Source organism: Schistocerca gregaria, chromosome 6 (genome assembly GCF_023897955.1).
Source record: "Schistocerca gregaria isolate iqSchGreg1 chromosome 6, iqSchGreg1.2, whole genome shotgun sequence".
In the NCBI taxonomy this organism is placed as follows: Eukaryota; Metazoa; Arthropoda; class Insecta; order Orthoptera; family Acrididae; genus Schistocerca; species Schistocerca gregaria.
In genome coordinates, this window is record NC_064925.1 from 16,661,498 (window position 1) to 16,805,676 (window position 144,179).

Sequence of the window (144,179 nt, forward strand, 5' to 3'; positions counted from 1 at the left end):
AGTTGTCCGTTGACACTGATTCTTGACGTGCTATTCGTCAGTATGTTTTTCACGGAGGCTATAATTTTCTGGAGGAAGTGCATGGATGTCATACACCGGAGCAGGTACGAATGATTAACTTTATCAAAAGCTTTTTCAAAGTCAAGCGACATCAGAGCACAGCGAATGTTGCAGGCTTGCGATACCGCTATACTGTCTCTGTAGTCGCATAAGGTCTGAAATATCGTTCTGTCCTTTCCCACACTTGTCTGGTAGGCTCCTGTCACTGTACGAATAACAGAATTCAACCTTTGCATCATGATACGGGCGAAGATTTTATAATCACTACTGAGAAGTGTTATGGGTCGAAGATTCTCCACGGTTTTGCCTCCTGGTGTTTTGGGGACTAAGACCACTGTACCTTCACAGAATTCCTTCGGAAGGTCAGTGTCCGCATTTAGTATTTCATTGCATACGAGTGTCAATTTAGCAATTATTTGTTCGCGAAAAGTTTGATAAAATTCAGCGGGTAGCCCATTTGGTCCAGGTGATTTGATCTTTGGGCTCTTCGAGATGGCATCTTCGACGTTTTCGTCAGTTATTCTCGCTGCGAGCACATCAGCTTCTTCAGGAGTGAGTCGCTCTGTCGTCCTAGCAGTGAGAGCTTGCTGCGCTGTTTCATCTGTCTGTGTATTGGCCAGCAATTCACTAAAGTGTCGATGGATCTCGTCTCGTATTGCAGCTTGATCTTTCAAGAGTCTCCCGTCTGAAGTTTTGAGTTCCGTCGGAATTTTCCGTTATTGTCTTTTGTTCTCTTGGAGAATGTGGTACATCGATGTTGTTTCTTCTCGTGTACCGTTCTGCAAACGCGTTCGTATTGTACAGCCTTCGAGATTGTGTCCCTGCAGGTTGAGCAATTTTGCTTTTATTCTGTTGATTTGCCCATAATTTGTTATGACTGTAGCATCACGAACGCACAAGTCTCTCAGACAGCTGAAGTAAAAGTCTACTGTCCGCTTCTGCCAGGCGACTTTTTCACGGGAGTAAGTTTTCATTGTCTTTAATATTGTGGGCTTCGCGCAGTTTAGCCACCAATTCAGCGCCGTGCCGTACAAGTGGAACTTCCTTTCACATTCTGCCCAAGTGGTGTGGAAGGCGGCGTGACATCTAGGATCCGAAAGGTGAGTAACGTTTAGCTTCCACTGGCCTCTCGCCCTGTAAGTGCCTTGTTTCTCTAAATTTACCGTACATATGCACGCGATATGATCAGAGAAAATCGTGGGCCATAGCTCGGACTGTAAAACGTGTCTCCTTAAATTGGATGTTGCGTAAATCCTGTCGATACGACTGGCAGAATGGCTGGTGATATAGGTGAAACCTAGCCTATCACCGTGTTTTAGTTCCCACGTATCAAACAGTTGGAAGTCTCTGACGATGTCCTCCAGCTCCAGAGATTTGTTAAAATTTGGCGTCTGATCTTTCGGACTCAGCACGCAATTAAAGTCACCCGCAAATATTATTTGTTCAAATCGCACCGCGAAAAGGGGGGCGATGTCCGCCTTGAAAAATTCGGCCCTGCGGCGCTTGTTTCCTGTTCCTGACGGGGCATATATCTTGATAAACCTGGTGTTGTTTATCGTGACACCAAGACCTCTACTGTTAGGCAGTTGCGCCACGTCTGTAAGTAGGATCCCCTCTTTAGTCATAATCGCTGTGCCGAGGCTATTGTCATTGCCAGGATTGATGACGGCGTTGTAGCCAGTGATGTCGTCCAAACGGGTAGCCGTTACTTCTTGCAGCATTAAGATGTCAATATCACCGGCGTACAGAAAATCTTGGAGATTTCTCAGATTGATGGTGCTGCTAATTTTATTTATATTCAAGGTTGCAATTCTGTACGCCTGTAAAGATATCATGTCGACGATACCATGTCAGGTGGGGTACTGTTTGCCAAGGGAAGTGGATGATTGCTCCACTTTGAAGAAGTCGGCATCATCATCTGCCGCACGAGCATCTTTGATGGTGGTTTGTTGTCGGGTGGACACATCCTGTCGACGGTCGGGTGCCGTCCGTCTTGAACGTTGTGCTATGTCAGCCATCTCTGCATCATGGCTTTGCTCCTCCATGTCATCCGCCCAGACTCGCGTGTACGTAACTTCCCGCGTGTACGTGTTGGGTACAGGTGGAAGGTCCTTCAGACTAGCTGTACCGTCTTCAATGTGGATTCCACGGTCGGGGTCAGTGTCCTCATTTCGAGTCTTCTTTTTTGTTGTTCGATCTTCCAGAGGAGTTGCCTGTGCCGTCTCCGCCAGTACTTGGCCTATTTGTTTCGCCTTTTCACGCAGAATTGGCGCGACTTCTGCTGCTCCCTGACGGGCTATTCGACGTTTCTTCCGTTTCTTTGGTGTAACAGTTGTAGGCTGCTGGTCATTATCCTCCGACGTGGCAACCGTATCTTCTTTGTGTTGCCCGACGTCTTCGAGTGATTTGCACATGCCTTCTTCTGCCGTCTTAGCCTGGTCTTGTTCTCCACGTCTGTTAGTTTCCACGTCTTGTGAGTGTGCTGGACCTGTAGCTTCTGTGCTGCTAGTATCAATGGCTACGCTACCATCGGGAACGTCAGCATAAGCAACTACCGCCGTGTCGAAACACATGTCACTGCGTAGTGCGGCGGCGTACGTCACGGGTAGAGTGGCCATTTGACTAGGCGGGTCTCGCTCCCCAGTCGGCAGTTGCGTCACACGCCGTTGAACACACTGCGCGCGGACGTGTTGGGTAGAACCACAGCCCGAGCAGGTTCTCGGCTGGCCATCGTAAATGATGATCGCTCTATATCCACCAATCCAGAGATACGACGGGATATATTTCAGCATGTCAATCTTAACTTGACTGACTCCATTTAATACTGGATACTTGTGCAAGCTAGACCATTAATCGGCGACATTGCTGATAATGGCGCCATAGTCTTTCAGTTTGTTGTTAATCTCCTCGGGCGTTATTTAAAAGGGGAGCTCAAAGATTCGAACCGTTCGTATTCCCATTCCGGCACGCGATACCGTGACCTGTCCTATGTGTCCGTCTGAATCTTTGAATTTTGCCACCCTACCACATGCTTCTACTATTTGGTCAGAAATGGATAACTTAAGGAACACAGTCGGACTGACAATCGACAGGTGTATTCCAATCATTTCATCCACTTTGCTCTGAAAAGTTTCTTCGATAAATGCCTCAACTTCGTAAGATTTCGGTCGGACGTAGTTCGGATCGAAATCAACTTCAAAGTATCGTGTCGCGTTGTCTGATCCATTATGTCAATCTAAAAATGTGATCGTGAACTATGACTAACGCATAAAGTTCGCACTCATCACACAGCGCCGGCCGCTCGCAGCGACGATGTAATCACCGCAACAGCCGCACCGCACGTCCGCACAGCACGGCCGCTGGCGGCGGAATCATTTTTAGATGTGCAAGTGCCAGTCAAAACTCGCGGTGACGGCACTCTGAAGACCATTTCGCTAGTTAACACCGGTCTTGTTGTGTGTGTATCAACCTCAAGAGCATCTCCAAGCAGAAAATGGTCAACAGCAACATTCAGACGGTTTCGTACTGCTCAATTGCTACATTAAAACGGTATGTTTCTTTTCAGAACTGAAAAAACACGAGCGTGACAGGATTCGAACCTGCAATCTTCGGATATGAAGTCGGACGCCTTATCCATTACGCCACTTTCACTGACTACCAACTTTATCTTGTATACGACTCATCTCGAAACGCTCACACCCCTGAGGAATTGTGTTTTCGTTCTACACAGCCGCTTGTACCTTGCTCTTTCCCACCCATTCGTTACATTCAACCTCTTACGAGACCGACCAAATATAGACTAGGAAACAAGACCACACACTTTGTGCATTCGGAATCGAAGGCAGAGCGTCCCTCGCCGCATTTGCTACGATGGCCATTTGCTACTTCTGCAGAAGCGGCGGCGGCGACGACGACGACGACGACGAGGGCGACGACGACGACGACCGGGAGAGGCTCTGAGATATGTGAGAAATACATCTATAAAATGTAATTGTGTCTGCCTCGTCTCACCTTATGCTGTACCGCTTTGGCAAATGCTACATCTGCGCCATTCGCCTTTATCACATCTGGGAGTAATTCTTAATAAAACTCCTGTCGCTAATTGTTCGTCATCACAGAAACTGTTTGCTATACGGCCACGACGCGCAAATGATTTCCAAAATTCGTCATTCTCCTCTGAGGATGGAACTCACGACCCCTGCTTTACTTGACCAGTGCTCTACCACTGAGCTAAAGATGCGCGGCCTACCGGTACTTTTGCGTACTTCGTCCTTACGGTCGTCTGGATCATCAGACTTCAGCTGACAACATTTCATATTACCGACTAATATTTGCAGCAATGGCGACCCATTACTGCTTGGCTACACATCTGACTCGTAACCGATGTTCTCTCCAAACAACACCATTTGCATTTCAGCACATGCCTTTCACACATGTCTTCAAAATCACCTTGTCCTTCAAATACAGTTTCCTTGCGACTGACGGAGACGTAGGCAAAGTTTAATGTTTCTATTTCCATTACATCACGTTAATCAGAAAAACGGTAATTTAAATCTGCTGCAGAACAAAATTCCGTTCCGCCCAGTGTGGTGCTCGAACCCACGTCCCTTAGAAGAAGAAACTCATGCTCCACCGACTGAGCTAGGCGGGCTGCCTCGGTGACTAGCTGCCGGATAGCACGTCACACAGTACTCGTTTGGGTTGGGTCGTCCCATACAGAATCTCTCCAAGCTGCCTATTGTTTTCCTAACGTCACACTCGTCACGTACTTCACTTTTATTTCATAATCATTTCTGAGACGTAAAGGAATTGCATGACAACCTGCAGAGCTAGTGGCGTCAAAATTAACACACATACTTCATGTGACTCAAAAGCCGAAAGAGTTACTTTCCGACGTTATTTTAGATGTGCAAGTGCCAGTCAAAACTCGCAATGACGGCACTCTGCCGACCATTTCGCCAGTTAACACCGGTCTTGTTATGTGTGTTTCAAGCTCAAGAGCATCTCAAGCAGAAAATGGTCAACAGCAACATTCAGACGGTTTCGTACTGCTCAATTGCTACAATAAAACGGTATGTTTCTTTTTCAGAACTGGAAGAACACCCTCTGTGACAGGATTCGAACCTGCAATCTTTGGAACCGAAATTCGACGCCTTATCCATTAGGCCAAACGCTCACTGACGACCAAGTATAACATATATGCGACTTATCTCGAAACGCTCACACCCCTGAGGAATTGTGTTTTCGTTCTACATAGCCACTGCCCCTTGCTCTTTCGCACCCATTCGTTACATTCAACCTCTTACGAGCCCGACCAAATACAGACTTGGAAACAAGACCACACACTTTGTGCATTGGGAATCGAAGACAGTTTTAGACATTACTCTCATGGAGGAAATCCCGCATGGTGACTGTTGTATTAAAACCAGATGCAATTTCTGTGTTTCATCAACACTCTGAATGTCCAAAGATTACAGGACGCCTCCAGATGTGCTTGAGAAACTACTATTGGTTTTCCAGGGAACGATCAGATCGTAGACAGTTTGAGACATTACTCCCATGGAGAAAAGTCCGCATGGTGCCTGTTGTAGTCAATCCCGATGCAATTTCTGTGTTTCATCAACACTCTGAAGGTCCACAGATTACAGAATGATTCCAGATGTGCTTAGGAAACTACTTCTGGTCTTCCAGGGAACGATCAAAACGTAGACAGTTTGAGACATTACTCCCATGGGGAAAAGTCCGCATGGTGCTTGTTGTATTCAATCCCGATGCAATTTCTGTGTTTCGTCAATACTCTGAAGGTCCACAAATTACAGAATGCCTCCAGATGTGCTTCGGCAACTACTACTGGTCTTCCAGGGAGCGATCAAAGCGTAGACAGTTTGAGACATTACTCCCATGGAGAAAAGTCCGCATGGTGCCTGTTGTATTCAGTCCCAAAGCAATTTCTGTGTTTCATCAACACTCAGAAGCTCCACAGTTTACCGAATGCCTCCAGATGTGCTTGGGAAACTACTACTGGTCTTCCAGGGTACGATCAAAGCGTAGACAATTTGAGACATTACTACCATGGAGAAAAGTAGGCATGGTGCCTGTTGTATTCAATCCCGAAGCAATTTCTTTGTTTCTGCAACACTCTGAATGTCCACATACACTCCTCGATATTGAAATAAGAATACCGTGAATTCATTGTCCCAGGAAGGGGAAATTTTATTGACACATTCCTGGGGTCAGATACATCACATGATCACACTGGCAGAACCACAGGCACATAGACACAGGCAACAGAGCATGCACAATGTCGGCACTAGTACAGAGTGTATCCACCTTTCGCAGCAATGCAGGTTGCTATTCTCCCATGGAGACGATCGTAGAGATGCTGGATGTAGTCCTGTGGAACGGCTTGCCATGCCATTTCCACCTGGCGCCTCAGTTGGACCAGCGTTCGTGCTGGACGTGCAGACCGCGTGAGACGACGCTTCATCCAGTCCCAAACATGCTCAATGGGGGACAGATCCGGAGATCTTGCTGGCCAGGGTAGTTAACTTACACCTTCTAGAGCACGTTGGGTGGCACGGGATACATGCGGACGTGCATTGTCCTGTTGGAACAGCAAGTTCCCTTACCGGTCTAGGAATTGTAGAACGATGGGTTCGATGACGGTTTGGATGTACCGTGCACTATTCAGTGTCCCCTCGACGATCACCAGAGGTGTACGGCCAGTGTAGGAGATCGCTCCCACTCCATGATGCCGGGTGTGGGCTCTGTGTGCCTCGGTCGTATGCAGTCCTGATTGTGGCGCTCACCTGCACAGCGCCAAACACGCATACGACCATCATTGGCACCAAGGCAGAAGCGACTCTCATCGCTGAATACGACACGTCTCCATTCGTCCCTCCATTCACGCCTGTCGCGACACCACTGGAGGCGGGCTGCACGATGTTGGGGCGTGAGCGGAAGACGGCCTAACTGTGTGCGGGACCGTAGCCCAGCTTCATGGAGACGGTTGCGAATGGTCCTCGCCGATACCCCAGGAGCAGCAGTGTCCCTAATTTGCTGGGAAGTGGCGGTGAGGTCCCCTACGGCACTGCGTAGGATCCAACAGTCTTGGCGTGCATCCGTGCGTCGCTGCGGTCCGGTCCCAGGTCGACGGACACGTGCACATTCCGCAAACCACTGGCGACAACATCGATGTACTGTGGAGACCTCACGCCCCACGTGTAGAGCAATTCGGCGGTATGTCCACCCGGCCTCGCGCATGCCCACTATACGCCCTCGCTCAAAGTCCGTCAACTGCACATACGGTTCACGTCCACGCTGTCGCGGCATGCTACCAGTGTTAAAGACTGCGATGGAGCTCCGTATGTCACGGCAAACTGGCTGACACTGACGGAGGCGGTGGACAAATGCTGCGCAGCTAGCGCCATTCGACGGCCAACAAAGCGATTCCTGGTGTGTCTGCTGTCCCGTTCGTGTGATCATTGCTTGTACAGCCCTCTCGCAGTGTCCGTAGCAAGTATAGTGGGTCTGACACACCGGTGTTAATGTGTTCTTTTTTCCATTTCCAGGAGTTATTACAGAATGCATCCAGATGTGCTTCGAAAACTACTACTGGTCTTCCAGGTATCGATCAAAGCGTAGACAGTTTGAGACATTACTCCCATGGACAAATGTCTGCATGGTGCCTGTTGTATTCAATACCGATGCAATTTCTGTGTTTCGTCAACAGTCTGAATGTCGACAGATTACAGAATGCCTCCAGATGGGTTTCGAAAACTACACTGGTCGTCCAGGAATCGATCAAAGCGGAGACAGTTTGAAAAAATTACTCCCATGGAGAAAATTCCGAATGGTTCCTGTTGTATTCAATCCCGATGGAATTTCTGTGTTTCATCAACACTCTGAATCTCCACAGATTACAGAATGCCTCCAGATGTGCTTGAGAAACTACTTCTGGTCTTCCAGGGAGCGATCAAAGCGTAGACAGTTTGAGACATTACTCCCATGGAGAAAATTCCGCATGGTGCCTGTTGTATTCAAACCCGATGCATTTTCTGTGTTTCATCAACACTCTGAATGTCCACAGATTACAGAATGCCTCCAGATGTGCTTGGGAACCTACTATTGATCTTCCAGGGAACGAACAATGCGTAGACAGTTTGAGACACTACTCCCATGGGGAAAATGTAAGTAGGCTGTTTAGGTTTTTTTATTGGTAACGCCGCCGCCACGTAGCGTTCTGTATAAAAATCACTGGCTGTGCAATGTGCAGTCTGTGGCTGGTTTGCATTGTTGTCTGCCATTGTAGTGTTTGGATGCGGCAGCTGGATGCTAACAGCGTGTAGCGTTGCGCAGTTGGAGGTGAGCCACCAGCAGTGGTGGACGTGGGGAGAGAGATGGGGGAGTTTTGAAATTTGTAAGAATTGGTGTCATGAACTGATATATATATATATTATGTCTATTAAAGTAAATACATTGTTTGTTCTCTATTAAAATCTTTCATTTGCTAACTGTGCCTATCAGTAGTTAGTGACTTCCGTAATTTGAATCTTTTTGTTAGCAGGCAGTAGTGGCGCTCGCTGTATTGCAGTAGTTCGAGTAACGAAGATTTTTGTGAGGTAAGTGATTTGTGAAACATATAGGTTAATGTTAGTCAGGGCCATTCTCTTGTAGGTGTTATTGAATGTCAGATTGCGTTGCGCTAAAAACTATTGTGTGTCAGTTTAAGCACATTCGTGTATAAATTTTTCAAAGGGGACATTTCATACGGCGACCCTGCCAGGAAAACCTCACTGGAATCTTCTGATTTTTTTCTTGTAGTTTGTGTAATTAGTGTAGCTTTTGTTTATTTGCTAGCGCGTAATCATAGAGAGAATATCCTTTGTAGTTGTAGTCTTTCATTTTTGTACAGTAAAACAGTTGTGGCATTCATGTAGATTTGCACAAAGTATTTCGCAGCTGCGCTTTCAATTAACTAGATATTATTTGCTATGTCAATGTGTTCTCTTATTTTTGCTCATCAAATTGTGTTTTTCTGTGTTGTAGTGTGAAATATTGTGACAATAATGGCGTGTGAAAAAAGTAATACTAGGCTACAAAGTAAACTGAGAAATGACAGTGAAGACGAAAGCAGTGTGTTAGCGCCACTGTGTAATGAATTAACTAATGTTCAAAGTATTAATTTGGTAATTGTGCATAGGGAAATGGAGCGGGCTGTAAATAATGGTGTAGGCAGTGAAACTGTTAGTGAACAGGGAAGCATTATCGATCGATCGGTCGGCAACAGCTCGCGTCAGGAATCCGAAATGACAGGACAGAATCTTGCAAATACTGTACATTCAGGTTTTGCATCCTCATCGTTTTCTTAAATAAGTCAAGACACATTTTCTGCTTGTCAAAATGTGAATGTTGCCGGTGCAAATGCACTACCGAAAAGCATAGAGGGACAGATTCCAGACATTAATACATTATTATTGGAATTAATGCAACAAATGAAACAAAACCAGAGACAAACATAGCAACAGTTAGACACAATGGAACAAAATCTTCAAAAGTTAGACACAATGGAACAAAAGCTTCAAAAGTTAGACTCAGTGGAACATACGCTTGACCAACACGTGAAGATTTAACTACTGAGTAGCATAAAATCGAATAGAAATGTCAAAAAGTCTGTAATGACGTAAAAACAGAAATTTGTGAGCATTTCCAACCTATTTTTTCGCGGCATAAAAATATATCACAGAATCAAGAATCCGCCATAAAAGAACTGCAAACTATTGTTCATGAAAATAATGAGACGTTGCAAGCTAAAATTTACTCAGTTGCATCTACCAATTCGGTTACGCAACTTGCAATAACTCAGAAAAACTTAAAGGACACAGTAGATACGATTTCAAAACAAATGGACGCTATGAAATGTGGTTCAGAAAAACACAATGAGGAAATAAGTACACTATCGGAGAAAGTAACCGAACTTTCGGATCAGTTCATTAACATATCTGCAAAGGTAGATGATGATCTGAATAATACAGAAGAGTGCGAACAAATTAGGAAATTAAAACAAAATCAGAATGAAATTAATACGCAACACCAAAGAGAAATCCGGGAAGTACACGATCAGCTGACACAGGTAATACAAGAATTACGTATTTCAAAGGACACTCGCGCTCCAACACGGGAAGAGGGACTTAGAAATACGCAAAAACCACAAAATAATAACACAGGCCATTTCGGAATTTATGAAAGAAATTGGCAAGGTGCACCGAATTTTGAGATGGAACCGTCGACACCGTAACAATGACCGATTTGCTACCCGCCGACACGATGATTTTGACTATAAGCTGTTCATTACTGCACGTGAATTCAAAACCTTTAAGAATTCTGTCAACGACATTCATCCACAAGCGTGGCTCCATCAATTCTCCCATTGTTTTTCTCCTAACTGGTCATTAGAGCACAGATTAGAATTTATGTGTGGCTACTTAGAGAATGAACGAGCTGTAAGAATGCGATCGGTCATTCACGTTTGTCACAATGAAGGAGAATTTTATCATGCCTTCCTTTCAGCATATTGGTCTCAAGCTACACAAGACCGAGTAAAACATAGCATCATTATGATGAAACATTTCGAACAATCTGAATTTTCCAGTCTTGTGAAATATTTTGAAGACATGTTACATAAGAACCAGTATCTTTCAAACCCATACAGCCCCTCAGAACTCATCCGCATTTGCTTAATCAAATTGATAATTGCCTGAACATTTACTACATATTATTTTGGCAGGACGTAGCAAAGAGGACATTGAAGATTTTCAGGGACTGTTACAAGAATTGGGAATTGACACTGACAATCGCGGAACGCGAAAATAGGAACACAACAATTACAAGTCACATCCGTCACAAATCCGAGATAAAAGAAATAATAACTGGACACGACAAGGCTATTCTCACAATACAAATCGTGACCAAAATAGACACCACCCGTATGGCAACCGTTGGCAAAGTAGTAATAATTACACGGAAAGATCACCTCACCGCGGTAGTGACAACACAGAGACAATCAGAGAAACAGACAATATGGGAACCAAAATAATTATTATCAAGGGAGACAGAATAACTTAAGACGCAACGGTCCAGCGCGATTCAGGGAGAAATTCTCCACCACGTGACCGACAAGAAAGAAACTATGGACATGACAACAGACGATATAATCATAATGACAGACCGGAATTTCATCAGAACTGGCGGGATTCAAACAGAGCTGGGCCCTCTCGGCAAGGTGAATTTGTAGAAGTTAGGTCTCCTAATCCCAATAACGACGCAAGCCAACAAAGAGATAGCAGACAATGACTCGCACCGCAGGCAGCGTCGTGCGCCGGCTCGCGCAGAGAAAAATAACATAGACGCTAACCTTGAGAAAAATTCCAGTATTCTTTACCGACGTATACTGCATGATAATTGCGTTCAAGCTGAAACTCTGAGTACTATGAAGAGTAAAAGATTGTACCACATTTCAAATGTAAAACCGTTTATTGAAAGATAATCTGCTTTTTAACTTTGTCTTTGCCATAAAAATTTTCAATTCACGCTACTAGAACAATTTGTCACACTGAGAAACTTAACATGTAACAATGTTTTGCAGTTAAGTATCCAGTCTAGAACCTACGGAACATATTTAGACAGTATTTACAAGTGCATTGTTATAGTGAACAGACGGCACAGTGTTATTGTGTGTGTGTACATTCTTGCTTGTTAGTTGCACGATTACGTAACGACTATAAGGCTTACATACTTAGAACATTTACCAGTACTCCTAATCAGATTATAACGCTACATTTTGGTTTACTTAAAAATACATTCTTTATTTGAAGAACATTTGGTGAGACTAAAGATGACTTAGCATTTGGTTTCTATGATAGCTACACGATTATATCATGACGCTACTAACATGTGACACGATTTACATTGTTGTTTTTGCGGTGTATCTGTTTTATATCTGCACAGTTTTTCTGTATTATTCTAGAAAGTAAAACATATTTTAGTTGTAACTTTTGTGGTATAGCTACAATGAGACAGCCTTTTCTGTAGCACTACAATACGTTACAGTACAGTACTTACTTCATCACGGCAGTAAGTGTATTATCTACGATATCTATATGCAAAGCATTTCACTCTTGCTTAGCATGAGATAAGTACATTGACTTCTGCAGAACTTCGCTTTCGGAGGACGATAACTACGACACTTCCACAGAGATTATCTCACAGCAAAACGCACATTTAGCACTACAGGGCATGCATTTGAGTGATTAATTTTTTACGTAAACCATTTATTTTTCAACGTAGTTGAATTACAAATTAAGTTTTTCGTGATACATTTCATTCCATTGCTGCAACCTCTAACACCTGAGGGTAGAATTATATTAATCCTCAGGGGGTACACGCTCACTTTATGTACCATGTGTTTGGCAAGCACAAGGAGCCCTAGCTAATATGGTACTTGTAGGTCGCACCAGTGTTCAAGAAGGGTAGTAGGAGTAATCCATTTAACTACAGACCTATATCATTGGCGTCGGTTTGCAGTAGGGTCTTGGAGCATATACTGTATTCAGACATTATGAATCACCTCGAAGGGAACGATCTATTGACACGTAATCAGCATGGTTTCAGAAAACATCGCTCTTGTGCAACGCAGCTAGCTCTTTATTCGCACGAATTAATGGCCGCTATCGACAGGGGATCTCAAGTTGATTCCGTATTTCTAGATTTCCGGAAAGCTTTTGACACCGTTCCTCATAAGCGACTTCTAATCAAGCTGCGGAGCTATGGGGTATCGTCTCAGTTGTGCAACTGGATTCGTGATTTCCTGTCAGGAAGGTCGCAGTTCGTAGTAATAGACGGCAAATCATCGAGTAAAACTGAAGTGATATCAGGTGTTCCCCAGGGAAGCGTCCTGGGACCTCTACTGTTCCTGATCTATTTAATTGACCTGGGTGACAATCTGAGCAGTTCTCTTAGACTGTTCGCAGATGATGCTGTAATTTACCGTCTAGTAAGGTCATCCGAAGACCAGTGTCAGTTGCAAAGCGATTTAGAAAAGTTTGCTGTATGGTGTGTCAGGTGGCAGTTGACGCTAAATAACGAAAAGTGTGAGATGATCCACATGAGTTCCAAAAGAAATCCGTTGGAATTCAATTACTCGATAAATAGTACAATTCTCAAGGCTGTCAATTCAACTAAGTACCTGGGTGTTAAAATTACGAACAACTTCAGTTGGAAGGACCACATAGATAATATTGTCGGGAAGGCGAGCCAAAGGTTGCGTTTCATTGGCAGGACACTTAGAAGATGCAACAAGTCCACTAAAGAGACAGCTTACACTACACTCGTTCGTCCTCTGTTAGAATATTGCTGCACGGTGTGGGATGCTTACCAGGTGGGATTGACGGAGGACATCGAAAGGGTGCAAAAAAAGGCAGCTCGTTTTGTATTATCACGTTATAGGGCAGAGAGTGTGGCAGATATGGTACACGAGTTGGGATGGAAGTGATTGAAGCATAGACGTTTTCCTTCGCGGCGAGACCTTTTTACGAAATTTCAGTCACCAACTTTCTCTTCCAAATGCGAAAATATTTTGTTGAGCCCAACCTACATAGGTAGGAATGATCATCAAAATAAAATAAGAGAAATCAGAGCTCGAACAGAAAGGTTTAGGTGTTCGTTTTTCCCGCTCGCTGTTCGGGAGTGGAATAGTAGAGAGATAGTATGATTGTGGTTCGATGAACCCTCTGCCAAGCACTTAAAATGTGAATTGCAGAGTAGTCATGTAGATGTAGAACATCGGTACCATATTTCTGTAACACAGAATTACACAGCTATCTGATTATTTGACAGAGAAACAAACATGTTTTTACTACATCAGTGACACATGTTTACGCAATTACGCAGGTGGATAACTTCACACTTATGAAATTGTAATTTGCCTGTACTTTGTAAACTGTTCATATTTTTTAGGAACCATTGTGATACTATGAGAGATTTGAGTGATGTATTTGGTATGGGATTATGATTTTTAAAGTACGTTTGCGGTAGATGACACTTTTGACATGAGCAGAGAATTTTTTTTTTTAGGTTTTGAAATTATTGGAGGAAGCTACGAGGATTTTGAGAATTTGACTGAGGTTTATGATATTATTACGATGACTGTGTATTATGATGTTGCGGTATGATTATGATCAATAAGATGATGCTACCTTATATGAGGAATTTGATTATGCTATGTATTCCTTATGATGAAATATTGAAGAAGTGTCGACGAATATGTATATGTGTAATAAGGTAAGAATAATGAGTAGTGGTTAGGGACTCTGATTTGTTTACGTTAGATTAGGTTAGGTTACGTTAGGTAAGGTTAAAGAGGATGTTGGAAACCGAGAATCGTACTTTTAGATTATGAAATGTATGTAAATGTGTGAATGTATTACAATGCCGACGAAAATTTTTTGGACACTGTTATATCAATAGGATTTTGTTTCTACAGATGTGTAACGCAAATTCTTGACCTGTGAAATTTTTTTATATGAGACTGTCATTGTAGCGGAAACTGCTGTCGTAAATATTTCAGTAAGAAAGGTAAGTGACCTTGACGTAATGCATTCTGGGCGCCCAGCTGAGAGGTAGTCGTCTGACAAAAGAAAGCTATTAGGTGAAAAAGAAAGAGGCCATTATCCTCGCTATTGACATTCATTCCTTTGTAGAAAGCATCGCAAATACGACAGGCTCAAACTTGAAAACATATAATTTTACCATGGAGCTCTGAACTGATGATAATTATTAAAATGCTTAATGAAACGACGAGAAACGTTTCACGAGTATTGTCTTGCTAGTTGAAAGATTGTTTACTGCATTATGAAATGCCATATGGCTAGTGAAAGACGTTTCACGCCTTGCTTTGCCTATTTTGTTTAATACCTAGTTTCTAGCTGCACTGCAGCTTTGGTTACTACAAAATTTAATGGATGTACTAATATAAATATTTTAAGCCTACAGATCCAGTAAATAATAACTTCATGATGTACTTAAAAAAACGAAGGAGCTCAAAAAGACATTTCCCTTCACAGGAATTGCATACAGAATTTTCTTTTCAAGTACATGGTAATATTCTTTTTTACAATAAGTTTTTGTGGTGCACCCCTTTAATTATATAGACATTAAGATGTGAATATAAATTTCCCTTATTTGTGTTGTTGTCTTTAGTGTACTATTTTTTCTGCTTGTGGGTTTGTCATGTTTAGGTATAAGTTATTACATTTATTGCTGCTTGCTTTGCTTACTTGCATTTTTTTGTCATTGCTGTTTGTATTAACTGTTTTGTGCTGCTGCATTGCCTCGTCCCTTAGTTACGCATTTGAGCTCAGTAGATTTAAGTTAGCTTAAGAGGGGGTAGAATATATAAGAAACTAACTATGGTGAATTGGAAGAAAAGCATTGAGAAGGTATAAGAAAATGGTTTGGCCAAAAAAAAGTAGTGTACTGTGGAGAAAAACTATTTTTGAAAGAGGATGTGAACAAAATACAGAAACCATTCTTGGATAGGATATTTTTGGAGGAAGCAGATGTTGAGACACGACGAAAGATCTACAGAATGAAGTTTTGGGTTTGAGTGCAGTACCAAATTTTACCTGTCCTTTCCTTTTGTGTTATCCCACTATGTGTTTGTGTATCCTTGTGTATTTGTTTTCTTCCTGCCTCTGTGTACTGTTTCATAGAATTTTTTCTGTTCTAATACTAAGCTACAATCACTATGATGAGGAATACACTTATCCTCAAATATAATTTGCATTAATAACATGTTATTTACTTTGTAAAGATGTTTACACATTATTTATTCTGTTTTGTTCCAATACTCATGTGTGAAGTTGATGTTTCAAAAGTTAATCTGATCTTTTATGTATGTACTTATGTCGTAATTTTTGTAACACTGATGTATTTGCTATTTAGATTCTTTTGTAAAGCCTGTACTATTGCAAATGTTATCTGTATTGTTATGTTCCTTAAAGATGTATTTTGTACCTTTGTTATTGTATTTTCATGTTATAAAATTGTAATTGACACCAGTTCATCAAATTAAGTAACTTGTAAATTACATTTCACTGCACACTTTTCTGTTGGTCATAGTATATGGACAATATGTGAGAAGTGGGGACTGATAGTGTTTGCACGTGCGTTAATAATTCAACAAGGGACTAGATAACAGCATTGCTGGTTCTAAGGACATTTCAAACAAATTCTTTGTCAGTGGGCAAGGGGTGGTTTATGGACCTGCTTGTACACAACACTCTTCGATGGTGATTGTATGACTCACTGATACCATTATTTCTACAAGGACTGCAGTGGGCCTGCACCTCTGGTGGCCCACCAATACCATAATCTCTACCAGGACTACAAGGGGTCTACTCTGTGATGACCTACCTACCAATATTCTTCAAAACTTCGACTGACTCTGCTGTGGGTTTGCTCTGTTGTGGCCCATTACCTGTCTGCATGTCAAGAGTCAGCACTGTCTTTCTGTTGGAAGGACAACACTACTTTTCAAGACTGCAAGGAAATCCACTACTTCCGTGTGCATTTTCATTTACTACTCAGACTTTGAGAAAAACACTGCAATTTTACTTTGATGAATGATCAGGACTGTCTTTATGGACTGTGAGAAAATTGTAGCTTTTGACCAACATCGTATCGATAAGTGTGTGCTTTTCATTTCTTTGTCATTGTGATTAAGAAAAAATTTTTCAAATCTGTATTGGCCACTGCCCAAAACAATTTGTAAATTTCTTTTGTGGGGAGCATGGGGGCTATGTAAGTAGGCTGTTTAGGTTTTTTTTATTGGTAACGCCGCCACGTAGCGCTCTGTATAAAAATCACTGGCTGTGCCATGTGCAGTCAGTGGCTGGTTTGCATTGTTGTCTGCCATTGTAGTGTTGGGCAGCGGCAGCTGGATGCTAACAGCGCGTAGCGTTGCGCAGTTGGAGGTGAGCCACCAGCAGTGGTGGACGTGGGGAGAGAGAAAGCAGAGTTTTGAAATTTGAAAGAGATGGTGTCATAAACTGATACATATATATATATATATATATATATATTATGACTATAAAGGTAAATACATTGTATGTTCTCTAGTAAAATCTTTCATTTGCTAACTGTGCCTATCAGTAGTTAGTGACTTCCGTAGTTTGAATCTTTTAGTTAGCAGGCAGTAGTGGCGCTCGCTGTATTGCAGTAGTTCGAGTAACGAAGATTTTTGTGAGGTAAGTGATTTGTGAAACATATAGGTTAATGTTAGTCAGGGCTATTCTCTTGTAGGGATTATTGAAAGTCAGATTGCGTTGCACTAAAAACTATTGTGTGTCAGTTTAAGCACAGTCGTGTATAAATTTTTCAAAGGGGATGTTTCAAAAAGTCCGCATAGTGCCTGTTGTATTCAGTCACGATGCAATTTCTGTGTTTCATCAACACTCTGAAGGTCCACAGAATACATAATGCCTGCAGATGAGCTTCGGAAACTACTACTGGTCGTCCAGGGATCGATCGAAGCGTAGACAATTTTAGACATTACTCCCAAGGAGAAAAGTCCGCATGGTGCCTTTTGTATGCAATCCCGATGCATTTTCTGTGTTTCATCAACACTCTGAAGGTTCACAGATTACAGAATGCCTACAGATGTGCTTCGGAAACTACTACTGGTCGTCCAGGAATCGATCAAAGCGTAGACAGTTTTAGACATTAATCCCATGGAGAAAAGTCCGCATGGTGCCTCTTATATTCAAACCCGATGCATTTTCTGTGTTTCATCAACACTCTGAAGGTCCACAGATTACAGAATGCCTACAGATGTGCTTCGGAAACTACTACTGGTCGTCCAGAAATTGATCAAAGCGTAGACAGTTTTAGACATTACTCCCATGGAGAAAAGTCCGCTTGGTGCGTTTAGTATTCAATCCCGGTGCATTTTCTGTGTTTCATCAACACTCTGAAGGTCCACAGATTACAGAATGCCTACAGATGTGCTTCGGAAACTACTACTGGTCGTCCAGGAATCGATCAAAGCGTAGACAATTTGAGACATTACTCACATGGAGAAAAGTCTGCATAGTGCCTGTGTATTCAGTCCCGATACAATTTCTGTATCTGATCAACACTCTAAAGGTCCCCAGATTACAGAATGCCTACATATGTGCTTCGGAAACTACAACTGGTCTTCCAGGAATGGATCAAAACGTAGACAGTTGTAGACATTAGTCCCATGGAGAAGAGTCAGCATGGTGCCTGTTGTTTTCAATCCCGATGCAATTTCTATTATTCAAAATCACTCTGAAGGTCCACAGATTACGGAATGAATCCAGATGTGCTTTTGAAACTACTAATGGTCTTCCAGGGACCTATCAAATCCTAGACAGTTTGAGACATTACTCCAATGGGTAAAGGTCTGCATGGTGCCTGTCATATTCAATCCCAATGCTATTTCTTTGTTTCATCAACACTCTGAAGGTCCACAGATTACAGAATGCCTCCAGACTTGCTTCGGAAACTACTACTGTTCTTCCAGCTTACGATCAAAGCATAGACTGTTTGAGACAATACTCTCATAGAGAAAAGCCCGCGTGGTTCCTGTTGTATTCAATCAAGATGCAATTTCTGTGTTTCATCAACACTCTGAAGGTCCAGAGATTACAGAATGCCTGCAGGTGTGCTTCGGAAACTTCTACTGTTCTTCCATGGTACGATCAAAGCGTAGACAGGTTTAAGACATTACTAGAATGGAAAAAAGTTCGCATGGTGCCTGTCGTATTCAATCCCGATGCTATTTCTTTGTTTCATCAACAATCTGAAGGTCAACAGATTACAGAATGCCTCCAGATGTGCTTCGGCAACTACTACTGGTCTTCCAAGGAACGAAAATAGCGTAGACAGTTTGAGACATTACTCCCATGGAGAAAAGTCCTCATGGTGCCCGTTGTATTCAATCACGATGCAATTTCTGTGTATCATCAACACTCAGAAAGTCCAGAGATTACAGAATGCCTCCAGATGTGCTTTGGAAATTAATACTGTTCTCCCAGGAATCGATCAAAGCGTGGGCAGTTTGAGACACTTCTCCCATGGAGAAAAGTCCGCTTGGTGCATTTTGTATTCAATCCCAGTGCAATTTCTGTGTTTCATCAACACTCTGAAGGTCCACAGATTACAGAATGCCTACAGATGTGCTTCGGAAACTACTACTGGTCGTCCAGGATTTGATCAAAGCGTAGACAGCTTGAGACATTACTCCCATGGAGAAAAGTCTGCATAGTGCCTGTGTATTCAGTCCCGATACAATTTCTGTATCTCATGAACACTCTGAAGGTCCCCAGATTACAGACGGCCTACATATGTGCTTCGCAAACTACAACTGGTCTTCCAGGAATCGATCAAAACATAGACGGTTGTAGACATTAGTCCCATGGAGAAGAGTCCGCATGGTGCCTGTTGTTTTCAATCCCGATGCAATTTCTATTATTCAATAACACTCTGAAGGTCCACAGATTACGGAATGAATTCAGATGTGCTTTTGAAACTACTATTGGTCTTAAAGGGATCGATCAAATCGTAGACAGTTTGAGACATTACTCCAATGGAAAAAAGTCCGCATGGTACCTGTCGTATTCAATCCCGATGCTATTTCTTTGTTTCATCAACACTCTGAAGGTCCACAGATTACAGAATGCCTCCAGATGTGCTTTGTAAACTACTACTGTTCTTCCAGGGTACGATCAAAGCATAGACTGTTTGAGACAATACTCTCATAGAGAAAAGCCCGCATGGTGCCTGTTGTATTCAATCAAGATGCAATTTCTGTGTTTCATCAACACTCTGAAGGTCCAGAGATAACAGAATGCCTGCAGGTGTGCTCCGGAAACTTCTACTGGTCTTCCATGGTACGATCAAAGCGTAGACAGTTTGACACATTACCCCAATGGAAAAAAGTCCGCATGGTGCCTGTCGTATTCAATCCCGATGAAATTTCTGTGTATCATCAACACTCAGAAGGTCTACAGATTACAGAATGCCTCCAGATGTTCTTTGGAAATTAATACTGTTCTCCCAGGAATCGATCAAGTCGTAGTCACTTTGAGACACTTCTCCCATGGAGAAAAGTCCGCATAGTGCCTATTGTATTCAGTTCCGTGCAATTTCTGTGTTTCATCATTACTCTGAAGTTACAGAGATTACAGAATGGCTATTGGTGTGCTCCGGAAATTACTACTGGTCTTGCACGGAACGATCAAGTTGTAGACAGTTTGAGACATTACTCCCATGAATAAATGACACCATGGTGCCTTTTTTATTCAATCCCGATGCAATTTCTGTGTTTCATCAATACTCTAAGGGTCAACAGATTACAGAATGCTTCCAGATGTGCTTCGGCCACTACTACTTGTCTCCGAGGCAACGAACAAAGCGTAGACAGTTTGAGACACTGCTCCCATGGTGAAAAGTACTTATGGTGCCGGATGTAATGAATCCCGATGCAATTTATATCTTTCATCAACACTCTGAAGGTCTACAGATTACAGAATGAGTCCAGATGTGCTTTTGAAATTACTACTTGTCTTCTAGGGAACGATCAAATCGTAGACAGTTTGAGACATTACTCCAATGGAGAAAATTCCGCATGGTGCCTTTTGTATTCAATCCCGATGCATTTTCTGTGTTTCATCAACACTCTGAAGGTCCACAGATTACAGAATGCCTACAGATGTGCTTCGGAAACTACTACTGGTCGTTCAGGAATCGATCAAAGCGTAGACAATTTTAGACATTACTCCCAAGGAGAAAAGTCCGCATGGTGCCTTTTGTATGCAATCCCGATGCATTTTCTGTGTTTCATCAACACTCTGAAGGTTCACAGATTACAGAATGCCTACAGATGTGCTTCGGAAACTACTACTGGTCGTCCAGGAATCGATCAAAGCGTAGACAGTTTTAGACATTAATCCCATGGAGAAAAGTCCGCATGGTGCCTCTTATATTCAAACCCGATGCATTTTCTGTGTTTCATCAACACTCTGAAGGTCCACAGATTACAGAATGCCTACAGATGTGCTTCGGAAACTACTACTGGTCGTCCAGAAATTGATCAAAGCGTAGACAGTTTTAGACATTACTCCCATGGAGAAAAGTCCGCTTGGTGCGTTTAGTATTCAATCCCGGTGCATTTTCTGTGTTTCATCAACACTCTGAAGGTCCACAGATTACAGAATGCCTACAGATGTGCTTCGGAAACTACTACTGGTCGTCCAGGAATCGATCAAAGCGTAGACAATTTGAGACATTACTCACATGGAGAAAAGTCTGCATAGTGCCTGTGTATTCAGTCCCGATACAATTTCTGTATCTGATCAACACTCTAAAGGTCCCCAGATTACAGAATGCCTACATATGTGCTTCGGAAACTACAACTGGTCTTCCAGGAATGGATCAAAACGTAGACAGTTGTAGACATTAGTCCCATGGAGAAGAGTCAGCATGGTGCCTGTTGTTTTCAATCCCGATGCAATTTCTATTATTCAAAATCACTCTGAAGGTCCACAGATTACGGAATGAATCCAGATGTGCTTTTGAAACTACTAATGGTCTTCCAGGGACCTATCAAATCGTAGACAGTTTGAGACATTACTCCAATGGGTAAAGGTCTGCATGGTGCCTGTCATATTCAATCCCAATGCTATTTCTTTGTTTCATCAACACTCTGAAGGTCCACAGATTACAGAATGCCTCCAGACTTGCTTCGGAAACTACTACTGTTCTTCCAGCTTACGATCAAAGCATAGACTGTTTGAGACAATACTCTCATAGAGAAAAGCCCGCGTGGTTCCTGTTGTATTCAATCAAGATGCAATTTCTGTGTTTCATCAACACTCTGAAGGTCCAGAGATTACAGAATGCCTGCAGGTGTGCTTCGGAAACTTCTACTGTTCTTCCATGGTACGATCAAAGCGTAGACAGTTTGAGACATTACTAGAATGGAAAAAAGTTCGCATGGTGCCTGTCGTATTCAATCCCGATGCTATTTCTTTGTTTCATCAACAATCTGAAGGTCAACAGATTACAGAATGCCTCCAGATGTGCTTCGGCAACTACTACTGGTCTTCCAAGGAACGAAAATAGCGTAGACAGTTTGAGACATTACTCCCATGGAGAAAAGTCCTCATGGTGCCCGTTGTATTCAATCACGATGCAATTTCTGTGTATCATCAACACTCAGAAAGTCCAGAGATTACAGAATGCCTCCAGATGTGCTTTGGAAATTAATACTGTTCTCCCAGGAATCGATCAAAGCGTGGGCAGTTTGAGACACTTCTCCCATGGAGAAAAGTCCGCTTGGTGCATTTTGTATTCAATCCCAGTGCAATTTCTGTGTTTCATCAACACTCTGAAGGTCCACAGATTACAGAATGCCTACAGATGTGCTTCGGAAACTACTACTGGTCGTCCAGGATTTGATCAAAGCGTAGACAGCTTGAGACATTACTCCCATGGAGAAAAGTCTGCATAGTGCCTGTGTATTCAGTCCCGATACAATTTCTGTATCTCATGAACACTCTGAAGGTCCCCAGATTACAGACGGCCTACATATGTGCTTCGCAAACTACAACTGGTCTTCCAGGAATCGATCAAAACATAGACGGTTGTAGACATTAGTCCCATGGAGAAGAGTCCGCATGGTGCCTGTTGTTTTCAATCCCGATGCAATTTCTATTATTCAATAACACTCTGAAGGTCCACAGATTACGGAATGAATTCAGATGTGCTTTTGAAACTACTATTGGTCTTAAAGGGATCGATCAAATCGTAGACAGTTTGAGACATTACTCCAATGGAAAAAAGTCCGCATGGTACCTGTCGTATTCAATCCCGATGCTATTTCTTTGTTTCATCAACACTCTGAAGGTCCACAGATTACAGAATGCCTCCAGATGTGCTTTGTAAACTACTACTGTTCTTCCAGGGTACGATCAAAGCATAGACTGTTTGAGACAATACTCTCATAGAGAAAAGCCCGCATGGTGCCTGTTGTATTCAATCAAGATGCAATTTCTGTGTTTCATCAACACTCTGAAGGTCCAGAGATAACAGAATGCCTGCAGGTGTGCTCCGGAAACTTCTACTGGTCTTCCATGGTACGATCAAAGCGTAGACAGTTTGACACATTACCCCAATGGAAAAAAGTCCGCATGGTGCCTGTCGTATTCAATCCCGATGAAATTTCTGTGTATCATCAACACTCAGAAGGTCTACAGATTACAGAATGCCTCCAGATGTTCTTTGGAAATTAATACTGTTCTCCCAGGAATCGATCAAGTCGTAGTCACTTTGAGACACTTCTCCCATGGAGAAAAGTCCGCATAGTGCCTATTGTATTCAGTTCCGTGCAATTTCTGTGTTTCATCATTACTCTGAAGTTACAGAGATTACAGAATGGCTATTGGTGTGCTCCGGAAATTACTACTGGTCTTGCACGGAACGATCAAGTTGTAGACAGTTTGAGACATTACTCCCATGAATAAATGACACCATGGTGCCTTTTTTATCCAATCCCGATGCAATTTCTGTGTTTCATCAATACTCTAAGGGTCAACAGATTACAGAATGCTTCCAGATGTGCTTCGGCCACTACTACTTGTCTCCGAGGCAACGAACAAAGCGTAGACAGTTTGAGACACTGCTCCCATGGTGAAAAGTACTTATGGTGCCGGATGTAATGAATCCCGATGCAATTTATATCTTTCATCAACACTCTGAAGGTCTACAGATTACAGAATGAGTCCAGATGTGCTTTTGAAATTACTACTTGTCTTCTAGGGAACGATCAAATCGTAGACAGTTTGAGACATTACTCCAATGGAGAAAATTCCGCATGGTGCCTTTTGTATTCAATCCCGATGCATTTTCTGTGTTTCATCAACACTCTGAAGGTCCACAGATTACAGAATGCCTACAGATGTGCTTCGGAAACTACTACTGGTCGTTCAGGAATCGATCAAAGCGTAGACAATTTTAGACATTACTCCCATGGAGAAAAGTCTGCATGGTGCCTTTTGTATTCAATCCCGATGCATTTTCTGTGCTTCATCAACACTATGAAGGTCCAGAGATTACAGAATGCCAACAGATGTGCTTCGGAAACTACCACTGGTCTTCCAGGAACCGATCAAAGCGTAGACAGTTGTAGACATTAGTCACATGGAGAAGAGTCCGCATGGAGCCTGCTGTATTCAATCCCGATGCAATTTCTGTGTTTCATCAATACTCTGAAGCTCCAGAGATTACAGAATGCCTCCAAGTGTGCTCCGGAAACTCCTACTCGTCTTCCAGGGAACGATCAAAATGTAGACAGTTTCAGACGTTACTCCCATGGAGAAAATTTCGCATGGTGCCTGTTGTACCCAATTCCGATTCAATTTCTGTGTTTCATGAACCTTCTGAAGGTCCACAGATTACAGAATGGCCCCAGATGTGCTTCGAAAACTACTACTGGTCTTCCAGGGTACGATCAATGCGTAGGCAGTTTGAGACATTACTCCCATGGAGAAAAGTCCGCATGGTGCCTGTTGTATTCAATCCCGATGCAATTTCTGTGTATTTTCAACACTCAGAAATTCCAGAGATTACAGTGTGCCTCCAGATGTGCTCCGGAAATTAATACTGTTCTCCCAGGAATCGATCAAAGCGTAGGCATTTTGAGACACTTCTCACATGGAGAAAAGTCCGCATAGTGAATATTGTATTCAGTCCCGATGCAATTTCTGTGCTTCATCAACACTCTAAAGGTACAGAGATTAGAGAATGCCTATTGGTGTGCTCCGGAAATTACTACTGGTCTGCCAGGGAACGATCAAAGTGTAGACAGTTTAAGACATTACTCCCATGGAGAAAAGTCCGCATAGTGCCTGTACTATTATGTCCCGATGCATTTTCTGTGTTTCATCAACACTCTTAAGGTCCAGAGATTACAGAATGCTTCCAGATGTGCTTCGGAAACTATCACTGGTCTTTCAGGGAGCGATCAAAGTGTAGACAGTTTAAGACACTACTCCCATGGAGAAAAGTCCGCATGGTGCCTGTTGTATTCAATCACGATGCAATCACTGTGTCTCATCATCACTCTGAATGACCACGGATGAATTATGCCTCCAGATGTGCTTCGGAAACTACTACTGGTCTTCCAGGGAACGATCAAAGCGTAGACAGTTTGAGGCATTACCCCCATGGAGAAAAGTCCGCATGCTGCCTGTTGTATTCAATCCCGATGCCATTTCTGTGTGTCAACAACACCATGAAGATCCACATACTACCGAACGCCTCCAGATGTGCTTCAGAAACTACTATTGTCGGCCAAGTAAGGATCAAAGCGTAGATAGTTTGAGACAATACTCCCATAGAGGAAAGCCCGCATGGGGCCTGTAGAATTCAATCCTGATGCAATTTCTTTCTTTTATCAACACTCTGAAGGTCCACAGATTACAGAATGCCTCGAGGTGTGCTTCGGAAACTACAACTGGTCTCCCAGGGTACGATCAAAGCGTAGACATTTTGATACATTACTCACATGGAGAAAAGTCCGCATGGTGCCTGTTGTATTCAATCACGATGCAATCACTGTGTCTCATCATCACTCTGAATGACCACGGATTACAGAATGCCTGCAGATGTGCTTCGCAAACAACTACTGGTCTTCCAGGGAACGATCAAAGCGTAGACAGTTTGAGGCATTACTCCCATGGAGAAAAGTACGCATGGTGCCTGTTGTATTCAATCCCGATGCAATTTCTGTGTTTCATCAACACTCTGAAAGTCCACAGATTACAGAATGCCTCCAGATGTTCTTCGGCAACTACTACTGGTCTTCCAGGGAACGATCAATTCGTAGACAGTATGAGACGTTACACCAATGGAGAAAAGTCCGCATGGAGCCTGTTGTATTCAGTTCCGATGCAATTTCTGTTTTTCATCAACACTCTGAAGGTTCACAGATTACAGAATGCCTCTAGATGTGCTTCAACAACTACTACTTATCTTCCAGGGAACGAACAAAGCGTAGACAGTGTGAGACATTACTCCCATGGGGAAAAGTCCGAGTAGAGCCTGTTGTATTCAGTCCCGATGCAATATCTGTGTTTCATCAACAGTCTGAAAGTCCACAGATTACAAAATGCCTGCAGATGTGCTCCGGAAACTACCATTGGTCTTCCAGGAAACGATCAAAGCGTAGACAGTTGTAGACATTAGTCCCAATGAGAAGAATCCGCATGGTGCCTGTTGTATTCAATCCCGATGCAGTTTCTGTTTTTCATCAATACTCTGAAGGTCCAGAGATTACAGAACGCCTCCAGGAGTGCTCCGGAAACTACTACTCGTCTTCCAGGGAACGATCAAAGTGTAGACAGTTTGAGACATTACTCCCAATTAGCAAACTTCGCATGGTGCCTGTTGTATCCAACTCCGATGCAATTTCTGTGTTTCATGAACCTCCTGAAGGTACACAGATTACAGAATGTCTACAGACGTGCTTCGTAAACTACCACTGATCTTCAAGTAATCGATCAAAGCGTAGACAGTTCTAGACATTAGTCCAATGTAGAAGAGTCCGCATGGTGCCTGTTGTATTCAGTTCCGATGCAATTTCTGTGTTTCATCAACACTCTGAAGGTTCACAGATTACAGAATGCCTCTAGATGTGCTTCGGAAACTACCACTGGTCTTCCAGGAATCGATCAAGACGTAGAAACTTTGAGACATTACTCCCATGAAGATAAGTCCGCCTGGTGCCTGTTGTATTCAATCCCGATGCAATTTCTTTGTTTCATCAACACCCAGAAGCTCCACAGATTACAGAATGCCTCGAGGTGTGGTTCGGAAACTACAACTGGTTTTCCAGTAAACGATCATAATGTAGACAGTTTAAGACATTACTCCCATGGAGAAAAGTTCGCATGGTGCCTTTTGTATTCAATCCCGATGCAATTTCTGTGTTTCACCAACACTCAGAAGGTCCACAGATTTCAGAATGCCTCCTGATGTGCTTCTGAAACTGCTTCTAGTCTCCCAGGTATCGATCAAATCGTAGACAGTTTGAGACATTACTCCTATGGAGAAAAGTCGCATGGTGCCTTTTGTATTTAATCCCGATGCAATATCTGTGTTTCATCAACACTCTGAAGGTCCAGAGATTACAGAATGCCTCCAGATATGCTTCGGAAACTACCACTGGTCTTTCAGGAGTCGATCAAAGCGTAGAAACTTTGACACATTACTCCCATGAAGAAAAGTGCGCCTGGTGCCTGTTGTATTCAAACCCGATGCAATTTCTTTGTTTCATCAACATTCTGAAGGTCCACAGACTACAGAATGCTTCCAGATGTTCTTCGGCAACTACTACTAGTCTTCCAGGGAGCGATCAAAGTGTAGACAGTTTAAGACACTAATCCCATGGAGAAAAGTCCGCATGGAGCCTGTTGTATCAAATCCCGATGCAAGTTCCGTGTTTCATCAACACTCTGAATGTCGACAGATCACAGAATGCCTGCAGATGTGCTTCGGAACCTACTACTGGTCTACCAGGGAACGATGAAATCGTAGACAGTTTGAGACATTGCTAGTATGGACAAAAGTCCGCATGGTGCCTGTTGTATTCAATCCCGATGCAATTTCTGTGAGTCATCAACACTCAGATGGTCCACAGATTTCACAATGCCTCCAGATGTGCTTCTGAAACTGCTACTAGACTCCAAGGTATCGATCAAATCGTAGACAGTTTGAGACATTACTCCCATGGAGAAAAGCCCGCATGGTGCCTGTTGTATTCAATCCCGATGCCATCTCTGTGTTCCATCATCACTCAGAATGACCACGGATAACAGAATGCCTTTAGATGTGCTTCAGAAACTACTATTGTCGACCACGTAAGGATCAAAGCGTAGACAGTTGGAGACAATACTCCCATAGAGAAAAGCTCGCATGGGGCCTGTTGTATTCAATCCCGATGCAATTTCTGTGTTTCATCAACGCTCGGACGGTCCACAGATTAGAGAATGCCTCCAGATGTGTTCGGCAACTACTACTCGTCTTCCAGGGATCGATCAAAGTGTAGACAGTTTGAGACATTACTCATATGGAGAAAAGTCCGCATGGTGCATGTTGTATACAATCCTGATGCTATTTCTGTGTTTCATCATTACTCAGAAGGTCTACAGATTACAGAATGCCTCCAGATGTGCTTCGAAAACTTCTACTGGTCTTCCATTAATCGATCAAAGCGTAGACAGTTTGAGACATTACCCCCATGGAGAAAAGACCGCATGGTGCCTTTTGTATTCAATCCCGATGCAATCTCTGTGTTTCATCATCACTCTGAATGACCACGGATTACAGAATGCCTAGAGATGTGCTTCGGAAACTACCACTGGTCTTCCAGGAAACGATCAAAGCGTAGACAGTTGTAGACATTAGTCCCATGGAGAAGAGACCGCATGGTGCCTGTTGTATTCAATCCAGATGCAATATCTGTGTTTCATCAATAATCTGAAGGTCCAGAGATTACAGAATGCTTCTAGGTGTGTTCTCCGGAAACTACTACTCGTCTTCCAGAGAACTATCAAAGTGTAGACAGTTTGAGACATTACTCCCATGTAGAAAGGTAAGCATGGTGCCTTCTTTATTCAAACCCGATGCAATTTCTGTGTTTCATCAACACTCTAAAAGTCAACAGATTACAGAATGCTTCCAGATGTGCTTTGGCAACTACAACTGGCCTTCCAGTGAACGATCAAAGCGTAGACAGTTTAAGACAATACTCCCATGTAGTAAAGTCAGCATGGTGCCTGTTGTATTCAATGCCGAGGCAATTTCTCTGTTTCATCAACACTCAGAACGTCCACAGATTTCAGAATGCCTCATGACGTGTTTCTGAAACTGCTACTAGTCTCCCAGGTATCGATCAAATCGTAGACAGTTTAAGACATTACTCCCATGGAGAAAAGTCCGCATGGTGCCTGCTGTATTCAATCCCGATTCAATTTCTTTGTTTCAACAGCACTTTGAAGGTCCACAGATTACATTATGTCTCGAGGTGTGCCTCGGAAACTACAACTGGTCTTCCAGGGAACGATCAAAGCGTAGACAGTTTGGGACGTTACTCTCATGGAGAAAAGATCGCATGGTGCCAGTTGTATTCAATCCCGATGCAATCCCTGTGTTTCATCATCACTCTGAATGACCACGTATTACAGAATGCCTCCAGATGTGCTTCGGAATCTACTACTGGTATTCTTGGGAACGATCAAAGCGTAGACAGTTTGAGACATTACTAGTACGGAGAGAAGTCCGCATGGTGCCTGTTGTATTCAATCCCGATGCCATCTCTCTGTGTCAAGCACACTCTGAACTTCCACATACTACAGATCGCCTCCAGATGTGCTTTGGAATCTACTATTGTCATCCAGGTAAGGATCAAAGCGTAGACAGTTTGAGACAATACTCCCATAGAGAAAAGCAAGCATGGTGCCTGTTTTATTCAATCCCGATGCAATTGCTGTGTTTCATCAACACTCTGAAGGTCCACAGATTACAGAATGCCTACAGATGTGCTTCGGAAACTACCACTGGTCTTCCATTAATCGATCAAAGCGTAGACAGTTCTAGACATTAGTCCCATGGAGAAGAGTCCGCATTGTGCCTGTTGTATTGAATCCCGATGCAATTTCTGTGTTTCATCAATACTCTGAATGTCCACGGAATACAGAATGCTTCCAGATGTGCTTCGGCAACTACTACTGGTCTTCCAGGGAACGAACAGAGCGTAGACACTTTGAGACATTATTCCCATGGTGAAAAGTCCTTATGGAGCCTGTTGTAATCAATGCCGATGGAATTTATATGTTTCATCAACACTCTGAATGTCTACAGGTTACAGAATGCCTCCAGATGTGCTTTTGAAACGACTACTGGTCTTCAAGGCAACGATCAAATCGTAGACAGTTTGAGTCATTACTAGTATGGAGAGAAGTCCGCATGGTGCCAGTTGTATTCAATCCCGATGCAATCATTGTGTTTCATCATGACTCTGAATGACCACGGATTACAGAATGCCTCTAGATGTGCTTCCGAATCTACTACTGGTATTCTTGGGAACGATCAAATCTTAGACAGTTTGAGACATTACTAGTATGGAGAGAAGTCCGCATGGTGATTGTTGTATTCAATCCCGATGCCATTTCTGTGTGTCAAGCACACTCTGAACTTCCACATACTACAGATCGCCTCCAGATGTGCTTTGGAATCTACTATTGTCTGCGAGGTAAGGATCAAAGCGTAGAAAGTTTGAGACAATACTCCCATGGTGAATAGTCCTTATGGTGACTGTTGTAATCAATCCCGATGCAATTTATTTGTTTCATCAACACACTGAAGGTACATAGATTGCAGAATGAATCCAGTTGTGCTTTGGCAACTACTACTGGTCTGTCAGGGAACGAACAAAGCGTAGACAGTTTGAGACATTACTCCCATGGAGAAAAGTCCGCATGGTGTCTGTTGTATTCAATCCCGATGCTATTTCCTTATTTCATCAACACTCTGAAGGTCCACAGATTACAGAATGTCTCGAGGTGTTCTTCGGAAACTACAACTGGTTTTCCAGTGAACGATCAAATCGTAGACAGTTTAAGACATTACTCCCATGGAGAAAAGTCCGCATGGTGCCTGTTGTATTCAATCCCGATGCAATTTCTGTGTTTCATTAAAATTCTGAACGTCCACAGATTTCAGAATGCCTCCTGATGTGCTTCTGAAACTGCTACTAGTCTCCCAGGTATCGATCAAATCGTAGACAGTTTGAGACATTATTCCCATGGAGAAAAGTCCGCATGGTGATTGCTGTATTCTATCCCGATGCAATTTCTTTCTTTCGCCAGCACTCTGAAGGTCCACAGATTACAGAATGCATCGAGGTTTGCTTCGGAAACTACAACTGGTCTTCCAGGGAACGATCAAAGCGTAGACTGTTTGAGACATTACTCCCATGGATAAAAGACCGCATGGTGCCTGTTGTATTCAATCCCGATGCAATCTCTGTGTTTCATCATTACTCTGAATGACCACGGATTACAGAATGCCTCCAGATGTGATTCGGAAACTAGTACTGGTCTTCCAGGGAACGATCAGATCGTAGACAGTTTGAGGCATTACTCCCATGGAGAGAAGTCCGCATGTTGAGTGTTGTATTCAGTCGCGATGCAATTTCTGTGTTTCATAAACTCTCTGAAGGTCCATAGTTTGCAGAATACCTACAGATGTGCTTCGGAAATTATTACGGGTCTTCCAGGAGTCCATCAAGTCGTAGACAGGTTTAGACATCTCTCCCATGGAGAAAAGTCCGCATGGTGCCTGTTGTATTCAATCCCGATGCATTTTCTGAGTTTCGTCAACACTCTGAAGGTCCAGAAACTACAGAATGTCTGCAGGTGTGCTCCGGAAACTACTACTGGTCTTCCACTGTACAGTCAAGGTGTAGACAGTTTGAGACATTACTCTCATGGAGCAAAGTTCCCATGGTGCCTGTTGTATTCAATCCTGATGCAATTTCTTTTTTTCATCAGCACTCTGAACGTCCAAAGATTACAGATTGCCTCGAGGTGTGCTTCGGAAACTACAACTGGTCTTCCAGGGAACGATCAAAGCGGTGACAGTTTGAGACATTACTCCCATGGAGAAAAGTGCACATGGTGCCTTTTGTATTCAATCGCTATGTATTTTCTGTGGTTCATGAAATCTCTGAAGGTCCAGAGATTACAGAATGCCTACAGATGTGCTTAGGATACAACTACTGGTCTTCCAGGAATCGATCAATGCGTAGACAGTTTTAAACATTACTCCCATGGAGAAACGTCCGCATGGTGCCTGTTGTATTCAATCCCGATGCAATTTCTGTGTTTCATCAACTCTCTGAAGGTCCACAGATTACAGAGTGCCTCCAGACGTGCTTCGGCAACTACTACTGGTCTCCCAGGGAACGATCAAAGAGGAGACAGTTTGAGACATTACTCCCATGGAGAAGAGTCTGCATGGTGCCAGTTGTATTCAATCCCAAAGCAATTTCTGTGTTTTATCAACACTCTGATCGTCCAGAGATTACAGATTGCCTCCAGATGTGCTACGGAAACAGCTACTGGTCTTCCAGGGTACGATCAAATCGGAGACAGTTTGAGACATTACACCCACGGAGAAAAGTGAGCATGGTGCCTTTTGTATTCAATCCCGATGCATTTTCTGTGTTTCTTGAAAACTCTGATGGTCCATAGATTACAGAATGCCTACAGCTGTGTTTGAGAAACATCTACTGGTCTTCCAGTAATCGATCAAAGCGTAGACACTTTTAGACATTACTCCCATGGAGAAAAGTCCGCATGGTGCCTCTTGTATTCATACCCGATGCAATTTATTTCTTTCATCAACATTCTGAAAGTCCACAGATTACAGAATGCCTCCAGATGTGCTTCGGAAACTACTACTGGTCTTCCAGGGTACGATCAAATCGTAGACAGTTAGAGACATTCCTCTCATAGAGATAAGCCCGCATGGTGCCTGTTGTATTGAATCCCGATGCAATTGCTGTGTTTCATCAACACTCTGAAGGTCCACAGATTACAGAGTGCGTCCAGATGTGCTTAGGCAACTACTACTGGTCTCCCAGGGAACGATCAAAGCGGAGACAGTTTGAGACATTACTCCCATCTAGAAAAGTTCGCAGGGTGCCTTTTGTATTCAATCCCGATGCATTTTCTGTGTTTCATGAGAACTCTGAAGGTCCAGAGATTACAGAATGCCTACAGATGTGCTTCAGAAAGTACTACTGGTCGTCCAGGGAACAATCAAACCGTAGACAATATGAGACATTACTCCCATGGAGAAACGTCCGCTGGGTGCCTGTTGTATTCAATACCGATGCAATTTCGGTGTTTCGTCATCACTCTGAAGGTCCACTGATTACAGAATGATTCCAGATGTGCTTCAGAAAGTACTACTGGTCTTCCAGGGAACGATCAAAGCGTAGACAGTTTGAGACATTAATCCCATGGAGAAAAGTCCGCATGGTGGTTGTTGTATTCAATCCCGATGCATTTTCTGTGTTTCATCAACACTCTGAAGGTCCACAGATTGCAGAATGCCTCCAGATGTGCTTTGGAAGCTACTACTGGTCTTCCAGGAATGGATCAAATCGCAGACAGTTCGAGACATTTCTCCCATAGAGGAGTGTCCGCTTGGTGCCTGTTGTATACAATCCCGATGGTATTTCTGTGTTTCTTCAATACTCTGAAGGTCTACAGATTACCGAATGCTTCCACATGTGCTTCGGTAGCTTCTACTGGTCTTCCAGGAATCGATCAAAGCGTAGGCAGTTCGAGACATTACTCCCATGGAGAAAATTCCGAATGGTGCGTGTGGTGTTCAATCACAATGCAATTTCTGTGTTTCATCAACACTCTGAAGGTCCATAGATTACACAATGCCTCCAGATGTGCATCTTAAACTACTACTACTCTTCCAGGAATCGATCAAAGCGTTGACAGTTTGAGACATTACTCCCATGGAGAAAAGTCCACATCGTGCCTGTTGTATTCAATCCCGATGCAATTTCTGTGTTTCAGCTACACGCTGAAGGTCCACAGGGTACAGAATGCTTCCAGATGTGCATCCGAGATTACTACTGGTCTTCCAGGGAAAGATCAAAGCATAGTTAGTTTAAATATACCTATCATGGAGATAACTCCGCATGGTGCCTGTGGCATTCAATCCCGATGCAATTTCTGTGTTTCATCAACACTCTGAATGTCCACAGATTACAGAATGCCTCCAGATGTGCTTTGGAAGCTTCTACTGGTCTTCCAGGAATCTATCAAAGCGTAGACAGTTTGACACATTACGCCCATGGAGAAAAGTCCGCATGGTGCCAGTTGTATTGAATCCAGATCCAATTTCTGTGTTTCATCAACACTCAGAAGCTCCATAGATTACAGAATGGCTCCATATGTGATCCGTAAACTACTACTGGTCTTATAGGGAACGATCAAAGTGTAGACAGTTTGGGACACTACTCCCATGGAGAAAAGTCCACATGGTGCCGGTTGTATGCATTCCCGATGCAATCTCTGTGTTTCATCAACACTTTGAAGGTCCACTGATTACAGAATGCCTCCAGATGTGCTTCGAAAGCTTCTACTGGTCTTCCAGGAATCGATCAAAGCGTAGACAGTTTGAGACATTACTCCCATGGAGAAAAGTCCGCATGGTGCCTGTGGTATTCAATCTTGAGGCAATTTCTGTGTTTCATAAACTTTCTGAATGTCCACAGATTACAGAATGCCTCCAGATGTGCTGCGGAAACTACTACTGGTCTTCCAGGGTACGATCAAAGTGTAGACAGTTTGAGACATTATTTTCATGGAGAAAAGTCCACATGGTGATGGTTGTATTCAATGGCGATGCAATTTCTGTGTTTCATTAACACTCTGAAGGTCCACAGAATACAGAATGCCTCCAGATGTGCTTCGGAAGCTACTGCTGGTCTTCCAGGAATCGATAAAAGCGTAGACAGTTTGAGATATTACTCCCATGGAGAAAAGTCCGCATGGTGCCAGTGGTATTCAATCCAGATGCAATTTCTGTGTTTGATCAACACCCTGAAGATCCACAGATTACAGAATGCCTCCAGATGTGCTTCAGAGAGTACTAATGGTCTTCCAGGGAACAATCAAAGCGTAGACAGTTTTAGACATTACTCGCATGGAGAAAAGTCTACATGGTACTTGTTGTATTCAATCCCGATGCAATTTCGGTGTTTCATCAACACTCAGAAATTCCACAGATTACAGAATGCTTCCAGATGTGCTTGGTAAGATACTACTGGTCTTCCAGGAAACGATCAAATCGAAAACAGTTTGAGACATGACTCCCATGGAGAAATGTCCGCACGGTGCTTGTTGTATGCAATCCCGATGCCATATTTGTGCTTCATCAACAATCTGAAGGTCCACAGATTACAGATTGCCTCCAGATGTGTTTCGGAAACTACTACTGGTCTTCCAGGCAACGATCAAAGCGCACACAGTTAGAGACATTATTACCATGGAGAAAAGTAGGCATGGTGCCTGTTGTATTCAATCCCGATGCAATTTCTTTGTTTCATCAACACTCTGAAGGTCCACAGATTACAGAATGCCTGCAGATGTGCTTCAGAAAGTACACTTCTTCTTCCAGGGAACGTTCAAGGCGTAGACAGTTTGAGACATTACTCCCATGGAGAAGAGTCCGCTTGTTGCCTGTTGTATTCACTCCCGATGCAATTTCTCTGTGTCATCAACACTCAGAAGCTCCATATATTACAGAATGCCTCCAGATGTGCTTCGGAAACTAATACTGGTCTTCAAGGGAACGATGAAAGTGTATACAGTTTGAGACATTTCTCCCATGGACAAAAGTCCACATGGTGCCTGTTGTATTCAATCCCGATGCAATGTCGGTGTTTCATCAACACTCAGAAACTCCACAGATTACAGAATGCTTCCAGATGTGCTTCGGAAGATACTACTGGTCTTCCAGGAAACGATCAAATCGAAAACAAATTGAGACATGACTCCCATGGAGAAATGTCCGCACTGTGCCTGTTGTATGCAATCCCGATGCCATATTTGTCCTTCATCAACAATCTGAGGGTCCACAGATTACAGATTGCCTCCAGATGAGCTTCGGAAACTACTACTGGTCTTCCAAGCAACGATCAAAGCGCACACAGTTAGAGACATTATTCCCATGGAGAAAAGTCGTCATGGTGCCTGTTGTATACAATCCAGATACAATTACTTTGTTTCATCAACACTCTGAAGGTCCACAGATTACAGAATGCCTCCAGATGTGCTTCAGAAAGTCCTACTGGTCTTCCAGGGAACGATCAAAGCGTAGACAGTTTTAGACATTACACACATGGAGAAAAGTCCGCATGGTGCCTGTTGTATACAATCCTGATGCAATTTCGGTGTTTCATCATCACTCAGAAACTCCATAGATTACAGAATGCTCCCTGATGTGATTCGGAAACTACTACTGGTCTTCCAGGGAACGATCAAAGTGTAGACCGTGTGAGACACTACTCCCTTGGAGAAAAGTCCACATGGTGCCTGTTGTATTCAATCCCAATGCAATTTCTGTGTTTCATAAACACTCTGAAGGGCCACAGATTACAGAATGCCTCCAGATGGGCTTCAGAATGTTCTACTGGTCTTCCAGGGAACAATCAAAGCGTAGACAGTTTTAGACATTACTCGCATGGAGAAAAGTCCGCATGGTGCATGTTGTATTCAATCCCGATGCAATGTCGGTGTTACATCATCACTCAGAAACTCCATAGATTACAGAATGCTCCCAGATGTGATTCGGAAACTACTACTGGTCTTCCAGGGAACGATCAAAGTGTAGACTGTGTGACAAACTACGCCCTTGGAGAAAAGTCCACATGGTGCCTGTTCTACTCAATTTCAATGCAATTTCTGTGTTTCATCAACACTTTGAAGGTAAACAGCTTACAGCATGCTTCCAGATGTGCTTCGGAAGATACTACTGGTCTTCGGGGAAACGATCAAATCGAAGACAGTTTGAGACATGACTCCCATGGGGAAATGTCCGCATGGTGCATGTTGTATGCAATCCCGATGCCATATTTGTGCTTCATCAACAATCCGAATGTCCACAGATTACAGAGTGCCTCCAGATGTGCTTCGGAAACTACTACTGATCTTCCAGGCAACGATCAAAGCGCAGACAGTTAAAGACATTATTCCCGTGGAGAAAAGTCGGCATGGTGCCTGTTGTATTCAATCCCGATGCAATTTCTGAGTTTCATCAACACTCTGAAGATCCACAGATTACAGAATGCATCCAGATGTGCTTCGGAAACTAATACTGGTCTTCCAGGGAACGATCAAAGTGTAGACAGTTTGAGACACTTCTCCCATGGAGAAAAGTCCACATGGTGCCTGTTGTATTCAATCCAGATGCAATTTCTGTGTTTCATCAACACTCTGATGGTCCACAGATTACAGAATGCATCCAGATGTGCTTCGAAAACCACTACTGGTCTACCAGGGAACGATCAAATTGAAGACAGTTTGGGGCATTATTCCTATGGAGAAAAGTTCGCATGGTGCATGTTGAATTCAATCCCGATGCCATTTATGTGCTTCATCAACACTCAGAAGGTCCACAGATTACAGAGTGCCTCCAGATGTGCTTCGGAAACTACTACTAGTTTTCCAGGGAACGATCAAAGCCTATACAATTTGAGACATTTCTCCCACGAAGAAAAGTCCGCATGGTGCATGTTGTATTCAATCCCGATGCATTATCTTTGTTTCATCAACACTCAGAACTTCCACAGATTACAGAAGGCCTCCAGTTGTGTACCTGAGAGTACTACTGGTCTCACAGGAACGATCAAAGCGTAGACAGTTTGAGACATTACTCCCTTCGAGAAAAATCTGCATGGTGGATGTTGTATTCAATCCCGATTCTATTTCTGTGCTTCATCAACACTCTAAAGGTCCACACATTTCAGAATTGCCTCCAGATGTGCTTCTAAAACTGCTACTGGTCTCACAGGAATCGATCAAGGCGGAGACAGTTTGAGACTTCACTCCCATGGAGAGAAGTGTGCACAGTGCCTGTTGTATTCAATCCCCATGCCATTTCTGTGTTTTATCAACACTGCGAAGGTCCTCAGACTACAGAAAGCCCCCAGATGTGCTTCGAAACTACTACTGGCCTTCCAGGAAACGACCAAAGCGTAACACAGTTTTAGACATTACTCGCATTGAGATCAGTCCGCATGGTGCCTGTTGTATTCATTTCCGATGCAATTTCTTTGTTTAATCAACACTTCAAAGTTCCACAGATTACAGAATGCCTCCAGATGTGATTCGAAAACTCCTACTGGTCTTCCAGGGAACGATCAAAGTGTAAACAGTTTGAGACACTATTCCCATTGAGAAAAGTCCGCATGGTGCCTGTTGTATTCAATCCCGACAACATTTCTGCATTTCATCAACACTCTAAAGGACCACACATTTTAGAATTGCCTCCAGATGTGCTTCTAAAACTGCTACTGGCCTCCCAGGAATCGATCAAGGCATAGACAGTTTGAGGCATTACTCCCATGGAGAAAAGTCTGCACGGTGCCTGTTGTATTCAATCAACATGCAATTTCTGTGTTTCATCAACACTCTCAATGTACTCTGATTATAGAATGCCTCCTGATGTGCTTCGGAAACTAGTAGTGGTCTTCCAGGGAACGATCAAATCGTAGACAGTTTGAGACATTACTCTCATGGAGAAAAGTCCGCATGGTGCCTGTGGTATTTAATCACGATACAATTTCTGTGTTTAATCAAAACTCTGAAGGTCCACAGTTTACAGAATGCCTCCAGATGTGCTTCTTAAACTACTACTGCATTTCCAGGAATCGATCATAGCGCAGACAATTTGAGACATTACTCCCATGGAGGAAAGTCCGCATAATGCCTGTGGTATTCAATCACGATACAATTTCTATGTTTAATCAACACTCTGAAGGTCCACAGATTACAGAATGGCTCCAGATGTGCTTTGGAAACTACTACTGGTATTCCAGGGAACGATCAAATCGTAGACTGTTTGAGACATTACTCCCATTGAGAAAAGTCCGCATGGTGAATGTTGTATTCAATCCCAATGCAATTTCTGTGTTTCATCAACACTCTGAAGGACCACAGATTACAGAATGCCTCCTGATGTGCTACTGAAACTGCTACTGGTCTTCCAGGAATCGATCAAAGCGTCGACAAATTTAGATATTACTCCCATAGAGAAAAGTCTGCATGGTGCCTGTGGTATTTAATCAAGATGCAATTTCTTTGTTCCATCAACATCCTGAACGTCCACAGATAACAGAATCCCTCCAGATGTGCTTCGGAAACTATTACTGGTCTTCCAGGGAACGATAAAAACTTAGACTGTTTGAGACATTACTCTCATGGAGAAAAGTCCGCATAGTGATTGTTGTATTCAATCACGATGCAATATCTGTATTTCATCAACACTCTGAAGGTCCACAGATTACAGAGTGCTTCCAGATGAGCTTCGGAAACTCCTACTGGACTTCCAGGGAACGATCAAATCGTAAACAGTTTGAGACATTACTCCTATGGAGAAAAGTCCGCATGGTGCCTGTGCTATTCAATCCCGATGCAATCTCTTTGTTTCATCAACACTCTGAAGGTCCACAGATTACAGAATGGTTCCAGATGTGCTTCGTAAACTACTACTGGTCATCCAGGGAACGATCAAATCTTATACAGTTTGAGACATTACTCCTATGGAGAAAAGTCCGCATGGTGCCTGTTGTATCCAATCCCGATGCCATTTCCGTGCTTCATCAACACTCTGAAGGTCCACAGATTACAGAGTGCCTCCAGATGTGCTTCGGAAACTACTACAGTTCTTCCAGGCAACGATCAAAGCGAAAACTGTTTGAGACATTACTCCCATGGAGGAAAGTCCGCTTGGTGCATGTTGTGTTCAATTACGATGCAATTTCTTTGATTCATCAACACTCTGAAGGTCCACAGATTACAGAGTGCCTCCAGATGTGCTTCGGAAACTACTACTGTTCTTCCAGGCAACGATCAAATCGTAGACAGTTTGAGACATTATTCCCATGGAGAAAAGTCGGCATCGTGCCTGTTGTATTCTGTCCCGATGCCTTTTCAGTGCTTCATCAACACTCTGAAGGTCCACATATTACAGAGGGCCTCCAGATGTGCTTCGGAAACTACTACTGGTCTCCAGGAATCGATCAAAGCGCAGACAATTTGAGACATTACTCCCATGTAGAAAAGTCCGCATGGTGCCTGTTGTATACAATCCCGATGAAATTTCAGTGTTTCATCAATACTCTGAAGATCTACAGATTACAGAATGGCTCCAGATGTGCTTCAGAAGCTTGTCCTGGTCTTCCAGGAATCGATCGAAGCGTAGACAGTTTGAGTCATTAATCCCATGGAGAAAAGACAACATGGAGCCTGTGGTATGCAATCACGATGCAATATCTGTGTTTCATCAACACTCTGAAGGTCCACAGATTACAGACTGCTTCCAGATAAGCTTCGGAAACTACTACTGGACTTCCAGGGAACGATCAATTCGTAGACAGTTTGAGATATTACTCCCATGGAGAAATGTCCGCATGGTGCCTGTTGTAACCAAACCCGATGGCATTTCTGTGCTTCATCAACACTCTGAAGGTCCTCAGATTACACAATGCCTCCAGAAGTGCTTCGGAAACTACTACTGTTCTTCCAGGAATCGATCATAGCGCAGACATTTTGAGATATTACTCCCATGGAGAAAAGTCCGCTTGGTTCCTGTTGTTTACAATCCCGATGCTATTTCTGTGTTTCATCATTACTCTGAAGGTCTACAGATTACAGAATGCCTCCAGATGTGCTTCGGAAGCTTCTACTAATCTTCCAGGAATCGATCAAAGAGTAGACAGGTTGAGACATTACTCCCATGGAGAAAAGTGCGCAATGTGACAGTGGTATTTAATCACGATGCAATTTCTGTGTTTCATCAACAGTCTGAAGGTCCACAGATTGCAGAATGCATCCAGATGTCTTCTTTAACTACCACTGCTCTTCCAGGGATCGATCAAAGCTTTGACAGTTTGAGACATTACTGCCAAGGAAAAAAGTCTGCATAGTGAGTGTTGTATTCAATCCCGAAGCAATTTCTTTGTTTCATCAACATACTGAATGTCCACAGATTACAGAATCCCTCCAGATATGCTTCTTAAAGTACTACTGCTCTTCCAGGAATCGATCAAGGCGTAGACAGTTTTAAACATTACTCCCATGGAGAAACGTCCGCATGGTGCCTGTTGTATTCAATATCGATGCAATTTCGGTGTTTCGTCATCACTCTGAAGGTCCACTGATTACAGAATGATTCCAGATGTGCTTCAGAAAGTACTACTGGTCTTCCAGGGAACGATCAAAGCGTAGACAGTTTGAGACATTAATCCCATGGAGAAAAGTCCGCATGGTGGTTGTTGTATTCAATCCCGATGCATTTTCTGTGTTTCATCAACACTCTGAAGGACCACAGATTGCAGAATGCCTCCAGATGTGCTTTGGAAGCTACTACTGGTCTTCCAGGAATTGATCAAATCGCAGACAGTTCGAGACATTTCTCCCATAGAGGAGCGTCCGCTTGGTGCCTGTTGTATACAATCCCGATGGTATTTCTGTGTTTCTTCAATACTCTGAAGGTCTACAGATTACCGAATTCTTCCACATGTGCTTCGGTAGCTTCTACTGGTCTTCCAGGAATCGATCAAAGCGTAGGCAGTTCGAGACATTACTCCCATGGAGAAAATTCCGAATGGTGCTTGTGGTGTTCAATCACAATGCAATTTCTGTGTTTCATCAACACTCTGAAGGTCCATAGATTACACAATGCCTCCAGATGTGCATCTTAAACTACTACTACTCTTCCAGGAATCGATCAAAGCGTTGACGGTTTGAGACATTACTCCCATGGAGAAAAGTCCACATCGTGCCTGTTGTATTCAATCCCGATGCAATTTCTGTGTTTCAGCTACACGCTGAAGGTCCACAGGGTACAGAATGCTTCTAGATGTGCATCCGAGATTACTACTGGTCTTCCAGGGAAAGATCAAAGCATAGTTAGTTTAAATATCCCTATCATGGAGAAAACTCCGCATGGTGCCTGTGGTATTCAATCCCGATGCAATTTCTGTGTTTCATCAACACTCTGAATGTCCAGAGATTACAGAATTCCTCCAGGTGTGCTTCGAAAACTACTACTGGTGTCCCAGGAACGATCAAAGCGTACACAGTTAGAGACATTACCCCTTGGAGAAAAATCTGCATGGTGGATATTGTATTCAATCTCGATGCAATTTCTGTATTTCATCGACACTCTAAAGGTCAACTCATTTCAGAACTGCCTCTAGATGTGCTTCTAAAACTGCTACTATTCTCCCAGGAAACGATCAAAGCGTCTACAGTTTGAGACATTAATTTCATGGAGAAATGTCCGCATGGTGGTTGTTGTATTCACTTATGATGCAATGACTGTGTTTCATCAACACTCTGTAGGTCCACAGATTACAAAATGCCTCCAGATGTGCTTCGGAAGCTACTACTGGTGTTCCAGGCATCGATCAAATCGAAGACAGTTTGAGACATTAATCCCACAGAGGAAAGTCGGCATGGTGCCTGTTGTATTCACTCCCGATGCAATTTCTTTGTTTCATCAACACCCTGAATGTTTACAGATTACAGAATGCCTCCAGATGTGCTTTGGAAGCTTCTACTGGTCTTCCAGGAATCGATCAAAGCGTAGACAGTTTGAGACATTACTCCCATGGAAAAAAGTACGCATGGTACCTCTGGTATTCAATCCCGATGCAATTTCTGTGTTTCATCAACACCCTGAATGTCCACAGATTACAGAATGCCTCCAGGTGTTCTTCGAAAACTACTACTGGTCTCCCAGGAACGATCAAAGCGTAGACAGTTTGAGATATTACTCCCATGGAGAAAAGTCCGCATGGTGCCAGTGGTATTCAATCCAGATGCAATTTCTGTGTTTGATCAACACCCTGAAGATCCACAGATTACAGAATGCCTCCAGATGTGCTTCAGAGAGTACTACTGGTCTTCCAGGGAACGATCAAAGCGTAGACAGTTTTAGACATTACTCGCATGGAGAAAAGTCTACATGGTACTTGTTGTATTCAATCCCGATGCAATTTCGGTGTTTCATCAACACTCAGAAATTCCACAGATTACAGAAAGTTTCCAGATGTGCTTCGTAAGATACTACTGGTCTTCCAGGAAACGATCAAATCGAAAACAGTTTGAGACATGACTGCCATGGAGAAATGTCCGCACTGTGCCTGTTGTATGCAATCCCGATGCCATATTTATGCTTCATCAACAATCTGAAGGTCCACAGATTACAGATTGCCTCCAGATGTGTTTCGGAAACTACTACTGGTCTTCCAGGCAACGATCAAAGCGCACACAGTTAGAGACATTATTACCATGGAGAAAAGTAGGCATGGTGCCTGTTGTATTCAATCCCGATGCAATTTCTTTGTTTCATCAACACTCTGAAGGTCCACAGATTACAGAATGCCTGCAGATGTGCTTCAGAAAGTACACTTCTTCTTCCAGGGAACGTTCAAGGCGTAGACAGTTTGAGACATTACTCACAAGGAGAAGAGTCCGCTTGTTGCCTGTTGTATTCACTCCCGATGCAATTTCTATGTGTCATCAACACTCAGAAGCTCCATATATTACAGAATGCCTCCAGATGTGCTTCGGAAACTAATACTGGTCTTCAAGGGAACGATGAAAGTGTATACAGTTTGAGACATTTCTCCCATGGACAAAAGTCCACATGGTGCCTGTTGTATTCAATCCCGATGCAATTTCGGTGTTTCATCAACACTCAGAAACTCCACAGATTACAGAATGCTTCCAGATGTGCTTCGGAAGATACTACTGGTCTTCCAGGAAACGATCAAATCGAAAACAAATTGAGACATGACTCCCATGGAGAAATGTCCGCACTGTGCCTGTTGTATGCAATCCCGATGCCATATTTGTCCTTCATCAACAATCTGAGGGTCCACAGATTACAGATTGCCTCCAGATGAGCTTCGGAAACTACTACTGGTCTTCCAAGCAACGATCAAAGCGCACACAGTTAGAGACATTATTCCCGTCTAGAAAAGTCGTCATGGTGCCTGTTGTATACAATCCAGATGCAATTTCTTTGTTTCATCAACACTCTGAAGGTCCACAGATTACAGAATGCCTCCAGATGTGCTTCAGAAAGTACTACTGGTCTTCCAGGGAACGATCAAAGCGTAGACAGTTTTAGACATTACACACATGGAGAAAAGTCCGCATGGTGCCTGTTGTATACAATCCTGATGCAATTTCGGTGTTTCATCATCACTCAGAAACTCCATAGATTACAGAATGCTCCCAGATGTGATTCGGAAACTACTACTGGTCTTTCAGGGAACGATCAAAGTGTAGACCGTGTGACAAACTACACCCTTGGAGAAAAGTCCACATGGTGCCTGTTCTACTCAATTCCAATGCAATTTCTGTGTTTCATCAACACTTTGAAGGTAAACAGCTTACAGCATGCTTCCAGATGTGCTTCGGAAGATACTACTGGTCTTCGGGGAAACGATCAAATCGAAGACAGTTTGAGACATGACTCCCATGGGGAAATGTCCGCATGGTGCATGTTGTATGCAATCCCGATGCCATATTTGTGCTTCATCAACAATCCGAATGTCCACAGATTACAGAGTGCCTCCAGATGTGCTTCGGAAACTACTACTGGTCTTCCAGGCAATGATCAAAGCGCAGACAGTTTTAAACATTACTCCCATGGAGAATCGTCCGCATGGTGCCTGTTGTATTCAATACCGATGCAATTTCGGTGTTTCGTCATCACTCTGAAGGTCCACTGATTACAGAATGATTCCAGATGTGCTTCAGAAAGTACTACTGGTCTTCCAGGGAACGATCAAAGCGTAGACATTTTGAGACATTAATCCCATGGAGAAAAGTCCGCATGGTGGTTGTTGTATTCAATCCCGATGCATTTTCTGTGTTTCATCAACACTCTGAAGGACCACAGATTGCAGAATGCCTCCAGATGTGCTTTGGAAGCTACTACTGGTCTTCCAGGAATTGATCAAATCGCAGACAGTTCGAGACATTTCTCCCATAGAGGAGTGTCCGCTTGGTGCCTGTTGTATACAATCCCGATGGTATTTCTGTGTTTCTTCAATACTCTGAAGGTCTACAGATTACCGAATGCCTCCACATGTGCTTCGGTAGCTTCTACTGGTCTTCCAGGAATCGATCAAAGCGTAGGCAGTTCGAGACATTACTCCCATGGAGAAAATTCCGAATGGTGCGTGTGGTGTTCAATCACAATGCAATTTCTGTGTTTCATCAACACTCTGAAGGTCCATAGATTACACAAAGCCTCCAGATGTGCATCTTAAACTACTACTACTCTTCCAGGAATCGATCAAAGCGTTGACAGTTTGAGACATTACTCCCATGGAGAAAAGTCCACATCGTGCCTGTTGTATTCAATCCCGATGCAATTTCTGTGTTTCAGCTACACGCTGAAGGTCCACAGGGTACAGAATGCTTCCAGATGTGCATCCGAGATTACTACTGGTCTTCCAGGGAAAGATCAAAGCATAGTTAGTTTAAATATCCCTATCATGGAGAAAACTCCACATGGTGCCTGTGGTATTCAATCCCGATGCAATTTCTGTGTTTCATCAACACTCTGAATGTCCACAGATTACAGAATTCCTCCAGGTGTGCTTCGAAAACTACTACTGGTCTCCCAGGAACGATCAAAGCGTACACAGTTAGAGACATTACCCCTTGGAGAAAAATCTGCATGGTGGATATTGTATTCAATCTCGATGCAATTTCTGTATTTCATCGACACTCTAAAGGTCAACTCATTTCAGAACTGCCTCTAGATGTGCTTCTAAAACTGCTACTATTCTCCCAGGAAACGATCAAAGCGTCTACAGTTTGAGACATTAATTTCATGGAGAAATGTCCGCATGGTGGTTGTTGTATTCACTTATGATGCAATGACTGTGTTTCATCAACACTCTGTAGGTCCACAGATTACAAAATGCCTCCAGATGTGCTTCGGAAGCTACTACTGGTGTTCCAGGCATCGATCAAATCGAAGACAGTTTGAGACATTAATCCCATAGAGGAAAGTCGGCATGGTGCCTGTTGTATTCACTCCCGATGCAATTTCTTTGTTTCATCAACACCCTGAATGTTTACAGATTACAGAATGCCTCCAGATGTGCTTTGGAAGCTTCTACTGGTCTTCCAGGAATCGATCAATGCGTAGACAGTTTGAGACATTACTCCCATGGAAAAAAGTACGCATGGTACCTCTGGTATTCAATCCCGATGCAATTTCTGTGTTTCATCAACACCCTGAATGTCCACAGATTACAGAATGCCTCCAGGTGTTCTTCGAAAACTACTACTGGTCTCCCAGGAACGATCAAAGCGTAGACAGTTTGAGATATTACTCCCATGGAGAAAAGTCCGCATGGTGCCAGTGGTATTCAATCCAGATGCAATTTCTGTGTTTGATCAACACCCTGAAGATCCACAGATTACAGAATGCCTCCAGATGTGCTTCAGAGAGTACTACTGGTCTTCCAGGGAACGATCAAAGCGTAGACAGTTTTAGACATTACTCGCATGGAGAAAAGTCTACATGGTACTTGTTGTATTCAATCCCGATGCAATTTCGGTGTTTCATCAACACTCAGAAATTCCACAGATTACAGAAAGCTTCCAGATGTGCTTCGTAAGATACTACTGGTCTTCCAGGAAACGATCAAATCGAAAACAGTTTGAGACATGACTCCCATGGAGAAATGTCCGCACTGTGCCTGTTGTATGCAATCCCGATGCCATATTTGTCCTTCATCAACAATCTGAGGGTCCACAGATTACAGATTGCCTCCAGATGAGCTTCGGAATCTACTACTGGTCTTCCAAGCAACGATCAAAGCGCACACAGTTAGAGACATTATTCCCATCTAGAAAAGTCGTCATGGTGCCTGTTGTATACAATCCAGATGCAATTTCTTTGTTTCATCAACACTCTGAAGGTCCACAGATTACAGAATGCCTCCAGATGTGCTTCAGAAAGTACTATTGGTCTTCCAGGGAACGATCAAAGCGTAGACAGTTTTAGACATTACACACATGGAGAAAAGTCCGCATGGTGCCTGTTGTATACAATCCTGATGCAATTTCGGTGTTTCATCATCACTCAGAAACTCCATAGATTAAAGAATGCTCCCAGATGTGATTCGGAAACTACTACTGGTCTTCCAGGGAACGATCAAAGTGTAGACCGTGTGACAAACTACACCCTTGGAGAAAAGTCCACATGGTGCCTGTTCTACTCAATTCCAATGCAATTTCTGTGTTTCATCAACACTTTGAAGGTAAACAGCTTACAGCATGCTTCCAGATGTGCTTCGGAAGATACTACTGGTCTTCGGGGAAACGATCAAGTCGAAGACAGTTTGAGACATGACTCCCATGGGGAAATGTCCGCATGGTGCATGTTGTATGCAATCCCGATGCCATATTTGTGCTTCATCAACAATCCGAATGTCCACAGATTACAGAGTGCCTCCAGATGTGCTTCGGAAACTACTACTGGTCTTCCAGGCAACGATCAAAGCGCAGACAGTTAGAGACATTATTCCCATGGAGAAAAGTCGGCATGGCGCCTGTTGTATTCAATCCCGATGCAATTTCTGTGTTTCATCAACACTCTGAAGATCCACAGGTTACAGAATGCATCCAGATGTGCTTCGGAAACTAATACTGGTCTTCCAGGGAACGATGAAAGTGTAGACAGTTAGAGACACTTCTCCCATGGAGAAAAGTCCACATGGTGCCTGTTGTATTCAATCCAGATGCAATTTCTGTGTTTCGTCAACACTCTGATGGACCACAGATTACAGAATGCCTCCTGATGTGCTTCTGAAACTGCTACTGGTCTTCCAGGAATCAATCAAAGCGTCGACAAATTCAGATATTACTCCCATAGAGAAAAGTCTGCATGGTGTCTGTTCTACTCAATTCCAATGCAATTTCTGTGTTTCATCAACACTTTGAAGGTAAACAGCTTACAACATGCTTCCAGATGTGCTTCGGAAGATACTACTGGTCTACCAGGGAACGATCAAATTGAAGACAGTTTGGGGCATTACTCCTATGGAGAAAAGTTCGCGTGGTGCATGTTGTATTCAATCCCGATGCCATTTATGTGCTTCATCAACACTCTGAAGGTCCACAGATTACAGAGTGCCTCCAGATGTGCTTCGGAAACTTCTACTAGTTTTCCAGGGAACGATCAAAGCGTATACAATTTGAGACATTTCTCCCACGAAGAAAAGTCCGCATGGTGCACGTTGTATTCAATCCCGATGCATTATCTTTGTTTCATCAACACTCAGAACTTCCACAGATTACAGAAGGCCTCCAGTTGTGTATCCGAGAGTACTACTGGTCTCACAGGAACGATCAAAGCGTAGACAGTTTGAGACATTACTCCCTTCGAGAAAAATCTGCATGGTGGATGTTGTATTCAATCCCGATTCTATTTCTGTGCTTCATCAACACTCTAAAGGTCCACACATTTCAGAATTGCTTCCAGATGTGCTTCTAAAACTGCTACTGGTCACACAGGAATCGATCAAGGCGGAGACAGTTTGAGACATTACTCCCATGGAGAGAAGTGTGCACAGTGCCTGTTGTATTCAATCCCCATGCCATTTCTGTGTTTCATCAACACTCCGAAGGTCCTCAGACTACAGAAAGCCCCCAGATGTGCTTCGAAATTACTACTGGCCTTCCAGGAAACGACCAAAGCGTAACACAGTTTTAGACATTACTCGCATTGAGATAAGTCCGCATGGTGCCTGTTGTATTCATTTCCGATGCAATTTCTGTGTTTAATCAACACTTCAAAGTTCCACAGATTACAGAATGCCTCCAGATGTGATTCGAAAACTCCTACTGGTCTTCCAGGGTACGATCAAAGTGTAAACAGTTTGAGACACTATTCACATTGAGAAAAGTCCGCATGGTGCCTGTTGTATTCAGTCCCGATGCAATTTCTGTGTTTCATCAGCACTCTGAATGTCCACAGATTACAGAATGCCGCCAGACGTGCATCGGAAATTACCACTGGTCTTCCAGGAATCGATCAAAGCGTAGACAGTTTGAGACATTACTCCCATGGAGGAAAGTTCGCATGGTGATTGTTGTATACAATCCTGATGCAATTTCTGTGTTTCATGAATACTCTGAAGGTCTACAGATTACAGAATGCCCCCAGATGTGCTTCGGAAGCTACTACTGGTCTTCCAGAAATCGATCAAAGCGTAGACAGTTTTAGACATCACTCCCATGGAGAGAAGTCCGCATGGCGCCTGTTGTATTCAATCCCGATAACATTACTGCATTTCATCAACACTCTAAAGGACCACACATTTCAGAATTGCCTCCAGATGTGCTTCTAAAACTGCTACTGGTCTCCCAGGAATCGATCAAAGCATAGACAGTTTGAGGCATTACTCCCATGGAGAAAAGTCTGCACGGTGCCTGTTGTATTCAATCAACATGCAATTTCTGTGTTTCATCAACACTCTCAATGTACTCTGATTATAGAATTCCTCCTGATGTGCTTCGGAAACTAGTAGTGGTCTTCCAGGGAACGATCAAATCGTAGACAGTTTGAGACATTACTCTCATGGAGAAAAGTCCGCATGGTGCCTGTGGTATTTAATCAAGTTACAATTTCTGTGTTTAATCAAAACTCTGAAGGTCCACAGTTTACAGAATGCCTCCAGATGTGCTTCTTAAACTACTACTGCATTTCCAGGAATCGATCATAGCGCAGACAATTTGAGACATTACTCCCATGGAGGGAAGTCCGCATAATGCCTGTGGTATTCAATCACGATACAATTTCTATGTTTAATCAACACTCTGAAGGTCCACAGATTACAGAATGCCTCCAGATGTGCTTTGGAAACTACTGCTGGTATTCCAGGGAACGATCAAATCGTAGACTGTTTGAGACATTACTCCCATTGAGAAAAGTCCGCATGGTGAATGTTGTATTCAATCCCAATGCAATTTCTGTGTTTCATCAACACTCTGAAGGACCACAGATTACAGAATGCCTCCTGATGTGCTTCTGAAACTGCTACTGGTCTCCCAGGAATCGATCAAAACGTCGACAAATTCAGATATTACTGCCATAGAGAAAAGTCTGCATGGTGTCTGTGGTATTTAATCAAGATGCAATTTCTTTGTTCCATCAACATCCTGAACGTCCACAGATAACAGAATCCCTCCAGATGTGCTTCGGAAACTATTACTGGTCTTCCAGGGAACGATAAAAACGTAGACTGTTTGAGACATTACTCTCATGGAGAAAAGTCCGCATAGTGAATGTTGTATTCAATCACGATGCAATATCTGTATTTCATCAACACTCTGAAGGTCCACAGATTACAGAGTGCTTCCAGATGAGCTTCGGAAACTCCTACTGGACTTCCAGGGAACGATCAAATCGTAAACAGTTTGAGAAATTACTCCAATGGAGAAAAGTCCGCATGGTGCCTGTGCTATTCAATCCCGATGCAATTTCTTTGTTTCAACAACAATCTGAAGGTCCACAGATTACAGAATGGTTCCAGATGTGCTTCGTAAACTACTACTGGTCATCCAGGGAACGATCAAATCTTATACAGTTTGAGACATTACTCCTATGGAGAAAAGTCCGCATGGTGCCTGTTGTATCCAATCCCGATGCCATTTCCGTGCTTCAGCAACACTCTGAAGGTCCACAGATTACAGAGTGGCTCTAGATGTGCTTCGGAAACTACTACAGTTCTTCCAGGCAACGATCAAAGCGAAAACTGTTTGAGACATTACTCCCATGGAGGAAAGTCCGCTTAGTGCATGTTGTGTTCAATTACGATGCAATTTCTTTGTTTCATCAACACTCTGAACGTCCACAGATTACAGAGTGCCTCCAGATGTGCTTCGGAAACTACTACTGTTCTTCCAGGCAACGATCAAATCGTAGACAGTTTGAGACATTATTCCCATGGAGAAAAGTCGGCATCGTGCCTGTTGTATTCTGTCCCGATGCCTTTTCTGTGCTTCATCAACACTCTGAAGGTCCACATATTACAGAGGGCCTCCAGATGTGCTTCGGAAACTACGACTGGTCTTCCAGGAATCGATCAAAGCGCAGACAATTTGAGACATTACTCCCATGGAGAAAAGTCCGCATGGTGCCTGTTGTATACAATCCCGATGAAATTTCAGTGTTTCATCAATACTCTGAAGATCTACAGATTACAGAATGGCTCCAGATGTGCTTCAGAAGCTTGTCCTGGTCTTCCAGGAATCGATCAAAGCGTAGACAGTTTGAGACATTAATCCCATGGAGAAAAGACAATATGGTGCCTGTGGTATGCAATCACGATGCAATATCTGTGTTTCATCAACACTCTGAAGGTCCACAGATTACAGACTGCTTCCAGATGAGCTTCGGAAGCTACTACTGGACTTCCAGGGAACGATCAATTCGTAGACAGTTTGAGATATTACTCCCATGGAGAAAAGTCCGCATGGTGCCTGTTGTATCCAAACCCGATGCCATTTCTGTGCTTCATCAACACTCTGAAGGTCCTCAGATTACACAATGCCTCCAGAAGTGCTTCGGAAACTACTACTGGTCTTCCAGGAATCGATCATAGCGCAGATATTTTGAGATATTTCTCCCATGGAGAAAAGTCCGCATGGTTCCTGTTGTATACAATCCCGATGCTATTTCTGTGTTTCATCATTACTCTGAAGGTCTACAGATTACAGAATGCCTCCAGATGTGCTTCGGAAGCTTCTACTAATCTTCCAGGAATCGATCAAAGAGTAGACAGTTTGAGACATTACTCCCATGGAGAAAAGTGCGCATGGTGACAGTGGTATTTAATGACGATGCAATTTCTGTGTTTCATCAACAGTCTGAAGGTCCACAGATTGCAGAATGCATCCAGATGTGCTTCTTAAACTACCACTGCTCTTCCAGGGATCGATCAAAGCTTTGACAGTTTGAGACATTACTGCCAAGGAAAAAAGTCTGCATAGTGAGTGTTGTATTCAATCCCGAAGCAATTTCTTTGTTTCATCAACAACTTGAATGTCCACAGATTACAGAATCCCTCCAGATGTGCTGCTTAAAGTACTACTGCTCTTCCAGGAATCGATCAAGGCGTAGACAGTTTGAGACATTACTCCCATGGAGAAAAGTGCACATGGTGCCTGTGGTATTTAGCCTCGATGCAATTTCTTTGTTTCATCAACACCCTGAACGTCCACAGATTACAGAATTACTCCAGATGTGCTTCGGAAACTACTACAGGTCTTCCGAGGAACGATCAAAGCGTAGACTGTTTGAGACATTACTCCCATGGAGAAAAGTTCGCTTGGTGCATGTCGTGTTCAATTACGATGCAATTTCTTTGTTTCATCAACACTCAGAAGGTCCACAGATTACAGAATGCCTCCAGATATGTTTCGGAAACTACTACTGGTCTTTCAGGGAACGATCAGATCGTAGACAGTTTGAGACATTGCTGCCGTGGAGAAAAGTTCGCATGGTGGTTGTTGTATTCAATCCCGATGCAATTTCTGTGTTTCATCAACACTCTTGAGGTCCACAGATTACAGAATGACTCCAGATGTGCTTCGGAAACTACTACTGGTTTTCCAGGAATCGATCAAAGCGCAGACCATTTGAGACATTACTCCCATGGAGAAAAGTCTGCATGGTGCCTGTTGTATTCAATCCCGTAGTAATTTCTTTCTTTCATCAACACCCTGAACGTCCACAGATTACAGATTGCCTCCAGATGTGCTTCGGAAACTACTACTGGGCTTCCAGGGAACGATCAAAGCGTAGACAATATGAGACATTACTCCCATGGAGAAAAGTCCGCATGGTGCATGTTGTATTCAATCCCGATGCTATTTCTGTGTTTCATCATTACTCTGAAGGTCTACAGATTACAGAATACCTCCAGGTGTGGTTCGGAAGCTTCTACTAGTCTTCCAGGAATCGATCAAAGCCTAGACAATTTGAGACATTACTCCCATCGAGAAAAGTCCCCATGGTGCCTGTGGTATTTAATCACGATGCAATTTCTGTGTTTCATCAACACTCTGAATGTCCACAGATTACATAATGAATACAGATGTGCTTCAGAAACTACTACTGCTCTTCCAGGAATAGATCAAAGCGTTTAAAGTTAAAGACATTACTCTCATGGAGAAAAGTCGGCATGATGCCTGTTGTTTTCAATCCCGATGCAATTACGGTGTTTCATCAGCACTCAGAAACTCCATAGATTTCAGAATGCCTCCAGATGTGATTCGGAAACTACTACTGGTCTTCAAGGGAACAATCAAACCGAAGAACGTTTGAGACATTTCTTCCATGGAGAAAAGTCCAATTGGTGCATGTTGTCTTCAATTACGATGCAATTTCTTTGTTTCATCAACACTCAGAAGGTCCACAGATTAAAGAAGGCTTCCAGATGTGTTTCGGTAACTACTACTGGTCTTTCAGGGAACGATCAAATCGTAGACAGTTTGAAACATTAATACCATGGAGAAAAGTTCACATGGTCTTTGTTGTTTTCAATCCCGATGCAATTTCTGTGTTTCATCAACACTCTTAAGGTCCACAGATTACAGAAGGGGTCCAGATTTGATTTGGAACCTTCTACTGGTCTTCCAGGGAATGAATAAAACGTAGACAGTTTGAGACATTTCACCCATGGAGAAAAATACGCATGGTGCCTGTTGTATTCAATCCCGATGCAATTTTGGCGTTTCATCAACACTCAGAAACTCCATAGATTACAGAATGCCAACAGATGTGCTTCGGAAACTACTACTAGTCTTCCAGGGAACGATCAAATCGTAGACAGTGTGTGACATTTCTTCTATGGGGAAAAGTCCTCATGGTGCCTGTTGTATCCAATCCCGATGCCATTTCTGTGCTGCATCAACACTCAGAAGGTCCACAGATTGCAGAGGGCCTCCAGATGTGCTTCGGAAACTACTACTGGTCTTCCAGGGAACGATCAAACCGTAGACAGTTTGAGACATTACTCCCATGGAGAAAACTCCGATTGGTGCGTGTTGTGTTCTATTACGATGCAATTTATTTGTTTCATCAACACTCAGAAGGTCCACAGATTAAAGAATGCTTCCTGATGTGTTTCGGTAACTACTACTGGTCTTTCGGGAACGATCAAATCGTAGACAGTTTGAGCCATTAATTTCATGGAGAAACGTTCGCATGGTGGTTGTTGTTTTCAATCCCGATGCATTTCGGTGTTCCATCAACACTCAGAAACTCCATAGATTACAGAATGCCAACAGATGTGATTCTTAAACTACTACTGCTCTTCCAGGGATCGATCAACTCGATGACAATTTGAGACATTACTCCCATGGAGAAAAGTCTGCATGGTGCGTGTTGTATTCAATCCCGAAGCAATTTCTTTCTTTCATCAACACTCTGAAGGACCACAGATTACAGAATGCCTCCTGATGTGCTTCTGAAACTGCTACTTGTCTTCCAGGAATTGATCAAAGCGTCGACAAATTCAGATATTACTCCCATAGAGAAAAGTCTGCATGGTGCCTGTGGTATTTAATCAAGATGCAATTTCTTTGTTCCATCAACATCCTGAACGTCCACAGATAACAGAATCCCTCCAGATGTGCTTCGGAAACTATTACTGGTCTTCCAGGGAACGATAAAAACGTAGACTGTTTGAGACATTACTCTCATGGAGAAAAGTCCGCATAGTGAATGTTGTATTCAATCACGATGCAATATCTGTATTTCATCAACACTCTGAAGGTCCACAGATTACAGCGTGCTTCCAGATGAGCTTCGGAAACTCCTACTGGACTTCCAGGGAACGATCAAATCGCAAACAGTTTGAGACATTACTCCTATGGAGAAAAGTCCGCATGGTGCCTGTGCTATTCAATCCCGATGCAATTTCTTTGTTTCATCAACACTCTGAAGGTCCACAGATTACAGAATGGTGCCAGGTGTGCTTCGTAAACTACCACTGGTCATCCAGGGAACGATCAAATCTTATACAGTTTGAGACATTACTCCTATGGAGAAAAGTCCGCATGGTGCCTGTTGTATCCAATCCCGATGCCAATTCCGTGCTTCAACAACACTCTGAAGTTCCACAGATTACAGTGTGCCTCCAGATGTGCTTCGGAAACTACTACAGTTCTTCCAGGCAACGATCAAAGCGAAAACTGTTTGAGACATTACTCCCATGGAGGAAAGTCCGCTTGGTGCATGTTGTGTTCAATTACGATGCAATTTCTTTGTTTCATCAACACTCTGAAGGTCCACAGATTACAGAGTGCCTCCAGATATGCTTCGGAAACTACTACTGTTCTTCCAGGCAACGATCAAATCGTAGACAGTTTGAGACATTTCTTCTATGGGGAAAAGTCCTCATGGTGGATGTTGTATCCAATCCCGATGCCATTTCTGTGCTTCATCAACACTGTGAAGGTCCACAGATTGCAGAGTGCCTCCAGATGTGCTTCGGAAACTACTACTGGTCTTCCAGGGAACGATCAAAGCGTAGACAGTATGAGACATTACTCCCATGGAGAAAAGTCCGCATGGTGCATGTTGTCTTCAATCCCGAAGCAAATTTCTTAGTTTCGTCAACAGCCTGAATGTCCACAGATTACAGAAGGCCTCCAGATGTGATTCGGAAGCTACTACTGGTCTTCCAGGGAACGAACAAAGCGTAGACAGTTTGAGACATTACTCCCATGGAGAAAAGACCGCATGGTGCCTGTGGTAATTAATCCCGATGCAAATTTGGTGTTTCATCAACATTTAGAAACTCCATAGATTACAGAATGCCTCCAGATGTGATTCGGAAACTACTACTGGTCTTCCAAGCAACGATCAAAGTGTAGACAGTTTGAGACACTACTCCCATGGAGAAAAGTCCACATGGTGCCTGTGGTATTCAATCCCGATGCAATTTCTGTGTTTCATCAACAGTCTGAAGGTCCACAGATTACAGAATGCTTCCAGATGTGCTTCGTAAACTACTACTGGTCTTCCATGGAACGAACAAGTCGTAGAAAGTTTGAGACATTACTCCTATGGAGAAAAGTCCGCATGGTTCCTGTTGTATCCAATCCCGATGCCATTTCTGTGCTGCATCAACACTCAGAAGGTCCACAGATTGCAGAGGGCCTCCAGATGTGCTTCGGAAACTACTACTGGTCTTCCAGGGAACGATCAAACCGTAGACAGTTTGAGACATTACTCAGATGGAGAAAAGTCCGATTGGTGCATGTTGTGTTCTATTACGATGCAATTTATTTGTTTCATCAACACTCAGAAGGTCCACAGATTAAAGAATGCTTCCTGATGTGTTTCGGTAACTACTACTGGTCTTTCGGGAACGATCAAATCGTAGACAGTATGAGCCATTAATCCCATGGAGAAAAGTTCGCATGGTGGTTGTTGTTTTCAATCCCGATGCATTTCGGTGTTCCATCAACACTCAGAAACTCCATAGATTACAGAATGCCAACAGATGTGATTCTTAAACTACTACTGCTCTTCCAGGGATCGATCAACTCGATGACAATTTGAGACATTACTCCCATGGAGAAAAGTCTGCATGGTGCGTGTTGTATTCAATCCCGAAGCAATTTCTTTCTTTCATCAACACCCTGAATGTCCACAGATTACAGAAGGCCTCCAGATGTGATTCGCAAACTACTACTGGTCTTCCAGGGAACGAACAAAGCGTAGACAGTTTGAGACATTTCTCCCATGGAGAAAAGTACGCATGGTGCCTGTTGTATTCAATCCCGATGCCATTTCGGTGGTTTCATCAACACTCAGAATCTCCATACATTACAGAATGCCTCCGGATGTGATTCGGAAACTACTACTGGTCGTCCAAGGAACGATCAAATTGCAGACAGTTTGAGACACTACTCCCATGGAGAAAAGTATACATGGTGCCTGTTGTATACAATCCCGATGAAATTTCAGTGTTTCATCAATACTCTGAAGATCTACAGATTACAGAATGGCTCCAGATGTGCTTCAGAAGCTTGTCCTGGTCTTCCAGGAATCGATCAAAGCGTAGACAGTTTGAGACATTAATCCCATGGAGAAAAGACAATATGGTGCCTGTGGTATGCAATCACGATGCAATATCTGTGTTTCATCAACACTCTGAAGGTCCACAGATTACAGACTGCTTACAGATGAGCTTCGGAAGCTACTACTGGACTTCCAGGGAACGATCAATTCGTAGACAGTTTGAGATATTACTCCCATGGAGAAAAGTCCGCATGGTGCCTGTTGTATTCAAACCCGATGCCATTTCTGTGCTTCATCAACACTCTGAAGGTCCTCAGATTACACAATGCCTCCAGAAGTGCTTCGGAAACTACTACTGGTCTTCCAGGAATCGATCATAGCGCAGACATTTTGAGATATTTCTCCCATGGAGAAAAGTCCGCATGGTTCCTGTTGTATACAATCCCGATGCTATTTCTGTGTTTCATCATTATTCTGAAGGTCTACAGATTACAGAATGCCTCCAGATGTGCTTCGGAAGCTTCTACTAATCTTCCAGGAATCGATCAAAGAGTAGACAGTTTGAGACATTACTCCCATGGAGAAAAGTGCGCATGGTGACAGTGGTATTTAATCACGATGCAATTTCTGTGTTTCATCAACAGTCTGAAGGTCCACAGATTGCAGAATGCATCCAGATGTGCTTCTTAAACTACCACTGCTCTTCCAGGGATCGATCAAAGCTTTGACAGTTTGAGACATTACTGCCAAGGAAAAAAGTCTGCATAGTGAGTGTTGTATTCAATCCCGAAGCAATTTCTTTGTTTCATCAACAACTTGAATGTCCACAGATTACAGAATCCCTCCAGATGTGCTGCTTAAAGTACTACTGCTCTTCCAGGAATCGATCAAGGCGTAGACAGTTTGAGACATTACTCCCATGGAGAAAAGTGCACATGGTGCCTGTGGTATTTAGCCTCGATGCAATTTCTTTGTTTCATCAACACCCTGAACGTCCACAGATTACAGAATTACTCCAGATGTGCTTCGGAAACTACTACAGGTCTTCCGAGGAACGATCAAAGCGTAGACTGTTTGAGACATTACTCCCATGGAGAAAAGTTCGCTTGGTGCATGTCGTGTTCAATTACGATGCAATTTCTTTGTTTCATCAACACTCAGAAGGTCCACAGATTACAGAATGCCTCCAGATATGTTTCGGAAACTACTACTGGTCTTTCAGGGAACGATCAGATCGTAGACAGTTTGAGACATTGCTGCCGTGGAGAAAAGTTCGCATGGTGGTTGTTGTATTCAATCCCGATGCAATTTCTGTGTTTCATCAACACTCTTGAGGTCCACAGATTACAGAATGACTCCAGATGTGCTTCGGAAACTACTACTGGTTTTCCAGGAATCGATCAAAGCGCAGACCATTAGAGACATTACTACCATGGAGAAAAGTCTGCATGGTGCCTGTTGTATTCAATCCCGTAGTAATTTCTTTCTTTCATCAACACCCTGAACGTCCACAGATTACAGATTGCCTCCAGATGTGCTTCGGAAACTACTACTGGGCTTCCAGGGAACGATCAAAGCGTAGACAATATGAGACATTACTCCCATGGAGAAAAGTCCGCATGGTGCATGTTGTATTCAATCCCGATGCTATTTCTGTGTTTCATCATTACTCTGAAAGTCTACAGATTACAGAATACCTCCAGGTGTGGTTCGGAAGCTTCTACTAGTCTTCCAGGAATCGATCAAAGCCTAGACAATTTGAGACATTACTCCCATCGAGAAAAGTCCCCATGGTGCCTGTGGTATTTAATCACGATGCAATTTCTGTGTTTCATCAACACTCTGAATGTCCACAGATTACATAATGAATACAGATGTGCTTCAGAAACTACTACTGCTCTTCCAGGAATAGATCAAAGCGTTTAAAGTTAAAGACATTACTCTCATGGAGAAAAGTCGGCATGATGCCTGTTGTATTCAATCCCGATGCAATTACGGTGTTTCATCAGCACTCAGAAACTCCATAGATTTCAGAATGCCTCCAGATGTGATTCGGAAACTACTACTGGTCTTCAAGGGAACAATCAAACCGAAGAACGTTTGAGACATTTCTTCCACGGAGAAAAGTCCAATTGGTGCATGTTGTCTTCAATTACGATGCAATTTCTTTGTTTCATCAACACTCAGAAGGTCCACAGATTAAAGAAGGCTTCCAGATGTGTTTCGGTAACTACTACTGGTCTTTCAGGGAACGATCAAATCGTAGACAGTTTGAAACATTAATACCATGGAGAAAAGTTCACATGGTCTTTGTTGTTTTCAATCCCGATGCAATTTCTGTGTTTCATCAACACTCTTAAAGTCCACAGATTACAGAAGGGGTCCAGATTTTATTTGGAACCTTCTACTGGTCTTCCAGGGAATGAATAAAACGTAGACAGTTTGAGACATTTCACCCATGGAGAAAAATACGCATGGTGCCTGTTGTATTCAATCCCGATGCAATTTTGGTGTTTCATCAACACTCAGAAACTCCATAGATTACAGAATGCCAACAGATGTGCTTCGGAAACTACTACTAGTCTTCCAGGGAACGATCAAATCGTAGACAGTGTGTGACATTTATTCTATGGGGAAAAGTCCTCATGGTGCCTGTTGTATCCAATCCCGATGCCATTTCTGTGCTGCATCAACACTCAGAAGGTCCACAGATTGCAGAGGGCCTCCAGATGTGCTTCGGAAACTACTACTGGTCTTCCAGGGAACGATCAAACCGTAGACAGTTTGAGACATTACTCCCATGGAGAAAACTCCGATTGGTGCGTGTTGTGTTCTATTACGATGCAATTTATTTGTTTCATCAACACTCAGAAGGTCCACAGATTAAAGAATGCTTCCTGATGTGTTTCGGTAACTACTACTGGTCTTTCGGGAACGATCAAATCGTAGACAGTTTGAGCCATTAATTTCACGGAGAAACGTTCGCATGGTGGTTGTTGTTTTCAATCCCGATGCATTTCGGTGTTCCATCAACACTCAGAAACTCCATAGATTACAGAATGCCAACAGATGTGATTCTTAAACTACTACTGCTCTTCCAGGGATCGATCAACTCGATGACAATTTGAGACATTACTCCCATGGAGAAAAGTCTGCATGGTGCGTGTTGTATTCAATCCCGAAGCAATTTCTTTCTTTCATCAACACTCTGAAGGACCACAGATTACAGAATGCCTCCTGATGTGCTTCTGAAACTGCTACTTGTCTTCCAGGAATCGATCAAAGCGTCGACAAATTCAGATATTACTCCCATAGAGAAAAGTCTGCATGGTGCCTGTGGTATTTAATCAAGATGCAATTTCTTTCTTCCATCAACATCCTGAACGTCCACAGATAACAGAATCCCTCCAGATGTGCTTCGGAAACTATTACTGGTCTTCCAGGGAACGATAAAAACGTAGACTGTTTGAGACATTACTCTCATGGAGAAAAGTCCGCATAGTGAATGTTGTATTCAATCACGATGCAATATCTGTATTTCATCAACACTCTGAAGGTCCACAGATTACAGCGTGCTTCCAGATGAGCTTCGGAAACTCCTACTGGACTTCCAGGGAACGATCAAATCGCAAACAGTTTGAGACATTACTCCTATGGAGAAAAGTCCGCATGGTGCCTGTGCTATTCAATCCCGATGCAATTTCTTTGTTTCATCAACACTCTGAAGGTCCACAGATTACAGAATGGTGCCAGATGTGCTTCGTAAACTACCACTGGTCATCCAGGGAACGATCAAATCTTATACAGTTTGAGACATTACTCCTATGGAGAAAAGTCCGCATGGTGCCTGTTGTATCCAATCCCGATGCCATTTCCGTGCTTCAACAACACTCTGAAGTTCCACAGATTACAGAGTGCCTCCAGATGTGCTTCGGAAACTACTACAGTTCTTCCAGGCAACGATCAAAGCGAAAACTGTTTGAGACATTACTCCCATGGAGGAACGTCCGCTTGGTGCATGTTGTGTTCAATTACGATGCAATTTCTTTGTTTCATCAACACTCTGAAGGTCCACAGATTACAGAGTGCCTCCAGATATGCTTCGGAAACTACTACTGTTCTTCCAGGCAACGATCAAATCGTAGACAGTTTGAGACATTATTCCCATGGAGAAAAGTCGGCATCGTGCCTGTTGTATTCTGTCCCGATGCCTTTTCTGTGTTTCATCAACACTCTGAAGGTCCACATATTACAGAGGGCCTCCAGATGTGCTTCGGAAACTACTACTGGTCTTCCAGGAATCGATCAAAGTGCAGACAATTTGAGACATTACTCCCATGGAGAAAAGTCCGCATGGTGCCTGTTGTATCCAAACCCGATGCCATTTCTGTGCTTCATCAACACTCTGAAGGTCCTCAGATTACACAGTGCCTCCAGAAGTGCTTCGGAAACTACTACTGGTCTTCCAGGAATCGATCATAGCGCAGACATTTTGAGATATTACTCCCATGGAGAAAAGTCCGCATGGTTCCTGTTGTATACAATCCCGATGCTATTTCTGTGTTTCATCATTACTCTGAAGGTCTACAGATTACAGAATGCCTCCAGATGTGCTTCGGAAGCTTCTACTAATCTTCCAGGAATCGATCAAAGAGTAGACAGTTTGAGACATTACTCCCATGGAGAAAAGTGCGCATGGTGACAGTGGTATTTAATCACGATGCAATTTCTGTGTTTCATCAACAGTCTGAAGGTCCACAGATTGCAGATCGCATCCAAATGTGCTTCTTAAACTACCACTGCTCTTCCAGGGATCGATCAAAGCTTTGACAGTTTGAGACATTACTGCCAAGGAAAGAAGTCTGCATAGTGAGTGTTGTATTCAATCCCGAAGCAATTTCTTTGTTTCATCAACACCCTGAATGTCCACAGATTACAGAATCCCTCCAGATGTGCTTCTTAAAGTACTACTGCTCTTCCAGGAATCGATCAAGGCGTAGACAGTTTGAGACATTACTCCCATGGAGAAAAGTGCACATGGTGCCTGTGGTATTTAGCCTCGATGCAATTTCTTTGTTTCATCAACACCCTGAACGTCCACAGATTACAGAATTACTCCAGATGTGCTTCGGAAACTACTACAGGTCTTCCGGGGAACGATCAAAGCGTAGACTGTTTGAGATATTACTCCCATGGAGAAAAGTTCGCTTGGTGCATGTCGTGTTCAATTACGATGCAATTTCTTTGTTTCATCAACACTCAGAAGGTCCACAGATTAAAGAAGGCTTCCAGATGTGTTTCGGTAACTACTACTTGTCTTTCAGGGAACGATCAAATCGTAGACAGTTTGAGACATTAATACCATGGAGAAAAGTTCACATGGTCTTTGTTGTTTTCAATCCCGATGCAATTTCTGTGTTTCATTAACACTCTTAAGGTCCACAGATTACAGAAGGGGTCCAGATTTGATTTGGAACTTACTACTGGTCTTCCAGGGAATGAATAAAACGTAGACAGTTTGAGACATTTCACCCATGGAGAAAAGTACGCACTGTGCCTGTTGTATTCAATCCCGATGCAATTTCGGTGTTTCATCAACACTCAGAAACTCCATAGATTACAGAATGCCAACAGATGTGCTTCGGAAACTACTACTAGTCTTCCAGGGAACGATCAAATCGTAGACAGTTTGAGACATTTCTTCTATGGGGAAAAGTCCTCATGGTGGATGTTGTATCCAATCCCGATGCCATTTCTGTGCTTCATCAACACTGTGAAGGTCCACAGATTGCAGAGTGCCTCCAGATGTGCTTCGGAAACTACTACTGGTCTTCCAGGGAACGATCAAAGCGTAGACAGTATGAGACATTACTCCCATGGAGAAAAGTCCGCATGGTGCATGTTGTCTTCAATCCCGAAGCAAATTTCTTAGTTTCGTCAACAGCCTGAATGTCCACAGATTACAGAAGGCCTCCAGATGTGATTCGGAAGCTACTACTGGTCTTCCAGGGAACGAACAAAGCGTAGACAGTTTGAGACATTACTCCCATGGAGAAAAGACCGCATGGTGCCTGTGGTAATTAATCCCGATGCAAATTTGGTGTTTCATCAACATTTAGAAACTCCATAGATTACAGAATGCCTCCAGATGTGATTCGGAAACTACTACTGGTCTTCCAAGCAACGATCAAAGTGTAGACAGTTTGAGACACTACTCCCATGGAGAAAAGTCCACATGGTGCCTGTGGTATTCAATCCCGATGCAATTTCTGTGTTTCATCAACAGTCTGAAGGTCCACAGATTACAGAATGCTTCCAGATGTGCTTCGTAAACTACTACTGGTCTTCCATGGAACGAACAAGTCGTAGAAAGTTTGAGACATTACTCCTATGGAGAAAAGTCCGCATGGTTCCTGTTGTATCCAATCCCGATGCCATTTCTGTGCTGCATCAACACTCAGAAGGTCCACAGATTGCAGAGGGCCTCCAGATGTGCTTCGGAAACTACTACTGGTCTTCCAGGGAACGATCAAACCGTAGACAGTTTGAGACATTACTCAGATGGAGAAAAGTCCGATTGGTGCATGTTGTGTTCTATTACGATGCAATTTATTTGTTTCATCAACACTCAGAAGGTCCACAGATTAAAGAATGCTTCCTGATGTGTTTCGGTAACTACTACTGGTCTTTCGGGAACGATCAAATCGTAGACAGTATGAGCCATTAATCCCATGGAGAAAAGTTCGCATGGTGGTTGTTGTTTTCAATCCCGATGCATTTCGGTGTTCCATCAACACTCAGAAACTCCATAGATTACAGAATGCCAACAGATGTGATTCTTAAACTACTACTGCTCTTCCAGGGATCGATCAACTCGATGACAATTTGAGACATTACTCCCATGGAGAAAAAACTGCATGGTGCGTGTTGTATTCAATCCCGAAGCAATTTCTTTCTTTCATCAACACCCTGAATGTCCACAGATTACAGAAGGCCTCCAGATGTGATTCGCAAACTACTACTGGTCTTCCAGGGAACGAACAAAGCGTAGACAGTTTGAGACATTTCTCCCATGGAGAAAAGTACGCATGGTGCCTGTTGTATTCAATCCCGATGCCATTTCGGTGGTTTCATCAACACTCAGAATCTCCATACATTACAGAATGCCTCCGGATGTGATTCGGAAACTACTACTGGTCGTCCAAGGAACGATCAAATTGCAGAAAGTTTGAGACACTACTCCCATAGAGAAAAGTCCACATGGTGCCTTTTGTATTCAATCCAGACGCATTTTCTGTGTTTCATCAACAGTCTGAAGGTCCACAGATTACAGAATGCTTCCAGATGTGCTTCGTAAACCACTACTCGTCTTCCAGGGAACGATCAAATCGTAAACAGTTTGAGACATTACTCCTATGGAGAAAAGTCCGCATGGTGCCTGTTGTATCCAATCCCGATGCCATTTCTGTGCTTCATCAACACTCTGAAGGTCCACAGATTACAGAGGGCCTCCAGATGTGCTTCGGAAACTACTACTGGTCTTCCAGGGAACGATCAAAGCGTAGACAGTTTGAGACACTACTCCCATGGAGAAAAGTATACATGGTGCCTGTTGTATTCAATCCCGATGCAATTTCTGTGTTTCATCAACACACTAAACGTCCACAGATTACAGATTGCCTCCAGATGTGCTTCGGAAACTACTATAATGCATCCAGGGAACGATCAAAGCGTAGACAATTTGAGACATTGCTCCCATGGAGAAAGGTCGGCATGATGCCTGTTGTATTCAATCCCGATGCAATTTCTTTGTTTCATCAACACTCTGAAGGTCCACAGATTGCATAATGCCTACAGACGTGCTTCAGAAACTACTACTGCTCTTCCAGGAATAGATCAAAGCGTTTACAGTTAAAGACATTACTCCCATGGAGAAAAGTCGGCATCGTGCCTGTTGTATTCAATCCCGATGCAATTTCTTTGTTTCATCAACACCCTGAAGAGTCACCGATTACAGAATAAATCCGGTCGTGCTTCAGAAAGTACGACTGGTCTTCCAGGGAACGATCAAAGCGTAGAGAGGTTGAGACATTACACGCATTGAGAAAAGTCGGCATGATGCCTGTTGTATTCAATCCCGATGCAATTTCTGTGTTTCATCAACAGTCTGAAGGTCCACAGATTACAGAATGCTTCCAGATGTGCTTCGTAAACTACTACTGGTCTTCCAGGGAACGATCAAACCGTAGACAGTTTGAGATATTACTCCCATGGAGAAAAGTCCGATTGGAGCATGTTGTGTTCAATTACGATGCAATTTCTTTGTTTCATCAACACACTGAAGGTCCACAGATTACAGAATGCCAACAGATGTGCTTCGGAAACTTCTACTGGACTTCGAGGGAACGATAAAGCGTAGAGAGTTAGAGACATTATTCGCATGGAGAAAAGTCTGCATCGTGCCTGTTGTAATTAATCCCGATGCATTTTCGGTGTTTCATCAACACTCAGAAACTCCATAGATTACAGAATGCCAACAGATGTGCTTCGGAAACTACTACTAGTCTTCCAGGGAACGATTAAAATCGTAGACAGTTTGAGACATTTATTCTATGGAGAAAAGTCGGCATGATGCCTGTTGTATTCAATCCCGATGCAATTTCTTTGTTTCATCAACACTCTGAAGGTCCACAGATTGCATAATGCCTACAGACGTGCTTCAGAAACTACTACTGCTCTTCCAGGAATAGATCAAAGCGTTTACAGTTAAAGACATTACTCCCATGGAGAAAAGTCGGCATCGTGCCTGTTGTATTCAATCCCGATGCAATTTCTTTGTTTCATCAACACCCTGAAGAGTCACCGATTACAGAATAAATCCGGTCGTGCTTCAGAAAGTACGACTGGTCTTCCAGGGAACGATCAAAGCGTAGAGAGGTTGAGACATTACACGCATTGAGAAAAGTCGGCATGATGCCTGTTGTATTCAATCCCGATGCAATTTCTGTGTTTCATCAACAGTCTGAAGGTCCACAGATTACAGAATGCTTCCAGATGTGCTTCGTAAACTACTACTGGTCTTCCAGGGAACGATCAAACCGTAGACAGTTTGAGATATTACTCCCATGGAGAAAAGTCCGATTGGAGCATGTTGTGTTCAATTACGATGCAATTTCTTTGTTTCATCAACACACTGAAGGTCCACAGATTACAGAATGCCAACAGATGTGCTTCGGAAACTTCTACTGGACTTCGAGGGAACGATAAAGCGTAGAGAGTTAGAGACATTATTCGCATGGAGAAAAGTCTGCATCGTGCCTGTTGTAATTAATCCCGATGCATTTTCGGTGTTTCATCAACACTCAGAAACTCCATAGATTACAGAATGCCAACAGATGTGCTTCGGAACCTACTACTAGTCTTCCAGGGAACGATTAAAATCGTAGACAGTTTGAGACATTTATTCTATGGAGAAAAGTGCGCATGGTGAATGTTGTATCCAATCTCGATGCTATTTCTGTGCTTCATCAACACTCTGAAGGTCCATAGATTATAGAGTGCCTCCAGATGTGCTTCGGAAACTACTACTGGTCTTCCAGGGAACGATCAAAGCGTAGACAGTTCGAGACATTACTCCCATGGAGAAAAGTCCGCATGGTGCATGTTGTGTTGAATTGCGATGCAATTTCTGTGTTTCATCAACACTCTTGAAGTCCACAGATAACAGAATGACTCCAGATGTGCTTCTTAAACTACTACTGCTCTTCCATAAATCGATCAAAGCGTTGACAGTTTGAGACATTACGCCCATGGAAAAAAGTCTGCATGGTGAGTGTTGTTTTCAATCCCGAAGCAATTTCTTTGTTTCATCAACACCCTGAATGGCCACAGATTACGGAATCCCTCCAGATGTGCTTCTTAAACTACTACTGCTCTTCCGCGAATCAACCAAAGCGTAGACAGTTTGAGACATCAGTAACATGGAGAAAAGTCTGCATGGTGCTTGTTGTATTCAATCCGGAAGCAATTTCATTGTTTCATCAATACTCTGAAGGTCTACAGATTACAGAATAGCTCCAGATGTGATTCGGAAGCTTTTACTGGTCTTCCAGGAATAGATCAAAGCCTAGACAGTTTGAGACATTACTCCCATGGAGAAAAGTCCGCATGGTGCCTGTGGTATTCAATCACGATGCAATTTCTGTGTTTCATCAACAGTTTGAAGGTCCACAGATTACAGAATGCTTCCAGATGTGCTTCGTAAAATATTACTGGTCTTCCAGGGAACGATCAGATCGTAAACAGTTTGAGACATTGCTCCTGTGGAGAAAAGTCCGCATGGTTCCTTTTGTATCCAATCCCGATGACATTTCTGAGCTTCATCAACACCCTGAACGACCACAGATTACAGAATCACTCAAGATGTGCTTCGGAAACTACTACAGGTCCTCCAGGGAACGATCAAAGCGTAGACAGTTTGAGACATTACTCCCATGGAGAAAAGTCCGCTTGGGGCATGTTGTGTTTAATTACGATGCTATTTCTTTGTTTCATCAACACACTGAAGGTCCACAGATTACAGAATGCCTCCAGATGTGCTTCGGAAACTACTACTGGTCTTCCAGAAATTGATCAAAGCGCAGATAATTTGAGACATTTGTCCCATGGATAAAAGTCCGCATGGTGCCTGTTGTTAACAATGCCCGATACTATTTCTGTGTTTCATCAATACTCTGAAGGTCTACAGATTACAGAATGCCTCGAGATGTGCTTCAGAAGCTTCTACTGGTCTTCCAGGAGTCGATCAAAGCGTAGACAGTTTGAGACATTACTCCCATGGTGAAAAGTCCGCATGGTGCCTGTGGTATTTAATCACGATGCTATTTCTGTGTTTCATCAACACACTGAAGGTCCACAGATTATAATGCCAGCAGATGTGCTTCTTAAACTACGACTGCTCTCCCAGGGGTCGATCAAAGCGTTGACAATTTGAGACATTACTCCCATGGAGAAAAGTCTTTATGATGCCTGTTGTATTCAATCCCGAAGCAATTTCTTTGTTTCATCAGTACTCTGAAGGTCTATAGATTACAGAATGCCTCCAGATGTGCTTAGGAAGCTTCTACTGGTCTTAATGGAATCGATCAAAGCGCAGACAATTTGAGACAAAGCTCCGATGGTGAAATGTCCGCTTGGTGCCTGTGGTATACAATTACGAATCAATTTATGTGTTTCATCAACACTCTGATGGTCCACAGATTACAGAACGCCTCGAGATGTGGTTCAGAAACTACTACTGGTCTTCCAGGAATCGATAAAAGCGCAGACAGTTTGAGACATTACTAACATGTAGAAAATTCCGCATGGTGCCTGTTGTAAACAATCCCGATGCTATTTCTGTGTTTCATCAATACTCTGAACGTCTACAAATTACAGAATGCCTCCAGATGTGCTTTTTAAACTACAACTGCTCTTCCAGAATCGATCAAAGCGTAGACAGTTTGAGACATTACTCCCATGGAGAAAAGTCCGCATGGTGAATGTGGTATACAATCCCGATGCAATTTCTGTGTCATCGACACTCTGAAGTTCCACATATTACAGAATGAATCCAGATGTGCTTCGGAAACAAGTAGTGGTCTTCCACGAAAAATTCAAAGCGTAGACAGTTTGAGACATTACTCCTATGGAAAAATGTCCGCATGGTGACTGTGGTATCCAATCCCAATGCTGTTTCTGTGTTTCATCAACACTCTGAAGGTATACAGATTACAGAATGCCTCCAGATGTGCTTCGGAAACTACTACTGGTCTTCCAGGAATCGATCAAAACGTAGACAGTTTGAGACATTACTCACATGGAGAAAAGTCCGCAGTGTGCCTGTTGTATACAATCCCGATGCAATTTCTGTGTTTCATCAACACTCTGAATGTCAACAGATTACAGATACCCCCAAATGTGCTTCGGAAACTACTACTGGTCTTCCAGGGAACGATCTAAGCGTAGACAGTTAGAGACATTAGACCCATGGAGAGAAGTCCGCATGCTGACTGTTGTATTCAATCCCGATGCAATTTATGTGTTTCGTCAACACTCTGACGGTCAACAGTTTACGGAATGCTTCTAGATGTGCTTCGAAAACTACTACTGGCCTTCCAGGAAACGACCAAAGCGTAGACAGTTTGAGACATTACTCAAATGGAGATAAGTCAGCATGATGCTTATTGTATTCATTCCCGATGCAATTTCTGTGTTTTATCAACACTTAGAAGTTCCACAATATACAGAATTCCTCAAGATGTGATTCGGAAACTACAACTGGACTTCCAGGGAAAGATCAAAGTTGTAGACAGATTGAGACATTAATCCCATGGTCAAAAGTCTGCATTGTGCCAGTTTTATTCAATCCCGAAGCAATTTCTGTGTTTCATCAACACTCTGAAAGTCCACAGATTACAGAATGCCACCAGATGTGCTTCGGAAACTAAATCTAGTCTTCCAGGTAACGATCAAAATGTAGACAGTTTGAGACCTTACTCCCATGGAGAAAAGTCTGCATGGTGCCTGTTGTATTCAATCGCGATGCAATTTCTGTGTTTCATCAACACTCTAAAGGTCCACAGATTACAGAATGAGACTAGATGTGCTTCGTAAACTAGTACTTGTCTTCCAGGAAACGATCAAAGCGTAGACAGTTAGAGACATCATTCCCATGGAGAAAAGTTCGCATGGTGCCAGTTGTATTCAATCCCGATGCAATTTCTTTGTTTCATCAACACTCAGTGGATCCACAGATTACAGATTGTCTCCAGATGTAAATTGGAAACTCCTACTGGTCTTCAATCAACAATCAATCAACAATATGAAGGTCCACAGATTACAGAATGCCACCAGATGTCCATCGGAAGATACTACTGGTCATCCAGGGTATGATCAAAGCGTATATTGTTTGAAAAATTACTCCCATGGAGTAAAGACCGCATGGTGCCAGTTGTATTCAATCCCGATGCAATTTCTGTGTTTCATCCACACTCTGAAGGTCCACAGATTACTAAATGCATCCAGATGTGCATCGGAAACTACTACTGGTCTTCCAGTGAACGGTCAAAGCTTATACAGTTTGAGACATTACTCCCTTGGAGAAAAGTCTGCATTGTGCCTGTTGTATTCAATCGCGATGCAATTTCTGTGTTTCATCAACACTCTAAAGGTCCACAGATTACAGAATGAGAACAGATGTGCTTCGTAAACTACTACTTGTCTTCCAGGGAAAGATCAAAGCGTAGATAGTTTGAGAAATTACTGCCATGGAGAAAAGTATGCATGGTGCCTTTTGTATTCAATCCCAATGCAATTTCTGTGTTTCATCAACACTTCGAAGTTCCACAGATTACAGAAGGCCTCCAGAAGTGATTCGGAAAGTGCTACTGGTCTTCCAGCGAGCGATCAAAGTTTAGACAGTTTGACACACTACTCCCATCGAGAAAAGTCCTTATGGTGCCTGTTCTATTCAATCCCGATGCAAGTTCTGTGTTTCATCTACACTCTGAAGGTCCACAGATTTCAGAATGCCTACAGATGTGCTTCGGAAACTACTACTGGTCTTCCGGGGTACGATCATAGCGTAGACAGATTGAGACATTACTCCCATGGAGAAAACTCTGCATGGTGCCAGTTTTATTCAATCCCGAAGCAATCTCTGTGTTTCATTAATACTCTGAATGTCCACAGATTACAGAAGGGGACCAGATGTGCTTCGGAAACTACTGCTTGTCTTCCAGGGAACGATCAAAGCGTAGATAGTTTGAGATATTACTGCCATGGAGAAAAGTCAGCATGCTGTCTGTTTATATTCAATCCCAATGCAATTTTTGTGTTTCATCAACACTCTAAAGGTCCACAGATTACGGACTGCCTCCACATGTGCTTCGGAAACTACTGCTGGTCTTCCAGTGTACGATCAACGCATAGACAGTTTGAGACATTACTCCCACGGAGTAAAGTCCGCATGGTGCCTGTAGTATTAAATCCCGATGCAATTTCAGTGTTTCATCAACACGCTGAAGGTCCACAGATTACAGAATGCATCCAGGTGTGCTTCGGAAACTAATACTGGTCTTCCATCGTACGATCTAAGCGTAGACAGATTGAGACATTACTCCCATGGAGAAAAGTCTGCATGGTGCCTGTTGTATTCAATCCCGATGCAATTTCTTTGTTTCATCAACACTCAGAGGATCCACAGATTACAGATTGTCTCCAGATGTAAATTGGAATCTCCTACTGGTCTTCCAGGGAACGATCAAAATGAAGACATTTTGAGACACTACTCCCATTGAGAAAAGTCCGAATGGTGCCTTTTTTTATTAAATCCCAATGCAATTTATGTGTTTCATCCACACTCTGAAGGTCCACAGGTTACAGAATGCATCCAGATGTGCTTCGGAAACTACTACTGGTCTTCCAGGGAACGATCAAAGCATAAATTGTTTGAGACATTACTCCCATGGAGGAAAGTGCGCATGGTGACTGTTGTATTCAATCTCGATGCATTTTCTGTGTTTCATCAACACTCTGATAGTCCACAGATTACAGATTGCCTCCAGATGTGCATCGGAAACTACTACTGGTCTTCCAGGGAACGATCAAAGCGTAGACTGTTCGAGACATTACTCCTATGGAGGAAAGTGCGCATGATGACTGTTGTATTCAATCCCGATTCAATTTCTGTGTTTCATGAACACTCTGAATTTCCACACATTTCAGAATTGCATCCAGATGTGCTTCTAAAACTGCTACTGGCCTTCCATGAAACGACCAAACCGTAGACAATTTGAGACAGTAATCCCATGGAGAAAAGTCGGCATTGTGCCTGTTGTATTCAATGGCGATGCAATTTCTGTGTTTCATCAACACTCTAAAGTTCCACAGATTACAGAATGAGACCAGATGTGCTTCGGAAACTACTACTTGTCTTCCAGGGAACGATCAAAGCGTAGATAGATTGAGATATTACTGCCATGGAGAAAAGTCAGCATGGTGCCTGTTATATTCAATCCCAATGCATTTTCGTGTTTCATCAACACTCTAAAGGTCCACAGATTACGGACTGCCTCCACATGTGCCTCGGAAACTACTGCTGGTCTTCCAGTGTACGACCAACGCATTGACAGTTTGAGACATTACTCCCATGGAGTAAAGTCCGCATGGTGCCTGTAGTATTAAATCCCGATGCAATTTCAGTGTTTCATCAACACTCTAAAGGTCCACAGATTACAGAATGAGACCAGATGTGCTTCTGAAACTAGTACTTGTCTTCCAGGGAACGATCAAAGCGTAGATAGTTTGAGATATTACTGCCATGGAGAAAAGTCTGCATGGTGCCTGTAGTATTAATTCCCGATGCAATTTCAGTGTTTCATCATTACGCTGAAGCCCCACAGATTACAGAATGCATCCAGATGTGCTTCGGAAACTACTACTGGTCTTCCAGGGAACGATCAAAGCGTAGACAGTTTAATAAATTACTCCAATGGAGAAAAGTCCGCATGGTGCCTGTTGTAAACGATCCCGATGCCATTTCTGTGTTTCATCAACACGCTGAAGGTCCACAGATTACAGTATGCCACCAGATGTGCTTTGGAATCTACTACTGGTCTTCCAGGGAACGATCAAAACGTAGACAGTTAGAGACATTACTCCCATGGAGAAAACTCAACATGGTGCCTGTGGTATTCGATCCCGATGCCATTTCTGTGTTTCATCAACACTCTGAAAGTCCACAGATTACAGAACGCCTCCAGATGTGCTTCGGAAACTACTATTGGTCTTCCAGGTAACGATCAAATCGTAAGCTCTTTGAGTCATTACTCCGAAGGAGAAAAGTCTGCATGGTGCCTGTTTTAATCATTCCCGATGCAATTTCTGTGTTTCATCAACACTCTGATGGTCCACAGATGACAGAATGCATCCAAACGTGGTTGGGAAACTACTACTGGTCTTCCAAGGTACGATCAAAGCGTAGACAGTTAGGGACATTATTCCCATGGAGAAAAGTCCGATTGGTGCCTGTTGTATTCAATCCCGATGCAATTTCTTTGCTTCATCAACAATCTAAAAATGTCCACAGATTACAGAATGTCTCCAGGTATGCATCGGAAACTAGTACTGGTCCTTCAGGGAGCGATCAAAGCGTAGACAGTTTGAGACACTACTTCCATGGAGAAACGTCCACATGGTGCCCATTGTATTCAATCCCGATGCAATTTCTGTGTTTCATCAACATTTTGAAGGTCCACAGATTACAGAATTCATCCAGATGTGCTTGGGAAACTACTACTGGTCTTCCAGGGTACGATCAAACCGTAGACAGTTAGAGACATTATTCCCATGGAGAAAAGTCCGATTGGTGCCTGTTGTATTCAATCCCCATGCAATTTCTTTGTTTCATCAACACTCTAAAAATGTTCACAGATTACAGAATGTCTCCAGGTATGCTTCGGAAACTAGTACTGGTCTTTCAGGGAACGATCAAAGCGTAGACAGTTTGAGACAATACTCCCATTGAGAAAAGTCTGCCTGGTGCCAGTTGTATTCATTCCCGATGCAATTTCTGTGTTTCATCAACACTCTGAAAGTCCACAGATTACAGAATGCATCCAGATGTGCTTCAGAAGCTACTACTGGTGTTCCATGGAGCGAACAAAACGACGACAGTTTGAGACATTACTCGCATGGAGAAAAGTCCCCATGGTGCCTGTTGTATTCATTCCCGATGCCATTTCTTTGCTTTATCAGCACTCTGAAAGTCCACAGATTACATAATGCCTCCAAGTGTGCTTCGGAAACTACTACTGGTCTTCCAGGGAACGATCAAATCGTGGACAGTTTGAGACATTACTAACATGGTGAAAAATCTACATGGTGCCTGTTTTATTAAATCCCAATGTTAATATCTGTGTTTCATCAGCACTCAGAAGGTTCACAGATTACAGAATGTCTCCAGATGTGCTTCAGAAAGTACTACTGGTCTTCCACGGAACGTTCAAAGCGTAGACAGAGTGAGACATTACTCCCATGGAAGAAAGTCCGCATGGTGCCTGTTGTATTCGATCCCGATGCCATTTCTGTGTTTCATCAACTCTCTGAACATCCACACATTTCAGAATGCCTCCAGATGTGGTTCTAAATCTTCTACTGGTCTCCCAGGAATCGATCAAATCATAGACAGTTTGAGACATTACTCCCATGGAGAAATGTCGGCAAGGTACCTGTTGTATTCAATCCCCATGCAATTTCTGTGTTTTATCAACACTCAGAAGCCCCACAGATTACGGAATGCCTCCAGATGTGCTCCAGAAACTACTACTGGTTTTCCAGGGAACGATCAAAGTGAAGAAAGTTTGAGACACTACTCCCATTGAGAAAATTCCGAAAGGTCCCTTTTTTATTCAATCCCGATGCAATTACTGTGTTTCATCCACACTCTGAAGGTCCACAGATTACAGAATGCAACCTGATGTGGTTGGGAAACTACTACTGGTCTTCCAGGGTACGATCAAAGCGTAGACAGTTAGAGACATTATTCCCATGGAGACAAGTCCGCATTGTGGCTGTTGTATTCAATCCCGATGCATTTTCTTGTTTCATCAACACTCTGAAGGTCCACATATTACAGAATGCCTCCAGATGTGTTTCAGAAACTACTACTGGTCTTCCAGGGAACGATCAAAGTGTAGACAGTTTGAGACACTACTTCCATGGAGAAACGTCCACATGATGCCTGTTGTATTCAATCCCGATGCAATTTCTTTGTTTCATCAACATTCTGAAGGTCAACAGATCACAGAATTCATCCAGATGTGCTTGGGAAACTACTACTGGTCATCCAGTGTACGATCAAAGCGTAAACAGTTAGAGACATTATTCCCATGGAGAAAAGTCCGCATGGTGCCTGTTGTATTCAATCCCGATGCAATTCCTTTGTCTCATCAACACTCTGAAGGTCCACAGTTTACAGAATGCCTCCAGATGTGCTTCGGAAAATACTACTGGTCTTCCAGGGAAAAATCAAAGCGGAGACAGCTTGGGACATTACTGCCATGGAGAAAAGAGCTAATGGTGCCTGTTGTATTCAATCACGATGTAATTTCTGTGTTTCATCAACACTCTGAAGGTCCACAGATTACAGAATGCCACCAGATGTGCTTCAGAAACTACTACTGGTCTTAAAGGGTATGATCAAAGCGTAGACAGTTTGAGACATTACTCCCATGGAGAAAAGTCGGCATGGTGCCTGTTGTATTCATTCCAATTGCAATTCCTGTGTTTCATCTACACTCTGATGGTCCATAGATTACAGAATGCCTCCTGATGTGCTTCGGAATCTACTACTGGTCTTCCTGCGTACGATCAAAGCTTGAACAGTTTGAGACATTACTCCCATGTCAAAAAGTCCACATGGTGCCTGTGTATTAAATCCCGATGCAATTTCTGTGTTCCATCAACACTCAGAAGGTCCACAGATTACAGAATGCCACCAGACGTGCTTCGGAAACTACCACTGGTCTTCCAGGGAACGATCAAAGCGTAGACAGATTGAGACATTACTCCCATGGAGGAAAGTCCGCATGGTGCCTCTTGTATTCACCCCGGTGCAATTTCTGTGTTTCATCAACACTCTGAAGGTCCACAGATTACAGAATGCCTCCAGGTGTGCTTCGGAAACTACTACTGGACTTCCAGGGAACGATCAAAGCGTAGACAGTTTGAGACATTACTCCCATGGAGGAAAAGTCTGCATGGTGCCTGTTGTATTCACCCCGGTGCAATTTCTGTGTTTCATCACCACTCTGAAGGTCCACAGGTTACAGAATGCCACCAGATGTGCTTCGGAAACTACTACAGGTCTTAAAGGGAATGTTCAAAGCGTAGACAGTTTGAGACATTACTCCCATGGATAAAAGTCGGCATGGTGCCTGTTGTATTCAATCCCTATGCAATTTTCGTGTTTCATCAACACTCAGAAGCCCTACAGATTACAGAATGCCACCAGATGTACTTCGGAAACTACTACTGGTATCCCAGGGAACGATCAAATCGTGGAAAGTTTGAGACGTTACTCCCATGGTGAAAAATCTGCATGGTGCCTGTTTTATTCAATCCCAAATCAATTTCTGTGTTTCATCAACACTCAGAAGGTCCACAGATTACAGAATGCCACCAGACGTGCTTCGGAAACTACCACTGGTCTTCCAGGGAACGATCAAAGCGTAGACAGATTGAGACATTACTCCCATGGAGGAAAGTCCGCATGGTGCCTCTTGTATTCACCCCGGTGCAATTTCTGTGTTTCGTCAACACTCTGAAGGTCCACAGATTACAGAATGCCTCCAGGTGTGCTTCGGAAACTACTACTGGACTTCCAGGGAACGATCAAAGCGTAGACAGTTTGAGACATTACTCCCATGGAGAATTGTTCGGATGTTGCCTGTTGTACTCAATCACGATGCAATTTCTGTGTTTCATGAACATTCTTAAAGTCCACAGATTACAGAATGCATCGAGGGTTGATGCGGAAACTGCTACTGGTCTTCGAGGGAACGATCTAAGCGTCGACAGTTTGAAACATTACTCCCATGGAGGAAAGTTGGCATGTTGCCGCTTGTATTCAATCCCGATGCAATTTCTGTGTTTCCATCGACACTCTGAAGGTCCACAGATTACAGAATGCCTCAAGGTGTGCTTCGGAAACTAGTACTGATCTTCAGAGAACGATGAAAGGGTAGACAGTTTAAGACATTACTTCCATGTAGAAATGTCCGCTTGTTGCCTGTTGTATTCAATTCCGATGCAATATCTGTGTTTCTTCCACATTCTGAAAGTCCACAGAATATAGAATGCATCCCGGTGTGATTCGAAAACTAGTACTGGTCTCAAAGGAATCGATCAAAGCGTATACAGTTTGAGACATTACTCCCATGGAGAAAAGTCTGCTATTTTACTGTTGCATTGAATCCCGATGAGATTAGTGTGTGTCATTAACACTCTGATGGTCCATAGATTACAGAACGCCTTTAGATGTTCTTCGGAAACTACTATTGGTCTTCTAGGTACGATCAAATCGTAGACTGTTTGAGACATTACTCCCATTGAGAAAAGGCTGCATGCTGATTGTTGTATTCATTTACGATGCAATATCTGTGTATCATCAACACTCTGAAGGTCCACAGATTACATAATGCCTCCAGATGGGCTTCGGGAACCACAACTGGTCTTCCATGGAACGATCAAGGCGTAGACAGTTTGAGACATTACTCCCATGGAGTGAAGTCCGCATGGTGCCTGTTGTATTCAATCCCGATGCAATTTCTGTGTTTCATCAACACTCTGAAGGTCCACAGATAACAGAATGCCTCCAGATGTGCTTCTAAGGCTACTACTGGTCTTCCAGGGAACGATCGAAACGTAGACAGTTTGAGACATCACTCTCATCGAGAAAAGTCAGCATGGTGCCTGTATTCAATCACGATGCAATTTCTGTGTTTCATCAACATTCTGAAGGTAAACAGATTACAGAATGCCTCCAGATGTGGTTCGGAAACTAATACTAATATCCAAGGAGTCGATCAAATCGTACACACTTTGAGACATTACTCCCATGCAGAAAAGTCAATATGGTGCCTGTTGTAATCAATTCCGATGCAATTTATGTGTTTCATGAACACTCTGAAGGTCCACAGATTTCAGAATGCCTCCAGATGTGCTTCGGAAACTAATACTGGTCTTCCAGGCAACGATCAAAGCGTAGACAGGTTGAGACATTACTCCCATGGAGAGATGTCCGCATGGTGATTGTTGCATTCAATCCCGATGCAATTGCTCTGTTTCATCAACATTCTAAAAATGTCCACAAATTACAGAATGCCTCCAGGTATGCTTCGGAATCTAGTACTGGTCTTTCAGGGAACGATCTAAGCGTAGACAGTTTGAGACATTACTCCCATGGTGAAAAGTCCACATGGTGAATGTTGTATTCAAGCCCGATGGAATTTTCTTGTTTCATCAACACTCTGAAGGTCCACAGATTACAGAATCCCCCCAGACTGGCTTAGGAAACTTAAACTGATCTTCCAGGAGTCGATCAGAGCGTAGACACTTTGAGACATTACTCCCATGGAGAAAAACCTGCATGGTGCCTGTTGTATTCATTCCCGATGCAATTTCTGGGTTCCATCAACACTCTGAATGTCCACAGATTACAGAATGCCCCTAGATTTGCTTCGGAAACTACTACCGGTCTTCCATAGAACGATCAAACAGTAGACAGTTTGAGACATTCCTCCCAACGAGAAAAGTCTGAATGGTGCCTGTTGTATTCAATACCGATGCAATTCCTGAAATACATCAACACTCTGACGGTCCACAGATTTCAGAATGCCTCCAGATGTGCTTCGGAAACTACTACTGGTCTTCCAGAAAACAATCAAAGCGAAGACAGTTTAAGACATTACTCCCATGGAGAAATGTCCGCATGGTGCCTGTTGTAATCAATCCCAATGCAAATGCTGTGTTTCATCAAGATTCTGAAAGTCCAAAGATTACAGAATGCCTCCAGGGGTGCTTCGGAAACTACTACTGTCTTCCAGGGGACGATCAAAGCATAGACCGTTTGAGACAATACTCCCATGGATAAAAGTCCGCATGGTGTCTGTTCTATTCAATCCCAGTGCAATTTCTGTATTTCATCAACACTCTTTTGGTCCACAGATTACAGAATGACTCCAGATGTGCTTCGGAAACTACTACTGGTCTCCAAGTATTGATCAAAGCGTAAACAGTTTGTGACATTACTCCCATGGAGAAAAGTCGGCATGGTGCCTGTTGTACTTAATCCCGATGCAATTTCTGTGTTTCATCAGTACTCAGAAGCTCCACAGTTTACAGAATGCCTCCAGATGTGATTCGGAAACTACCACTGGTCTTCGAGGGATCGATCAAAGTGTAGACAGTTTAAGGCACTACTCCCATAGATGAAAGTCCGCATGGTGCCTGTTGTATTAATCCCCATGCAATTTCTGTGTTTCATCAACACTCAGAAGCTTCACAGATTACAGAATGCCTCCAGATGTGCTTCTGAAACTGCTAGTGGTCTCCCAGGACTCTATCAAAGCGTAGACAGTATTAGACATTACTCCCATGGAGAAATGTCTGCACGGTGCCTGTTGTATTCATTAGTGATGCTATTTCTATGTTTCATCAACACTCTGAAAGTCCACAAATTACAGAATGCAACTAGATTTGCTTCGGTAACTACAACTGGTCTTCCAGGAATCGATCAAATTATTTACTGTTTGAGAAATTAGTCCCATGGAGAAAATACCGCATGGTGCCGGTTGTATTCAATCCCGATGCTATTTCTGTGTTTCTATCGACACTCTGAAGGTCCACAGATTACAGAATGCCTCAAGGTGTGCTTCGGAAACTAGTACTGATCTTCTGAGAACGATCAAAGCGTAGACAGTTTAAGACATTACTTCCATGTAGAAATGTCCGCATGTTGCCTGTTGTATTCAATTCCGATGTAATATCTGTGTTTCTTCAACATTCTGAAAGTCCACAGAATACAGAATGCATCCAGGTGTGCTTCGGAAACTAGTACTGGTCTCCCAGGAATCGATCAAAGCGTATGCAGGTTGAGACATTACTCCCATGGAGAAAAGTCTGCTATTTTACTGTTGTATTGAATCCCGATGAAATTAGTGTGTGTCATTAACACTCTGATAGTCCATAGATTACAGTACGCCTTTAGATGTTCTTCGGAAACTACTATTGGTCTTCTAGGTTCGATCAAATCGTAGACTGTTTGAGACATTACTCCCATTGAGAAAAGGCTGCATGCTGATTGTTGTATTCATTTCCGATGCAATTTCTGTGTTTCATCAACACTCTGAAGGTCCACAGATTACATAATGCCTCCAGATGTTCTTCGGGAACCACAACTGGTCTTCCAGGGAACGATCGAAGCGTAGACAGTTTGAGACATCACTCTCATCGAGAAAAGTCAGCATGGTGCCTGTATTCAATCCCGATGCAATTGCTCTGTTTCATCAACATTTTAAAAATGTCCACAGATTACAGAATGCCTCCAGGTATGCTTCGGAATCTAGTACTGGTCTTTCAATGAACGATCAAAGCGTAGACAGTTTGAGACAATACTCCCCATTGAGAAAAGTCTGCCTGGTGCCAGTTGTATTCATTCCCGATGCAATTTCTGTGTTTTATCAACACTCTGCAGTTCCCCAGATTACAGAATGCTTCCAGATGAGCTTCGGAAACTACTACTGGTCTTGCAGAGTACGATCAAAGCGTAGACAGTTTGAGACATTACTCCCATGGTGAAAAGTGCACATGGTGAATGTTGTATTCAAGCCCGATGGAATTTTCGTGTTTCATCAACACTCTGAAGGTCCACAGATCACAGAATCCCCCCAGATGGGCTTCGGAAACTTATACTGTTCTTCCAGTTGTCGATCAGAGCGTAGACAGTTTAAGACATTACTCCCATGGAGAAAAACCTGCATGGTGCCTGTTGTATTCATTCGAGATGCAATTTCTGGGTTTGATCAACACTCTGAATGTCCACAGATTACAGAATGCCCCTAAATTTGCTTCGGAAACTACTACCGGTCTTCCATGGAACGATCAAACAGTAGACAGTTTGAGACATTACTCCCAACGAGAAAAGTCTGAATGGTGCCTGTTGTATTCAATCCCGATGCAATTTCTGAAATTCATCAACACTCTGAAGGTCCACAGATGTCAGAATGCCTCCAGATGTGCTTCGGAAACTACTACTGGTCTTCCAGGGAACGATCAAAGCAAAGACACTTTGAGACATTACTCCCATGGTGAAAAGTCCGCATGAGCCTGTTGTATTAATCCCCATGCAATTTCAGTGTTTTACCAACACTCTGAAGGCCCACAGATTACAGAATGCCACCAGATGTGCTTCGGAACATACTACTGGTCTCCCAGGAAAGATCCAAGCAGAGACAGTTTGAGACATTACACCCTTGGAGAAAAATCCGCATGGTGGATGTTGAATTCAATCTCGATGCAATTTCTGTGTTTCATCAACACTCAGAAGGCCCACAGAATACAGAATGCCTCCAGATGTGATTCAGAAACTACTACTAATCTTCCAGGGAACGATCAAACATAGACAGTTTGAGGCAATACTCAAATTTAGAAAAGTCCGCATTGTGTCTGTTGTATTCAATCCCAATCTAATTTCTGTGTTTCATCAACATTCTGAAAGTCCACAGATTACAGAATGCATCCAGATGTGCTTCGGAAACTACAACTGGTCTTCCAGGAATCGATCAAAGTATTGACTTTTTGAGAAATTAGTCCCATGGAGAAAATACCGCATGGTGCCGGTTGTATTCAATCCCGATGCTATTTCTGTGTTTCTATCGACACTCTGAAGGTCCACAGATTACAGAATGCCTCAAGGTGTGCTTCGGAAACTAGTACTGATCTTCAGAGAACGATCAAAGCGTAGACAGTTTAAGACATTACTTCCATGTAGAAATGTCCGCATGTTGCCAGTTGTATTCAATTCCAATGAAATATCTGTGTTTCTTCAACATTCTGAAAGTCCACAGAATACAGAATGCATCCAGGTGTGCTTCGGAAACTAGTACTGGTCTCCCAGGAATCGATCAAAGCGTATACAGTTTGAGACATTACTCCCATGGAGAAAAGTCTGCTATTTTACTGTTGTATTGAATCCCGATGAAATTAGTGTGTGTCATTAACACTCTGATGGTCCATTGATTACAGAACGCCTTTAGATGTTCTTCGGAAACTACTATTGGTCTTCTAGGTACAATCAAACCGTAGACTGTTTGAGACATTACTCCCATTGAGAAATGGCTGCATGCTGATTGTTGTATTCATTTCCGATGCAATTTCTGTGTTTCATCAACACTCTGAAGGTCCACAGATTACATAATGCCTCCAGATGGGCTTCGGGAACCACAACTGGCCTCCAAGGAACGATCAAGGCGTAGATAGTTTGAGACATTACTCCCATGGAGTGTAGTCCGCATGGTGCCTGTTGTATTCAATCCCGATGCAATTTCTGTGTTTCATCAACACTCTGAATGTCCACAGATAACAGAATGCCTCCAGATGTGTTTCTAAGGCTACTACTGGTCTTCCAGAGAACGATCGAAGCGTAGACAGTTTGAGACATCACTCTCATCGAGAAAAGTCAGCTTGGTGCCTGTATTCAACCAAGATGCAATTTCTGTGTTTCATCATCTCTCTGAAGGTAAACAGATTACAGAATTCCTCCAGATGTGGTTCGGAAACTAATACTAATATCCCAGGAATCGTTTAAATCGTACTAACTTTGAGACATTACTCCCATGCAGAAAAGTCAATGTGGTGCCTGTTGTAATCAATTCCGATGCAATTTATGTGTTTCATGAACACTCTGAAGTTCCACAGATTTCAGAATGCCTCCAGATGTGCTTCGGAAACTAATACTGGTCTTCCAGGCAACGATCAAAGCGTAAACAGGTTGAGACATTACTCCCATGGAGAAATGTCCGCATGGTGCCTGTTGCATTCAATCCCGATGCAATTGCTCTGTTTCATCAACATTCTAAAAATGTCCACAGATAACAGAATGCCTCCAGGTATGCTTCGGAATCTAGTACTGGTCTTTCAGGGAACGATAAAAGCGTAGACAGTTTGAGACAATACTCCCATTGAGAAAAGTCTGCCTGGTGCCAGTTGTATTCATTCCCGATGCAATTTCTGTGTTTCATCAACACTCTGAAATTCCGCAAATTACAGAATGCCCCTTGATGTGCTTCGGAAACTACAACTGGTCTTCCAGGAATCGATCAAAGCGTAGACAGTTTGAGACATTACTCCCAATCAGAAAAGTCTGCATGGTGCCTGTTGTATTCAATCCCGATGCAATTTCTGTGTTTCATCAACACTCTGAAGGTCCACAGATTACAGAATGCCTCCAGATGTGCTTCGGAAACTAATACTGTTCTTCCAGGGAACGATCAAAACGTAGACAGTTAGAGACATTACTCCCAAGGAGAAATGTCCGTATGGTGACTGATGTATTCAATCCCGATGCAATTTCTGTGTTTCATCAACATTCTAAAAACGTCCAAATTTTACTGAATGCCTAAGGGCGTGCTTCGGAAACTACTACTGGTCTTCAAGGGAACGATCAAAGCGTAGACAGTTTGAGACAATACTCCCATTGAGAAAAGTCTGCATGGGGCCAGTTGTATTCATTCCCGATGCCATTTCTGTGTTTTATCAACACTCTGCAGTACCACAGATTACAGAATGCCTCCAGATGAGCTTCGGAAACTCTTACTGGTCTTGCAGAGTACGATCAAACCGGAGACAGTTTGAGACATTACTCCCATGGTGAAAAGTCCACATGGTGAATGTTGTATTCAAGCCCGATGGAATTTTCGTGTTTCATCAACACTCTGAAGGTCCACAGAGTACAGAATCCCCCCAGATGGGCTTCGGAAACTTTTACTGTTCTTCCAGGAGTCGATCAGAGCGTAGACAGTTTGAGACATTACTCCCATGGAGAAAAACCTGCATGGTGCCTGTTGTATTCACCCCGGCGCAATTTCTGTGTTTCATCAACACTCTGATGGTCCACAGATTACAGAATGCCTCCAGATGTGCTTCGGAAACTAATACCGGTCTCCCAGGAATCGATCAAAACGTAGACTGTTTGAGACATTACTGCCATGGAGAAAAGTCTGCTTGGTGCCCGTTGTATTCATTCCCGATGCAATTTCTGTGTTTCATCAATACTCTGAAGGTCCACAGATTACAGTAAGCCTCCAGATGTGTTTCTGAAACTACTACAGGTCTTCCAGGGAACGATCAAATTGTAGACAGTTTCAGACACTACTCGCATGGAAAAAGTCCGCATGGTGCCTGTTGTATTCAATCAAGATGCAATTTCTGTGTTTCATCAACACTCTTAAGGTCCACAGATTATAGAATGCCACCAGATGTGCTTCAGAAACTACTACTGGTCTTCCAGTCAACGACCAAATCGTAGACACTTTAAGACATTACTACCATGTAGAAAAGTACGCATGGTGCCTGCTGTATTCAAACCCGATGCAAATTCGGTGTTCATCAACACTCCGATGGACCACAGATTGCAGAGTGCCTCCAGATGTGCTTCTGAAACTACTACTGGCCTTCCAGAAAACGATCAAAGCGTAGACAGTTTAAGACATTACTCCCATGGAGAAATGTGCGCATGGTGCCTGTTGTATTCAATCCCAATGCAAATTCTGTGTTTCATCAAGATTCTGGAAGTCCAAAGATTACAGAAAGCCTCCAGGTGTGCTTCGGAAACTACTACTGGTCTTCCAGGGGACGATCAAAGCATAGACCGTTTGAGACAATACTCCCATGGAGAAAAGTCCGTATGGTGACTGTTGTATTCAATCCCGATGCAATTTCTGTATTTCATCAACACTCTTAAGGTCCACAGATTACAGAATGACTTAAGACGTGCTTCGGAAACTACTACTGATCTCCCAGTATCGATCAAAGCGTAGGCAGTTTGAGACATTACTCCCATGGAGAAAAGTACTTACGGTGCCTGTTGTATTCAATCCCGATGCAATTTCTGTGTTTCATCAAAACTCGGAAAGTATACAGATTACAGAATGCCTCCAGATGTGCTTCGGAAACTACTACTGGTCTTCCACTAATTGATCAAAGCGTATACAGTCTGAGACAATACTCCCATGGAGAAATGTCGGCATGGTGCCTGTTGTATTCAATCCCAATGCAATTTCTGTGTTTCATCAATACAATGAAGGTCCACAGATTACAGAGTGCCACAAGATGTCCTTCGAAAAATACTACTGGTCTTCCAGGAATCGATCAATGCGTAGACAGTTTGAGACATTACTCCCATGGAGAAAAGTCCGCATGGTGAATGTTGTATTCAACCCCGATGCAATTTTCGTGTTTCATCAACACTCTGAAGGTCAACAGATTACAGAATCCTTCCAGATGTGCTTCGGAAACTTATACTGCTCTTCCAGGAGTCGAGCATATAGTAGACAGTTGAGACATTAATCCCACGGAGAATAACCTGCACGGTGCCTGTTTTATTCAATCCCCTTGCAATTCCTTTGTTTCATCAACATTCTGAAGGTCCACAGAATACAGAATGCCTCCAGATGTGCTTCGCAAACTACTACTGGTCTTCCAGGGAACGATCAAAGCGTAGACAGTTTGAGACATTACTCCCATGGAGAAATTTTCGCATGGCTCCTGTTGTATTCAATCCCAATGCAATTTCTGTGTATCATCAACACTCTGAAGATATATAGACTACAGAATGCCTCCAGATGTGCTTCGGATACTACTACTGGTCTTCATGGAAACTTCCAAAGCGTAGACAGTTTTATACATTACTTTCATGGAGAAAATTATGCATTGTGCCTGTTGTATTCATTCCCGATGCAATTTCTGTGTTTCATCAACACTCTGAATGTCCACAGATTACAGAATGCCCCTAGATGTGCTTCGGAAACTACAACTGGTCTTCCAGGAATCGATCAAAGCGTAGACAGTATGAGACATTACTCCCATGCAGAAAAGTCTGCATAGTGCCTGTTGTATTTAGTCCCGATGCATTTTCTGTAATTCATCAACTCTCTTTAGTTCCAGAGATTACAGAATGCCTCCAGATGTGCTTCGGAAACTACCACTAGTCTTCCAGGGGATGATCAAAGCATAGACCTTTTGAGACAATACCCGCATGGAGAAAAGTCCGCATGGGCCCTGTTGTATTCAATCCCAATGCCATTACTGTGTGTCATCAACATTCTAAAAATGTCCACAGATTACTGAATGCCTCCAGGCGTGCTTCGATAACTACTACTGGTCTTCCAGGTAACGATCAAAGCGTAGACAGTTTGAGACAATACTGACATGGAGAAAAGTCTGCATGGTGCCTGTTGTATTCATTCCCGATGCAATTTCTGTGTTTCATCAACACTCTGAAGGTCCACAGATTACAGAATGCCGCTAGATGTGTTTCGGAAACTACCACAGGTCTTCCATGGAACGATCAAATCCTTGACAGTTTGAGACATGACTCCCATGGAGAAAAGTCTGCATGGTGCCTGTTGTATTCAATCCCGATGCAATTTCTGTGTTTCATCAACACTCTGATGGTCCACAGATTACAGAATGCCTCCAGATGTGCTTCGGAAACTAATACCGGTCTCCCAGGAATCGATCAAATCGTAGACTGTTTGAGACATTACTGCCATGGAGAAAAGTCTGCTTGGTGCCCGTTGTATTCAATCCCAATGCAAATTCTGTGTTTCATCAAGATTCTGGAAGTCCAAAGATTACAGAAAGCCTCCAGGTGTGCATCGAAAACTACTACTGGTCTTCCAGGGGACGATCAAAGCATACACCGCTTGAGACAATACTCCCATGGAGGAAAGTCCGTATGATGACTGTTGTATTCAATCCCGATGCAATTTCTGTATTTCATCAACACTCTGAAGGTCCACAGATTACAGAACGCCTCCAGATATGCTTCGGAAACTACTATTGGTTTTCCAGGTAACGATCGAATCGTAGGCTCTTTGAGACATTACTCCCATTGAGAAAAGTCTGCATGGTGTCAGTTGTATTCATTCCCGATGCAATTTCTGTGTTTCATCAACACTCTGATGGTCCACAGATTACAGAATGCCTCCAGATGTGCTTGGGAAGCTACTACTGGTCCTCTAGGCATAGATCAAAGCGTACTCAGTTTGAGACATAAGTCCCATGGATAAAAAACCGCATTGTGCTTCTTGTATTCAATATCGATGCAATTTCTGTCATTCATCAACATTCTGAAAGTCCACAGATTACAGAATGCCTCCAGATGTGATTCGGAAATTACTACTGGCCTTCGAGTAAAGGACCAAAGCGTAGACAGTTTGAGACATTACTCTCATGGAAAAAGTCCGCATTGTGATCGTTGTATTCAATAACGATGCTATTTCTGTGTTTCACCAACACTCTGGATTTCCACAAATTACAGAATGAATCCAGATGTGCTTAAGAAACAACCACTGGTCTTCCAGGGAAAGATCAGAGCGTAGACAGGTTGAGACATTACTCCCATGGAGAAATGTCCGCATGGTGCCTGTTGCATTCAATCCCGATGCAATTGCTCTGTTTCATCAACATTCTAAAAATGTCCACAGATAACAGAATGCCTCCAGGTATGCTTCGGAATCTAGTACTGGTCTTTCAGGGAACGATAAAAGCGTAGACAGTTTGAGACAATACTCCCATTGAGAAAAGTCTGCCTGGTGCCAGTTGTATTCATTCCCGATGCAATTTCTGTGTTTCATCAACACTCTGAAATTCCGCAAGTTACAGAATGCCCCTTGATGTGCTTCGGAAACTACAACTGGTCTTCCAGGAATCGATCAAAGCGTAGACAGTTTGAGACATTACTCCCAATCAGAAAAGTCTGCATGGTGCCTGTTGTATTCAATCCCGATGCAATTTCTGTGTTTCATCAACACTCTGAAGGTCCACAGATTACAGAATGCTTCCAGATGTGCTTCGGAAACTAATACTGTTCTTCCAGGGAACGATCAAAACGTAGACAGTTAGAGACATTACTCCCAAGGAGAAATGTCCGTATGGTGACTGATGTATTCAATCCCGATGCAATTTCTGTGTTTCATCAACATTCTAAAAACGTCCAAATTTTACTGAATGCCTCCGGGCGTGCTTCGGAAACTACTACTGGTCTTCAAGGGAACGATCAAAGCGTAGACAGTTTGAGACAATACTCCCATTGAGAAAAGTCTGCATGGGGCCAGTTGTATTCATTCCCGATGCCATTTCTGTGTTTTATCAACACTCTGCAGTACCACAGATTACAGAATGCCTCCAGATGAGCTTCGGAAACTCTTACTGGTCTTGCAGAGTACGATCAAACCGGAGACAGTTTGAGACATTACTCCCATGGTGAAAAGTGCACATGGTGAATGTTGTATTCAAGCCCGATGGAATTTTCGTGTTTCATCAACACTCTGAAGGTCCACAGATCACAGAATCCCCCCAGATGGGCTTCGGAAACTTATACTGTTCTTCCAGTTGTCGATCAGAGCGTAGACAGTTTAAGACATTACTCCCATGGAGAAAAACCTGCATGGTGCCTGTTGTATTCATTCGAGATGCAATTTCTGGGTTTGATCAACACTCTGAATGTCCACAGATTACAGAATGCCCCTAAATTTGCTTCGGAAACTACTACCGGTCTTCCATGGAACGATCAAACAGTAGACAGTTTGAGACATTACTCCCAACGAGAAAAGTCTGAATGGTGCCTGTTGTATTCAATCCCGATGCAATTTCTGAAATTCATCAACACTCTGAAGGTCCACAGATGTCAGAATGCCTCCAGATGTGCTTCGGAAACTACTACTGGTCTTCCAGGGAACGATCAAAGCAAAGACACTTTGAGACATTACTCCCATGGTGAAAAGTCCGCATGAGCCTGTTGTATTAATCCCCATGCAATTTCAGTGTTTTACCAACACTCTGAAGGCCCACAGATTACAGAATGCCACCAGATGTGCTTCGGAACATACTACTGGTCTCCCAGGAAAGATCCAAGCAGAGACAGTTTGAGACATTACACCCTTGGAGAAAAATCCGCATGGTGGATGTTGAATTCAATCTCGATGCAATTTCTGTGTTTCATCAACACTCAGAAGGCCCACAGAATACAGAATGCCTCCAGATGTGATTCAGAAACTACTACTAATCTTCCAGGGAACGATCAAACATAGTCAGTTTGAGGCAATACTCAAATGGAGAAAAGTCCGCATTGTGTCTGTTGTATTCAATCCCAATCTAATTTCTGTGTTTCATCAACATTCTGAAAGTCCACAGATTACAGAATGCATCCAGATGTGCTTCGGAAACTACAACTGGTCTTCCAGGAATCGATCAAAGTATTGACTTTTTGAGAAATTAGTCCCATGGAGAAAATACCGCATGGTGCCGGTTGTATTCAATCCCGATGCTATTTCTGTGTTTCTATCGACACTCTGAAGGTCCACAGATTACAGAATGCCTCAAGGTGTGCTTCGGAAACTAGTACTGATCTTCAGAGAACGATCAAAGCGTAGACAGTTTAAGACATTACTTCCATGTAGAAATGTCCGCATGTTGCCAGTTGTATTCAATTCCAATGAAATATCTGTGTTTCTTCAACATTCTGAAAGTCCACAGAATACAGAATGCATCCAGGTGTGCTTCGGAAACTAGTACTGGTCTCCCAGGAATCGATCAAAGCGTATACAGTTTGAGACATTACTCCCATGGAGAAAAGTCTGCTATTTTACTGTTGTATTGAATCCCGATGAAATTAGTGTGTGTCATTAACACTCTGATGGTCCATTGATTACAGAACGCCTTTAGATGTTCTTCGGAAACTACTATTGGTCTTCTAGGTACAATCAAACCGTAGACTGTTTGAGACATTACTCCCATTGAGAAATGGCTGCATGCTGATTGTTGTATTCATTTCCGATGCAATTTCTGTGTTTCATCAACACTCTGAAGGTCCACAGATTACATAATGCCTCCAGATGGGCTTCGGGAACCACAACTGGCCTCCAAGGAACGATCAAGGCGTAGATAGTTTGAGACATTACTCCCATGGAGTGTAGTCCGCATGGTGCCTGTTGTATTCAATCCCGATGCAATTTCTGTGTTTCATCAACACTCTGAATGTCCACAGATAACAGAATGCCTCCAGATGTGTTTCTAAGGCTACTACTGGTCTTCCAGAGAACGATCGAAGCGTAGACAGTTTGAGACATCACTCTCATCGAGAAAAGTCAGCTTGGTGCCTGTATTCAACCAAGATGCAATTTCTGTGTTTCATCATCTCTCTGAAGGTAAACAGATTACAGAATTCCTCCAGATGTGGTTCGGAAACTAATACTAATATCCCAGGAATCGTTTAAATCGTACTAACTTTGAGACATTACTCCCATGCAGAAAAGTCAATGTGGTGCCTGTTGTAATCAATTCCGATGCAATTTATGTGTTTCATGAACACTCTGAAGTTCCACAGATTTCAGAATGCCTCCAGATGTGCTTCGGAAACTAATACTGGTCTTCCAGGCAACGATCAAAGCGTAAACAGGTTGAGACATTACTCCCATGGAGAAATGTCCGCATGGTGCCTGTTGCATTCAATCCCGATGCAATTGCTCTGTTTCATCAACATTCTAAAAATGTCCACAGATAACAGAATGCCTCCAGGTATGCTTCGGAATCTAGTACTGGTCTTTCAGGGAACGATAAAAGCGTAGACAGTTTGAGACAATACTCCCATTGAGAAAAGTCTGCCTGGTGCCAGTTGTATTCATTCCCGATGCAATTTCTGTGTTTCATCAACACTCTGAAATTCCGCAAATTACAGAATGCCCCTTGATGTGCTTCGGAAACTACAACTGGTCTTCCAGGAATCGATCAAAGCGTAGACAGTTTGAGACATTACTCCCAATCAGAAAAGTCTGCATGGTGCCTGTTGTATTCAATCCCGATGCAATTTCTGTGTTTCATCAACACTCTGAAGGTCCACAGATTACAGAATGCCTCCAGATGTGCTTCGGAAACTAATACTGTTCTTCCAGGGAACGATCAAAACGTAGACAGTTAGAGACATTACTCCCAAGGAGAAATGTCCGTATGGTGACTGATGTATTCAATCCCGATGCAATTTCTGTGTTTCATCAACATTCTAAAAACGTCCAAATTTTACTGAATGCCTAAGGGCGTGCTTCGGAAACTACTACTGGTCTTCAAGGGAACGATCAAAGCGTAGACAGTTTGAGACAATACTCCCATTGAGAAAAGTCTGCATGGGGCCAGTTGTATTCATTCCCGATGCCATTTCTGTGTTTTATCAACACTCTGCAGTACCACAGATTACAGAATGCCTCCAGATGAGCTTCGGAAACTCTTACTGGTCTTGCAGAGTACGATCAAACCGGAGACAGTTTGAGACATTACTCCCATGGTGAAAAGTCCACATGGTGAATGTTGTATTCAAGCCCGATGGAATTTTCGTGTTTCATCAACACTCTGAAGGTCCACAGAGTACAGAATCCCCCCAGATGGGCTTCGGAAACTTTTACTGTTCTTCCAGGAGTCGATCAGAGCGTAGACAGTTTGAGACATTACTCCCATGGAGAAAAACCTGCATGGTGCCTGTTGTATTCACCCCGGCGCAATTTCTGTGTTTCATCAACACTCTGATGGTCCACAGATTACAGAATGCCTCCAGATGTGCTTCGGAAACTAATACCGGTCTCCCAGGAATCGATCAAAACGTAGACTGTTTGAGACATTACTGCCATGGAGAAAAGTCTGCTTGGTGCCCGTTGTATTCATTCCCGATGCAATTTCTGTGTTTCATCAATACTCTGAAGGTCCACAGATTACAGTAAGCCTCCAGATGTGTTTCTGAAACTACTACAGGTCTTCCAGGGAACGATCAAATTGTAGACAGTTTCAGACACTACTCGCATGGAAAAAGTCCGCATGGTGCCTGTTGTATTCAATCAAGATGCAATTTCTGTGTTTCATCAACACTCTTAAGGTCCACAGATTATAGAATGCCACCAGATGTGCTTCAGAAACTACTACTGGTCTTCCAGTCAACGACCAAATCGTAGACACTTTAAGACATTACTACCATGTAGAAAAGTACGCATGGTGCCTGCTGTATTCAAACCCGATGCAAATTCGGTGTTCATCAACACTCCGATGGACCACAGATTGCAGAGTGCCTCCAGATGTGCTTCTGAAACTACTACTGGCCTTCCAGAAAACGATCAAAGCGTAGACAGTTTAAGACATTACTCCCATGGAGAAATGTGCGCATGGTGCCTGTTGTATTCAATCCCAATGCAAATTCTGTGTTTCATCAAGATTCTGGAAGTCCAAAGATTACAGAAAGCCTCCAGGTGTGCTTCGGAAACTACTACTGGTCTTCCAGGGGACGATCAAAGCATAGACCGTTTGAGACAATACTCCCATGGAGAAAAGTCCGTATGGTGACTGTTGTATTCAATCCCGATGCAATTTCTGTATTTCATCAACACTCTTAAGGTCCACAGATTACAGAATGACTTAAGACGTGCTTCGGAAACTACTACTGATCTCCCAGTATCGATCAAAGCGTAGGCAGTTTGAGACATTACTCCCATGGAGAAAAGTACTTACGGTGCCTGTTGTATTCAATCCCGATGCAATTTCTGTGTTTCATCAAAACTCGGAAAGTATACAGATTACAGAATGCCTCCAGATGTGCTTCGGAAACTACTACTGGTCTTCCACTAATTGATCAAAGCGTATACAGTCTGAGACAATACTCCCATGGAGAAATGTCGGCATGGTGCCTGTTGTATTCAATCCCAATGCAATTTCTGTGTTTCATCAATACAATGAAGGTCCACAGATTACAGAGTGCCACAAGATGTCCTTCGAAAAATACTACTGGTCTTCCAGGAATCGATCAATGCGTAGACAGTTTGAGACATTACTCCCATGGAGAAAAGTCCGCATGGTGAATGTTGTATTCAACCCCGATGCAATTTTCGTGTTTCATCAACACTCTGAAGGTCAACAGATTACAGAATCCTTCCAGATGTGCTTCGGAAACTTATACTGCTCTTCCAGGAGTCGAGCATATAGTAGACAGTTGAGACATTAATCCCACGGAGAATAACCTGCACGGTGCCTGTTTTATTCAATCCCCTTGCAATTCCTTTGTTTCATCAACATTCTGAAGGTCCACAGAATACAGAATGCCTCCAAATGTGCTTCGCAAACTACTACTGGTCTTCCAGGGAACGATCAAAGCGTAGACAGTTTGAGACATTACTCCCATGGAGAAATTTTCGCATGGCTCCTGTTGTATTCAATCCCAATGCAATTTCTGTGTATCATCAACACTCTGAAGATATATAGACTACAGAATGCCTCCAGATGTGCTTCGGATACTACTACTGGTCTTCATGGAAACTTCCAAAGCGTAGACAGTTTTATACATTACTTTCATGGAGAAAATTATGCATTGTGCCTGTTGTATTCATTCCCGATGCAATTTCTGTGTTTCATCAACACTCTGAATGTCCACAGATTACAGAATGCCCCTAGATGTGCTTCGGAAACTACAACTGGTCTTCCAGGAATCGATCAAAGCGTAGACAGTATGAGACATTACTCCCATGCAGAAAAGTCTGCATAGTGCCTGTTGTATTTAGTCCCGATGCATTTTCTGTAATTCATCAACTCTCTTTAGTTCCAGAGATTACAGAATGCCTCCAGATGTGCTTCGGAAACTACCACTAGTCTTCCAGGGGATGATCAAAGCATAGACCTTTTGAGACAATACCCGCATGGAGAAAAGTCCGCATGGGCCCTGTTGTATTCAATCCCAATGCCATTACTGTGTGTCATCAACATTCTAAAAATGTCCACAGATTACTGAATGCCTCCAGGCGTGCTTCGATAACTACTACTGGTCTTCCAGGTAACGATCAAAGCGTAGACAGTTTGAGACAATACTGACATGGAGAAAAGTCTGCATGGTGCCTGTTGTATTCATTCCCGATGCAATTTCTGTGTTTCATCAACACTCTGAAGGTCCACAGATTACAGAATGCCGCTAGATGTGTTTCGGAAACTACCACAGGTCTTCCATGGAACGATCAAATCCTTGACAGTTTGAGACATGACTCCCATGGAGAAAAGTCTGCATGGTGCCTGTTGTATTCAATCCCGATGCAATTTCTGTGTTTCATCAACACTCTGATGGTCCACAGATTACAGAATGCCTCCAGATGTGCTTCGGAAACTAATACCGGTCTCCCAGGAATCGATCAAATCGTAGACTGTTTGAGACATTACTGCCATGGAGAAAAGTCTGCTTGGTGCCCGTTGTATTCAATCCCAATGCAAATTCTGTGTTTCATCAAGATTCTGGAAGTCCAAAGATTACAGAAAGCCTCCAGGTGTGCATCGAAAACTACTACTGGTCTTCCAGGGGACGATCAAAGCATACTCCGCTTGAGACAATACTCCCATGGAGGAAAGTCCGTATGATGACTGTTGTATTCAATCCCGATGCAATTTCTGTATTTCATCAACACTCTGAAGGTCCACAGATTACAGAACGCCTCCAGATATGCTTCGGAAACTACTATTGGTTTTCCAGGTAACGATCGAATCGTAGGCTCTTTGAGACATTACTCCCATTGAGAAAAGTCTGCATGGTGTCAGTTGTATTCATTCCCGATGCAATTTCTGTGTTTCATCAACACTCTGATGGTCCACAGATTACAGAATGCCTCCAGATGTGCTTGGGAAGCTACTACTGGTCCTCTAGGCATAGATCAAAGCGTACTCAGTTTGAGACATAAGTCCCATGGATAAAAGTCCGCATTGTGCTTCTTGTATTCAATATCGATGCAATTTCTGTCATTCATCAACATTCTGAAAGTCCACAGATTACAGAATGCCTCCAGATGTGATTCGGAAATTACTACTGGCCTTCGAGTAAAGGACCAAAGCGTAGACAGTTTGAGACATTACTCTCATGGAAAAAGTCCGCATTGTGATCGTTGTATTCAATAACGATGCTATTTCTGTGTTTCACCAACACTCTGGATTTCCACAAATTACAGAATGAATCCAGATGTGCTTAAGAAACAACCACTGGTCTTCCAGGGAAAGATCAGAGCGTAGACAGGTTGAGACATTACTCCCATGGAGAAATGTCCGCATGGTGCCTGTTGCATTCAATCCCGATGCAATTGCTCTGTTTCATCAACATTCTAAAAATGTCCACAGATAACAGAATGCCTCCAGGTATGCTTCGGAATCTAGTACTGGTCTTTCAGGGAACGATAAAAGCGTAGACAGTTTGAGACAATACTCCCATTGAGAAAAGTCTGCCTGGTGCCAGTTGTATTCATTCCCGATGCAATTTCTGTGTTTCATCAACACTCTGAAATTCCGCAAGTTACAGAATGCCCCTTGATGTGCTTCGGAAACTACAACTGGTCTTCCAGGAATCGATCAAAGCGTAGACAGTTTGAGACATTACTCCCAATCAGAAAAGTCTGCATGGTGCCTGTTGTATTCAATCCCGATGCAATTTCTGTGTTTCATCAACACTCTGAAGGTCCACAGATTACAGAATGCTTCCAGATGTGCTTCGGAAACTAATACTGTTCTTCCAGGGAACGATCAAAACGTAGACAGTTAGAGACATTACTCCCAAGGAGAAATGTCCGTATGGTGACTGATGTATTCAATCCCGATGCAATTTCTGTGTTTCATCAACATTCTAAAAACGTCCAAATTTTACTGAATGCCTCCGGGCGTGCTTCGGAAACTACTACTGGTCTTCAAGGGAACGATCAAAGCGTAGACAGTTTGAGACAATACTCCCATTGAGAAAAGTCTGCATGGGGCCAGTTGTATTCATTCCCGATGCCATTTCTGTGTTTTATCAACACTCTGCAGTACCACAGATTACAGAATGCCTCCAGATGAGCTTCGGAAACTCTTACTGGTCTTGCAGAGTACGATCAAACCGGAGACAGTTTGAGACATTACTCCCATGGTGAAAAGTCCACATGGTGAATGTTGTATTCAAGCCCGATGGAATTTTCGTGTTTCATCAACACCCTGAAGGTCCACAGAGTACAGAATCCCCCCAGATGGGCTTCGGAAACTTTTACTGTTCTTCCAGGAGTCGATCAGAGCGTAGACAGTTTGAGACATTACTCCCATGGAGAAAAACCTGCATGGTGCCTGTTGTATTCACCCCGGCGCAATTTCTGTGTTTCATCAACACTCTGATGGTCCACAGATTACAGAATGCCTCCAGATGTGCTTCGGAAACTAATACCGGTCTCCCAGGAATCGATCAAAACGTAGACTGTTTGAGACATTACTGCCATGGAGAAAAGTCTGCTTGGTGCCCGTTGTATTCATTCCCGATGCAATTTCTGTGTTTCATCAATACTCTGAAGGTCCACAGATTACAGTAAGCCTCCAGATGTGTTTCTGAAACTACTACAGGTCTTCCAGGGAACGATCAAATTGTAGACAGTTTCAGACACTACTCGCATGGAAAAAGTCCGCATGGTGCCTGTTGTATTCAATCAAGATGCAATTTCTGTGTTTCATCAACACTCTTAAGGTCCACAGATTATAGAATGCCACCAGATGTGCTTCAGAAACTACTACTGGTCTTCCAGTCAACGACCAAATCGTAGACACTTTAAGACATTACTACCATGTAGAAAAGTACGCATGGTGCCTGCTGTATTCAAACCCGATGCAAATTCGGTGTTCATCAACACTCCGATGGACCACAGATTGCAGAGTGCCTCCAGATGTGCTTCTGAAACTACTACTGGCCTTCCAGAAAACGATCAAAGCGTAGACAGTTTAAGACATTACTCCCATGGAGAAATGTGCGCATGGTGCCTGTTGTATTCAATCCCAATGCAAATTCTGTGTTTCATCAAGATTCTGGAAGTCCAAAGATTACAGAAAGCCTCCAGGTGTGCTTCGGAAACTACTACTGGTCTTCCAGGGGACGATCAAAGCATAGACCGTTTGAGACAATACTCCCATGGAGAAAAGTCCGTATGGTGACTGTTGTATTCAATCCCGATGCAATTTCTGTATTTCATCAACACTCTTAAGGTCCACAGATTACAGAATGACTTAAGACGTGCTTCGGAAACTACTACTGATCTCCCAGTATCGATCAAAGCGTAGGCAGTTTGAGACATTACTCCCATGGAGAAAAGTACTTACGGTGCCTGTTGTATTCAATCCCGATGCAATTTCTGTGTTTCATCAAAACTCGGAAAGTATACAGATTACAGAATGCCTCCAGATGTGCTTCGGAAACTACTACTGGTCTTCCACTAATTGATCAAAGCGTATACAGTCTGAGACAATACTCCCATGGAGAAATGTCGGCATGGTGCCTGTTGTATTCAATCCCAATGCAATTTCTGTGTTTCATCAATACAATGAAGGTCCACAGATTACAGAGTGCCACAAGATGTCCTTCGAAAAATACTACTGGTCTTCCAGGAATCGATCAATGCGTAGACAGTTTGAGACATTACTCCCATGGAGAAAAGTCCGCATGGTGAATGTTGTATTCAACCCCGATGCAATTTTCGTGTTTCATCAACACTCTGAAGGTCAACAGATTACAGAATCCTTCCAGATGTGCTTCGGAAACTTATACTGCTCTTCCAGGAGTCGAGCATATAGTAGACAGTTGAGACATTAATCCCACGGAGAATAACCTGCACGGTGCCTGTTTTATTCAATCCCCTTGCAATTCCTTTGTTTCATCAACATTCTGAAGGTCCACAGAATACAGAATGCCTCCAGATGTGCTTCGCAAACTACTACTGGTCTTCCAGGGAACGATCAAAGCGTAGACAGTTTGAGACATTACTCCCATGGAGAAATTTTCGCATGGCTCCTGTTGTATTCAATCCCAATGCAATTTCTGTGTATCATCAACACTCTGAAGATATATAGAATACAGAATGCCTCCAGATGTGCTTCGGATACTACTACTGGTCTTCATGGAAACTTCCAAAGCGTAGACAGTTTTATACATTACTTTCATGGAGAAAATTATGCATTGTGCCTGTTGTATTCATTCCCGATGCAATTTCTGTGTTTCATCAACACTCTGAATGTCCACAGATTACAGAATGCCCCTAGATGTGCTTCGGAAACTACAACTGGTCTTCCAGGAATCGATCAAAGCGTAGACAGTATGAGACATTACTCCCATGCAGAAAAGTCTGCATAGTGCCTGTTGTATTTAGTCCCGATGCATTTTCTGTAATTCATCAACTCTCTTTAGTTCCAGAGATTACAGAATGCCTCCAGATGTGCTTCGGAAACTACCACTAGTCTTCCAGGGGATGATCAAAGCATAGACCTTTTGAGACAATACCCGCATGGAGAAAAGTCCGCATGGGCCCTGTTGTATTCAATCCCAATGCCATTACTGTGTGTCATCAACATTCTAAAAATGTCCACAGATTACTGAATGCCTCCAGGCGTGCTTCGATAACTACTACTGGTCTTCCAGGTAACGATCAAAGCGTAGACAGTTTGAGACAATACTGACATGGAGAAAAGTCTGCATGGTGCCTGTTGTATTCATTCCCGATGCAATTTCTGTGTTTCATCAACACTCTGAAGGTCCACAGATTACAGAATGCCGCTAGATGTGTTTCGGAAACTACCACAGGTCTTCCATGGAACGATCAAATCCTTGACAGTTTGAGACATGACTCCCATGGAGAAAAGTCTGCATGGTGCCTGTTGTATTCAATCCCGATGCAATTTCTGTGTTTCATCAACACTCTGATGGTCCACAGATTACAGAATGCCTCCAGATGTGCTTCGGAAACTAATACCGGTCTCCCAGGAATCGATCAAATCGTAGACTGTTTGAGACATTACTGCTATGGAGAAAAGTCTGCTTGGTGCCCGTTGTATTCAATCCCAATGCAAATTCTGTGTTTCATCAAGATTCTGGAAGTCCAAAGATTACAGAAAGCCTCCAGGTGTGCATCGGAAACTACTACTGGTCTTCCAGGGGACGATCAAAGCATACACCGCTTGAGACAATACTCCCATGGAGGAAAGTCCGTATGATGACTGTTGTATTCAATCCCGATGCAATTTCTGTATTTCATCAACACTCTGAAGGTCCACAGATTACAGAACGCCTCCAGATATGCTTCGGAAACTACTATTGGTTTTCCAGGTAACGATCGAATCGTAGGCTCTTTGAGACATTACTCCCATTGAGAAAAGTCTGCATGGTGTCAGTTGTATTCATTCCCGATGCAATTTCTGTGTTTCATCAACACTCTGATGGTCCACAGATTACAGAATGCCTACAGATGTGCTTCGGAAACTAATACTGGTATCCCAGGTATCGATCAGATCGCAGACAGTTTGAGACATTACTCCCACGTAGAAAAGTCCGCATGGGGCCTGTTGTATTCATCCCGATGCAGTTTCTGTGTTTCATCAAAACTCTGAAGGTCCACAGATTACAGAATGCCTCCAGATGTGCTTGGGAAGCTACTACTGGTCCTCTAGGCATAGATCAAAGCGTACTCAGTTTGAGACATAAGTCCCATGGATAAAAGTCCGCATTGTGCTTCTTGTATTCAATATCGATGCAATTTCTGTCATTCATCAACATTCTGAAAGTCCACAGATTACAGAATGCCTCCAGATGTGATTCGGAAATTACTACTGGCCTTCGAGTAAAGGACCAAAGCGTAGACAGTTTGAGACATTACTCTCATGGAAAAAGTCCGCATTGTGATCGTTGTATTCAATAACGATGCTATTTCTGTGTTTCACCAACACTCTGGATTTCCACAAATTACAGAATGAATCCAGATGTGCATAAGAAACAACCACTGGTCTTCCAGGGAAAGATCAGAGCGTAGACAGGTTGAGACATTACTCCCATGGAGAAATGTCCGCATGGTGCCTGTTGCATTCAATCCCGATGCAATTGCTCTGTTTCATCAACATTCTAAAAATGTCCACAGATAACAGAATGCCTCCAGGTATGCTTCGGAATCTAGTACTGGTCTTTCAGGGAACGATAAAAGCGTAGACAGTTTGAGACAATACTCCCATTGAGAAAAGTCTGCCTGGTGCCAGTTGTATTCATTCCCGATGCAATTTCTGTGTTTCATCAACACTCTGAAATTCCGCAAATTACAGAATGCCCCTTGATGTGCTTCGGAAACTACAACTGGTCTTCCAGGAATCGATCAAAGAGTAGACAGTTTGAGACATTACTCCCAATCAGAAAAGTCTGCATGGTGCCTGTTGTATTCAATCCCGATGCAATTTCTGTGTTTCATCAACACTCTGAAGGTCCACAGATTACAGAATGCCTCCAGATGTGCTTCGGAAACTAATACTGTTCTTCCAGGGAACGATCAAAACGTAGACAGTTAGAGACATTAGTCCCAAGGAGAAATGTCCGTATGGTGATTGATGTATTCAATCCCGATGCAATTTCTGTGTTTCATCAACATTCTAAAAACGTCCAAATTTTACTGAATGCCTCCGGGCGTGCTTCGGAAACTACTACTGGTCTTCAAGGGAACGATCAAAGCGTAGACAGTTTGAGACAATACTCCCATTGAGAAAAGTCTGCATGGGGCCAGTTGTATTCATTCCCGATGCCATTTCTGTGTTTTATCAACACTCTGCAGTTCCACAGATTACAGAATGCCTCCAGATGAGCTTCGGAAACTCTTACTGGTCTTGCAGAGTACGATCAAACCGGAGACAGTTTGAGACATTACTCCCATGGTGAAAAGTCCACATGGTGAATGTTGTATTCAACCCCGATGGAATTTTCGTGTTTCATCAACACTCTGAAGGTCCACAGAGTACAGAATCCCCCCAGATGGGCTTCGGAAACTTTTACTGTTCTTCCAGGAGTCGATCAGAGCGTAGACAGTTTGAGACATTACTCCCATGGAGAAAAACCTGCATGGTGCCTGTTGTATTCACCCCGGCGCAATTTCTGTGTTTCATCAACACTCTGATGGTCCACAGATTACAGAATGCCTCCAGATGTGCTTCGGAAACTAATACCGGTCTCCCAGGAATCGATCAAATCGTAGACTGTTTGAGACATTACTGCCATGGAGAAAAGTCTGCTTGGTGCCCGTTGTATTCATTCCCGATGCAATTTCTGTGTTTCATCAATACTCTGAAGGTCCACAGATTACAGTAAGCCTCCAGATGTGTTTTTGAAACTACTACAGGTCTTCCAGGGAACGATCAAATTGTAGACAGTTTCAGACACTACTCGCATGGAAAAAGTCCGCATGGTGCCTGTTGTATTCAATCAAGATGCAATTTCTGTGTTTCATCAACACTCTTAAGGTCCACAGATTATAGAATGCCACCAGATGTGCTTTAGAAACTACTACTGGTCTTCCAGTCAACGACCAAATCGTAGACACTTTAAGACATTACTACCATGTAGAAAAGTACGCATGGTGCCTGCTGTATTCAAACCCGATGCAAATTCGGTGTTCATCAACACTCCGATGGACCACAGATTGCAGAGTGCCTCCAGATGTGCTTCTGAAACTACTACTGGCCTTCCAGAAAACGATCAAAGCGTAGACAGTTTAAGACATTACTCCCATGGAGAAATGTGCGCATGGTGCCTGTTGTATTCAATCCCAATGCAAATTCTGTGTTTCATCAAGATTCTGGAAGTCCAAAGATTACAGAAAGCCTCCAGGTGTGCTTCGGAAACTACTACTGGTCTTCCAGGGGACGATCAAAGCATAGACCGTTTGAGACAATACTCCCATGGAGAAAAGTCCGTATGGTGACTGTTGTATTCAATCCCGATGCAATGTCTGTATTTCATCAACACTCTGAAGGTCCACAGATTACAGAACGCCTCCAGATATGCTTCGGAAACTACTATTGGTTTTCCAGGTAACGATCGAATCGTAGGCAGTTTGAGACATTACTCCCATTGAGAAAAGTCTGCATGGTGCCAGTTGTATTCATTCCCGATGCAATTTCTGTGTTTCATCGACACACTGAAGGTACACAGTTTACAGAATGCCTACAGATGTGCTTCGGAAACTAATACTGGTATCCCAGGTATCGATCAGATCGTAGACAGTTTGAGACATTACTCCCACGTAGAAAAGTCCGCATGGGGCCTGTTGTATTCATCCCGATGCAGTTTCTGTGTTTCATCAAAACTCTGAAGGTCCACAGATTACAGAATGCCTCCAGATGTGCTTGGGAAGCTACTACTGGTCCTCTAGGGATAGATCAAAGCGTACTCAGTTTGAGACATAACTCCCATGGATAAAAGTCCGCATTGTGCTTCTTGTATTCAATATCGATGCAATTTCTGTCATTCATCAACATTCTCAAAGTCCACAGATTACAGAATGCCTCTAGATGTGTTTCGGAAATTACTACTGGCCTTCCAGTGAAGGACCAAAGCGTAGACAGTTCGAGACATTACTCCCATGGAAAAAGTCCGCATTGTGATCGTTGTATTCAATAACGATGCAATTTCTGTGTTTCACCAACACTCTGGATTTCCACAAATTACAGAATGAATCCAGATGTGCTTAAGAAACAACTACTGGTCTTCCAGGGAAAGATCAGAGCGTAGACAGTTTGAGATATTACACCCATGGATAAAAGTCCGCATGGTGCCTGTTGCATTCAATCCCGATGCAATTTCTGTGTTTCATCAAACCTCTGAAGGTCCAGAGATTATATAATGCCACCAGATGTGCTTCAGAAGCTACTACTGGTCTTCCAGGGAACGATCAAATCGTAGACAGTTTGAGACATTACTACCATGTAGAAAAGTCAATGTGGTGCCTGTTGTAATCAATTCCGATGCAATTTATGTGTTTCATGAACACTCTGAAGTTCCACAGATTTCAGAATGCCTCCAGATGTGCTTCGGAAACTAATACTGGTCTTCCAGGCAACGATCAAAGCGTAAACAGGTTGAGACATTACTCCCATGGAGAAATGTCCGCATGGTGCCTGTTGCATTCAATCCCGATGCAATTGCTCTGTTTCATGAACATTCTAAAAATGTCCACAGATAACAGAATGCCTCCAGGTATGCTTCGGAATCTAGTACTGGTCTTTCAGGGAACGATAAAAGCGTAGACAGTTTGAGACAATACTCCCATTGAGAAAAGTCTGCCTGGTGCCAGTTGTATTCATTCCCGATGCAATTTCTGTGTTTCATCAACACTCTGAAATTCGGCAAATTACAGAATGCCCCTTGATGTGCTTCGGAAACTACAACTGGTCTTCCAGGAATCGATCAAAGCGTAGACAGTTTGAGACATTACTCCCAATCAGAAAAGTCTGCATGGTGCCTGTTGTATTCAATCCCGATGCAATTTCTGTGTTTCATCAACACTCTGAAGGTCCACAGATTACAGAATGCCTCCAGATGTGCTTCGGAAACTAACACTGTTCTTCCAGGGAACGATCAAAACGTAGACAGTTAGAGACATTACTCCCAAGGAGAAATGTCCGTATGGTGACTGATGTATCCAATCCCGATGCAATTTCTGTGTTTCATCAACATTCTAAAAACGTCCAAATTTTACAGAATGCCTCCGGGCGTGCTTCGGAAACTACTACTGGTCTTCCAGGGAACGATCAAAGCGTAGACAGTTTGAGACAATACTCCCATTGAGAAAAGTCTGCATGGGGCGAGTTGTATTCATTCCCGATGCCATTTCTGTGTTTTATCAACACTCTGCAGTTCCACAGATTACAGAATGCCTCCAGATGAGCTTCGGAAACTCTTACTGGTCTTGCAGAGTACGATCAAACCGGAGACAGTTTGAGACATTACTCCCATGGTGAAAAGTCCACATGGTGAATGTTGTATTCAAGCCCGATGGAATTTTCGTGTTTCATCAACACTCTGAAGGTCCACAGAGTACAGAATCCCCCCAGACGGGCTTCGGAAACTTTTACTGTTCTTCCAGGAGTCGATCAGAGCGTAGACAGTTTGAGACATTACTCCCATGGAGAAAAACCTGCATGGTGCCTGTTGTATTCATTCCCGATGCAATTTCTGGGTTTCATCAACACTCTGACGGTCCACAGATTACATAATGCCCCTAGATTTGCTTCGGAAACTACTACCGGTCTTCGATGGAACGATCAAACAGTAGACAGTTTGAGACATTACTCCCAACGAGAAAAGTCTGAATGGTGCCTGTTGTATTCAATCCCGATGCAATTTCTGAAATTCATCAACACTCTGAAGGTCCACAGATGTCAGAATGCCTCCAGATGTGCTTCGGAAACTACTACTGGTCTTCCAGAAAACAATGAAAGCGAAGACAGTTTAAGACATTACTCCCATGGAGAAATGTCCGCATGGTGCCTGTTGTAATCAATCCCAATGCAAATTCTGTGTTTCATCAAGATTCTGAAAGTCCAAAGATTACAGAATGCCTCCAGGGGTGCTTCGGAAACTACTACTGGTCTTCCAGTGGACGATCAAAGCATAGACCGTTTGAGACAATACTCCCATGGATAAAAGTCCGCATGGTGTCTGTTGTATTCAATCCTGATGCAATTTCTGTATTTCATCAACACTCTTAAGGTCCACAGATTACAGAATGACTTAAGACGTGCTTCGGAAACTACTACTGATCTCCCAGTATCGATCAAAGCGTAGGCAGTTTGAGACATTACTCCCATGGAGAAAAGTACTTACGGTGCCTGTTGTATTCAATCCCGATGCAATTTCTGTGTTTCATCAAAACTCGGAAAGTATACAGATTACAGAATGCCTCCAGATGTGCTTCGGAAACTACTACTGGTCTTCCACTAATTGATCAAAGCGTATACAGTCTGAGACATTACTCCCATGGAGAAATGTCGGCATGGTGCCTGTTGTATTCAATCCCAATGCAATTTCTGTGTTTCATCAATACAATGAAGGTCCACAGATTACAGAGTGCCACAAGATGTCCTTCGGAAAATACTACTGGTCTTCCAGGAATCGATCAATGCGTAGACAGTTTGAGACATTACTCCCATGGAGAAAAGTCCGCATGGTGAATGTTGTATTCAACCCCGATGCAATTTTCGTGTTTCATCAACACTCTGAAGGTCAACAGATTACAGAATCCTTCCAGATGTGCTTCGGAAACTTATACTGCTCTTCCAGGAGTCGAGCATATAGTAGACAGTTGAGACATTAATCCCACGGAGAATAACCTGCATGGTGCCTGTTTTATTCAATCCCCTTGCAATTCCTTTGTTTCATCAACATTCTGAAGGTCCACAGAATACAGAATGCCTCCAGATGTGCTTCGCAAACTACTACTGGTCTTCCAGGGAACGATCAAAGCGTAGACAGTTTGAGACATTACTCCCATGGAGAAATTTTCGCATGGCTCCTGTTGTATTCAATCCCAATGCAATTTCTGTGTATCATCAACACTCTGAAGATATATAGACTACAGAATGCCTCCAGATGTGCTTCGGATACTACTACTGGTCTTCATGGAAACTTCCAAAGCGTAGACAGTTTTATACATTACTTTCATGGAGAAAATTATGCATTGTGCCTGTTGTATTCATTCCCGATGCAATTTCTGTGTTTCATCAACACTCTGAATGTCCACAGATTACAGAATGCCCCTAGATGTGCTTCGGAAACTATAACTGGTCTTCCAGGAATCGATCAAAGCGTAGACAGTATGAGACATTACTCCCATGCAGAAAAGTCTGCATAGTGCCTGTTGTATTTAGTCCCGATGCATTTTCTGTAATTCATCAACTCTCTTTAGTTCCAGAGATTACAGAATGCCTCCAGATGTGCTTCGGAAACTACCACTAGTCTTCCAGGGGATGATCAAAGCATAGACCTTTTGAGACAATACCCGCATGGAGAAAAGTCCGCATGGGCCCTGTTGTATTCAATCCCAATGCCATTACTGTGTGTCATCAACATTCTAAAAATGTCCACAGATTACTGAATGCCTCCAGGCGTGCTTCGATAACTACTACTGGTCTTCCAGCTAACGATCAAAGCGTAGACAGTTTGAGACATTACTGACATGGAGAAAAGTCTGCATGGTGCCTGTTGTATTCATTCCCGATGCAATTTCTGTGTTTCATCAACACTCTGAAGGTCCACAGATTACAGAATGCCGCTAGATGTGTTTCGGAAACTACCACAGGTCTTCCATGGAACGATCAAACCCTTGACAGTTTGAGACATGACTCCCATGGAGAAAAGTCTGCATGGTGCCTGTTGTATTCAATCCCGATGCAATTTCTGTGTTTCATCAACACTCTGATGGTCCACAGATTACAGAATGCCTCCAGATGTGCTTCGGAAACTAATACCGGTCTCCCAGGAATCGATCAAATCGTAGACTGTTTGAGACATTACTGCCATGGAGAAAAGTCTGCTTGGTGCCCGTTGTATTCATTCCCGATGCAATTTCTGTGTTTCATCAATACTCTGAAGGTCCACAGATTACAGTAAGCCTCCAGATGTGTTTCTGAAACTACTACAGGTCTTCCAGGGAACGATCAAAGTGTAGACAGTTTCAGACACTACTCGTATGGAAAAAGTCCGTATGGTGCCTGTTGTATTCAATCAAGATGCAATTTCTGTGTTTCATCAACACTCTTAAGGTCCACAGATTATAGAATGCCACCAGATGTGCTTCAGAAACTACTACTGGTCTTCCAGTCAACGACCAAATCGTAGACAGTTTGAGACATTACTACCATGTAGAAAAGTACGCATGGTGCCTGTTGTATTCAAACCCGATGCAATTTCGGTGTTCATCAACACTCCGATGGACCACAGATTGCAGAGGGCCTCCAGATGTGCTTCTGAAACTACTACTGGCCTTCCAGAAAACGATCAAAGCGTAGACAGTTTAAGACATTACTCCCATGGAGAAATGTCCGCATGGTGCCTGTTGTATTCAATCCCAATGCAAATTCTGTGTTTCATCAAGATTCTGGAAGTCCAAAGATTACAGAAAGCCTCCAGGTGTGCATCGGAAACTACTACTGGTCTTCCAGGGGACGATCAAAGCATACACCGTTTGAGACAATACTCCCATGGAGGAAAGTCCGTATGATGACTGTTGTATTCAATCCCGATGCAATTTCTGTATTTCATCAACACTCTGAAGGTCCACAGATTACAGAACGCCTCCAGATATGCTTCGGAAACTACTATTGGTTTTCCAGGTAACGATCGAATCGTAGGCTCTTTGAGACATTACCCCCATGGAGAAAAGTCCGCATGGTGCCTGTGGTATTCAATACAGACGCTATTTCTGTGTTTCATCATTACTCTGAAGGTCCACAGATTACAGAATGCCTCCAGATGTGCTTAGGAAACTAAACTGGTCTTTACGGAATCGATCACAGCGTAGACAGTTTGAGACATTACTCCCATGGAGAAAAGTCCGCTTGGTCTCTTTTGTATTCAATCCCGATGCAATCTCTGTGTTTCATCAACACTCTGAAGGTCGTCATATTTCAGAATGCCTCCAGATGTGCTTCGGAAACTACTACAGGTCTTCCAGGGAACGATCAAAGTGTAGACAGTTTCAGACACTACTCGTATGGAAAAAGTCCGTATGGTGCCTGTTGTATTCAATCAAGATGCAATTTCTGTGTTTCATCAACACTCTTAAGGTCCACAGATTATAGAATGCCACCAGATGTGCTTCAGAAACTACTACTGGTCTTCCAGTCAACGACCAAATCGTAGACAGTTTGAGACATTACTACCATGTAGAAAAGTACGCATGGTGCCTGTTGTATTCAAACCCGATGCAATTTCGGTGTTCATCAACACTCCGATGGACCACAGATTGCAGAGGGCCTCCAGATGTGCTTCTGAAACTACTACTGGCCTTCCAGAAAACGATCAAAGCGTAGACAGTTTAAGACATTACTCCCATGGAGAAATGTCCGCATGGTGCCTGTTGTATTCAATCCCAATGCAAATTCTGTGTTTCATCAAGATTCTGGAAGTCCAAAGATTACAGAAAGCCTCCAGGTGTGCATCGGAAACTACTACTGGTCTTCCAGGGGACGATCAAAGCATACACCGTTTGAGACAATACTCCCATGGAGGAAAGTCCGTATGATGACTGTTGTATTCAATCCCGATGCAATTTCTGTATTTCATCAACACTCTGAAGGTCCACAGATTACAGAACGCCTCCAGATATGCTTCGGAAACTACTATTGGTTTTCCAGGTAACGATCGAATCGTAGGCTCTTTGAGACATTACCCCCATGGAGAAAAGTCCGCATGGTGCCTGTGGTATTCAATACAGACGCTATTTCTGTGTTTCATCATTACTCTGAAGGTCCACAGATTACAGAATGCCTCCAGATGTGCTTAGGAAACTAAACTGGTCTTTACGGAATCGATCACAGCGTAGACAGTTTGAGACATTACTCCCATGGAGAAAAGTCCGCTTGGTCTCTTTTGTATTCAATCCCGATGCAATCTCTGTGTTTCATCAACACTCTGAAGGTCGTCATATTTCAGAATGCCTCCAGATGTGCTTCGGAAACTACTACAGGTCTTCCAGGGAACGATCAAAGTGTAGACAGTTTCAGACACTACTCGTATGGAAAAAGTCCGTATGGTGCCTGTTGTATTCAATCAAGATGCAATTTCTGTGTTTCATCAACACTCTTAAGGTCCACAGATTATAGAATGCCACCAGATGTGCTTCAGAAACTACTACTGGTCTTCCAGTCAACGACCAAATCGTAGACAGTTTGAGACATTACTACCATGTAGAAAAGTACGCATGGTGCCTGTTGTATTCAAACCCGATGCAATTTCGGTGTTCATCAACACTCCGATGGACCACAGATTGCAGAGGGCCTCCAGATGTGCTTCTGAAACTACTACTGGCCTTCCAGAAAACGATCAAAGCGTAGACAGTTTAAGACATTACTCCCATGGAGAAATGTCCGCATGGTGCCTGTTGTATTCAATCCCAATGCAAATTCTGTGTTTCATCAAGATTCTGGAAGTCCAAAGATTACAGAAAGCCTCCAGGTGTGCATCGGAAACTACTACTGGTCTTCCAGGGGACGATCAAAGCATACACCGTTTGAGACAATACTCCCATGGAGGAAAGTCCGTATGATGACTGTTGTATTCAATCCCGATGCAATTTCTGTATTTCATCAACACTCTGAAGGTCCACAGATTACAGAACGCCTCCAGATATGCTTCGGAAACTACTATTGGTTTTCCAGGTAACGATCGAATCGTAGGCTCTTTGAGACATTACCCCCATGGAGAAAAGTCCGCATGGTGCCTGTGGTATTCAATACAGACGCTATTTCTGTGTTTCATCATTACTCTGAAGGTCCACAGATTACAGAATGCCTCCAGATGTGCTTAGGAAACTAAACTGGTCTTTACGGAATCGATCACAGCGTAGACAGTTTGAGACATTACTCCCATGGAGAAAAGTCCGCTTGGTCTCTTTTGTATTCAATCCCGATGCAATCTCTGTGTTTCATCAACACTCTGAAGGTCGTCATATTTCAGAATGCCTCCAGATGTGCTTCGGAAACTACTACAGGTCTTCCAGGGAACGATCAAAGTGTAGACAGTTTCAGACACTACTCGCATGGAAAAAGTCCGCATGGTGCCTGTTGCATTCAATCCCGATGCAATTTCTGTGTTTCATCAACCCTCTGAAGGTCCAGAGATTATATAATGCCACCAGATGTGCTTCAGAAGCTACTACTGGTCTTCCAGGGAACGATCTAATCGTAGACAGTTTGAGACATTACTACCATGTAGAAAAGTACGCATAGTGCCTGTTGTATTCAAACCCGATGCAATTTCGGTGTTCATCAACACTCCGATGGACCACAGGTTGCAGAGTGCTTCCAGATGTGCTTCGCAAACTACTACTTGTCCTCCAGTAATAGATCAAAGCGTAGACAGTTTGAGACATAACTTCCAAGGATAAAAGTCCGCATTGTGCTTCTTGTATTCAATCCCGATGCAATTTCTGTCTTTCATCAACACTCTGTATGTCCACAGATTACAAAATGCTTCCTGATGTGTTTCGTAAACTACTACTGGCCTTCGTAGAAAGGACCAAATCGTAGACAGTTTGAGACATTACTCCCATGGAAAAAGTCCGCATGGTGCCTGTTGTATTCAATACCGATGCAATTTCTGTGTTTCATCAACACTCTGCAAGTCCACAAATTACAGAATGCCTCCAGATGTGCTTAAGAAACAACTACTGGCCTTCCAGGGAACGATTAGCGCGTAGACAGTTTGAGATACTACTTCCATGGATAAAAGTCCGCATGGTGCCACTTGTATTCAATTTCGATGCAATTTCTGTGTTTCATCAACTCTCTGAAGGTCCACATATTACGGAATGCCTCCAGATGTGCTTCTGAAACTACTAGTGGTCTCCCTGGGAACAATCAAAGCGCAGACAGTTTGAGACATTACTCCCATTGGGAAAAGTCCGCATGGTGCCTGTTGCATTCAATCCCGATGCAATTTCTGTGTTTCATCAACACTCTGAAAGTCCACAGATTACAGAATGCCTTAAGATGTGATTCGGAAACTACTACTGGTCTTCCAGGGAACGATCAAAGCGTAGACAGCTTGAAACATTACACCCATGGAGAATAGTCTGCATGGTGCCACTGGTATTCAATCCTGATGCAATTTCTGTGTTTCATCAACACTCTGAAGGTCCACTGATTACAGAATGCCAACAGATGCTCTTCGGAAACTAATACTGGTCTTCCAGGGAACGATCAAATCGTAGACCATTTAAGACATTACTCCCACCGAGAAATGACCTTATGGTGCCTGTTGTATTCAATCCCGATGCAATTTCTGTGTTTCATCAATACTCTGAAGGTCCACAGATTACAGAATGCCACCAGATGTGCTTCGGAAGCTACTACTGGTATTCCAGGGAACGATGAAAGCGTAGGCAGTTTGAGACATTACTCCCATGGAGAAAAGTCCGCTTGGTGTCATTTGTTTTCAATCCCAATGCAATCACTGTGTTTCATCAACACTCTGAAGGTCCGCAGATTACAGAAAGCCTCCAGATGTGTTTCGGAAACTACTAGTGGCCTTCCAGTAAACGACCAAAGCGTAGACAATTTGAGACATTACTCCCATGGTGAAAAGTCCGCTTGGTTTCATTTGTTTTCAATCCCAATTCAATCTCTGTGGTTCATCAACACTCTGAAGGTCTACAGATTACAGAATCCCTCCAGATGTGTTTGGGGAACTACTACTGCCCTTCCAGGAAACGACCTTAGCGTAGACAGTTTTAGACGTTACTCCCATGGAGAAAAGTCCGCATGGTTGCTGTTGTATTCAATCCCCATGCAATTTCTGTGTTTCATCAACCCTCTGAATGTCCACAGATTATAGAATGCCTGAAGATGTGATTCGGAAATTACTACTGGTCTTCCAGGAAACGATCAAAACGTAGACAGCTTGAGGCATTACTCCCATGGAGAAAAGTCTGCAAGGTGCCTCTGGTATTCAATCCCGATGCAATTTCTGTGTTTCATCAACACTCTGAAGGGATAAAAGTACGCATTGTGCTCCTTGATTTCAATCCCGATGAAATTTCTGTCTTTCATCAACACCTTGAAGGTCCACAGATTACAGAATGCCTCCAGATGTGCTACGGAAACTACTACTGCTCTCCTGGAACCGATCACAGATTAGACAGTGTGTGACATTATTCAAATGGAGAAAAGTCGGCATAGTGCCTGTTGTATTCAATCCCGATGCAATATCTATGTGTCATCAACACTCTCAAGGTCCACAGATTACAGAATGCCTCCAAATGTGCTTCGGAATCTACTACTGGTCTTCCAGGGAACGATCGAAGCGTAGACAGTAAAAGACATTACTCCCATGGAGGAAAATCCGCATGGTGCCTCTTGTATTCACCCCGGTGCAATTTCTGTGTTTCATCAACACTCTAAAAGTCCACAGATTACAGAATGACTCCAGATGTGTTTCTGAATCTACTCCTGCTCTCCTGGAATCGATCAAAGCGTAGACAGTTTCAGACATTACTCCCATGGAGAAAAGTCTGCATGGTTCCTGTAGTAATCAATCCAGATGCAATTTCTGTGTTTCATCAACACTCTGAAGGTCTACAGATTACAGAATGCCTCCAAATGTGCTTCGTAACCTACCATTGGTCTTCCAGGGATCGATCAAAGAGTAAACAGTTTGAGAAATTAGTCCCCTAGAGAAAAGTCCGCATGGTGCATCTGGTATTCAATCCCGATGCAATTTCAGTGTTTCATCAACACTTTGAAGGTCCACAGATTACAGATGCCTCCAGATGTGCTTCGGAAACTACTACTGTTCTTGCAGGGAACGATCAAAACGTAGAAAGTTCGAGACTTTACTCCCATAAAAGAAAGTCCGCTTGGTGCCTGCTCTATTCAATCCCGATGGAACTTATGTGTTTCAACACTCTGAACGTCCACAGATTACAGATGCCCCCAAATGTGCTTCGGAAACTACTACTGGTCTTCCAGGGAACAATCAAAGCGTAGACAATTTGAGACATCACTCTCATGGAGATAAGTCTGCATGGTGATGTTGTATTCAATTTTGATGCAATGTCTGTGGTTCATCAACACTGTGAAGGTCCACAGATTACAGATGCCTCCAGATATGCTTCGGAAACAGCTACTGTTCTTCCAGGGAACGATCAAAGGGTAGAAAGTTTGAGACACTACTTTCATAAAAAAAAGGCCGCATGGTGCCTGTTGTATTCAATCCCGATGCAAATTATGTGTTTCAACACTCTGAACGTCCACAGCTTACAGATGCCCCCAAATGTGCTTCTGAAACTGCTACTGGTCTTCCAGGGAACGATCAAAGCGTAGACAGTTTGAGACATTACTCTCATGGAGAAAAGACGGCATGGTGCCTGTTGTATTGAATTTCGATGCAATTTCTGTGTTTGATCAACACTCTGAAGGTCCACAGATTACAGAATGCCTACAGATGTGCTTCGGAAACTACTACTGGTCTCCCAGGAATCGATCAAATCATAGACAGTTTGAGATATGACTCCCATGGAGAAAAGTCCGCATGGTGCCTATTGTATACAATCCCGATGCAATTTCTGTGTTTCATCAACACTCTGAAGGTCCACAGATGACAGAATGGCTCCAGCTGTGCTTCGGAAACTGCTGCTGGTCTTCCACTGAACGATCAAAGCATAGATAGTTTGAGACATTACTCCCATGCAGAAAAGTCCGCATGGTGCCTGTTGTATTCCATCCCGATGCAATTTCTCTGTTTCATCAACACTCTGAAGGTCCACAGATTACAGAATGACTCCAGATGTGCTTCGGAAACTACTACTGGTCTTCCAGGGAATGATCAAAGCGGAGACAGTTTGAGACATTACTTCCGTTGCGAAAGGTTCGCATGGAGCTGTTGTATTCAATCCCGATGCAATTTGTGGGTTTCATCAACACACTCAAGGTCCACAAATTACGGAGTGCCTCCAGATGTGCTTTGGAAAATACTACTGGTCTTCCAGGGAACGATCAGGGCGTACTCAGTTTTAGACATTACTCCCATGGAGAAAAGTCCGCATCGTGCCTGTTGTATTCAATCCTGATGCAATTTCTGTGATTCATCAACTCCCTGTAGTTCCACAGATAATAAAGTGCTTACAGATGTGCTTCGGAAACTAATACTTGACTTCCAGGGAACGATCAAAGTGTAGACAGTTTGAGACATTAGTCCCATGGAGAAAAGTCCGCAGTGTGTCTGTTGTATACAATCCCGATTCAATTTCTGTGTTTCATCAACACTCTGAATGTCCACAGATTACAGTATGGCTCCAGATGTGCTTCGGAAACTACTACTGGTCTTCAAGGGAACGATCAGGACATAGACAGTTTGAGACATTACTCCCATGGAGAAAAGTCCGCATGATGGCTGTTGTACTAAATCCCGATGCAATTTCTGTGTTTCATCAACACTCTGAAGGTCCACAGATTACAGAATGCCTCCAGATGTGCTTCGGAAACTACTACTGGTCTTCCAGGGAACGATCGAAGTGTAGACAGTTTGAGATATTACTCCCATGGAGAAAAGTCCGCATGGTGCCTGTTGCATTAAATCCCGATGCAATTTCTGTGTATCATCAACACTTTGGAGGTCCACAGGTTACAGAATGGCTAGAGCTGTGGTTCGGAAACCTCTACTGGTCTTCCAGTGAACGATCAAAGCGTAGATAGTTTGAGACATTACTCCCATGGAGAAAAGTCCGCATCGTGCCAGTTGTATTCAATCCTGATGCAATTTCTGTGTTTCATCAACACCCTGAAGTTCCACAGATAATAAAGTGCTTACAGATGTGCTTCGGAAACTACTACTGGTCTTCCAGGGACCGATCAAAGTGAAGACAGTTTGAGACATTAGTCCCATGGAGAAAGTCAGCAGTGTGCCTGTTGTATACAATCCCGATGCAATTCCTGTGTTTCATCAGCACTCTGAAGGTCCACAGATTACAGATACCCCCAAATGTGCTTCGCAAACTACTACTGGGCTTCCAGGGAACGATGTAAGCGTAGACAGTTAGAGACATTAATCCCATGGAGAGAAGTCCGCATGGTGACTGTTGTATTCAATCCCGATGCAATTTATGTGTTTCGTCAACGCTCTGACGGTCCACAGTTTACGGAATGCTTCCAGATGTGCTTCTTATACTACTACAGGCCTTCCAGGGAACGATCAAAACGTAGACAGTTTGAGACTTTACTCTCATGGAGAAAAGTCCGCGTGATGCTGATGTATTGAATCTCGATGCAATTTCTGTGTTTCATCAACACTCTGAAGGTCCACAGATTACAGAATGCCTCCAGATGTGCTTCGGAAACTACTACTGGTCTTCCAGGGAACGATCAAAGTGTAGACAGTTTGAGACATTAGTCCCATGGAGAAAAGTCCGCAGTGTGCCTGTTGTATACAATCCCGATGCAATTTCTGTGTTTCATCAACACTCTGAAGGTCCACAGATTACAGATACCCCCAAATGTACTTCGGAAACTACTACTGGTCTTCCAGGGAACGATCTAAGCGTAGACAGTTAGAGACATTACTCTCATGGAGAAATGTCCGCATGGTGCTGTTGTATTGAATCTCGATGCAATTTCTGTGTTTCATCAACACTCCGAATGTCCACAGATTACAGAATGCCTCCAGATGTGCTTCGGAAACTACTACTGGCCTCCCAGGGAACGATCAAAGCGGAGACAGTTTGAGACATTACTCCCATGGAGAAAAGTCCGCATGGTGCCTGTTGTATACAATTCCGATGCAATTTCTGTGTTTCATCAACACTCTGAATGTCCAGAGATTACAGTATTGCTCCAGATGTGCTTCGGAAACTACTACTGGTCTTCCAGGTAACGATCAAATCTTACACAGTTTGAGACATTACTCCCTTTGAGAAAGGTCCGCATGATGCCAGTTGTATTCAATCCCGATGCAATTTTCGTGTTTCATAAACACTCTGAAGGTCCACAGATTACAGAATGCCTCCAGATGTGCTTCGGAAACTACTACTGGTCTTCCAGGGAACGATCAAAGTGTAGACAGTTTGAGAAATTACTCTTATTCAGAAAAGTCCGCATGGTGCCTGTTGTATTCAATCTCGATGCAATTTCTGTGTCTCCTCAACACTTTGAATGTCCACAGATTACAGAATGGCTCCAGGAGCGCTTTGGAAACTGCTACTGGTCTGATAGGGAACGATCAAAGCGGAGACAGTTTGAGACACTACTTCCATTGCGAAAAGATCGCATTGGTGCTGTTGTATTCAATTCCGATGCAATTTCTGTGTTTCATCAACACTCTGAAGGGCCACAAATTACGGAGTGCCTCCAGATGTGCTTCGGAAACTACTACTGGCCTTCCAGTGAACGATGAGTGCATAGACAGTTTGAGACATTACTCTCATGGAGAAAAGTCCGCATGGTGCTGTTGTATTGAATCTCGATGCAATTTCTGTGTTTCAACAACTCTCTGAAGGTCCACAGATTACAGAATGCCTCCAGATGTGCTTCGGAAACTACTACTGGCCTCCCAGGGAACGATCAAAGCGGAGACAGTTTGAGACATTATTTCCATGTCGAAAAGTTCGCATTATTCTGTTGTATTCAATCCCGATGCAATTTCTGTGTTTCATCAACACTCTGAAGGTCCACAAATTACAGAGTGCCTCCAGATGTGCTTCAGAAAATACTACTGGTCTTCGATTGAACATTCAGGAGGTAGACAGTTTGAGACATTACTCCCATGGAGGAAAGTCCGCATGGTGCCTGTTGTATTGAATCCCGATGCAATTTCAGTGTTTCATCAACACTCTGAAGTTCCACAGATAACAGAGTGCCTCCAGATGTGCTTCGGAAACTACTACTGGCCTTCCAGGGAACGATCAAAGCGTAGACAGTTTGAGACATTACTCCCATGGAGAAAAGTCCGCATGGTGCCTGTTGCATACAATTCCGATGCAATTTCTGTGTTTCATCAACACTCTGAATGTCCACAGATTACAGTATGGCTCCAGATGTGCTTCGGAAACTACTACTGGTCTTCCAGGTAACGATCAAATCTTAGACAGTTTGAGACATTACTCCCTTTGAGAAAGGTCCGCATGGTGCCAGTTGTATTCAATCCCGACGCAATTTTCGTGTTTCATCAACACTCTGAAGGTCCACAGATTACAGAATGCCTCCAGATGTGCTTCTGAAACAACTACTGGTCTTCCAAAAAACGAACAAAGCGTATACAGTTTGAGACATTACTCCCATGGATAAAAGTTAGCATGGTACATGTTGTATTCAATCGCAATGCCATTTCTGTGTTTCATCAACACTCTGAAAGTCCATAGGTTGCAGATTGCCTCCAGATGTGCTTTTGAATCTACTACTGGTCTTCCAGGGAACAATCAAGGCGTACACAGTTTGAGACATTACTCTCATGGAGAAGAGTCGGCATGGAGCCTGTTGTATTGAATCGCGATGCAATTTCTGTGTTTCATCAACACTCTGAAGGTCCACAGATTACAGAGTGCCTCTAGATGTGTTTCGGAAACTACTACTGGTCTTCCAGGTAACGATCAGTGTGTAGATAGTTTGAGACATTACTCGCATGGAGATAAGTCCGCATGGTGCCTGTTGTATTCAATCCCGATTGAATTTTTGCGTATCATCAACACTCTGAAGGTCCACAGTTTACAGAATGCTTCTAGATGTGCTTCAGAAAGTACTACAGGCCTTCCAGGGAACGATCAAGCGTAGACAGTTTGACACATTACTCTCATGGAGAAAAGACCGCATGGTGCCTGTTGTATTGAATCTCGATGCAATTTCTGTGTTTCCTCAACACTCCAAAGGTCCACAGATTACAGAATGCCACCAGATGTGCTTCGGAAGCTACTACTGGTCTCCCAGGAATCGAAAAAAACATAGACACTTTGAGATATTACACCCATGGAGAAAAGTCCGCATAGTGCCTGTTGTATTAAATCCCGATGTAATATCTGTGTTTCATCAACACTCTGAAGGTAAACAGATTACTAAATGGCTCCAGCTGTGCTTGGGAAACTGCTACTGGTCTTCCAGAGATCGATCAAAGCGTAGATAGTTTGTGACATTACTACCATGCAGAAAAGTTGGCATGGTGCCTGTTGTACTAAATCCCGATGCAATTTCTGTGTTTCATCAACACTCTGAAGGTCCACAGATTACAGAATGCCTCCAGATGTGCTTAGGAAACTACTACTGGTCATCCAGGGAACGATCAAAGCGAAGACAGTTTGAGACATTACTTCCATAGCGAAAAGTTCGCATGGAGCTGTTGTATTCAATCTCGATGCAATTTCTGTGTTTCATCAACACTCTGAAGGTCCACAAATTACGAAGTGCCACCAGATGTGCTTTGGAAAATACTACTGGTCTTCCAGGGAATGATCAGGGCATAGACAGTTTGAGACATTACTCCAATGGAGAAAAGTCCGCATGGTGCCTGTTGTATTCTATCCCGTTGCAATTTCTGTGTTTCATCAAGACTCTGAATGTTCACAGATTACAGGATGCCTCCAGATGTGCTTCATAAACTACTACTTGTCGTCCAGGGAATGATCAAAGCGTAGACAGTTTGAGACATCACTCTCATGGAGATAAGAGTGCATGGTGCCTGTTGTATTAAATCCCCATGCAATTTCTGTGTTTCATCACCACTCTGAACGTCCACAGATTACAGAATGCCTCCAGATGTGCTTCGGTAAATACTACTGGTCTTCACGGAACCGATCAAAGCGTAGACAGTTTGAGACATTACTCACATGGAGAAAACTCCGCATGGTGCCTGTTGTATTCAATCCCGATGATATTTCTGTGTTTCATCACCACTATGAAGGTCCACAGATTACAGAATGCCTCCATATGTGCTTCTTAAACTACTACATGTCTCCCAGGGAACGTTCAAAGCGTAGACAGTTTCAGACATTACTCCCATAGAAAAAAGTCCGCATGGTGCCTGTTATATTCAATCCCGATGCAATTTCTTTGTTTCTTCAACACTCTGAAGGTCCACCGATTAACGAATGCCTCCAGATGTGCCTCCGAACCTACTCCTGGCCTTCCAGGCAACGATAAAAGCGTTGAAAGTTTGAGACATTACTCCCATGGAGAAAAGTCCACATGGTGGCTGTTGCCTTCTTTCCCGAAGCAATTTCTGTGTTTCATCAACCCTCAGGAGGTCCATATATTACAGAATGCCTCCTGATTTGCTTCGGAAACTACTACTGGTCTACCAGGGAACGATAAAAACTTAGACAATTTGAGATATTACTCCCATGGAGAAACTTCCGCCAGGTGCACGTTGTATTAATTCCCAATGAAATTTCTGTGTTTGATCAACACTCTGAAAGTGGACAGATTACAGAACGCCTCCAAATGTGGTTCGGAAACTACTACTGTCTTCCAGGTAACGATGAAAGCTTAGACAGGTTTAGACATTATTCCCATGGAGAAAAGTCCGCATGGTGCCTGTTGTATTCAATCCATGTGTAATTTATGTGCTTTTATCAAATCTTTGCAGGTCCACAGGTTACAGACTGCCACCATATGTGCTTCGGAATCTACTACTGGTGTTCCAGGGAACGATCAAAGCGTAGACAGTTTGAGTCATTACTCCCATGGAGAAAAGTCCACATGGTGCCTGTTGTATTCAATAGCTATGCAATTTCTGTGTTTCATCAACACTGTGAATTTCCACAGATTACAGAATGTCCCCAGATGTGCTTGGGTAACTACTACTGGTCTTCCAGGTATCGATCAGAGCGTAGGGAGTTTGAGACATTAATCATATTTAGAAAAGTCCACATGGTGAATGTTGTATTCAATCCCGATGCAAGTTTTGTGTTTTATCAACACTCTGAAGGTCCACAGATTACAGAATGCCGCCAGATGTGCTTCAGAAGCTAGTCGTGGCCTTCCAGGGCACGATCAAATCGTTGACAGTTTGAGACATTACTCCCATGGAGAAAAGTCCGAATGGTGGCTGTTGTCTTCTTTCCCGAAGCAATTTCTGTGTTTCGTCACCCCTCTGGAGGTCCACATTTTACAGAATTCCTCCAGATGCGTTTAGCAAATTTCTACTGGTCTTTCACGGAACGATCAAAGCGTAGACACTTTGAGACACTACTCCAATGGAGAAAAGTCCGCATGGAGCCTGTTGTATTAAAACTCGCTGCAAATTCAGTGTTTCATCAACACTCTGAAGGTCCACAGATTACATAATGCCTCCAGATGAGCTTCCGAAACTACTACTGGTCTTCCAGGGAACGATCAAATCTTAGACAGTTTGAGACATTACTCCCTTTGAGAAAGGTCCGCATGGTGCCTGTTGTATTCAATCCCGGTGTAATTTCTGTGTTTCATCAACACTCTGAATGTCCACAGATTACAGTATGGCTCCAGATGTGCTTCGGAAACTACTACTGGTCTTCCAGGTAACGATCAAATCTTACACAGTTTGAGACATTACTCCCTTTGAGAAAGGTCAGCATGGTGCCTGTTGTATTTAATCCCGATGCAATTTTCGTGTTTCATCAACACTCTGAAGGTCCACAGATTACAGAATGCCTCCAGATGTGCTTCTGAAACAACTACTGGTCTTCCAAAAAACGAACAAAGCGTATACAGTTTGAGACATTACTCCCATGGATAAAAGTTAGCATGGTACATGTTGTATTCAATCGCAATGCCATTTCTGTGTTTCATCAACACTCTGAAAGTCCATAGGTTGCAGATTGCCTCCAGATGTGCTTTTGAAACTACTACTGGTCTTCCAGGGAACAATCAGAGTGTAGTTAGTTTGAGACATTACTCCCATGGAGATAAGTCCGCATGGTGCCTGTTGTATTCAATCCCGATTGTATTTCTGCGTATCATCAACACTCTGAAGGTCCACAGTTTACAGAATGCTTCTAGATGTGCTTCAGAAACTACTACAGGCCTTCCAGGGAACGATCAAGCGTAGACAGTTTGACACATTACTCTCATGGAGAAAAGTCCGCATGGTGCCTGTTGTATTGAATCTCGATGCAATTTCTGTGTTTCCTCAACACTCCGAAGGTCCACAGATTACAGAATGCCACCAGATGTGCTTCGGAAGCTACCACTGGTCTCCCAGGAATCGAAAAAAACATAGACACTTTGAGATATTACACCCATGGAGAAAAGTCCGCATAGTGCCTGTTGTATTAAATCCCGATGCAATATCTGTGTTTCATTAACACTCTGAAGGTAAACAGATTACTAAATGGCTCCAGCTGTGCTTGGGAAACTGCTACTGGTCTTCCAGGGATCGATCAAAGCGTAGATAGTTTGTGACATTACTACCATGCAGAAAAGTCGATATGGTGCCTGTGGTACTAAATCCCGATGCAATTTCTGTGTTTCATCAACACTCTGAAGGTCCACAGATTACAGAATGTCTCCAGATGTGCTTAGGAAACTACTACTGGTCATCCAGGGAACGATCAAAGCGTTGACAGTTTGTGATATTACTCCCATGGAGAAAATTACGCCAGGTGCACGTTGTATTAATTCCCAATGAAATTTCTGTGTTTGATCAACACTCTGAAAGTGGACAGATTACAGAACGCCTCCAAATGTGGTTCGGAAACTACTACTGTCTTCCAGGTAACGATGAAAGCTTAGACAGGTTGAGACATTATTCCCATGGAGAAAATTCCGCATGGTGCCTGTTGTATTCAATCCATGTGCAATTTATGTGCTTTTATCAAATCTTTGCAGGTCCACAGGTTACAGACTGCCACCATATGTGCTTCGGAATCTACTACTGGTGTTCCAGGGAACGATCAAAGCGTAGACAGTTTGAGTCATTACTCCTATGGAGAAAAGTCCACATGGTGCCTGTTGTATTCAATAGCTATGCAATTTCTGTGTTTCATCAACACTGTGAATTTCCACAGATTACAGAATGTCCCCAGATGTGCTTGGGTAACTACTACTGGTCTTCCAGGTATCGATCAAAGCGTAGGGCGTTTGAGACATTAATCATATTAAGAAAAGTCCACATGGTGAATGTTGTATTCAATCCCGATGCAAGTTTTGTGTTTTATCAACAGTCTGAAGGTCCACAGATTACAGAATGTCGTCAGATGTGCTTCAGAAGCTAGTCCTGGCCTTCCAGGGCACGATCAAATCGTTGACAGTTTGAGACATTACTCCCATGGAGAAAAGTCCGAATGGTGGCTGCTGTCTTCTTTCCCGATGCAATTTCTGTGTTCGATCAACCCTCTGGAGGTCCACATATTACAGAATTCCTCCAGATGTGTTTAGCAAATTTCTACTGGTCTTTCTCGGAACGATCAAAGCGTAGACACTTTGAGACATTACTCCAATGGAGAAAAGTCCGCATGGAGCCTGTTGTATTCAATCTCGCTGCAAATTCAGTGTTTCATCAACACTCTGAAGGTCCACAGATTACATAATTCCTCCAGATGAGCTTCCGAAACTACTACTGGTCTTCCAGGGAACGATCAAATCTTAGACAGTTTGAGACATTACTCCCTTTGGGAAAGGTCCGCATGGTGCCTGTTGTATTCAATCACGGTGTAATTTCTGTGTTTTTATCAAAACTCTGAAGGTACACAGATAACAGAATGCCTCCTGATGTGCTTCGGAAACTACTAATGGTCTTCCAGGAATTCATCAAGGCGTAGACAGTTTGAGACATTACTCCCACGGAGAAAAGTCCGCATGGTGCCTGTTGTACTCAATCTCGCTGCAAATTCAGTGTTTCACTAACACTCTGATCGTCCACAGATTACAGAATGCCTCCAGATTTGCTTCGGAAACTGCTACTTTTCTTCCAGGGAACGATCAAACCTAGACAGTTTGAGACATAACTCCCATGGAGAAAAGTCCGCATGGTGCCTGTTATCTTCTTTCCCGATGCAATTTCTGTGTGTCATCAACACTCTAAAGGTCCACATAATACAGAATGCCTCCAGATGTGCTTCGGAAACTAATACTTGACTTCGAGGAATCTATCAAAGTTCGTAGATAGTTTGCGACATTTCTCCCATGGAGAAAAGTCCGCATGGTGACTGGTGTATTGAGTCCCGATGCATTTTCTGTGTTTCATCAACACTCTGAAGGTCCACAGATACCAGAATGACTCCTGATGTGCTTCGGAAACTACTAATGGTCTTCCAGGAATCCATCACTTCGTAGACTGTTTGAGACATTACTCCCATGGAGAAAAGTCGGCATTGTGCCTGTTGTACTCAATCTCGCTGCAAATTCAGTGTTTCATTAACACTCTGAAGGTCCACAGATTACAGACTGCTTCCAGATGTGCTTCGAAAACTACTACTGGTCTTCCAGGAATCGATAAATGCATAGACAATTTGAGACGTTACTCCCATGGACAAAAGTCCGCATGGTGCCTGTTCTATTCAATCCCGATGCAAATTCAGTGTTTCATCAACACTCTGAACGTCCACATAATACAGAATGCCTCCAGATGTGCTTCGGAAACTAATACTTGACTTCGAGGAATCTATGAAAGTTCGTAGATAGTTTGCGACATTTCTGCCATGGAGAAAAGTCCGCATGGTGACTGGTGTATTGAGTCCCGATGCATTTTCTGTGTTTCATCAACACTCTGAAGGTCCACAGATAACAGAATGCCACCTGATGTGCTTCGGAAACTGCTAATGGTCTTCCAGGAATCCATCAAGGCGTAGACTGTTTGAGACATTATTCCCATGGAGAAAAGTCGGCATGATGCCTGTTGTACTCAATCTCGCTGCAAATTCAGTGTTTCATTAACACTCTGAAGGTCCACAGATTACAGAATGCTTCCAGATGTGTTTCGAAAACTACTACTGGTCTTCCAGGAATCGATAAATGCATAGACAATTTGAGACATTACTCCCATGGACAAAAGTCCGCATGGTGCCTGTTCTATTCAATCCCGATGCAAATTCAGTGTTTCATCAACACTCTGAAGATCCACAGATTGCAGAATGCCTCCAGATGTCCTTCGGAAACTACTACTGGTCTTCCAGGAATCGATCAAAAGCGTAGACAGTTTGAGACATTACTCCCATAAAGAAAAGACCGCATGGTGACTGTTCTCTTCAATCACGATGCAATTTCTGTGTTTCATCATCACTCTGAAGGTCCACAGATTACAGAATGCCTCCATATGTGCTTCGGAAATTACTACTGGTCTTCCACGGAACGATCAAATCGTAGACACTTTGAGACATTACTCCCATGGAGTAAGTCCGCATGGTGCCTGTTGTATTAAATGTAGCTGCAAATTCAGTGTTTCATCAACACTCTGAAGGTCCACAGATTACAGAATGCCTTGAGATGTGCTTCTGAAACTACTACTATGCCTCCAGGAATCGATCAAAAACTTAGACAGTTTGAGACATTACTCCCATGGAAAAAGGCCGCATGGTGCCTGCTCTATTCAATCCCGATGCAATTTCTGTGTTTCATCAACACTCTGAAGCTCCACAGTTTACAGAATGCCTCCAGATGTGCTTCGAAATTTACTATTGGTCTTCCAGGGAACGATCAAACCGTAGAGAGATTGAGACATTACTTCCATTGCGAAAAGTCCGCATGGTGCCTGTTGTATTCAATCCTGTACACATTTCTGTGTTTCATCAACACTCTGAAGGTCCACAGATTACAGAATGCCTCCAGATGTGCTTCGGAAACTACTACTGTTCTTCCAGGAATCCTTAAAATCATAGACAGTTTGAGACATTACTCCCATGGAGAAAAGTCCGCATGCTGCCTGTTGTACTCAATCTCGCTGCAAATTCAGTGTTTCATTAACACTCTGAAGGTCCACAGGTTACAGAATGCCTCCAGATGTGCTTCGGAAACAACTATTGGTTTTCCAGGGAAAGATCAAAGCGTAGACAGTTTGAGACATTACTCCCATGGAGAAAAGTCCGCATGGTGCCTGTTCTATTCAATCACGATGCAATTTCTGTGTTTCATCAACACTCTGAAGTTCCACTGATTATAGAATGATACCAGATGTGCTTCGGAAACGACAACTGGTCTCCCAGGGAACTATCAAAGGGTATAAAGTTTGAGGCATTACTCGCATGGAGAGAAGTCCGCATGGTTCCTGTTGTATTAAATCTCGCTGCTAATTCAGTGTTTCATCAACACTCTGAAGGTCTACAGATTACAGAATGCCTCCAGATGTGCTCCGAAATCAACTATTGGACTTCCAGGGAACGATCAAACAGTAGAGAGGTTGAGACAATAGTTCCATGGAGAAAAGTCCGCATGGTGCCAGTTGTATTCAATCCAGTTTATATTTCTGTGTTTCTTCAACACTCTGAAGGTCCACAGATAACAGAATGCCTACATATGTGCAGCGGAAGCCACTCTTGGTCTTACAGGGAGCGATCAAAGCTTAGACAGTTTGAGACATTGCTCTCACTGAGAAAACTCCTGATTGTTACAGAATGCCTCCATATGTGCTTCGGTAACTACTACTGGTGTTCCAGAGAACTACCGAAGCGTCGATGGTTTGAGACATTACTACCATGGTATCTATTGTATTCAATCCTGATGTAAGATCTGTGGTTCATCAACACTCTGAAGTTCCACAGATTACAGAATGCTTCCAGATGTGCTTCGGAAACTATTACTTGCTTTCGATGAATCGATCAAAATTAGTAGAGAGTTTGAGACATTTCTCCCATGGAGAAAATTCCGCATGGTGACTGGTTTATTGAATCCCGATGCATTTTCTGTGTTTCATCAACACTCTGAAGGTCCACAGATTACAGAATGCCTCCAGATGTGCTTCGGAAACTACTACTGTTCTTCCAGGAATCCTTAAAATCATTGACAGTTTGAGACATTACTCCCATGGAGAAAAGTCCTCATGGTGCCTGTTGTATTCAATCTTGCTGCAAATTCAGTGTTTCATCAACACTCTGAAGGTCCACAGATTACAGGAAGCCTCCAGATGTGCTTCGGAAACTACTATTGGTCTTCCAGGGAACGATCAAAGCGTAGACAGTTCGAGACATTACTACCATGGAGAAAAGTCGGCATGGTGCCTGTTCTATTCAATCCCGATGCAATTTCTGTATTTCCTCAACACTCTGAAGGTCCATAGATAACAGAATGCCTCCATATGTGCATCTGTAACTACTACCGGTCTTCCAGGGAAAGATCCAAGGTTATACAGTTTGAGACAATACTCGCATGGAGAAAAGTCCGCATGGTGCCTATTGTATTCAATCCGCATGGTGACTGGTTTATTGAATCCCGATGCATTTTCTGTGTTTCAACAACACTCTGAACATCCACATATTACAAAATACCTCCAGATGTGCTTCGGAAATGTCTACTGGTCTTCCAGGGAACGATCAAAGCGTAGACAGTTTGAGACATTACTCCCATAGAGATAAGTCCGTGTGGTGCCTGTTGTATTCAATCTCGCTGCAGATTCAGTGTTTCATCAACACTCTTAAGGTCCACAGATTACAGAATGCCTCCAGATGTGCTTCAGGAACTACTACTGGTTTTTGAGGGAACGATCAGACCGTAGACAGTTTGAGACATTCCTCCCATCGAGCAAAGTCCCTATGGTGCCTGTTGTATTCAATCCCGATGCAATTTCTGTGTTTCATCAAAGCTCTGAAGGTGCACAGATTACAGAATGACTCCAGATGTCCCTCAGCAACTTCTACTGGTCTTCCAGGGTACGAACAAAGCGTCGACAGTTTGAGACAATACTCCCATGGAGTAAAGTCCGCATGGTGCCTATTGTATTAAATCCCGATGCAAGTTCTGTGTTTCATCATCACTCTGAAGGTCCACATACTACAGAATTCCTCCAGATGTGCTTCGGTAATTACTACTGGTCTTCCAGGGAACGATCAAGGCGTAGACAGTTTGAGACATTACTCCCATGGTGTAAAGTCCGCATGGTTCCTGTTGTATTCAATCTCGCTGCAAATTCCGTGTTTCATGAACACTCTGATGGTCCACAGATTACATAATGCCTCCATATGTGCTTCGGAAACTACTACTGGTCTTCCAGGAATCGATTAAAAGTGTAGACAGTTTGAGACACTACTCCCATCGAGAAAAGACCGCATGGTGCCTGTTGTATTAAATCCCGATGCAATATCTGTATTTCATCAACACTCTGAAGGTCCACAGATTACAGAATGCCTCCAGACGTGCTTCGGAAACTACTACTGGTCTTCCAGACAACGATCAATGCGTATACAGTTTGAGACAATAATCCCATGGAGAAAAGTCCGCATGGTGGCTGGTGTCTTCGTTCCTGATGCAATTTCTGTGTTTCATCAACACTCTGAAGGTTCACAGATTACAGAATGCCTCCAGATGTGCTTCGGAAACTGCTACTGGTCTTCCAGGGAACGATCAAATAGTTGACAGTTTCAAACAGTACTGACATGGATAAAAGTCCGCATGGTGTCTGTTGTAATCAATACCGATGCAATTTCTGTGTTTCATCAACACTCTGAAGGTCTACAGATTACAAAATGCCTCCAGATATGCTTCGGAAACTACTACTGGTCTTCCAGGAATCGATCAAAAGCGTAGACAGACTGAGACATTACTCACATGGAGAAAAATTGCCATGGCGTCTGTTGTATTCAATTCAGATGCAATTTCTGTGTTTCATCAACACACTGAAGGTCCACAGATTACAGAATGCCTCCATATGTGCTTCGGAAACTACTACTGGTATTCCAGGAATCGATTAAAAGCGTAGATAGTTTGAGACACTACTCCCATCGAGAAAAGACCGCATGGTGCCTGTTGTATTAAATCCCGAAGCAATATCTGTATTTCATCAACACTCTGAAGGTCCACAGATTACAGAATGCCTCCAGACGTGCTTCGGAAACTACTACTGGTCTTCCAGACAACGATCAATGCGTATACAGTTTGAGACAATAATCCCATGGAGAAAAGTCCACATGGTGGCTGTTGTCTTCGTTCCTGATGCAATTTCTGTGTTTCATCAACACTCTGAAGGTCCACAGATTACAGAATGCCTACAGCTGTGCTTCGGAACCTACTACTGGTCTTCCAGGGAACGATCAAAGCTTATACAGCTTGAGACGTTTCTCACATGGAGAAAAGTCTGTATGATGATTGTTGAATTCAATCCAGAAGCAATTCCTGAATTTCTTTAACACTCTGAAGGTCCGAAGATTACAGAATGCCTCCAGATGTGCTTCGGAAACTACTACTTGTCTTCCAGGGAACGATCAATTCGTAGACAGTTTGAGACAGTACTGCCATGTAGAAAAATCCGCATGGAGACTGTTGTATTCCTTCCCGATTCAATTTCTGTGTTTCATCAACACTCTGAAGGTTCACAGATTACAGAATGCCTCCAGACATGCTTCGGAAACTGCTACTGGTCTTCCAGGGAACGATCAAATAGTTGACAGTTTCAGACAGTACTGACATGGATAAAAGTCCGCATGGTGTCTGTTGTAATCAATACCGATGCAATTTCTGTGTTTCATCAACACTCTGAAGGTCCACAGATTACAGAATGCCTCCAGATGTGCTTCGGAAACTACTACTGGTCTTCCAGGTAACTATCAAAGCGTAGTCAGTTTGAGACATTACTCCCATAGAAGAAAGTCCGCATGGTGACTGTTGTATTCTATCCCGATGCAATTTCAGCGTTACATCAACACTCTTAAGGTCCACAATTTACAGAATGAATACAGATGTGCTACAAAAACTACTATTGGCCTCCCAGGAATCGATCAAATCGTAGACAGTTTGAGACATCACGCCCATTTAGACAAGTCCACATGGTGCATGTTGCATTCAATCCTGATGCAATTTCTTTGTGTCAACAACACTCTGAAGGTCAACAGATTACAGAATGCCTCCTGATGTGCTTCGGAAACTACTACTGGTCTTCGAGGTATCGATCAAAACGTACACAGTTTGAGACAATACTCGCACGGAGAAATGTCCGCACGGTGCATGTTATATTCAATCCTGATGCAATCTCTGTGTTTCATCAACACTCTGAAGGTCCACAGATTACAGAATGCGTCGCAGATGTTTTTCTGAAACTACCACTTGTCTTCCAGGGAACGACCAAAGCGGTGACAGTTTGAGACATTACTCCCATGGAGAAAAGACCGCATGGTGCCTGTTGTATTCAATCTCGTTGCAATTTATGTGTTTCATCAATACTCTTTAGGGCCACAGAATACAGAACCTCTCCAGATGTGCTTCGGAAACTACTGCTGGCCTTCAAGGGAACGATCAAAGAGTAGTCAGCTTGAGACCTTACTCCCATGGAGAAAAATCCGCATGGTGCCTGTTGTATTCTATCCCAATGCAATTTCTGTGTTTCAACATCACTCTGAAGGTCCACAGATTACAGAATGCCTAAAGATATGCTTCGGAAACTACTACTGGTCTCCCAGGAATCGATCGATGCGTAGACAGGTTGAGACATTACGCCCATGGAGAAAAGCACTCATGGTGCCTGTTGTATTCAATCCAAATGAATTTTGTGTGTTTCATCAACACTCTGAAGGTCCACAGATTACAGAATGCCTAGAGATGTGCTTCGGAAACTACTACTGGTCTTCCAGGAATCGATCAAAGCGTACTCAGTTTGAGACATTACTCCCATGGAGAAAAGTCCGCATGGTACCTGTTCTATTCAATCACGATGCAATTTCTGTGTTTCAGCAACACTCTGAAGTTCCACTGATTATAGAATGATACCAGATGTGCTTCGGAAACGACTACTGGTCTCCCAGGGAACGATCAAAGGGTATAAAGTTTGAGGCATTACTCGCATGGAGAGAAGTCCGCATGGTTCCTGTTGTATTAAATCTCGCTGCTAATTCAGTGTTTCATCAACACTCTGAAGGTCCACAGATTACAGAATGCCTCCAGATGTGCTCCGAAATCAACTATTGGTCTTCCAGAGAACGATCAAACCGTAGAGAGATTGAGACAATAGTTCCATGGAGAAAAGTCCGCATGGTGCCAGTTGTATTCAATCCAGTTTATATTTCTGTGTTTCTTCAACACTCTGAAGGTCCACAGATAACAGAATGCCTCCATATGTGCAGCGGAAACCACTCTTGGTCTTACAGGGAGCGATCAAAGCTTAGACAGTTTGAGACATTGCTCTCACTGAGAAAACTCCTGATTGTTACAGAATGCCTCCATATGTGCTTCGGTAACTACTACTGGTGTTCCAGAGAACTACCGAAGCGTCGATGGTTTGAGACATTACTACCGTGGTATGTATTGTATTCAATCCTGATGTAATATGTGTGGTTCATCAACACTCTGAAGTTCCACAGATTACAGAATGCTTCCAGATGTGCTTCGGAAACTATTACTTGCCTTCGATGAATCGATCAAAATTAGTAGAGAGTTTGAGACATTTCTCCCATGGAGAAAATTCCGCATGGTGACTGGTTTATTGAATCCCGATGCATTTTCTGTGTTTCATCAACACTCTGAAGGTCCACAGATTACAGAATGCCTCCATATGTGCTTCGGAAACTACTACTGTTCTTCCAGGAATCCTTAAAATCATAGACAGTTTGAGACATTACTCCCATGGAGAAAAGTCCTCATGGTGCCTGTTGTATTCAATCTTGCTGCAAATTCAGTGTTTCATCAACACTCTGAAGGTCCACAGATTACAGGAAGCCTCCAGATGTGCTTCGGAAACTACTATTGGTCTTCCAGGGAACGATCAAAGCGTAGACAGTTCGAGACATTACTACCATGGAGAAAAGTCGGCATGGTGCCTGTTCTATTCAATCCCGATGCAATTTCTGTATTTCCTCAACACTCTGAAGGTCCATAGATAACAGAATGCCTCCATATGTGCATCTGTAACTACTACCGGTCTTCCAGGGAAAGATCCAAGGTTATACAGTTTGAGACAATACTCGCATGGAGAAAAGTCCGCATGGTGCCTATTGTATTCAATCCTGATGCAATTTCTGTGTTTCAACAACACTCTGAACATCCACATATTACAAAATACCTCCAGATGTGCTTCGGAAATGTCTACTGGTCTTCAAGGGAACGATCAAAGCGTAGACAGTTTGAGACATTACTCCCATAGAGAAAAGTCCGTGTGGTGCCTATTGCATTCAATCTCGCTGCAGATTCAGTGTTTCATCAACACTCTTAAGGTCCACAGATTACAGAATGCCTCCAGATGTGCTTCAGGAACTACTACTGGTTTTCGAGGGAACGATCAGACCGTAGACAGTTTGAGACATTCCTCCCATCGAGCAAAGTCCGTATGGTGCCTGTTGTATTCAATCCCGATGCAATTTCTGTGTTTCATCAAAGCTCTGAAGGTGCAAAGATTACAGAATGACTCTAGATGTGCCTCAGCAACTTCTACTGGTCTTCCAGGGTACGAACAAAGCGTCGACAGTTTGAGACAATACTCCCATGGAGAAAAGTCCGCATGGTGCCTATTGTATTCAATCCCGATGCAAGTTCTGTGTTTCCTCATCACTCTGAAGGTCCACATACTACAGAATTCCTCCAGATGTGCTTCGGTAATTACTACTGGTCTTCCAGGGAACGATCAAGGCGTAGACAGTTTGAGACATTACTCCCATGGGGTAAAGTCCGCATGGTTCCTGTTGTATTCAATCTCGCTGCAAATTCCGTGTTTCATGAACACTCTGATGGTCCACAGATTACATAATGCCTCCATATGTGCTTCGGAAACTACTACTGGTCTTCCAGGAATCGATTAAAAGTGTAGACAGTTTGAGACACTACTCCCATCGAGAAAAGACCGCATGGTGCCTGTTGTATTAAATCCCGATGCAATATCTGAATTTCATCAACACTCTGAAGGTCCACAGATTACAGAATGCCTCCAGACGTGCTTCGGAAACTACTACTGGTCTTCCAGACAACGATCAATGCGTATACAGTTTGAGACAATAATCCCATGGAGAAAAGTCCACATGGTGGCTGTTGTCTTCGTTCCTGATGCAATTTCTGTGTTTCATCAACACTCTGAAGGTTCACAGATTACAGAATGCCTCCAGATGTGCTTCGGAAACTGCTACTGGTCTTCCAGGGAACGATCAAATAGTTGACAGTTTCAAACAGTACTGACATGGATAAAAGTCCGCATGGTGTCTGTTGTAATCAATACCGATGCAATTTCTGTGTTTCATCAACACTCTGAAGGTCCACAGATTACAGAATGCCTCCAGATATGCTTCGGAAACTACTACTGGTCTTCCAGGAATCGATCAAAAGCGTAGACAGACTGAGACATTGCTCACATGGAGAAAAATGGCCATAGCGTCTGTTGTATTCAATTCAGATGCAATTTCTGTGTTTCATCAACACACTGAAGGTCCACAGATTACAGAATGCCTCCAGATGTGCTTCGGAAACTACTACTGGTCTTCCAGGTAACTATCAAAGCGTAGTCAGTTTGAGACATTACTCCCATGGAGTAAAGTCCGCATGGTTCCTGTTGTATTAAATCTCGCTGCTAATTCAGTGTTTCATCAACACTCTGAAGGTCCACAGATTACAGAATGCCTCCAGATGTGCTTCGGAAACTACCACTGGCCTTCCATTAATCGATCAAAAGCGTAGACAGTTTCAGACACTACTCCCCTGGAGAAAAGTCCGCATGGTGCCTATTGTATTCAATCCTGATGCAAATTCTGTGTTTCAACAACACTCTGAAGTTCCACAGATTACAGAATGCCTCCAGATGAGCTTAGAAAACTGCTACTGGTCTCCCAGGAATCGATCAAAGTGTACACAGTTTGAGACATTACTCACATGGAGAAATGTCCGCATGGTGGCTGTTGTCTTCTTTCCCGGTGCAATTTCTGTGTTTCATCATCACTCTGAAGGTCCACATACTACAGAATTCCTCCAGATGTGCTTCGGAAATTACTACTGGTCTTCCAGGGAACAATCAAGGCGTAGACAGTTTGAGACATTACTCCCATGGGGTAAAGTCCGCTTGGTTCCTGTTGTATTCAATATCGCTGCAAATTCAGTGTTTCATGAACACTCTGATGGTCCACAAATTACATAATGCCTCCATATGTGGTTCGGAAACTACTACTGGTGTTCCAGGAATCGATTAAAAGCGTAGATAGTTTGAGACACTACTCCCATCGAGAAAAGACCGCATGGTGCCTGTTGTATTAAATCCCGAAGCAATATCTGTATTTCATCAACACTCTGAAGGTCCACAGATTACAGAATGCCTCCAGACGTGCTTCGGAAACTACTACTGGTCTTCCAGACAACGATCAATGCGTATACAGTTTGAGACAATAATCCCATGGAGAAAAGTCCACATTGTGGCTGTTGTCTTCGTTCCTGATGCAATTTCTGTGTTTCATCAACACTCTGAAGGTCCACAGATTACAGAATGCCTACAGCTGTGCTTCGGAACCTACTACTGGTCTTCCAGGGAACGATCAAAGCTTATACAGCTTGAGACGTTTCTCACATGGAGAAAAGTCTGTATGATGATTGTTGAATTCAATCCAGAAGCAATTCCTGAATTTCTTTAACACTCTGAAGGTCCGAAGATTACAGAATGCCTCCAGATGTGCTTCGGAAACTACTACTTGTCTTCCAGGGAACGATCAATTCGTAGACAGTTTGAGACAGTACTGCCATGTAGAAAAATCCGCATGGAGACTGTTGTATTCCTTCCCGATTCAATTTCTGTGTTTCATCAACACTCTGAAGGTTCACAGATTACAGAATGCCTCCAGATGAGCTTCGGAAACTGCTACTGGTCTTCCAGGGAACGATCAAATAGTTGACAGTTTCAGACAGTACTGACATGGATAAAAGTCCGCATGGTGTCTGTTGTAATCAATACCGATGCAATTTCTGTGTTTCATCAACACTCTGAAGGTCCACAGATTACAGAATGCCTCCAGATGTGCTTCGGAAACTACTACAGGTCTTCCAGGTAACTATCAAAGCGTAGTCAGTTTGAGACATTACTCCCATAGAAGAAAGTGCGCATGGTGACTGTTGTATTCTATCCCGATGCAATTTCGGCGTTACATCAACACTCTTAAGGTCCACAATTTACAGAATGAATACAGATGTGCTACAAAAACTACTATTGGCCTCCCAGGAATCGATCAAATCGTAGACAGTTTGAGACATTGCGCCCATTTAGACAAGTCCACATGGTGCATGTTGCATTCAATCCTGATGCAATTTCTTTGTGTCAACAACACTCTGAAGGTCAACAGATTACAGAATGCCTCCTGATGTGCTTCGGAAACTACTACTGGTCTTCGAGGTATCGATCAAAACGTACACAGTTTGAGACATTACTCGCACGGAGAAATGTCCGCACGGTGCATGTTATATTCAATCCTGATGCAATCTCTGTGTTTCATCAACACTCTGAAGGTCCACAGATTACAGAATGCGTCGCAGATGTTTTTCTGAAACTACCACTTGTCTTCCAGGGAACGACCAAAGCGGTGACAGTTTGAGACATTACTCCCATGGAGAAAAGACCGCATGGTGCCTGTTGTATTCAATCTCGTTGCAATTTATGTGTTTCATCAATACTCTTTAGGGCCACAGAATACAGAACGCCTCCAGATGTGCTTCGGAAACTACTGCTGGCCTTCAAGGGAACGATCAAAGAGTAGTCAGCTTGAGACCTTACTCCCATGGAGAAAAATCCGCATGGTGCCTGTTGTATTCTATCCCAATGCAATTTCTGTGTTTCAACATCACTCTGAAGGTCCACAGATTACAGAATGCCTAAAGATATGCTTCGGAAACTACTACTGGTCTCCCAGGAATCGATCGATGCGTAGACAGGTTGAGACATTACGCCCATGGAGAAAAGCACTCATGGTGCCTGTTGTATTCAATCCAAATGAATTTTCTGTGTTTCATCAACACTCTGAAGGTCCACAGATTACAGAATGCCTAGAGATGTGCTTCGGAAACTACTACTGGTCTTCCAGGAATCGATCAAAGCGTACTCAGTTTGAGACATTACTCCCATGGAGAAAAGTCCGCATGGAGCCTGTTGTATTCACTCCTGATGCAATCTCGGTATTTCATCACCACTGTGAAGGTCCACAGACTACAGAATGCTTCCACATGTGCTTCGGAAACTACTACTGGTCTTCCAGGGATCGATCAAAGCGTTGACAGATTGAGACATTATGCCCATGGAAAAAAGGTCGCATGGTGTTTGTTGTATTCAATCCTGAATCAATTTCTGTGTTTCATCAACACTCTGAATTTCCACAGATTAAAGAAAGCCTCCAGATGTGTTTCGGAAACTATTACTTATCTTCCAGGGAACGATCAAAGCGTTGACAGTTTGAAACATTACTCCTATGGAGAAAAGTCTGCATGGTGCCTATTGTATTCAAGCATGATGCAATTTCTGTGTTTCATCCACACTCTGAAGGTCCAATGTTTACAGAATGCCACCAGATGTGCTTGGAAACTACTACTGGTCTCCAAGGAATCAATCAAAGCGTAGAGAGTTTGAGACATTACTCCCATTGAGAAAAGTCCCCATGGCGCCTGTTGTATTCTATCCCGATGCAATTTCTGTGTTTCATCAACACTCTGAAGGTCCACAGATTGCAGAATGACTCAAGATGAACTTCGAAAACTAATACTAATCTTCCAGGGATCGATCAAAACGCAGACAGATTGGGACAGTACTCGCATGGAGAAAAATCCCCGCTTGTTGCCTGTTATTTACAATCCCGATGCAATTTCTGTGTTTCATCATCACTCTGAAGGTCCACATATTACACAATTCCTCCAGATGTGCTTCGGAAATTACTACTGGTCTTCCAGGGAACGATCAAATTGTAGACAGATTGAGACATTACTCCCATGGAGTAAAGTCCGCATGGTTCCTGTGTGTATTCAATCTCGCTGCTAATTCAGTGTTTCATCAACACTCTGAAGGTCCACAGATTACAGATTGCCTCCAGATGTGCTTCGGAAACTACCACTGGCCTTCCAGGAATCGATCAAAAGCGTAGACAGTTTCAGACATTACTCCCCTGGAGAAAAGTCCGCATGGTGGCTGTTGTCTTCGTTCCCGATGCAATTTCTGTGTTTCATCAGAATTCTGAAGGTCCACAGATTACAGAATGCCTCCTGATGTGCTTCGGAAGCTACTACTGGTCTTCGAGGAATCGATCAAATCGTACACAGTTTGAGACATTACTCGCATGGAGAAATGTCCGCATGGTGCCTGTTGTATTCAATCCTTGTGCAATTTCTGTGCTTTATCAACACTCTGAAAGTCCACAGATTAGGCAATACCTCGAGATGTGCTTCCGAAACTATTACTGGTCAGCAGGTAACCATCAAAGCGTAGACAGTTTGAGATATTACTCCCATGGAGTAAAGTCCGCATGGTGCTTTGGTATTCCTTCACGATGCAATTTCTGTGTTTCATCAAGAATCTGAAGGTCCACAGATTACAGAATGCCTCTAGATGTGCTTCGGAAACTGCTACTGGTCTTCCAGGGAACGACCAAAGCGTAGACAGTTTGAGACATTACGCCCATTGAGAAAAGCCCTCATGGTGCCTGTTGTATTCAATCGAAATGAATTTTCTGTGTTTCATCAACACTCTGAAGGTCCACAGATTACAGAATGCCTCCAGATGTGCTTCGGAAACTACTACTGGTCTTCCAGGAATCGATCAACGCGTACTCAGTTTGAGACATTACTCCCATGGAGAAAAGTCCACATGATGCCTGTTGAATTCAATCCCGATACAATTTCTGTATTTTATCAACACTCTGAAGGTCCACAGATTACAGAATTTCTCCAGATGTGCTTCGGAAACTACTACTGGTCTTCCAGGGAACGATTAAATCGGAGATAGTTTGAGATATTACTCCCATGGAGAAAAAACATAATGGTGACTGTTGTATTCAATCACGATGGAATGTCTGTGTTTCATCAACACTCGGAAGGTCTACAGATTACCGAATGCCTCCAGATGTACTTCGGAAACTACCACTGGTCTTCCAGGGAAAGATTAAAGCCTAGACAATTTGAGACATTACTCTCATGGAGAAAAGTCCGCATGGTGTCTGTTGTATACAATCCCGATGCAATTTCTGTGTTTCATCAACACTCTGAAGGACCACAGATTACAGAAAGCCTCCAGATGTGCTTCGGAAACTCTTACTGGACTTCCACTGAACGATCGAAGCGTAGACAGTTTGAGACATTACTACCATGGAGAAAAATCCGCATGGTGACTGTTGTATTCTATCCCGATGCAATTTCTGTGTTTCATCAACACTCTAAAGGTCCACCGATTACTGAATGCCTCCAGATGTACTTCGGAAACTACCACTGGTCTTCCAGGGAAAGATTAAAGCCTAGACAATTTGAGACATTAGTCCCATGGAGAAAAGTCCGCACGGTGTCTGTTGTATTCAATCCCGATGCACTTTCTGTGTTTCATCAACACTCTGAAGCTCCACAGATTACGGAATGCCTCCAGCTGTGCTTCGGAAACTACTACTGGCCTTCCAGGGAACGATTAAAGCGTAGACAGTTTGAGACATTACTTCCTTGGAGAAAAGTCCCCACGGTGCCTGTTGTATTCAGTCCCGATGCAATTTCTGTGTTTTATCAACACTCTGAAGGCCCAATGACAACAGAATGCCTCCAGATGTTCATGGAAACTACTAATGGTCTTCGAGGAATCGATCAAAATTATTAGACACTTTGAGACATTTCTCCCATGGAGAAAAGTCCGCATTCTGCCTGTTCTATTCAATCCCGATGCAATTTCTTTGTTTTATCAACACTCTGAAGCTCCACAGATTACGGAACGCCTCCAAATGTGCTTCGGAAACTGCTACTGGTCTTCCAGGGAACCATCAAAGCGTTTACAGTTTGAGACTTTACTCCTATGGAGAAAAGTCCGCATGGTGCCTGTTGTACTCAATCCCGATGCAAATTCTGTGTTTCATCGACACTCTGAATTTCCACAGATTATAGGATGCCTCCAGATGTGCTTCGGAAAGTACTACTTGTCTTCCAGGGAACGATCAAAGCGTAGACAGTTTAAGACATTACTCACGTCGAGAAAAGTCCGCATTGTGCCTTTGTATTCAATCCCGATGCATTTTCTGTGTTTCGTCAACACCCTGAAGCTCCACAGATTAAAAAATGCCTCCAGATGTTCCTCGGAAACTACTACTTGTCTTCCAGGGAAAGATTAAAGCGTAGACAATTTGAGACATTACTCTCATGGAGAAAAGTCCTCCTGGTGTCTGTTGTATTCAATCCCGATGCAATTTCTGTGTTTCATCAACACTCTGAAAGTCCACAGATTACATAATGATTCCAGATGTACTTCAAAAACTACTACTGGTCTTAAAGCGAACGATCAAATCGTAGACAGTTTGTGACTTTACTCCCATGGAGAAAGTCCGCATGGTGCCTGTTGTATTTAATCCCGGTGCAATTTCTGTGTTTCATCAACACTCTGAATTTACACAGATTGGAGAATGAATCCTGATTAGTTTCGGAAACTGCTACTTGTCTTTCAGGGAACGATAAAAGCGTAGACAATTTGAGACATTACTCCCATGGAGAAAAGTCCGCATGGTGCCTGTTGTATTCAATCCCGATGCAATTTCTGTGTTTCATCAACACTCTGAAACTCCACAGATTACGGAATGCCTCCAGCTGTGCTTCGGAAACTACTACTGGCCTTCCAGGGAACCATCAAAGCGTTTACAGTTTGAGACTTTACTCCTATGGAGAAAAGTCCGCATGGTGCCTGTTGTATTCAATCCTGATGCAATTTCTGTGTTTCATCGACACTCTGAATTTCCACAGATTATAGAATGCCTCCAGATGTGCTTCGGAAAGTACTACTTGTCTTCCAGGGAACGATCAAAGCGTAGACAGTTTGAGACATTACTCCCCTGGAGAAAAGTCCGCATGGTGCCTGTTGTATTCAGTCCCGATGACATTTCTGTGTTTTATCAACACTCTGAAGGTCCAATGATTACAGAATGCCTCCAGATATTCATGGAAACTACTAATGGTCTTCGAGGTACCGATCAAATTTATTAGACACTTTGAGACATTTCTCCCACGGAGAAAAGTCCGCATGGTGCCTGTTGTACTCAATCTCGCTGCAAATTCAGTGTTTCATTAACACTCTGATCGTCCACAGATTACAGAATGCCTCCAGATTTGCTTCGGAAACTGCTACTTTTCTTCCAGGGAACGATCAAACCTAGACAGTCTGAGACATAAATCCCATGGAGAAAAGTCCGCATGGTGCCTGTTATCTTCTTTCCCGATGCAATTTCTGTGTGTCATCAACACTCTAAAGGTCCACATAATACAGAATGCCTCCAGATGTGCTTCGGAAACTAATACTTGACTTCGAGGAATCTATGAAAGTTCGTAGATAGTTTGCGACATTTCTCCCATGGAGAAAAGTCCGCATGGTGACTGGTGTATTGAGTCCCGATGCATTTTCTGTGTTTCATCAACACTCTGAAGGTCCACAGATACCAGAATGCCTCCTGATGTGCTTCGGAAACTACTAATGGTCTTCCAGGAATCCATCAATTCGTAGACTGTTTGAGACATTACTCCCATGGAGAAAAGTCGGCATGGTGCCTGTTGTACTCAATCTCGCTGCAAATTCAGTGTTTCATTAACACTCTGAAGGTCCACAGATTACAGACTGCTTCCAGATGTGCTTCGAAAACTACTACTGGTCTTCCAGGAATCGATAAATGCATAGACAATTTGAGACGTTACTCCCATGGACAAAAGTCCGCATGGTGCCTGTTCTATTCAATCCCGATGCAAATTCAGTGTTTCATCAACACTCTGAACGTCCACATAATACAGAATGCCTCCAGATGTGCTTCGGAAACTAATACTTGACTTCGAGGAATCTATGAAAGTTCGTAGATAGTTTGCGACATTTCTGCCATGGAGAAAAGTCCGCATGGTGACTGGTGTATTGAGTCCCGATGCATTTTCTGTGTTTCATCAACACTCTGAAGGTCCACAGATAACAGAATGCCACCTGATGTGCTTCGGAAACTGCTAATGGGTTTCCAGGAATCCATCAAGGCGTAGACTGTTTGAGACATTATTCCCATGGAGAAAAGTCGGCATGGTGCCTGTTGTACTCAATCTCGCTGCAAATTCAGTGTTTCATTAACACTCCGAAGGTCCACAGATTACAGAATGCTTCCAGATGTGTTTCGAAAACTACTACTGGTCTTCCAGGAATCGATAAATGCATAGACAATTTGAGACATTACTCCCATGGACAAAAGTCCGCATGGTGCCTGTTCTATTCAATCCAGATGCAAATTCAGTGTTTCATCAACACTCTGAAGATCCACAGATTGCAGAATGCCTCCAGCTGTGCTTCGGAAACTACTACTGGTCTTCCAGGAATCGATCAAAAGCGTAGACAGTTTGAGACATTACTCCCATAAAGAAAAGACCGCACGGTGACTGTTCTCTTCAATCACGATGCAATTTCTGTGTTTCATCATCACTCTGAAGGTCCACAGATTACAGAATGCCTCCATATGTGCTTCGGAAATTACTACTGGTCTTCCACGGAACGATCAAATCGTAGACACTTTGAGACATTACTCCCATGGAGTAAGTCCGCATGGTGCCTGTTGTATTAAATGTAGTTGCAAATTCAGTGTTTCATCAACACTCTGAAGGTCCACAGATTACAGAATGCCTTGAGATGTGCTTCTGAAACTACTACTATGCCTCCAGGAATCCATCAAAAACTTAGACAGTTTGAGACATTACTCCCATGGAAAAAGGCCGCATGGTGCCTGCTCTATTCAATCCCGATGCAATTTCTGTGTTTCATCAACACTCTGAAGCTCCACAGTTTACAGAATGCCTCCAGATGTGCTTCGAAATTTACTATTGGTCTTCCAGGGAACGATCAAACCGTAGAGAGATTGAGACATTACTTCCATTGCGAAAAGTCCGCATGGTGCCTGTTGTATTCAATCCTGTACACATTTCTGTGTTTCATCAACACTCTGAAGGTCCACAGATTACAGAATGCCTCCAGATGTGCTTCGGAAACTACTACTGTTCTTCCAGGAATCCTTAAAATCATAGACAGTTTGAGACATTACCCCCATGGAGAAAAGTCCGCATGCTGCCTGTTGTACTCAATCTCGCTGCAAATTCAGTGTTTCATTAACACTCTGAAGGTCCACAGATTACAGAATGCCTCCAGATGTGCTCCGAAATCAACTATTGGTCTTCCAGGGAACGATCAAACCGTAGAGAGATTGAGACAATAGTTCCATGGAGAAAAGTCCGCATGGTGCCAGTTGTATTCAATCCAGTTTATATTTCTGTGTTTCATCAACACTCTGAAGGTCCACAGATTACAGAATGCCTCCAGATGTGCTTCGGAAACTACTACTGTTCTTCCAGGAATCCTTAAAATCACTGACAGTTTGAGACATTACTCCCATGGAGAAAAGTCCTCATGGTGCCTGTTGTATTCAATCTTGCTGCAAATTCAGTGTTTCATCAACACTCTGAAGGTCCACAGATTACAGGAAGCCTCCAGATGTGCTTCGGAAACTACTATTGGTCTTCCAGGGAACGATCAAAGCGTAGACAGTTTGAGACATTACTCCCATAGAGAAAAGTCCGTGTGGTGCCTGTTGTATTCAATCTCGTTGCAGATTCAGTGTTTCATCAACACTCTTAAGGTCCACAGATTACAGAATGCCTCCAGATGTGCTTCAGGAACTACTACTGGTTTTCGAGGGAACGATCAGACCGTAGACAGTTTGAGACATTCCTCCCATCGAGCAAAGTCCGTATGGTGCCTGTTGTATTCAATCCCGATGCAATTTCTGTGTTTCATCAAAGCTCTGAAGGTGCACAGATTACAGAATGACTCCAGATGTCCCTCAGCAACTTCTACTGGTCTTCCAGGGTACGAACAAAGCGTCGACAGTTTGAGACAATACTCCCATGGAGTAAAGTCCGCATGGTGCCTATTGTATTCAATCCCGATGCAAGTTCTGTGTTTCATCATCACTCTGAAGGTCCACATACTACAGAATTCCTCCAGATGTGCTTCGGTAATTACTACTGGTCTTCCAGGGAACGATCAAGGCGTAGACAGTTTGAGACATTACTCCCATGGGGTAAAGTCCGCATGGTTCCTGTTGTATTCAATCTCGCTGCAAATTCCGTGTTTCATGAACACTCTGAAGCTCCACAGATTACGGAATGCCTCCAGCTGTGCTTCGGAAACTACTACTGGCCTTCCAGGGAACGATTAAAGCGTAGACAGTTTGAGACATTACTTCCTTGGAGAAAAGTCCCCACGGTGCCTGTTGTATTCAGTCCCGATGCAATTTCTGTGTTTTATCAACACTCTGAAGGCCCAATGACAACAGAATGCCTCCAGATGTTCATGGAAACTACTAATGGTCTTCGAGGAATCGATCAAAATTATTAGACACTTTGAGACATTTCTCCCATGGAGAAAAGTCCGCATTCTGCCTGTTCTATTCAATCCCGATGCAATTTCTTTGTTTTATCAACACTCTGAAGCTCCACAGATTACGGAACGCCTCCAAATGTGCTTCGGAAACTGCTACTGGTCTTCCAGGGAACCATCAAAGCGTTTACAGTTTGAGACTTTACTCCTATGGAGAAAAGTCCGCATGGTGCCTGTTGTACTCAATCCCGATGCAAATTCTGTGTTTCATCGACACTCTGAATTTCCACAGAATATAGGATGCCTCCAGATGTGCTTCGGAAAGTACTACTTGTCTTCCAGGGAACGATCAAAGCGTAGACAGTTTAAGACATTACTCACGTCGAGAAAAGTCCGCATTGTGCCTTTGTATTCAATCCCGATGCATTTTCTGTGTTTCGTCAACACCCTGAAGCTCCACAGATTAAAAAATGCCTCCAGATGTTCCTCGGAAACTACTACTTGTCTTCCAGGGAAAGATTAAAGCGTAGACAATTTGAGACATTACTCTCATGGAGAAAAGTCCTCCTGGTGTCTGTTGTATTCAATCCCGATGCAATTTCTGTGTTTCATCAACACTCTGAAAGTCCACAGATTACATAATGATTCCAGATGTACTTCAAAAACTACTACTGGTCTTAAAGCGAACGATCAAATCGTAGACAGTTTGTGACTTTACTCCCATGGAGAAAGTCCGCATGGTGCCTGTTGTATTTAATCCCGGTGCAATTTCTGTGTTTCATCAACACTCTGAATTTACACAGATTGGAGAATGAATCCTGATTAGTTTCGGAAACTGCTACTTGTCTTTCAGGGAACGATAAAAGCGTAGACAATTTGAGACATTACTCCCATGGAGAAAAGTCCGCATGGTGCCTGTTGTATTCAATCCCGATGCAATTTCTGTGTTTCATCAACACTCTGAAACTCCACAGATTACGGAATGCCTCCAGCTGTGCTTCGGAAACTACTACTGGCCTTCCAGGGAACCATCAAAGCGTTTACAGTTTGAGACTTTACTCCTATGGAGAAAAGTCCGCATGGTGCCTGTTGTATTCAATCCTGATGCAATTTCTGTGTTTCATCGACACTCTGAATTTCCACAGATTATAGAATGCCTCCAGATGTGCTTCGGAAAGTACTACTTGTCTTCCAGGGAACGATCAAAGCGTAGACAGTTTGAGACATTACTCCCCTGGAGAAAAGTCCGCATGGTGCCTGTTGTATTCAGTCCCGATGACATTTCTGTGTTTTATCAACACTCTGAAGGTCCAATGATTACAGAATGCCTCCAGATATTCATGGAAACTACTAATGGTCTTCGAGGTACCGATCAAATTTATTAGACACTTTGAGACATTTCTCCCACGGAGAAAAGTCCGCATGGTGCCTGTTGTACTCAATCTCGCTGCAAATTCAGTGTTTCATTAACACTCTGATCGTCCACAGATTACAGAATGCCTCCAGATTTGCTTCGGAAACTGCTACTTTTCTTCCAGGGAACGATCAAACCTAGACAGTCTGAGACATAAATCCCATGGAGAAAAGTCCGCATGGTGCCTGTTATCTTCTTTCCCGATGCAATTTCTGTGTGTCATCAACACTCTAAAGGTCCACATAATACAGAATGCCTCCAGATGTGCTTCGGAAACTAATACTTGACTTCGAGGAATCTATGAAAGTTCGTAGATAGTTTGCGACATTTCTCCCATGGAGAAAAGTCCGCATGGTGACTGGTGTATTGAGTCCCGATGCATTTTCTGTGTTTCATCAACACTCTGAAGGTCCACAGATACCAGAATGCCTCCTGATGTGCTTCGGAAACTACTAATGGTCTTCCAGGAATCCATCAATTCGTAGACTGTTTGAGACATTACTCCCATGGAGAAAAGTCGGCATGGTGCCTGTTGTACTCAATCTCGCTGCAAATTCAGTGTTTCATTAACACTCTGAAGGTCCACAGATTACAGACTGCTTCCAGATGTGCTTCGAAAACTACTACTGGTCTTCCAGGAATCGATAAATGCATAGACAATTTGAGACGTTACTC